Here is a 144,179-nt window from a genome sequence, read left to right on the forward strand (position 1 = left end):
CAAAAAATTTCAGTTGCATCTTGCTGATATTTATGTTTTTTGACAAAATCAAGGGTTTAAAAAATGTTAGTGTAAAGTTGATTCACCAATACTTAAATACTTAAAAAGTGCTTTTTTCCTCTTGTTCATCTGGACTGGAACTCAAAGCTTTCACAATTCAGTTCTCACATTGATTCCTTTGGACATCTTTCAGTACATGGTGTCCTATCTCTGTGTCTAGACAACTTTTTCATAAGACAAAAGATGTTGGAGTAGTGTGTGTGTGTGTAAATTTTTTAAGAAATTATCTAATAGATAATATCACTGCCTTAGAGAAAATGCTCCACTGAAGATCAATTGAAATTAGAAGAATACCTAAGACTTTTTCATGGCCAAATTGAGCCCATATTATTCCTTCACATCCACCCCATAAAACTTGTCATGGTTTTCTTCAATCCCACTAACTTTTTCTCATCTTTTTCTCTCTTTCTCTCTCTCTCTCCCTCTTCCTTCCTTCCCTTTCTTCTTCAATTCTTTGGAAACCTTAAGCCACTATCCTCTTTGGAAATTAAGCCTGACATTCTCTTCTCCCAATATCCTGTTGTGGCTGAGTGTCCATTTGTCACACCCCAGATTGAAATGTAACTCCCTAAGAGAAGACATTCAGAACACTAGCTCTAAAATAGCCATGAAAACATCCTCACTCTATACCTCTGCCCCCTTATTTCTTCTTTACATTTTTATTCTTTGCATTCTGAAATTACTTTACTTATTTTTTTTTCATTTACAGTGTCTCTCTCCCAGTTAGAATGTAAGTTCTTGGAATGCAAAAATTCCACAGCCCTTTAGTATAGAGAAAATGTGTGATGAATACATAGTATATATATTTGAATGACTAACCTTTTGAATCAATAGATGTATGAATATATTAATAAGGGCTGGAGAGAGGACAGGGAGACACATTTTGACTTACTCCATTCATAATTATTTCCTAAAGAATGGGTGAGTGGTTTATCTCCTGGAACACATGTAAGTCAGTGTTACACTCGTATGTGTGCGTGGGGAGGAAGTTTATTATGACATCACTGAGTGGCTCACTTGAATCTCCTTTTATCCTGAAAATGTTTAGATATATCTGCTGTGCTACACACAGAAAAAGTGATAGAGAAAGCTGCCCACCACTTGGTTTATTCCCTTCCAAGTCCATTATATTTTTCAATTTAAATATGAGAGATAATCAATACACTGGGTGCATTCCAGATGTGTTTTTAAGACAGTAAACTGTAAATGTGATATGACCTGAGGTTGAAAAAAGAAAACTGTGTGCAGAGGCATCAGTGAATTTCAGTGCCATCACTGAGCAGAAGTAGCAAGAAGGATTTTGAAAGCAGGGAATTCAGCTTGTTCCTAGGAGCATTCTAAGTTTTAGGCAGTTTCAGCTTTTTTTCTCTTCCAAAAATATTAAATGATCTTACCAATGTTATTCATCTTTCTTACAGTAATTTTATTTTACATATTTACCATGGCTGATTCTACTAGAACCTGAGTTAACCTATCACAAGAAAATCATTCTGAACAGAGACACAGTAAATTATCACAAGGTATGGGTTAAAGCAGTTTATGAAAAAAACTATCTTACTCAGGAAACAACTTAAAGGAAAATTGGATTAATTCTCTTCAGGAAGCAAAAAGTGTTTGTTTATTTAGTTATCTGCTTAGACATCAGGCATATAATGAAATTATAGATAGATATGCACGTATATGTATATAAAGTCCTGCTCTTCTTTTCTTCAAAATTCCTAGATTTTCTATGAAGTCTTTTCTATTAGCTTCATTACATTCACCCTTTTATTCATTTATCTATAAGTAAAGTTGTATTATAAAATTACCAAATGCCAGGCACTAATCTATAGTAGTGAATTCACAGGTCCCTAGCCTCACAGAGTTTACACTGTATTGGAAATTATTAGCTGGCGTTTAAGAGCACTCCTGATACTCCAGCAGTCTTAGTTCTTTGGTGGGCATTATGTTAATATCATTTCTCATTCAAAGGACAAGGAGATGAAGTCTCAGAGCATGCAAATCACTTCTTCAAGATCATCAAGCTAGTAAGCATTAAATATGAGATTTAACCCCATCCAGTTTGCCCATGCCCACGAGTCCAGCTGCCATGCTATTTCACCTTTTTAACACATATTCTTCTAATACGTATTATCTATGCTACTCACATGTTTCCTTGCGTTTTTAAGTAAATTTAATATTTTAATGGTGAAAATAGAAAACAACACAGAAATTTGGAAAATGGAGAAAATATTCATATTGACACCATGTTATAACTATTATTCTCTAAATATTCTCATGTTTCAATCTGTTAACACTTGGAATCATAGTTCATGAGCAATTTCACCTCCTGTCTTTTCCATTTTATTATAATGTTTCTATTATGTTACATGCAATTCACATACATTTTATTATAATGTTTCCACAATGCTACACAGAGTTCATAATCATTATTTTTAGAGGCCACTTAAATGTATATTGAGTTGATATAGCATAATATAATTAATACTCTCATTGGTAGCTATTTTACTTCACTGGAGGGAAGAACCCCATGATTTTATCACATAAAAAAGGTCTTTAGAATTTCAATTCAAGTTAAATTGAACATGTGCAATTGTTTGACAGCTTTATGATAGCTAGCCTTCCAGGTACTGATATGTCTCCAAAAATGCACTTCAACAAATATTTCTTGTAGCCTAACATTCACCACTCACTGTGATAGGTCTTAAGGATGTTTAATTGGTGGGAAACAGTCTCTAAACTGAAGAAGCTTCTAAATCAGTCACAGGTGACAGAAATCCAAAACAGTATTAGCTAGAACATATAAAAATGCAGCAAGTCTAGTAATGTGGTGTTGATGAAAATGGATGTGATAGCAAGGGCTTTGGAAAAGGTGATATTTACACAGAAATCTGAAAGGGTGGTAGAAATTGGTTGCTTAGGTTGAGACTGCTCAGGCTGCTATAACAAGATACCACAGACTGGGTGGATTAAACAACAGGCACACTTATTTCCATACCATTCTGGAGGCTGGCAGTCTGATATATAGTTGCCAACAGGTTGGTCTCTGGGAGACCTCTCTTTTTGCCTTGTAGATGATGATCTGCTCTCTGTGTCTTCATATGTCCCCTTTTTGGTATGTACATGGAGAGAGAACCGGTATCTTTTCCTCTTTTGATAAAGACAGAAGTCCTGTGGGATTAGGGTCCTACCTTAATGACTTAATTTAACTAATTACCTCATAAGTGTCCTATGTATGGCCACAATCACATTGGGGGTTAGGACATCATATGACATCATATGAATTTTAGAAAGACACAATTCAGTCCACAACAGATAAGCAGAAGGGTGGAGATGAGAAATGAGTTAAATCCTGAAGAAGGGAAGGGATAGATGGATAGATAGATAGGTAAAGTTCATCAATAATACATTTAGAAAATTGTTTTAAAAACTTATGATGGGGAGAGAAGAAACTAGTAAAATAACTTCATGCTATCTTAGAGGAGATTAAATTGAAACTTCCAGCAAAATTAACAATCACAGTTTGAACAGGTCGCTTAAAACAAGACAGGAAATCAATTATTTAATAGCATTTTTAGTTTATAGATTTGCTTCTAGTTAGGGTCAAGTATGAATAATTAACTTACTTGATTACAAAATCATTCTGAATAATCTGCTTATAATTTTAAAGATAATATGAAAACTATAATCATAAAATGTGAGAGAAGAAAATATATAGAGAGATGAAAGAAGGTTGTTAACAAGAAATATGTACCTCCAACAGAGGTCTCTAAAGAAACTAAACTAAACCTTTGTCAGGGCAGGAGACAGGAATAAGATTATAGACTCAGATTCTTCTTTTGACCAATATTTGGACAAACTTGATCAGATTGATAAAGATGAAAAGATGACACCTGCCTTAAACTTATTATCTAATAATGATGTACAAATGTTTTCAAAGGCTGTCTGTATTTCAATATATGAAATCTCTTTCTGTATTATGGGAGTTAGAGTTCAAAAAATCTTCCTTTGTGGACTCACAATATATGTTAATATGACAGCTAAATTTTTTACATATTTTTAGAAAATGAAAATGATTTATTAAATACAATTTTAATAATTTGATTTATAAAAGAGCTGGAGGTGGCAACCCACAATAAATTAATCTATTGTGAATTATGAAAATATTAATCAGCTTGATGTAAACATCTGTGGTTCACAGAAATGGCCTGGAATTATTTATCAGTGTCATTTCACCTTTCTGCCTCACCTAACTCCACTTAATGACTGGGACTCGCATGTCTTTGTCATTACATAGGGAATAGAATATGTGCCAAAACATACAGCTCAGGGTTTAAAAGTTAAATTGCATGAATATTTATGAATACACTGTCTAGTATACAAAAATTCTAAAATACCTCAATGATTGAGATTTAGCATTCAACTTGACAGAGTGAGAAAATGTTCGCTTTAAATTTAAAACAAAATAACTACCATTTCTTAATCTGTTAGACTGTACTAACAGCTTTACCTCCCCTATTTAATTTAACTGTTCAAAACAATTTTATTTAAAAAATACTGAAGAATGCATGGGAATGCAAATTGATGGTAAGTTATAAAGCCAGAATTTGAAATCAAGTATATCTGATTCAAGATGCCATGCTCATTTTTCTCATCTGCAAAATTGAAAAAATATATACCATGTCCTCCTTAACTCACATTATATTGAGGTTCAAATGTAAGAGTGAGAATATTGTAAATTGTGACATCAAAATAGTTGTACAATTATTTATTCAGCTATGGGTGATGGTTGCTAGTACAAGATAATAACAACATAAAACTCATATATATGTGGATAGTTGAGTTAGAATGAAGTTTTTCAGTGGATTAACAGGAATTACTGAAAACTTGTTTTGTGGTTGTTAAGTTCATCAAATCATTGAAGAAGAAATGTTTGAAAAGTCCTTTAAATCACATAAAGAAGGTAGATGTTTGATCCAATTCCAAATCAATATCCCTTCCTCCTTTAAAAATATATGTCTAATTTCCAGCTCACTTTACAAATTTTTTCCAAATCTTTCAAACCTCTATGGCATTCTTCTCTGGTGTTTCTATATGAAAAGCTTCCTGGATGTCTGTTTTATATTTTTCTAGTACTTATCCAAATATTCATTTTTAATTAACATTCCCTATCTCTATTTCCTAAGGCTGTTATGTAACTGTGTCTATGATACCAGAGAGATCACGGACTTTCCTTCTGTAAGTCACAAAACCCTTCAACTAATTATCCTGCAATTAGCAATGCACAATGAAGAAGTAAGTTCTTAATATTTGCTTGTGGTTGACAAGTATTATGACAATGCAATTTTCTGAAAAGGTTACCAGCTCACTGGGAGTGTTTAACAACCTGGTTAATATCGCATTTAAGATTTAATATCATTGGCAATATGCCTCCAGCAGCCACTGAATAATATGGAGTAAAAATGTCTTAATCTCCAAAAGATTGCTGCCTTGTGAGTAAATTACTCTAGTTACATTAACAAGTTAACTAGGTACAAGGTGAGAATATAAAATCTTAGAACTAAACTCTGGTTCATATATATTCAAAAGGTAGCAGGATAAAAGCAATGTATAGACTAAGAAGAAGCAGGGAGAAATTTGTGATATTTGGACACCAAAGATGTCTGAAATTTATGAGAAAGAAATATCAACCTAGTGTAAAAAGCCGGGTCTCCTTTGGCTCTAATACTAAGTTTGTCATTTATAAGTAGTGTGATCTTGGACAAGTAACTTAAATTCTTAATATCTGTTTTCTTGATTGTAAAATTGGATTAATAATGAAACTTAGCTCATGGAATTATCAGGGAGGCTTTAAAGGATAAAATACATTAAATTATTAGAACATCTAGACTTTTACACTATAGTTTTATGTTATTATCATTATCAAAGTCATTAAAATTAGGAATTAAAAGTGATCATTTTCTTCACTTTTCTATATGTAACTTCTATTGTTACCACAATTTCTTTATTTCTTAATGCCTACATTCAGTTCAAGCTCTAAAGAGAAAAGACTGAAATTTTTCTATTATTTTAAAGGGTTAATAACACATTCTTTAGAATGGAACAAAGTCTCTTATTCTTTATCCTAAAATGACCCACTAAAATAGTAACCTGTAAGTTACAGAGAATTTGGTAAATCTAAAAACTCACCTTGCTATTTATTTTAACATTAAATTAAGATGAATGCAAAGATTCTTTAATCTGGAAATAAAGATTAGAGATGCATCAGTACGTATTTGGTGATTGAAGCCAAAAAATTAGTAATTTTGGACATTAGGAAATTTAAATCCTAAGACATTATTTAAGAATGTACAACTGCTAGACTGGCACTAAAACACAACCACTGGTGTGGAGGCTGCCAATTGTAAAGCTAGTATTCATAAACACTAAGGACTTCTCTCAAAATACTTTGATATTTTTTCCCCAAAGTGTGACCAAGGATAGAGCATTTATCGAGACTTAATTGTGATAAGTATCAGGATTATGTGTTTGTCTGAAATCCATCAATGAAACATAATGAAATAGTCTATAACCACGGATTTAATATTTCCCCTGTCATTTGATTGTGAATATGGGGGGTGGAGAATAAAGTTTAATAAAATTTCAATCACATAGATGCAACAGCATTCAATCTCAATATCCCAAACAAGTGGTTCAAAACAGAATGTCATATATCAAATCACTGATATGCTCATCCAGGACAATGACATTAGCATTTGTCATCTTGTCACTCGTAAAAACCCTGAAGACCTCAAGAGGCAGAAATATCCATTTTCCTGCCCCCAAAGGCCAGTCTCAGATAGGTTGATGTAAATTCTCATGTATTTAGAATCAATTGGAGACTTTTCAATAAAACTAAAATTATATAGCAGTTTTAAAAAGAATTTTACTCTCAGAGGAAACACAGCAGTAATGAGAGAGAGAAAAAAATTAAAAAAATAAAAAAAAAAAACCCTTGCATTTACTTGGCATTAGTTTTGGCTATTTAGATTCTGCTTTCAAAGGATGTCCGTGATAATTATTTTTCTTTATTTTCCTTCGGATTGGCCCTTCATTTGACAATGACTGTGTAAGCTCTATGTTTTGAATATGTGGCTGATTGACAACAGCAAAAGAGGAAGAAATGGTCACTTAACTTGAAACTCCACAGGAAAACAGGACACTCATATAAAGATGATTTTAAGAGCTGAATATATGTTATTCTGTTTGAAAATCATTGTACTGAGAGAATTTTAATAATAATATTTTAATTAATGTGTGATGAGAAGGAACTCTGCATTTATGGTACTTGTACAATACTCACTTTGATTTCATGTCTTTTAAAAATATATTTTCTACAGTAACATATCTGGTTCATTGAGTCATTTATACTACTCATTAGATGATAATACATGAATGAAATTGTAGTTAAATGCATAAACTATCACTACAGGAGGCAAAGATTCTAAAACAAATACATTAAAGCTGTCTGTCATTCTGCCTGATGCTCCAGTTGATCGCTGATATTTAGGTTGCCATGACAACATGAAATGTGTGTACTACTTAGCATTTAAGAATTTATTTTAATTTTTATCCTTATTTGATTTTTTTAATATATTAAATGATAATTTCTCACATATTTCTGTTATATATCAAAATAATAAAACATTTGAGCACCTTAAACTTTTCTAATGTTATTATAAATATTATTGTAATAAATTATATAGTTAATGTTTATGAAGTTACAATAAATTATATAATTAATAAAAATATATAGGTATATAGTTTTCTGACAAATTATTAAAATACTATAATAAAGGACACAAAAAATTATGGCAAATGCTTTGCCCTTATGGAATACTTCTTTATTCCTAGTAATACAAATAATTCTAAGAATTAACAGCAGCCGTGATATTTAATAATTTAGTCCATACACACACATGCAGACACACATACACTGACACTAACACACAAAAATCATATACTGGCCAATGTTAAGGGCTCCTTCTTAAGAAGAAAGTGTCATATCTAACACTTGTTTTGTTGTTTTGGTGGTTGAAACTCTCCCAGTAGGGACTTTGCTTTATTGGTAACCCTCTTTTCCCAAAATGCCATCACAAGGAAATGACTGATTCAACTGTGGCTAAAGAGTTTATGAGTGATTTGTTCACAACTTATTTCTATTTTTCATTTTGTGAAGATCAATGGAAGTCAGCAGTTATGATACTTAAAAATCTAAAAAGCATTAAGTGCACCACCACATAGTAGGTCCAGGAATGTTCCCATGTGTGTTTATCAGCTTTACTTATACAAAAGCCTACAGCAAAACTCCAAAGAAGGACTCCATCTTTTCACCTCCTGCTCCTGGGAAGGCGGTGGGGATATTCAGCCTGAGGGGCCAATCATATTAAAATAAAAGGTAAAGAAATGGAGCACAACCTTATACAAGGCCAAAAATAATATAGACCTTGTTTAGAACTATTACCTATTAAAGGACATGTGAAAAGCAAGAACAACTACAAATAAACAAACACCCTTTGATCCCAAAAGCCTGTCTTTCCTTCCCACTTCTCTGTTAAAAACCACAAATAAACTTAATAAGGTTATCAGTGTTTTCATATGACACCTTAAACTCAGGAAATGACCAATATTCAGCCCAATTGGCTTAGTTTGTCAGGGATTGTCTTCAAAGAGAACATAAGAGAAAATACTTGGTGTTTCAGGGAACATTATTTCTTCCTGATGAAAAGGGAGAGTAGTAAGAAAGATCTCCTCTACACACTTCTTCCTTGCTGCTTTCAGATGTTGTTAACTGAGGATTTGATACTGAAACCCCAGCACCATCTGATGAATGGGGGAGTAGCCCGAATACTCAGCAGAATGCTTGAAAAGGATTCCATCATTCCATCACTGGAACACCGTTTTTGATATTCTCTTTTTCTAGAATTTCTAAAAGGAAAGCACACAAGTGCCTACAGTAGAAGCCAAAATTATTCAGATTTTCTGCAACTTGAAGACAACACATCCTCACTGAATCAGATGCCCACTTGGAAATCAGATTCAGGATTACACATATTTGTTGATTTTCTCCATTCTCTTATTCCACTAGGAAGCAGTTTTGGTTAATTTGTGAAACCAGAAAGAATTTGAAGCCATAGGAAATATATAAATTATGATGGCTATAGAATCTGCTTGCCCTCATTTTGTCCACTTGTAATTTTATCTGGTACCCTTCCTTTCTCTATTTCACTTACTTTTACTGCTTCATTTTCATGTGCTTTATCCTATCAATTTACATCAATTCATATTACCATATTTGGTTGGGCAAGATAAGAAATTATTACCCATGCTAATCCAAATAGCATAACATTCAACTATCAGTGAGTACACATGTATATCATATAATTTTGTGCCTTATGTTTATCTTTGCAATTATGCTCTGTTTACCATGATATCCAATTGAGGACAGAGAGAGGGCAAAGATAGAAAACATTCAGGAAAATGTCAGAGCATACCACAAAAATGCAACAAATTAGAAAGCTAGAAGGTTAATAGTAACTACTTAATCCAGTTCCATTCATGATAAAACTAAGATGAGAGACATAAAGCAGTATCAATCCCTGTGGTGGTATAGTCAAGAAATGAATCCAGGTTCCTATTTACTGACATGGTCCTCTCTTAACTGCATTACATGGCATGCTTTCAAATGGAGCATCTTGGATGTCACATGATTTGCCCTGTTGATAAGCCAAGGCAAGTTAGCCTTACCTATGTAAAATATTAAATGAAGGATGGATGCAGAAATGAGCTAACAAGAGTGAAGCTAAAAGAACAATTTAATTTAATTCAAAACAGTACAGATAGATTTTCTTTTTAATCCTCTCTTCTTCCAATTCCCCTGTTTGAATATTTCTTCTGGGCATTATCTTATTTAATTATAATTATTTGTTGATATCTTCTTGCATCTGTATGTATATTTTTTAACTCTGGTCTTTCTATTCATGTATAGGCCAGGCATTTTTTCTAGGATCTAGGAAGATTGTGTAAATAAACTGACAAATTGCCCCTTCTCATGTATCTTTCACCCTAATGTGAGAAATAAATAATAACAAATAAATATATAACCTAACATTGGGTATTTTCCATGTGCCAGGCACTGTTTATAGCCCCTTAGATAAAGTAACATTATCACTATCAAGGCACTATTATTAGCCTCATTTTTAGGGTTATGGAAACCAGAGCACAGAGTGGTAGGTAAAATTGCTTAAGGTCACATAACTACTAAAAAGTAAAACCGAGGAAATATGGCTCCAAAATCTGTACTCTTAATCACTATGCTATGACAGTTCTCCATGTAAGAAGAGTTCTGAAAACAAATTAGAGTGTAACTTGTTAAGAGAAAATAGCATGAATGTGTGAAAGGTGAGAGAGTTTTTAGTTAAGGAAATAGATACATGCACCCCAATGTACATAGCAGCAATATATACAACAGCCAAGACATGGAAGCAACCTAAATGTCCATTGATAGATGACTAGATAAAGAAGTTGTGGTATATTTACACAATGGAATGCTACTCAGTGATTAAAAAAAAAAGAATAAAATAATACCATTTGCAGCAACATGGATGGATCTGGAGGTTGTCATTCTAAGTGAAGTAAGCCAGAAAGAGAAAGAAAAATACCATATGATATTTCTCATATGAGGAATCTAAAAAAAAAAAAAGAAAAGAAAAGAAAAGAAAAGGAAAAGAGGGCACTAATGGACTCATCTACAAAACAGAAACAGATTCTCAGACATAGTAAACAATCTTATGATTACTGGGGGAAATGGGTTAGGAAGGGATACATTTGGAAGTTTGAGATTTGCAAATGTTAACAATTATATATAAAGATAGATTAAAAACAAATTTCTTCTATATAGCACAAGGAACTATAGTCAATATTTTGCAATAACCTTTAATGGAAAAGAATATGAAAATGAATATAGGTATGTATATATACATGACTGGGACATGATGCTGTACAATAGAAACTGATACATTCTAACTGACTATACTTCAATTAAAAAAATGAAATAAAATAAAAAAAATAATAGGAGAGCCTCAATGAGAAGATAAGGGAGTTAGCCAAGTAACTAGATGAGAAGGAACTTCAAAGGGGTCTGCAAAGGTAAAGCCTTACTGTGGGATGTGCTTCCTGTGGTCAGGGCATAATCAAGAAAACACCTTGGATGGTCTGCAGATGGCGGATGAGTCAACAGAGCGAGAAATGACCAGATCATGTCAGACTTTTGATTGCAGTATGTTTTTTATGAGTAATGAAAACATTTTGAGGCACTCTGAGCAACTAAGTAACACATTCAGATGAAAAGGATTAGTTAGCCTCGGAAATACCATATAGGCACTAAAAGTGGAAGAAGAAGAATCAATAAATATTTGAGCTTTAACAGCAGAGGTGGTGAATGGTGGTCAGTTTTTTTTTTTTTTTTTTTTTTTACATTTGTATCACAATTTCCTGGACACTGGATATGAGGGGTGGAAATAGCCTAGAGTTAAGTCTGACTTCAAGTTTTTTGACCTTAGCCCACAGGCAAATGACAGTGCCGGGTACTGTAGTCGGGAAGCCTAGGAGAGAAGCAGATTTGAGGGTAGGGTAAACATGCAATTTGTGAATCTGTAACTTTGAGACACCTGTTTTTCCTACATTGTTTTATGTGGTAGCCTCTGGTACTTAGCAGAGACCAAATTTTACATTTTATTTAATCTACTGAAGTTAAACAAATTTAAAGCTGCTACTCAACTCACTGAAAAATTTTCCTTGTATTTGGATCAACTTAGCTTGTGACTCTACTTTCTGAATTGCAAATTTTATAAAATCCAAATACAGATCAAGTAATTGATGAAAATCTAGTATCTGAATTGGGATATCTTTTAAGTGTAAAATACATGCTAGTTTTCAAAGATTTGAGTTGAGTACCCCATTAAATATATTGTCTTCCATTCATTAGAGATATTGAGATTGGAGATACGCATTTTGAAAGCATCAGTAAAAACATGGAGTTGAAGCTTTGGAAATTAATGATTTGATTAAAGAGTGTGTTTGGTTAGCAAGGAGTAACATCTTCCTATGGGTAGACAATGTGACCATGGTGAGCACCTGGCTTCTTCAGAGGAGGTTTGGTTTGCTTATTTGTGTTCAGGAGTTGGAGGATGGGTGGGGAAGGAAGGGAGAGGAAGGAGAGCTTTTATCCTCTTTGTTTTCATACAATCTTAGAAAAATAGCTAGATGCTTAGATTTCAGTCCTTTTCACCCACCATTCTTCAGTACATCTAGACCAATTTTGGCAAGATAAAACTAACCATCAAATCATTTAGCTAATTTTCAAAAATTTTCCCAGAAAAGTAGTGATTAATTAAGATTAGGATTTAAATACATTTCAATGTATAATTCAGCAATGATTCCATTATCCTCAGGGTGACCAGATGCCCAGGTTTTCACAGCCTGCTTTAGTTAGAAGTTCCTTGTTTGATTTAATTATCAATAGTGCTCCTTTTCACCCTAAACTCTTTCCTGATTCAGATGATAAATTATATATTCACCCAAATTATTCTACTGTTTTTCTTTAGTCTGATGAATCAAGGGTTTTTTTTTTTATTAGTTTATTTCATCTGGTTTTCTGTTTTTGCTTTTATTTTGTTTTTTGGTTTTGTGCTTTACTTTGTTTAATTTCATATTTTTATTTTATATTTCCTAATACCTGTCTTATTGTTTTCCGTTCATCTCCACCACATTATTTTATATCAGGTCAGCATCAATTCTTACTTGGATTATGCAATCAGATTTTTAACTAGTGTTCCTGCCTCCTCATCTCATTACTCTAATCCTATCAACACTGCAGGACTGATCTTTCTAAACTACTATAAAGGAAGTAAATGTGAAGGATTCAGAATGGCAGAAAAGGAAGAGATTGATAAAAGGAAGAGATTTATAAAAGAAAGACAGAACTGGAGGTGAGACCAGCCTCACAATGTGCTGACATTTAAATTTGACCTTGATAAAGAGACAGACATTTCCCCATGGGGGTAAAAAAATGAAAAGAAAAGGCAGAGACTTTGATAAAGAAGAAAAGAAGGTAAAACCAGGAGAAGGTTGTAGACCTCCCTGACATAGGACTGTTCAGTTTATGCTTTCCTGCTACAAAGCTCTTAAACTTTTTTTATCTCTTCTCAGAAAACATTTTTTGCAGAATAATGTTTATTTTTTACACAAATGCATACTGAATGCACTATAAAATGTGATAACTCAACAATATGATTCCAAACAAAGACACACCCAAAAATGAAAAGAGGTTTCTGGTGACAAATTGTCTAGCTTGTACAATGTCACATGGGGCATTTTGAGTCACCTGCCATGTTTTGATGGACCCCAAGCAATTTACATTCCCTTACCTATGCCAATCAAGACAAGTAAAAATGTAGCATTTTCTGCAACTCCTCTATCTGTTTTGCACATGCAATATTTCCAAGTATTTTTAAATCCTCTCTAATATAGCCTTTATCTTTTCCTAAGCATGTTTTCTGTGTTGTAACAATATTTAAGGGCTGTTTGTTTGCCAGAATAACTGACACACTAAAAGCCTGGAAACATAAACAAAGAATAAAGTAACTTTCTAAGAATGATCCCTTTGCTGCTTTTATCTACCAACCACAAGTCATTTATTCTTTTTTTAGTGAGGCCAGCACACATTCAGTAGAATACATGTTATGGAAATAACTTTCTAATTAATAATTTGGTGTTTTAAATAATTACTTTTAGGACCAGAGATTCTTAGCATGTTAAAATGCTAAATGTAGCCACTTCTTCCAAAAATACACACCAGGCTCATGGCATCAGTGAGGTCACTTTCATTAGGGCATGGGTGAAATGAGGTAGGCAGAGTAATTAGGAATTGGGAAATCAGAACAAGAATCCTAATTCTGCTAAGAAAATCCCCAGACTTTCTTTTATTTACTGCGGTGTTCTAGCATCTAGACCAAAGCCTGACTTTCATTAGCACTAAATAAACACTGATGAATGAACTCAAGGATACCAAGCACAGCAGTTCTTCAGTTTTCTCATCTGATGTTAAAGGGTCATATCAAAGAATTCTGATGTTTCTGTTGCATCCTATATTCTATAGTTTAGCTAACAAAACAATGTTAAATGTTATTTTTGTTGCCTATCATTTTCCATATATCATTCTTCCTTCCTTCCTTTCCTTTCCTTTCCTTCCTTTTCTTCTCTTTGCTTATTTCTCTTTTTTCCTCTCCATCTTTGTCTTTTTTCTTTTTTTTTTCTTTCTTATTAACATCTTAAAGATAGTAGAACTGAATCTTTTCAAGTTTAAATAGCATGAGTTATCTTTGCTTAGAAGCAGATGATAAGTAGTGGTCCAGAAAAAAGGAAGCAAGAAGCCCTTCTCTGCCTTTCAGAGAATGCACAGAACATAGGAAACACTTCTTTTCACATAGAAAAGGAAAAGCTGTCAGCCCTGAGACACAGGGATGTGCTGAGGTACAGGTAGAAATCACTGATTATTAACTCAATTTTTGGCCTATCTCTCCTCCCTGGAGAACAGGGGATGAGGCTGAAAGTTCCAAACTTCTGATAATGGCTTGGCCTGGTGACCAGCTCTGATGCTGAAGCTATCCAAAAGCCCACCAAGTATTTACTCATTAGAACAAAAGATATTCTCATCATCCAGGAAGTTACAAGAGATTTAGAAGCTCTGTGTCAGAAATTGGTGACAGAGACCAAATATATATCCTATGTTTCACATATATTCATATATTCAAGATAAGAAAATATATTTAATAATTAAAATAATACGCCTTCAATGAGCATTTTACTTATATTGTAGTATCAATTGCCACAATCACTCATTTGGAAAGTACTATTTTAATCCTTAGTTTTACAGATAAGGAAACTAAAGCATAAAGGCTTTAAGTTACTTGATTATATCTAGAACATGCCTGAGCCAGAATTCCAATCCACGCAGTTTACTCTAGAGTTTACTATTTTAAACATTTGTACATTTATGTAGTGATAGCTGCAATTGTTTGGGTAAAATAATTTAGAAATATTTTAAATAAGATTCTTTAGATAAGTGGCTGTTCATGGTTCTACTGCACATAATCATATAGTGATGTCTGAGTTTACCATATTGAATGGAAAATGATATTGTTTTTTAAAATCATAAGTAGAAGGTTTGCCAGAAGTGTTAATAATTTCCTGGAAGTGCTATAACACTTGAGTAAAGAAATTGTTTTGATCTATGTGCTATGATTATTACTTTACAAGAAAGAACAATTCTGAGAATATCAGAGAGTGACAATTTAATTTGGATATATCACAAAACCATAAGTGAGTTTGTAGATTGAAACAAATTTATGTCTGGGAGACTCATTACACTAATTTGTTATCTTTTCCTGTTAATGAATTATATGAATAGCAATAATTACTTATCCTATAGTACTGCCATCAATGACAGTTCATTTTTTTCTATAAAGTAATTTAAGATAAAACAGCTGATCAAAATGTTCATAATGATGCAAAATATTTTTAATGTATTAATGTCCATATGCATAAAATAGAAACGCTCACATGGTATCATGTTAAGATTAAAACATATTGAAATCGGATGTGTTTTCCCCCCACAAGATCAGTCTCCAACATTTCTAATGAAATCATCAAGACATATAAAATAAGTAAAATTTTCTATCAGCAAAATAGATTAAAATTTACTCACAGATTTGACATTTGAAAAATTACTCCCAGACAAAAACAAGTAAAGCCAGCTTCAAAAATTTGCCAACCAAAAAATCTGTAAAGCAGAATTGAACACATAGTAATCAAAGAATGACCACATTCATGGCCTCCAGTATCACACTAGATGAGAAAGCTTATTATTCTTATTCAGATTTGTTAAGAAAATTCTCAATTCTGTAGGAATCCCTGCTGGGGGAAAAAAAAATTCATCCATTCAGGACACAAATCTCATTGAAATTCTTAGTCTAGCCCAGTCTTTCATATGTTTATTTGGCTGTGAAATGCACTATGGGATCATTTTCATGAGTTTTTGATAATGCAGGCCACTGGGCTATTAATCCCAGCTTGTGGACTTTGTTCTAGATAAATTCATTGACTTTGTCTTCAGAAAAAGAAATTCTTACTGCAGGATGAATTTACCCACCTTGGCTACATCAGTATGCAGCAACTTCCTTCCTGTTCATCAGCCATTAGCCTCATCTGAGGGCTGGACAAATCAAACACTCTGAGAATGGCAGAGAAGAAAGATGAGAAGAACTGGGTCTTTGTTGATGTCACTGCATGTCAACAAATACAGTTTCATGATGTCCTGTCTCTAAATGTGTTGTATACAAATAATATACATACAGTTAAATGCAAATTGTTTTGGAGTCTTCTGTTATTTGAAATCTAACAATATGTACCGGCCTGTTGTGCTTGATTCTCTAGAAAATTTCCTGATCGACTTTATTTCCTTACAATGTTGTTTCTGGGATGTAGAAGGTTTGTATCTAACACTTGAATTTTATAAACTATGGCCTAAGGCTTAAAATCTGTACCTTAATATATTCTAACTTTTATTTTCAAATAGCAAAATTTGCAGTACTGAGATATGCTCCTCTAATTTTTGTACCTTCTTTATTTATTAAATACTTAGTGAAAGGAGCAAAACAAGCTGAGTTAGTGATTTTCATGTTACACGTTGCAACATCAAGTAAAATATTCACTTGCAGCTTAGACTAATCACGAAAAAAAATCCAAGTTTCCTTGGATAAAATATAATCCTTGCCATTCAGTGGTCAGAGATAAATTTATTATGGTTATTTGTGTTGTTATGTTTTATTTTATCTAAACAATCTTTCAATCCCCCAAATATGAGGTTTTTTGCTTGTGTTTTTTCTGCAATCTGACACCTATAGGTGAGAGAGAAAAGCCCTACACTCATTTCTTTCTTTATACACATTCTCTGAAAGCATTCTCAAATATATATCATGCCTCTAAAGAAAAGCATAGTACATCCTCTGAAATTTTCCTGGCTCCCTCACTAGGCACATTTCCAGCATCATGTTGATGGGCCTTTTCAGACTGTCAGCATCTGTGATTTTATGCTTGCACTGTAGGGAAAACTGAATGTGTAGTTAGATGATGCAACCAACCTATATCCTTTAGCTTGACCATGATAATTTCAGTTAGACTTCATCAAACTATACGCACTTGGTTTTGTTCATCTAAAGCTAAAGAATAACAAAGAAATACAACATTGAATATCTTTGTAGGACAATTTTTTTTTCAGGAAAATATATGTGCTGCTTCTTCTTTTTTTGCCTTTTACAGCAGAGCCTCTAAATACTCCACAAACAATATGAACAAATGAAACCAATGGATTTGTCAATATCTGAAATGTTGTCATAAGGAGAAGCCAAGAACTTAGATATATTGGGAAAGTCTTTAAAAACATGAGGAAAACAGATTAAATGGAGACATACATCTTGAATAATCCTTTATAATAAGAAAAAAAAAGAAAAAAAAGACTCTAGAGGGAATGCATGGAACTACTGTGTATTCATTTTAAAGGTTCTATTTGTTGGTTCTTTACTTAAGACTCACTCCCTAGAATTCTAACTAGAGCACTCAGTTTTTCTTTTGTGAAATGGCATTCCCATTCCACTCTCTCCTTGAGTTCGATGGGAATGATTAATCTTAAGCTCCGTGAAGGACTCCTATTCTCCTAGCCACAGAATTCAGTTCTGAGATGACCACAAGACCTAATCCATGTCATGTGACATTGAGAACACTTAGCTAAGGCAGTAAGGAAAGAAGCTTTGTCTAACTCCTTGAGAACAACAGAATATTGGACTGGTTGGAGTAGCATAGGGATTTTAGGAACTCCTATATATATTTTACTCATCAGATGAGCTGTCCTAATGGTGAAAGTGACTCACAGAGGAAAAAAAATGCCCAAAACATCACAGAATACACAGAAATAAAGCAAAATTTCTGAGGATGTGTGAATGTGGAAATTAACATTCAAAAGAATCCAGGGCTCTTTTTAAGTTTTCTGCTCTGTGATCTAAACAGTTACCTTTTTATTTAAATGAGTATATATACATTTATTTACAAATATTTCATATATTAAATATATTATGTATATAGTTATATTTAACTTTAAAACTCTTAAATTTTTCAAAGAACAAGTTCAAAATTGAGACTACCAATAAGCCTTAGAAGTAAGTGAAACAATGCTGAATTCAGATTTCTAATCACTTAATAATGAAGAAATAACATTGCAATATCATTTATTCTATAAATTGTACATATTATAGCATACATATATTTTTATTCATTTTAAAATTTTTTTATATATATATAAACAATCAAATATTTCAAGAAGGCAATTTTGCTGAGCATCTAATATGTCTCAAACATTGTTCTAAATATTTTCACATATTAAATCATGTAATCTTTAAAAAAACACCATGAATTAGGTTTCTGTATTATCTTGATATTATAGGAAAACACATCCAAGATATTGGGCATCAGCATCCAGGAACTTAACATTTATTTATTATATAAATAATAGGTTGATTGTGAAAAGAGATTGTAGGAAGTAAAGTATAAAACCAGTGTATCACAGGTTAAGATTTAAGTTTCACCCATTAGGTTAGAATAGCTCTATTTTTGTTTTTCCTCTCACTATTGCAGACTTGTAGTACAAGAATTAAGTACATATTTCCCCATTCTACTTTCTACATGATTTCAATATCCCCAGTTCCCCCAACAGAGATATTCTAATGCTTTGGGCATGAATAAATGAATATATGTGTCTACACACATATGTTGAATATATATGTATCCTTTTAAGTATAATGTATTTTTCTTGCATATCTTCATTGTTTACATGCATAAATGTGATTGAGAAATGATAATACAATGACATTTTATTTTTCTTCTTGTTTGTGCTCAACTTCATGTTTTAAGATCCATCAAAATGCTCTGAGGGCCTCTAGTTTATACATATTTGTTTTGCTACCTATTATGGCATCGTATGTATTACACATATCCTACATTTACATTGTTATTTTTAGTAATCAGTAACAAGGATGGTTCCAATTGTTTGCTTCCACATAGAATGCTGTAATAAACGTCTTGAAAATATACACTAAAGGACATATCATGTATAGAGGCCCCTCTTTCCTTTGCTTATTAGTGAGCTTTGTCCTCTTCGCATTTGGTCTCTACTCTTTTTTATTATGTTGATATAAACTTGTATAGTGTAGATGTGAAATATTTTTCAGATACTAATTTTGCAAATACCTTCATTTCTCTGTTATCTCAGCTTATTTTTCAGTTGTGCCTTTGATTGAACAACAATATTAAATTTGCCAATACTGAACCAGAATTTTTAATTTTTGGCCTTGTATATGTGCTTTCAAATGCTTTATTAAAATCCCTTACTGAACACAATGGTGAATATAGTTTCCTTGGTTTTATTCTATTACCTTTACAATTTTACTATTCCCATATAGTTCTTTGTGTATATTGATATGTAGAGATCCAAAGTTATAATCTTCTCCATGATTCAGTTTTTCCAATACCTTCCCTTAAACAAGCTGCACTTTGTCCAATTTTTGTGATACTTTTACCACAGAATAGATTCATTCATATGTGTTTTATTTCTATTTTAAAAATTTCCAATTTATTCCAAGAAGCTGATTTGTTTACTGTGATGTTTATACTACATTGTTTTGTTTCTTTAAAATATGACATCTTCTCAGGTAGGAAAAGTCTTCCAGGTTCTTTTTTTTTTTTTTTTGAAATGATTGAACTATTATTAAATAGATGCTCTTGTGTATGTATGTTGAGTATTTACTAAAAATAATTTGTCAGGAATTATAATTTAAACTTCACTGAAGTTATGATGGTTTGGGTAGTGATAGTGGGTGACCTGGTCTTATTGTCAATCTGAAGAAAATATGGAATGAGCAAATGCAAATTACAATATATAAAATAGATGAGCAATAAGGATTTACTGTATAACATGAGGAATTATACCTAATATCTTGTAATAACACATACTGGAATAAAATCTGCAAAAATACTGAATCACTATGCTGCATACCTGAAACTAATACCAAAAAAACCCATATAAATTTTTCTAGTACATTTAACTTTTACAGAAAGTTATATATCATTTACAATCTTAAAATAGCTACCCTCTGTTCATTGCATTAATAGGATAATATTCTTTAAGTACTTTTATGTATCTATTTAAATATAAACAAATATAAAGCACTTCCTGAAGTTGATGTCAAAATAGGGTAGAATAGATTTGGACTACCCCATAGAGCCTTATTCCTACAGATATCTTTTATTATTATTTGGCATGGCAGCCCCCTGTAAACCCAAATTCAACAGCTGCTTTTTATTTGATACGAGTCAGCATGTAGAGTGGAAATTTTTACCCCAGGACACGTGTTAAAAACCATCAGCCATAATTGTTTAGTACCACAACTGCTTGAGCCAATAACAACACCTGGAGCAAATGGGAAGATGACCAAAAGACTTAAAAGGAAAAATTGGAAAATAGGACATCCATAGGGGGTTTTAAATAGCTCTGATATATTCCTGAGAATGTGGAAGGTCATGTATAGGGCAGTTTTTAAGCCCAGGAGGAACTAAGAAGGTCTTAATATCTCACTTCTGGCTGATATTGAAACTTCAAAGTGAGAGATGAAGCATAGTGTAAACTGAAGGAGCATTAAAGATGTGTCTAACATGCACATAAAACCCCTCAACAATATCCAGGAGACTTATTGGAACATCTCATTTAAGTAAAATATGTGCACTTATTAGGTGACCGCTAAGCTAATAAAAAAGGTAGTTCTGGTGACAAGTGATATAGAACACAGACTTTACAGATTTGTTCAGGAAATGTACCAAAAAAAAAATCAGTAAGAACAAAAATCTTATTTCCACAATTGCCACATTATATTACTTTAAATGTTCAGTTTTCAAAAAAAAAAAAAAAAACAAATTTATGAGACATGCAAAGAATCACGAAACTATGCTACACAATAGGGAAAAAAGAGTAAAGAAACTGTCCCTGAGAAAACTTAGATGTGGGATACACTTTACAAAAACTTTATATCAACTTCTACATATATCTCCCAAGAATCAAATTAAATCATGTTTAATGAACTAAAGGAAAACATGACAGTTATGCCTTCCTAAATATAAAAATGTTTCCATATACTTACAGATGACATGTGAGTGGATACAGAAATTACAAAGTATTTCACACACACTCAAACACAATTAGAAGTAACAAATGAGTTTAGCAAGATTGTTGGATATCAAATCAGTATAAAATATTAGTTGTTATTCTATACAATAGCAGTGGACAAATTTCATACATTTATGATCTTGCATATAAAAGAATAAAATGTTTAAAATCTATTTATCAAAAGAACTATAAGACTTGTACACTGAAAACTGTAAAACCTTTTTTAAAGAAATTAAGGTAAACTTACATAAGTGGAAAGGAATCTTGTATTCATACATTGGCAAACAATATTTTGGGGGGATCAGTAGTTCCCAGACTGAATTAGATTCAATGAATTCCCTATTGAAATTCTACCTAACTTTTTCACAGAAATTGATAAGCTGACTGTAAAATTTATATGGAAATTCAAGGGTCCAAGATACCACAAAAATGGAAAAGAAAAACAAAGGTAGAAGACTCACATTTCCCAATTTCAAAACTTTCTATAAATTACATTATTCAAGATGGTGTGGCACTGTCAGAAGGATAGAGATCAAGTTAACATAACCCACCTCTTGATAAACAATGTTGGAGGGATTACAATTCAAATGAAATTAAAAGAAAAACATAGTTACTAACAACTTGTGAGCCATGAAAGTATAGTGCAGAATCAAATATATTGAACAAAATACAAAACACTTAAAGGAGGGTATTAATTCTGAAAATGATCTGTTCCATAATTTGGAAAATGTTTGGGAAATTGTTTTGAATTCTCAGAAGAATGTTATTGATTAAGTGACATGGGGAACAATTTGAAAAGGTTTCCCTGAATTCACAGGACAAGATGAAAATTAACAGAAAAAATATGCAAGTATCTATAGAAGCTGTAAACTGGTGATTCTAAAATGCAGATTACTGGTGATTACTGATAGAACAGAACAAAAAGGGAAGAAGTGGTAGCCAAAATTGTAGTGTGGATATGTTTTCTAGACAAGTAAAAATGTTTAAAAATCATTGCATGTGCAATGAAATGCTCCCTATGTTACATGTAATATAATTCTTAAGACACCTACATGTAAACACAGAGGAGAGAGGAAGGAAATTCATCCCATAAAATATATAACAGAAAAGTCAAAGATAAAGGTTAGCTTCATACTAAAAATAGCAAATAAACAAACTCATATTCCTCACATTTTCTTTTGAAACACAAAATGATAGAAGAAAAAATAAACTCACAGCATCATCCATAGTTTAATATTGAAAATAAAAGCTCATGATCAGATATTCCTTTTCAAGATAAAATCCACTTAAATTAAACAGGACTCAAGAAGAATTTAAACCTGTTTACTTTGCCTAAAAAATAAAATAAATAAATAAATAAAGATCTATTTTAACCAATTGATAGAAAAAGGAAAATTAATACTCTTAAATAGAAAGATTGATTAAAATGTCTAACAATGAACAAGGCTTAATGATAATTCAGAGATGATATAAATAATTGTTAACTTTATTACAACTGTAATAGCAAATTATAATTAATAAGATAATATCTATAGCATATTGGACCATTAAAACTAAAACTGATTGTGATTATTATGTATTTATTTCTTACATGGTTGTAACAAACACATACACCCCCTTTTTTTGGTTATCTATTCTTCTACTTTGTGGAAATTTCTACCAAAATGTGTCATTTACCATTCCCAAAATTAGGCACATTGAGGTTGTTTCAAACATGTTCTCAAATTCTCACAAGATATATGAGTCTTTGGAATATGGACTGGTTTATTGACTCATTTCTAATGAATATAATGTGTCAGAAGTTACATTGTATAACTTGTGACTCTAAGAAAAAGGAAACACAACTTCCTTCCACCTGTATCTCTTGTTCTGGAACTTTTGAGCTGACACATTAAAAGCCTGATTACCCTAAGCTTCATACTGAGGTCAGGTGATGAGACCACATGGAGTAAGGAAGAGATGCCATAGGATTCCTGTCTATTCTGTCCCTAAGCTGTCCAACTCCCTCTAACTTCAACCTGCAGACATATGAGTGAGAGAGACTTCAGATTACTTCAGACCCCTGCCTCTGAGATGCCCTGGCAGATGTCAAGTGAAGCAGACAAGGCTTCCCCTCCATTCCCTGTCTGAAACACTGACCCACAGAACCAACCAGCAAAATGAATTTTCACAACAAAAGTTTTGATAATTTGTCAAGAAGCAGTCACTGCAAAACACAGAGACCAACATTTCAGTTCGAATGTATCTTCCACAGATTGCAATTGGTTTAAGGATGATTATGTGGTTTAAGCTAAGCAAGACAGAATTGGGATTGCTTGCTTGCCTGATTGCTTGATTAATTTGATTTATCTTGATTGATTCTTTTTTCTGGGTGGTAGAAGTAGACATATGTGGAGTTTTCAACGTGGAATTTGGAAAGGAGGATATCTCTGCATGTGAGGTCCTGAAAAATAAGTTCCTTGTTAAACTGGAACTCTGAGCAGCATTCATAATGATGAAGAGAGGGTGTCTCAGAAAGAAGTCAGAAATGAGATGCAGAAAATGATACAGGTTGCTAGTTACATATTTGAAGCCTGGAATCCATTCTCACCTGAAATAAGCATTTTTCCCCTTGGTTGGCCTGCTCCCGATTCTCAGGAGTGTACTCTCTTTTAGTACCTTTTTACTTTACTAATAAAAACCTTGCTTATATCACACTTTCTATCTCTCATTAATTTTTTTTCAGTTCACTAAGAACCATGATAATTCTTATTTCCCTTATCACAGTATCTATCCTTCTCAATGTATGGACTGATAAGTAATTTTTTATGGCTTAAACTAGTTTGAATCAATGTCACTTTTAACCAAACGGTTACTGAATAATGCAGTAGTAAAACATGTTTTATTGTCCTCTTACAAATCTGATTCTCACAGATTTCTTCCAAACAGTATTCACTTTCTATCAGTGTTGTTCCTCAGTAATTCTCCAAAGGGGCATAATACCCTCTGAGAGCTGCCCTACATCAAAGAAAATAAAAAAGTCAGTTTATTTGGTTATAATACAAATTTGGGAACACTTTTTTCTAAGGAAGTTGCTTTTTAAAAAATTTGGATCTGTTAAAATTGTGATTTATTACAAGTCATAAAAACCCCAGACAATGTCAAAACTTTGAGCAATTGACAATGGATATTTGAAAATAGATAATTGAAAAGAGATATTTGACAGTATCTCATTTCCATACTCATAAAGGAAGACAAGGAGGGTTGCAGATGATCTTTCTCATCTATTGATATTATGCTGTCTATCAGATCCTAATAACATATCTGATGTATATAGTTTCAGATGCATTTAAAGCTATTTTTAGGACATTCAAAAATTAATTGTTCTAAGATTATTAAAGGAATAAACTCAAAATATTTTCTTCTTTAAAATATTAAAATACTGTTTGAGAATTAATATTTTAAGAGACTAGTTATATTCTCCATTTCAAACTTGGGGATTGTAAATAAATAGAAACAAGTATGAAACTCAGTTTTAGAAAAAAATATGGATAACCATACATTTTGTTCTACTATTTTCTTTTCTTTCTTGTTTTAAACCTGAAGCTGACAATCATGTTTTTCCATAGGACATATATTCTTCTGATTTTATTCCTTTCAAAATCTAGTTTTTCCCTTAGGGAAAAATTTTTATATTTTAAAAAAGGATCTGGAATTTCTCAACAGAGTCAAGGAACCATGTTGTATGAGTCAAGGGTACAAATGGTGTCTTTTTGCCTGCACCGCTCCCACCCAATCAATCTGCATGAAACACTGATGCATGGCAAATTCCAGAATAAAAAAATATAGTGTCAAGAGGAATAAAGCATGACAACAAGAGTGATACAAGATTCAATTTTCTGATTGTGTGCACATTCTCCATTTCCCCATTGTATTGTCATTAAGTTCTCACACTATGTAACAGTGCAGAGTGGCCAGAAGTTGGTGAACTATCCTTTCCATCAGAAAGCATACATGCATAAACAAACAAACAAACAAACAAAAAAGTACAATTGTAAAACACAAACCCCAAAAAATAAGGAAAGAGAAGAGGAGTAGAGGGGAGGGGAAGATCATAAGAGAGAATGCTGTCAAAAACCCACTAGCATAAATATTTAACACACAGGAAACAAGCAATGTAGCAGGTGTGACCCAGAAAGAGAGCAATTGACTTAAGATACAGGAGAAATTAAGCCTTGGAAGGATAACACAGAAAGAAGATTTTCCTGTCACAGATTTGACAGGATTGTTTAATACATGTTAATTCCTGTTTTATTCTTACAACTGTATCCCACACAACAAAGAGTGAGAGACCAAGGTAACCCTCCTCCTCAAAGTCAGAGAAGCATTGTGTCCTGGGAATTGTGGCTATTCTAGACTTAAACGGACAATGGTGAGAAACTAATTTGAATATTCAAATTTTAGAATTCGAGTATTCCAAAATGTGTAAACGAAAAAAGAGTATAACTGAAAGACAGCTACATGGCCCCAAATGATGATTTTCATAGAGTATTTTCCTAAGCTCTAGCTCTATTACTACATGCTGCATTTTTTGCTGTGCACCATCTCTGGGTCTTGCCAGGTCTCTTGCTGAGCTAAAGAGAGATAAGCTGTCAGATGTTGAAGTAGTTGATCAAGACAAAAGGCCAGATGAATGTAACAGTCAAGCCTTCTATCACTTGTTGAGATGACACAGTTAGAGGTTAAACAGGAGAAAGTGCCAGCACCCATGGTGGTTCACTTTCCCCCAGGATATTGCCCAAGACAATGGTCAGGTGGATCAATGAAAATATTTGTCTTACTTTCCAGGAAGCCCCCAAACCAAATGCTCCTGTCATGTTGGATCTGAGGTCTGTGGGGAGCCAAATGGTAAGGGCTAGGATACCACAGAGAAAAATATTTTCAAGGGTCCCTGATAAGGTTATCAGGGCAGAGGTGCCTGAGAGCCTCCTCTGCAGTGAGACACTGATGATGAAGCCTCCAAGAGGATGGCCTGGGCCAGGAAATGAGTTAAGCATAAAGACATGCATGACTAGGGTCCCTGGGTTCTGAGACTGCAATTCATTGGCTGGGCACTGAGTCTGGGTGGGCTGAGCAGCTTTCCCCTGTGAATTTCCTCAAGTAAATCCTTTGCAATTGCCTATAGTTGGACTTAAATTAGACATAGGCTTTTGGCCTGGAGCCTGACAAACTCAATTCTGTCTATGTGAATGATAGTAGTGATAGGACATTAGCCAACTAGTTTGGATGCTTTAAAAAAGAGCAGAGACCTAAGATTGATGTGCTGAATAGATCATGTCAGGGAGGGAGTCTGTGTGTAGGGGAGAGCATTGTCTAACTTACCAGCCAGTGAAAGTCCCCAAGGGTCAAATGTAAAACTGCCAGTGAGGAGGAAACAGCTCCCTATTGTAACTTGGCTGAATAGAATAAATATTTCTCACCACATAAGGAAGAGGTGTTAATATACAAGTGGTTTGATTTAAGGAAATTAAAGCAACATAATATTTCTTAACCTGAAAGATATTCAGCAAGAATATACCCATTATACAACTATAAAAATATACCAGTGAGGATTGTATTCAGCAGAATATTACAACCTCATGTTCACCACAAACACAGGACTTTTTTTTTTTTAAATTATTTAACATCATGCCAAGTGATAGATTTTACAAAGGGGACCTAATTTATGTTATCCCAGAAGAGACTTAATGTCTCAAGGATATGTAGGAGATATTCTGAAAAGTGTATCCCAGGTGACAAATATGTGGACCACAAGATACCAAGGATCCTGGGCTGCTGGAGGGTCTGGATGAGGCCTCCCTGGGCCAAGTCTGATGGCAGGAGATAAAATTGGAGAGGCAATAAGATATTCTTTTCTGATATAAATTTAAAACTCTCAAAAAAAAAAAAACACTCATGACATTTTCTTTTATTGTACCATATGTCTCCCCCCTTATAACTGTTAACCTAAGATATGAAATATTTTTTAGTGATATGTACTAATGATTTCCTAGAAAGGCATTATAATATATTCAGTCTAGAAACCCATTAGAATTGCTCTTTTAAGATTTATAGTCATGACTTTTTACTGTATGATTTTTCATGATTTTAGAAATGTGTCTAAATTTTCCAAATTGTGAAAATAGCTTGATTTCCAGTTATTCTTTTCCTTCCTATTTTTCTCTGAATGTGAAGCTATCATCTGAACAATGAAGCTGTCTGATCCCTCACAGCCAAAATGAAAGAGACCCTTAGAAAAGTAGTCCTTCCCTGAGAAAGCAAGAATATGCAGCTTCACTTATAAGGGAAAGTAGAACATCTTAAATTTACCAACCTCACAAAGAATACAGGGATGTGATATTGGAATGAATGGCTAGAAGTAATTATAAAACTTTCATCCTTACAACCCTAACAGGTTTACTCCCATTTAGAAATCTCCAGTGCATGAGAAATCAAATATGTCAATTTATGAACTTTTAATTCCTTATCATTAAGAGAATATGCTTCACGTTTCATTGTAATTTACTAAGTTCTTTCTGAAACTGCATTTCATGTTCTCCTTACACCTATCTGTGAGATAAAGTGAGCAAATGCTTTAATTTCAATTTTGTAGATATGGAAATCAAAACAGAGAGAAAGGAAATAATTTTCTCCAATTTCTTGAAACCAGTCAGTGACCAAATTGGGTTTCAAATCTAAGTCTTCATTTTTCAAACACTTAATGGCCTAAATAAATAATTGGATCTGAAGGGCTGTAAAGTTAACCCAAGCAACAATAGATTTTCTCTAAGAAGCTTAATTTTCATGGGAAAATTATTGCACACATGTGGGTAGATAATATCATCCAATGTAGCTCAAAGAAGCAGAAAGGATAGGTCAAAAGAAAAAACATTTAGAGATGATAAATAATCATCATCCAAGAATACTGTAAGTATCTTCTTAGCTACATAAGCAAACATAAAATTGGAGAGTTGAAATTATTTAAGATTAGAAGTAGAATAAGAATCAGATGGCTTTTTTCAGGTCCTCAACATCAATTATATCTTTTTCTTTGTGATTAGTTAAAAGGAAACTATTTCTTCCCATTCAACTTCTGAAAGGAGAGTTATGCAGTCTTTGCCTTTGACTCATAGTAGCTGGTAAAGATGAGGTGCTCAATAAACATTTCTCAAAAATATAGTCTTACAGAATGTTTTTAGTGCTCTTCATTTTTAAAATTCTTGTTTATTCTTGTCTCCAAAACAGACAGAGAGTTTAAAAGTAATAAAAAAAAAAAAAGAGTCATTGTTTTGGAATATAATGTATGTTTTAGCTGTGGTGTGTGCAATTAGCAGAGCAACGCTCCCCATTCTCTCTTGACTCATGAATCACAGCTGAGCCCAACACATGGCATCACCAAGTGACACACATACAAATTTTCATAAAATATAGTAATACATTTCTCACATAAATTATATTTATTGGCTATTCGTCAAGTCACAGGTTCTTTCCCTGAGTTTTCACAATGATTCAGGACTTAGGACAGTTTGGTTTTGGCAGCTGTTCTCATAATTGCCTGATTGTCAGTCATTAAATTTGCCCTGTTTTTTTAATAACCTATGGGTTCACACACACTTGGTGTAACAATCATTAAGCCTACACTTATTCAATTATCACTTTTTTATTGTAAAATATTTCTAAATAATTATGAAAAGAAATTCACTTAACTCTTGCAACATCTGTTAATGAGGGAATCAGATCACCAGTATTGTCTTTTTTGTTTTATTTTTGTTTGCTTGTTTTTGTTTTGCCAATGACCAGCACCAAGAGGTTGTTGGCTTTATTTTATTTTTTTAAATTAAAGTATAGTTGATTTACAATGTTGTGTTAATTTCAGCTGTACAGCATAGTGATTTAGTATATATATATTATTTTTCAGACTCCTTCCCATTATTGGTTATTACAAGAGATTGAATATAGTTCCCTGTGCTATACCTTGTGCATCTGTTGATCCCAGACTCCTAATTTATCCCTCCACTGCCTTTTCCCCTTTTGTAACCATAGTTTGTTTTCTATGTCTGTAAGTCTGGTTTAGTTTTGTAAATATGTCCATTTGTATCATTTTTAGATTCAGCATGTAAGTAATATGATATTTGATTTTCTCTGACTTCAGATAATATGATAATCTCTAGATCCAAAAATAATTAATAAAAACCATTCTTAGTTTCTAATCAATTCTCTCATTTGGTGGACTCAACACTTGTAGATTTTAACTTTAAACTTTTAACTCTTCCCAAGGAACCCTACAAGTTCATAGCATGTAATATTTTGTATCTTAGTTATAGTGAAATTTAGATTCACAATTTCTCTTGCTGGGATGAAGAAAAATGTTTTGAACTATAATAAATTCACATGACCATCTCATATAAGAATATCAGTGCTTTTTCTGGTTCTTAATTCCTTGTCAATGCATAAAACTCGAGAGGAGTGCTATGAATAATATTTCCTAAGGAACAAAAACATTGTTTTTAAATTTTAAAACATTGAGTGAGAGAGAAAACTTCTGCCAGAAGTGAAAAGTTTTGCTATGTAGATATTTTCCCATGACATATCAAAATATAGTGACTTAAAATCACATCTACCTGTTATTTTTTGCAAGGTTTTGACTCAGTTTGGAGGTCTTGCTAATCTGAATTGAGTTGGACTGACATTGCTGAAGGTTCTTTCTCCTGTATAATAAACTTATGAGTCAGTAGTGAACTGACCAGACTTGGCTGGCTTCAGCTGGGGTGACTTAACCCAGCTTGATGGGGTCTCTTAGCTGCCAGGAAGCTAGTCTCAGCTCATTCTCAGGTTGATGGTGAGGATTCAAGAGAGAGTAGGTCATGTCATGAACAGGACAATCAAAAGTGCACTCTTCTATCTTCAATTAATTTTCAGCTTATATCACAATTGTTAACATTGCTTTGACCAGAGCTTGCAACGTAGAAAAGTCCATTGTCAAAGGGAAGAGCAGAAAATTACAAAGTAAATGACAGGATTTAGAAAAGAATTAATGAGACCATGAATGAAATTAGCCTAACACAAAAGGTGATTCACTTGTTAATAACACTGTTGAAGACCTGTCTTCTAAGACAGGGACTGATTCTCCATTGAAGGGTGAAGACAGTAGTAGTAGTAGTAGTAGTAGTAGTAGTACTACTACTACTACTACTACTACTAATAATAATAATAATAAATAATAATTAGAACAGATACAGCAAAGCAGAAACAGACTCACAGATACAGAGAATGGACTGTTGGTTGTCAGGAGAGAGGGGTGTGGGGTGGGACAAAGCTATTATAGAGGATTATGGAATAGAAGCTACTATGCATAAAACAAGATACAAAAAGACCTAATGGATAGCACAAGGAAAATAGTCACTATTTTATAATAGCTTTGTATGCAGTATAATCTATAAAAATATAAAATTTCCATGCTGTACACCAGAACTAATATATTGTAAGTCAAAAATACTTCAGTTTAAAATAAAAGAACTTAGTGAATGAAATGAGGGTCATTTGGTTTTTTACTATAAAATAATTACCATACAATAATTACTAGCTTCCTGATGGCATTTATAATGACTATAACTTTCAGTTAGAGGCAAACTAGGAACCTCTAAGAAGTCAAAGAAAACACATATTTTGCATGATTGACAAGTCTTTCCTTCCAAAATACACTCATACTTCAATTTAAAAAAAATCTTTATTGAGAGCCTGGAAATACAGTTATGTTCAATTCAGAGTCCTTGCAGTTGAATTGGCAATTGAAATATAAAGAAATCCATGTGCCAATAGAGCTAAATACATGAATTCTATGGAGTGCTACATAATCAAAAACTAAACTTTGCCACATATATGCTTTACTCTAAAAGTCTTTATTGAAATATATAAATGATAAGACAAGTGCATAAAACTTAACTTTAAAGCTTGATGAGATTTCACAAATTGAAAACACTGACATAACCAGCTCTGGGATGCTTTTGAATGTTTTCTCTGTGTTGTCTCTTTCTTTCCCCTTATTATTGGCAAATACTTAGAATAGCAAGTGCGTGTAGTGCAAAATTTGTGGCTCAAACTAGACCAGATAGCTGACCATTTTTTTTTCCAGATGCATTTTTCTTGAGAGACATTAAACTGTAATATACTTGTTATCAGTGCATTGCCTCTCTGCTGCAAACCACCCTTAAATGACTGCTCTGAAATAATATATTTGGACCCTGTAGATGTTTCTCCTGTGGCAGATGGCATGCTTTGTTAGTAGAGAGTACCAGAGAGACACTAGAGTAAGAAAGGGGTTTCTCTTCCAAGTCTGCTGTGTTTTCCTAGGCAGGCTCCTGCACCATGTCAACTTCCAAGCTCAGCAGAGGGCATAGCTCCTCCAGTCCCTTGACTCCAGAAGTACCTGACTTATAAGCAGCTCAGGATATTCCTGGGGGGTAGATTTCTCCACCAACTCCACAGTGGCTTCTTAGTGGGGATTTTCCAGCAGGGTACCTCCTATTAAAAATTTCTTCCTGTACTCCCTGGGAGCTTGTGGCCTCGGTGAAATTCTCCACTCTCTCATGAGCCATAGATATACCCACCCTCTAAAAAGAGGTCTGGGTGTTCTCCACACTTCAGGAAATGAGTCTCTCCCTGTGGTTCATGATCTTATCTCTAGGAGATCTGGTTGTTATTTTATCTGTTATTTCTAGATTTTCTATAGGACCCTTTACATTCTAGTAGATGTTTCCCTGTTATAGTTAATACTTTTAATTAAAATGTCCACATTCAAGGTACCACATGGTTCCTGCCTCTGGATTAGTGCTTGACTGATGTGCTTGCTTTCTTCAGGGTCCCAGAGCTCTTCTGATTCAAGACATGATTCACAGTAGTAAAGTTGGGTGCATTTTGCATAGTATTATTTGTCAGTTGAATCTATGAAATTTAAAATATCTGTCAATGAATATTAAGCTCAACTTAGTAGAATATTAAAATCAACCTGAGATATTGGAAAGGTAATTATTGAAATTACATTGAAAGAAAGAAGCAAATGTTATTGAAAGGCAAATCAAAAGGGAGTGGGAAGGAATAAATTGGGAGTTTGAGATTTGCTGACACTACTATGTATAAGATAGATAAACAACAAGCTTATACTGTTTAGCACAGGGAACTATGTTCAATATTTTTCAGTGACCTGTAATAAAGAATATGAAAAGGGATATATGTATGTATATGTCTGATTGAAATATTATGCTGTACACCAGAAATTGATACATTGTAAACTGACTATACTTACATTAAAAAAAAATCAGAAATGTATATTATTTGAGTACAAATACCGAGACATATTTTGTTTTATCATTTGAATATATAATAGCATCAGAATATAATTTTAAATTGTCTTTATTAGTTATTTATATATGTTCATACAGTTAATTAATTGATTCATTGATTTGTACACTATATATGACTGGGTGATCCAACTTCTAGCCAGCAAAAGCATACTTTACACGGGATAACTGACCTTGTTACCTCCCTTCTCTGATTTCTCTTAACCCCTTTGGCGGATCATTCACTCCTCTAAATTATACATCATTTTTTTAGGCACGTTGATAACTTTATTCTGGTTCCACCTGGTCTCAAACACCTGGGAGACACCCCATTTCCTAAAGATGATCATGTAATTTTCTCTGACAGAGTTTAATGCTTCCCTTCATCTTTGGCCTTTAGCAGTATGAATTTATTTCTAGGTTATTTTTTAATTCATTATTTGTTGAAAATTCTTGACCATTCATTTTGCAATTTTTTTCCCTCATTCTTTTACTTTCTTTTTCCTTCTGGGACTTCAATTAAATATATTTCAGACTGATTGGCCTACATCTCTTGGATACTCTGTTCTTTTAAATTTAAATTATTAAAATTTTCCAAGAATTTCCTCTTTTGTTTTCATTTGAGTAATGTCTGTTGACCTATATTCAAGTCCACCAAGGATTTCCTTGAATGTGTCAGGCCTACTGATGAGCCTGTCAAAGATATTCTTCATTCCCTTTGCTGGGCATGTGTTTAAATTTATTCCTAGCCTGCTCTTTGACATTTTCTTATTGTTTCCATTTCTCTGCTGAAATGACCCATCTATTCATGAATGTCTTCAAGTCTTTTCACTGGAGCGTGTGATGTATTAATCATAGTGATTTTATATTCCCTGTCTGATTTTCACTTCTATTATTTGTTTTATCTTTCAACAGTGGATTCTTTTTTCTTTCCATTTCATAGGTCTCATAACTTTTAGTTGAAATCTACATATTCCATGTAGGGGGTCAGAAGCCTAAGTAAATAATGTTTAAGGCTGGAAATAGGCACGCCTCTTTTCCTGCTAGGCTTTCATTGAGGAGCTGAGCTGTGTTTCTGTTTTGCTGGTAGTTTCAATTACCTGCCATGCACGGCCAACCTCAGGTTCCTTCAGTGTCACCTTGTGGTTAGGGCGGGAGCTAGACTGATAGAATATCTGAGTTTTATTCTGGAATGTGCTTGGTCCACCTTCAGTTGTAGATGTTCCCTGTGACCCTGCATCTTGGTCCCTGTGTGCTCTTATCCCTCTGCTGGGGGTTGGTCTGCTGTTGCTTGTTTCTTGGTCCTGGTTACTCCAGGTGGTGAGGAACAAAGAGGCTTTCCACATTTTCCTCATTTAGCATCAGTCTTAGGTAGCTCACGTGTCTCTGAGTCATTGGAGCCAAGTTTCCTTGGTGATCCTGCCCTGCCCTCCATGGTAAAAAGAAATCTTTAATTTTCTGAAACTAGGAGGATGTCTGCCTGTCTCCATTAACCAAACTCTGAGTTTTCAACCCCCTGAAAGTGACAGGATTTACTGCCCTTTATTTTCAGCATCTTAAGACATTATTCCACTGGGGAAAGCATCCAGGTAAGAATTGTTTTCTCCCTCAGCAGTGCCATCCCAGGGCAACAGGAACACACCAAATGTAGGAGGCTTTCTCCACTCTTTCCTGCCCCCAGGCTTTTTCACAAGCAAACAGTGAGGTCCATGGAGAAGGGGCTGCGACCATCTGTGCTCCCAGGACTCCATACTCTCCCAACTGGGAGTGCTCAGCTTTGAGCAGTTCATTAAGGAGTTAGTTGATACTTTTGTATCTGTTTTCATCGCCATCTTGTCTCCTTCTGTTACCCTAAAAGGGGGAAGGAAAAGGCCCCAGTTCTTGACTTACTCAAAAGATAAGATTTCACAAGGGAGATGAAAGCATTGTGCAGTGAAAGATTTTATTAGGAAAGGTGAAGTACCCCTCCAAGAACAGGAGGCAGGCTGATCCAAGTGCAGACAGCAATGGTCTTTGCTCCTTCCTCTTGTACCCTCACTTAGAGGTGGTCTTTTGATTGATTGATGGCTCTTGCCCCTGGAGTGCTCAGTCATGTTTGTCCCCTTTTGTGAATGCCCTTATCCATGATAAACACAGAAAAACCCATGGAGGGGCCAGAACCTCAATGCTAATTATATTACAATGAGAACTGGGTCATGTCCCGTTAGGTCCTTGTCACTACCATGAAGTTCCAGCCTTTTAGTTCTAACTGGTTTCTTGCTGGCACTCACTTAAAAGAAGTAAAGCCCCTTTATGCTGGAGGCAGGCATGCCACCATCATCCAGACCATCCTCTCTCTCCTCCACCTGTCTGCCTGGTACCCCCACTTATCTAACTACCTAACACTTCCAGTGCTCTGGGACAGGTGAGGGATTGCCAGTGTCTTGTCTGTCTGGAGGCTCATGCCAGCGTTCCTCAAATTTTACCCTGATGGTAGCCGTTCAAAGTCAGCACTCTGATGGGTTCAGCAGCAGTGTGATTTTGCAGATTTCCCAGCTTCTTCTTATGGTTTGATAAGTATGACACTCTTTCCATGTGTCTATCCTTATATGGAACCAGGTCTCTGTAATACATGTGATTAAATCACTAATTATTCATGGTTACCAAGATTCCAGGTATTTTTGGTTATTATGTTATTAATATTTCATGATGAAACCAAAATAAAGTTGTGTTCTCCTTTGAAATATGCCAAAATATAGCTTAAAATCTAAATGTTTTATTTTTATTCCATTAAATTAAAAAATACAGTTCCTGTCTATTTAAAGCAATAAGAAAGACATGTGGGATTTTCTATGTATACTTAGGGGAACCTATGTACTTTGAAATATGTGACAATTTTTATTGAATTTTTTATACGTATTGCACACATGAGGGTATCTATAAGCTACATACGACTTAAAGTAAAATAATACTCTGATAACTGTAGAATAAATAATCATTTAAAAATATACAATAGCAAAGACACTTGAAGCCCTTGGAGGCTCCTCCCCACTAAATTCTCCTTTTTCTCTAGAGGTAACTCCTACCATGAGTCCTATGTTAACCAGTTCTTTGCTAGTCTTTGTATTTTTACTGTAAATGTATGTATCTGTAAAACATGCCATTTATTTTTGCCTGTTTGGAATTTTACATAAATTAAGCCATACCTCATACATGTATGACAGAGTCTGGAGTTCCATCTGTGTTAATATCTATGTCTATAAGTGTGGACTTTCAGAACAGGGACTCAAGAGCCAGAAGGCCTTGTTTTGAATATTATATCATTAACTTAACAGCCTTCATATAGAAGTTCCTTAATTTTCCTGTCCTGTTTCTTTGTGTGTAAAGCATATTGTCATATTAATTAAACAAATTAATGCAGTCGATTCATATAGCTAACTAATACAGCTCAAGGCTATATGACCCTTTAACTTTTAAAGCCCCTCCATTTTGAAGCGGCTCTATTTAAGAAATAGAAGACAAATTATAAATAACTATCAGTCACAAAATAAAATATTAATTACAATAAGAAAAAAATCACAATTATAAATATATTTCTAAATGTAACAAAAATAACTGACCATATAAACACATTCTAGGACTGTTTTCAGGTCCCTGGAACGGTTTGTACAAATGAGGTGCTCGGAAACAAATTCCATCAGCTTCATGGCAAGTCTGACTCCGCATATGTAAAACACTTTGAATAATAGTTCTGTAAAAGTGACTGATATTTTTATGTATTTTCATTATGCATGTTAATAGAAATTTTTTACAGTATTGTTTCCTTAAGTGAAATAAAATTAATCTAACTAATTACATGTACCATCAAATAATATTGTCACATAGAATTTTCATACTTTTGGTTTTAGTTTTCTTTTGTTGTTGTTCTCAAAGTTTATTGTTGCAGGGATTAAAAAGAAATTGAAACTAATGCTGTTATTCACTCGTGCAGTTAAATACCTTCAGGCACATATGAGACACGGAGTGAAAATTTGAAGCTTATCTTTCTGCAGTCAGGGGTTGGGGACGAGGGAGGGAAGCACGCTCCAGTTCCGGGGGAGAGGGCTGTTTGCGAGTGTATGCGGTGCGCGGTCCAGATCCGGGGATGCCCGCGGGCAGCGGGGTTCCCGAGGGGCGATCACGTCTCCCAGGTGCCCCCCTGGGGCTCTAGATCCCGCGCGCTTGGCACGACCAGCAGCGCTCCAGCCCCTCCCGCTCCAATTCGGACTCGCGGTTGGGCGGCAGAGGACGCACATCTGTCCCGCTGGAGACCTTTTCTCTCTCTGACTTGGACACCAAGCTGGGCCCAGTCAGCCCAAAGTCCCAGCTCCGGGAGCCAGGCTCTGACCCCGGATACCCGCCGGCCCTGCACTGAGGCCTGCGTGCCAGGACCTGACCCCCAACCTACCTGGAGAGTTTCTACCCGGGGCCAGGGCCGGCCACGCTGGCAGTCCCCTCTTCCACGCCAGGCCTTGATGCTGGATGTCCCCGCACCGCGTGTCCCGCCGCCCCTGCCCAGGTCCGAATCCCGGCTGGGCGACTTTCTGGGCGTCGCAGCCACGTTAGGGACAGGGGTGCGCATCGATGAACGGTGGCGCCCGCGCCGGGCTTACGTTGGATCGGGAGCGGCGGCACAGGCTCGGGCGCAGCCACGCCGCCTGTGCCCGCGGCGCGGGGCGCTCCGGTCTCGTCCTGGAGTTACTTTCTCTCTCGGTCCCAACCCTGCCAGCACCCCTCCCGGCCTGGCCCCAGCTCCGCGCGGCCCCTCCCCTCCCCTTACCGCCTCCTCGCCCTGCTCTCCGGCTGCCCTCCCGCCGCTCCCACCCCCTGTCCTCCCTCCCCTCCCTCCAGCGGCCTTCCCCGATGGCCTGCGAGAAAACCAGCCCCCACCCCAGCCGGTAGCTGGCGCCCCACGGCGGCCAGCCCAGGCGCGAAGGGCAGCGGTCCGGCTCCCAGTCACCCAGCGTGGCGCGCGCGAGCGGGAGCGCGCCGCCACTCCTGGCTGGGGGCTCAGCTGCGCCGCCTGGTGGTAGCTTTTCTACCAGATAACGCATTTGCTTCACTTTTTGTTTGCTACCAATTTGAAATAAGAATTTTAATTCCTGTACATTTCGTTTTCTGCTGTGTTTCTTTGAATTGATACATGAAATTTTTTTACTTTAGGAAAGAAAGTTGTTAAGAGTAATGTATCTATCAAATTCAATTTATATATTTAATTTATATTTCACTGTGCTATTTATTGATGAAAGATTATATATCTAAGTAAATAGGCCAGTAAGAAATTGCCATAATTTTTAGAAAATCACATAAATTTTTAGATAATAGTATTTCTGTGACCTTCAATAATTAGAAGCTTGCCTAAGTTACTTTTATTGCTATTTCATAAACATATATTGTGCCCACATTAAAAGCTAGGAAAATAGTTTTCACAATATTACAAAGTAAAAAGCATACTGACATAATCAAACTTAGAAAGGAAACGACTTTAATGTCACTGTATATGAAAGCAATGCATGTTACATAGAAAACTGCATTTAAAGTGTACTAATATGTGGAGACCATGTAATTTAGAACCGTGAGTACAAACCTAATATGAAATGGGAAAATAAACTTAAATTTACAATTGACCACATTGTAACAGACAGAATTTATCTTTTACATCGTAACAAACGCCTATGGTTAAATACAGGTCTGAAATTCAGCTGCTGGAGTCCGGTGTAATCACACCTGATGTTCACTGCCTTGTACATTCTGACTGAAAAGTGCTCATCACCTACAGGTTGTCAAACCTTGTGATTATTATTCTCACACAATATATTACAGTCAATTAGCACTAGCCATACAATTTTCAAAATTTTAGAAATGTACTACAAATTTTCTTCCCCCCCCACCAGTTCCCTTCTGTGCTGTCTTGAAAATAAAATTAGCAATCAACTCAGTATAATACATTATTTTAGGTATTTCCTATTGACTTTCCAGATATTAGCACCCTGAGGCAACTGTTTAATAGTGTTGAGGCCTATAAAGATTTAATCACTGAGAAAATATTTATGGAGTGTCTATTAGCAGCAAGACTATAGAGACGTAATAAGGGTTCTGAATAAGTCAAGATTTTGTCCCTGAATATAAGAAGTGTCGGTTCTAAGGCCGTAGCTCTCCCTGGTGACTAAACATCACAATCACACATTTGACTTCATCTGTTTAAGATTGGGAGAATGCTGAGAAAATCAAAGAGTAAAAGATCAGAAATGCTGAATCAGGATGGAGGTAAAGAGTAGAACTGATGTATCTGTGTTAAAGAAAAACTCAACAGATGATTTTGATGTTTCGCTAAAGTAGTGGAGAATTGGGAAAGAGGAAGATGGGTTAGTAATTGTAATATCACAAGAGCAGGTCAGTTCTAGAGTCTGACAGGTTGGATGCCAATCTTAGACCATTGCTTTGACGTATGTCTTATTCTGCTGGGCTGCTGTGACAAAATCCTACCACATTAGTGACATAAACAACAAAAATGTCTTTCTCACAGATCTGAGGCTAAGTCCAAGATCAAGGTATGAGCACGTTAATGTCCTGGGTGAGGGCCTCACCTTATGGCTCATAGCCAGTCTTCTCCTGTGTTCTCAAATGATGGAATGGGTGAGAGATCTCTGTGGGGTCTCTTTTCTAAGGGCACAGACCCATTCCTGGGGGCTTCACCCTCACAACCTAATCACCTCCCACAGGCACCAGGATTTCAACAGATGAACTGTGGGGTGGGGCACACATTCAGCCCATAGCGGTCGATGACCCCCAAACTTAATTTAACATCAGTATATTTCAGTTTTCTTGTATATAACATGGGGCTAATAGTAGTGCATTTTAAAAAGATAGTTTAAAGGATGAAGTTTAATTATTTATTTAAATTCTTAATCACAGTGCCTGACATATTTAAGTGATCAATAAATATTTATCGAGTTTTACTTTAAGTGTAGTGAAAAGATCCATGCTTTATTCAAAGTGGGGAGGCAATATTAAAATATGACTTATTCAGAAATGCTGTCTGGAATGGTGATTGTAAAGTTGAGTCTGGAAGATTCTGCTTCCACTTAGAAGAAAGAGGAAAAAAACATGGAAAGATATATAAGTTAGAAGTGATCACACAATATTCTGATTGAGACAATATCTAAATTAAAGGGATTTCCTGTTGCAGAATGACACAGATAGCAAATTAAGATACTTTAATAAACATTCTCAAGGTTATATTCTTGGATAGTTTTCACTTCACTGGGTGAAGGGATCTTGATTATAGCAGATAGCGAAGGGCTGTGCTTTCTAGATAGCCATATAGGAAAACGGTGGAAAACTTGTTTATTTCAGGTTTTAAGGGTTATTTTTAAAAGATTATTTGAAAATAGACTTTAAAAACATGTATGCAGTTTGGGATAAAAGAATATATAAATGTAATTACAAATATCAGATATACTTTGTGTTTGGATGATCGTTTCCAGTTATTCTCATCCAGCAAAGGGGCTCATCTTTGTTCTGATGTGGTCCCCTGAGCTGTTCTGCTTGTGAAAAAGCTTTCTCATACTTGCATCCCTGTGTGCTTGTCTATCTTACACACACTGGTTATCTTACTGTTACACTTCAGGTCATCGAGAATTCTTTTTGGCTTGTGAGATTTTTCAAAATATTTTTAACTTGAATCATCCTGAATTGGTATCTGCAGAAGTTTGACCTCTTCCTTATGATACCCGGCCATGTGTCCACTACCTGTCTTGGTGTTAACTGGAGGGATGGCTCTGGCCTTTCTGTTTGGAATCTCTGTTCTACTGCCTAAGTGCTCGCCCAGGAACCCTGTCTTTCATGATAGCCTACGGTGGTGTTGGGGGTGTTATCACACAGTAGTGTTACACGGCGATGTCTTTGTTAGGGTCTAAGCCCCAGATCTTCTCCCATTGTCCAGGTCATGAGGCTTTTCCTGTAAGTCCACAAAAGCTCCCCCTGGGAGCTGCAGAAACATGATATGCATAATCTTCTATAATATGACATTGAGAAATTTTATTTTGTTTGATAGTTATTAAGAATGTATTCTTCTTGAGCTAAATAATACGGAAGCCAGAACACACAGGATGTTTCCTTTTCTCTTCAGCCCCTCCTCCTCTTCACCCTCTCTTTGACTTTCTTGATGGAGAGAATATTTTCATCATTCGAGACCTAGATTCAACAGCCCCATAATAATTTTTTTCCTTGATTGCCATCAATCTGTGTCTATCAGTTGGAGGGAAGCCATTTTTAACAGAAATGCACATGTTGTGAATACAGATAAATTCAGAAACACAATAGAGAAGATTTTTGGAGCCATGCTTTGTGGATATTGCTAAGTCCCTGAATACTACAATATTTTAAAGATACAGGGATAAAAATAACAGATGAGGGAAAGTTTTCTTAAACAAATGATGCTGACACAATTAGTTACAGTTTAGAAAAAGAAGTAAAGATGGATACTTACTTCCTTAAAATAAATTTGAAAGGAAATGTTAAAAGGTTTGATGGAATTGTTACAACAATAAGGGAATGAGTGAAATGTATTGGGAAATGTATTAAATTAGAATGAAAAAGGGTTTTCTAATCATAAAGTTGACATAAAGAATGAAAAAAATCCCAATCAAAAATGTTCTACACAAAAATTAAAAGATGAGGAATACATTAAAAGTAAAATTGAAGAACAAACATGAAAAATAGTAAATTCAATACTTAAAAACTGGAAAAGATAATAAACAATTCTTAGAGGGTACATCCTAATCATTACCAAATATATGAACAAAAACCTTTAAATAACACCTATAGTAAGAGATACTGAAAATGTGCAAATCACAGCTTAAGAAGACAGGTGCACCATCCCCTCCTGGTCATCCTCATTCTCTGCTGCTGAGACAGTGAAGACACCACTTTTGACTCTAGTTTACAGGTTGTTGTTTCCTGACCTCAGAAGATCTGTCAACTTTTCTTCCCTTTTCCCATGCATTTCCACTGTATTTCTAGCCTCTCGTCTTCAGCCTTATCAGGATATTTGACCTCCTTTGATTTGGGCATTTTTCTCTCTGCTTGCTTCTTTGTTCTCCTTTCCTGTCTTTATTCCTATTTCAGTTCATGATTGACAAGGTCAGCAGTGTGTGTAGGGGCTTAAAAGCCCGGCCTCTGGAGGAAACCTACTGGTGTCTGAGCCTAGCTCTGCTAACTAGGGGCCAAGTGAAACTAAGAAGATGACTTGACTTCTCAGTATCCCCCGCTCTAAAATGGGAGGATTGTAGTAGTCTCTTGTCATTGGTTTGTTATAAGATCAAATATGTCAATATGTATGGATTACTTAGATTAAGTATCTGGCATATAATAGCTGCTATGTAAGTAGGATTCAAATGCACTGATGATCTGTTTTTTCATTTTGCATACATAGTTTGGGTTATTATATTTCAAGCTTAAAGTGTTTTGTAATTCAGTGTTTCTTCTTTAGAGAAACATATTGATCATTCTTTCTAGATTTCTAATTTTTTAAAATTCATAAAGATTCCATTAGCCAAAGTGATATATGGCTTTATTTTAATAAACTTAATTTTTCATTTTTATGGACTCCATACATAATTTATTTTTAATAACAACTTTATTGAAATATAATTCTCATATGATAAAATTAACCCCCATAAATGTGCAATTTAGTGGTTCCTAGTATATTCCCAACATTATTCAGTTATGAAAGCTATTAAACTTTAGAATAATAGGATTCCATAGCTATTAGTGGTTATTTCTAGCACCCCACCCCCTCAGCTCCTGGTAAGACTAACATATTTTCTGTCTCAATAGATTAGGCCATTCTGGTCGTTTTCATATAAACTGACCCCTACAATTGGAGGCTGTTTTCATTATCATAATGTTTTCAAGATTCATTTATATTGTAGTATATATCAGTACTCTATTCCTTTTAATTGGTAAAAAAAAATTCTATTGTATATAGGTATTCAATTTTGCTTTTGCCCATTCATCAACTGATAGCTTTTTGAGTTGTTTTCACTTTTGGTTACTATAAACATTCGTGTATAGTGTGTGTGTAGACATATGTCTTTATTCTTTTGGATATATGCCTAGGAATGCAATTGTTACACACAGAATAACTCTTTGTTTACATTTTGAGGAACTGTCAAGCTGTTATTTAGAGTGGGTACACCATTTAATATTCACACCAGCAAAGCTGAAGGTTCCAACTTTTCCACATCCTTCCAAAAGTTGTTATTGTCCTTTTTTTTTCATTTTAGCCATCCTAGCAGGTGTGAAGTTGTATCTCATAGTGATTTTTATTTTCATTTCCCTAATGACTAATGAGGCTGGACATTTTTTACTGTACTTATTTTTTATGTGCTCTCTGTAAATTTTTTTTGAACAATATCTATTAAAATCATCCAAGATGTACTGCAGATAATGGTTATCGTGTCTCTTTTCATGCCAATACTTTTTTTTTTTTTTTTTTTTTTTTTTTGCCTGGCGGTACTTGCTAGAACTTGGGAGTAGCAGGCACTTTTGTATTTCTGACTTAAAAAATAATGATTTTAGTGTTTCACTGGTGATTACTATAGGTTTTTGTAGAAATGCTTTTTCAGGTTAATACAGTGCCTTTGCATTCCTAGTTTACCAAGAGGTTTTTTTAAAAAAAAAATTTATTATGAATAGATGTTGACATTTAAGGCTTTTTGTATATCGGCAAAGATGATTATATAGCTTTTATAATTAAGCTCCTAACACGGTGAGTTACATTGATACATTTTCAAATATTGAACAGTCTTTTATTTCATTCTTGAGGTAAACCCTAATTGGAAATATCAAGTACATGCTAAATTGTATTTGCATATATTTGGCATTTTTGTATCAATATTCAAAAGTGAGATAATTTTCCTTTCTTGTACTAGTTTAATCCAGTTTGTATATCAGAATTTTACTGGCTTTGTAAAATTAATTTTTTAGCTTTCTTTTTCTATTCTTTGAAATAGTTTATATAAGATAGGAATTATTTATTCTGTAAAGGTTTAGTAAAATATATGACATTCTTTTGGGAAACATATTGGATATTTTTATTTTAAAAATTACTATTGTCAACTGCTGTAGCAGGTGTTCTTAAGATCCAGAATTTATATCTAAATCTTTAGATGAAATCTTCCTTAGATACATGGTCCCTAATAATTTTCCTTAGATTGCCCTCAGATGACTTTTCATCACTTGGAGAATAGCATGTCTTTTCTGGTTACACACATTCTATTTAAAAAAAAAAAATCTTCAAAATGTTTACATTGTTCTTTATTGAGTTTAATCTCATTAGTTTTGATTCATCATTACAGCTAACTGAGGTGTTTTAATTTTTAATTTGTTTAAATCATTTAAAACTATTTTTTGTCTTTAAAATATTTTATTTTGAAACAACTTTAGAGCCACAGGGAGTTGTAAAGAGAGTTTAGAAAATTCTATTTACTCTTCTTTCTGTTTTCTCCAAAGGTTACATCTTACACAACTATAGTACAACATCATAACCAGAGGTTTGACATTGGTACAATGTAAGTGCAGTTCTCCGTTATTTCATCCCATGTGTGGATTTCTGTAATCACCACTACAGTCAAGATACAGAACTGTCTCATAATCGCAAAGATCTTTCCTACGCTATTTCTTTATAATTACACACTCCCCCTCCCCTCCACCATTCCTGACCTCTGACAACCACTCATCTGTTTCCATCTCTATAATTTTGTTATTTTGAGGATTCTTGGTATATACTAGATATGAGTCCTTTGTCAGATGTGTGTAATTTCTCCTATCACATAGCTTGCCTTTTCACCTTCTTCCCAGGGTCATTTGCTGAGCAAAAGTTTTAACTTTTGATGAATTGTCTTCTTGATTCATTGATTTTTCTCTATTTTTTGTTTTGCATTTCATTAATTTCCTCTTTTTATTTCCTTTCATTTGCTTGCTTTGGGTTTACTTTTATCTTCTTCTAGGTTATTAAGGTGAGAACATAGATTATTGATTTGAGACTTTTTCTCTTTTCTAAAATTTTTCATTTTGGCACTGCTTTAGTTATGTTCCACGCATTTTAATATTTTGTATTTTCTATTTTCATCCTGTTCATATAGTTTTTAGTTTCCCTGAGCCTTCCTCTTTGATCCATAGATTATTTAGAACCATGTTGTTTAGTTTCCAAGTGTTTGGGGGTATTTTCTCGTTACCCATCTCTTGCTGATTTCTGGGTTAATTCCATTGTAGTCAGAAAGCATTGTCTGTATGGTTTCAGTTCTTTTAAAGTTTTGAGGTTTGTATTATGATCAGTATTAAGTTTACTTTGGTCCCCTGTGCACTTGAAAACAATGTGTGTTCTGCTCCTGCTGGGCGGAGTACTCTCTTCGTGTTGGTTAGACCCTGCAGGTTGATAGTATTGTTGAGTCCTGTATCCTTGCTGAGTTCCCCTCTACTTGTGCCATCAGTTGCTGAGAGAAGGGATTGAAGTCTGCAGCTGTAACTGTGCACTCTTCTACTTCTCCTTTCGGTTTTTGCTTCATGTATCGTGCAGCACACTTCTTTGGTACATGCACATTTAGAATTGCTATGTCTTCTTGATGGATTGACTTTTGATCATTATTTAGTATCCTTCTCTGTTAGTGGTAATTTTCTTTGCTATAAATTTTACTTTTTCTGATAGCAATGTGTCCACTCATACTTTCTTTGATTAATGTTTATGTGGAATATCTTTTTTCATCTGTCTAGTTTTAACCTACATATAGGCATACCTTGGAGATGTGGTGGTTTTGGTTCCAGACCACTGTAATAAAGCAAATATCACAAAAAAAGCCAGTCATATGAAATTTTGGTTTCCCAGTCCATTTGAAAGTTATGTGTATACTGTGCTGTAGTCTGTTAAGTGTGCAATAGCATTATGTCTAAAACAACAATGTATGTACCTTAATTTAAAAATATTTTATTGCTAAAAAATGCTAACCATCACCTGAGCATTCAGTGAGTCATGGTAGTTACATCAAAGATCTCTGATCACAGATCTCCATAAACAAATTAATAATAATAAAGCAGTTTGAAGTGGTGTGAGAATTACCAAATGGTGACCCAGAGACACAAATTGAGCAAATGCTGTTGGAAAAGTGATGCTGATAGACTTGCTTGATTCTGAATTGCCACTAACCTTCAATTTGTAAAACTCAATAAACTGAAGTGTAGTAAAACAAGTATGTTTGTATACTGTTAAATTGAAGTGTTTCTTATAGACAACATAGAGCTCAGTCATTTTTTTTTAAATTGACTATTATTTAACTGGTGTGTTTAGACCACTTAGATTTATTGTGGTTATTGATTGGTCCTTTTTCTGTTTGTTCTGCTTTTCACTTCTCTGTTTTGCTTTACGTGACTTCTTGTGGATTACCTGAAAATGTTTTAGAACTTAATTTTGACTTATCTGTGGTGTTTTTGAGTGCTTCTCTTTGTGTATCATTTTTTTTTTTTAAATTGAAGTTGAGTCAGTTTACAATGTTGTGTCAGTTTCTGGTGTACAGCATAGTAGTTCAGTCATACAGATTTATTCATTTTCATATTCTTTTTCATTATAGGCTACTACAAGATATTGAATATAGTTCCCTGTGCTACAGCTTTTTGTGTATCTTTTTAAGTGGTTACTGTAATCATTACATCATATACACATAACTTTTCTTAGTCTGCTGGTGTCAACACTTACCAGTTTGTTATGATAGTCTTGTATGTTTCCTCTTCACACACTGAGAAGTGCATCAGCACTATAATTTTTGCTTCAACTACCAAACAAAATTTAGCAAACACAAAGGAGTAAGAAAGTGTAATTGTCCATATTTGTACTATTTTTATTGTTCTTTCTTCCTTCCTGATGTTCCAGGATTCCTTCTTTTATCATTTTCTCTTTGTTTTGTCCATTCTTTTAGAGTAGATATGTTGGTTGACAAATTCTGTTAGTTTTGTTCATCTGAGAATGCCTTATTTTGCTATTTAAAAAGTTTTTTTTATTGACACAACATTGTAAGCTGACTATACTTCAGTTAAAAATACATACTTAAAGTAAAAACATTTTCTTTTATTGAAGTACAGTCCATCTACAATGTTGTTACTTTCTGGTGTACCACAGAGTGATTCAACTTTATATATATAGGCCATTATGAGGTACTGAATTCCCATGCTGTACAGGAGGACCTTGTTGTTTATCTATTTTATAGATAATATTTAGTTGATTTGCTCTTCATTTTTGAAGGATATTTTTGCTGAATATAGAATTCTGAGTGGGCAGTTCTCTCAACACTTGACAAATGTAACTTCCTTTTGGGCTCCCTGATTTCTGATGAGAAATTTGCTGGAGGCATTCAGAATTTTTTCTTTGGTCTTTAGTTTTTAGGTGTTTAACTATAATATGTCAGAGTGGATTTCTTTGGGTTAAGATCCTGTTTGGAATTTGTTCAGTCTTAAATATTTAGGTTTGATTATTTATTTATATTTATTTATTTATTCATTCATTCATTCATGACAAATTTGGCAAAATTTTAGCCATTATTTCTTTGAATACTTTTCTAGCCCTACTGCTTTATCCTCTCTGGGACTCAGAATGCATAAATGTCATATTCATTGATATTGCGCCCATCTGTCCCTGAGGCCCTGTTCATTTTTCAGTCTATTTTCTCTTTGTTTTTCAGTTTGGGTAATTTCTATTGTCGTGTCTTCAAGTTCAGTGATTCATCTGTTCTTTTCTGCTGTTGAGTCCATGTATTGAGATTTTTATTTCAGGTATTAGGTTATTTGGTTCTAAAATTTCCATGTGGCCTTTTACCTTTGCTGTGATTTTGTGTTTCTTTGCTGACTTTTTTGTTTGTTTGTTTGTCTTTCATTTGTTTCAGGTGTGTTTGTAGTTGCTCACTGAAGCATTCTGTGATGGCTTTTAAAGCCTTGTTTGGTAATTGTTACCTGTGTCATGCCAGTGTTCTTATCTATTGATTATCTTTTCTCCTTTCACTTGAGATGTTCCTGGTTCTTTCTATGTTGAGAGAATTTTTGTTATTCAGTGCTGGACATTTTGGTTATTATATTATGAGGTTCCAGATCTTATTTAAATATTATGTTTTAGTAAGTCATTTCTGTTAATGCTCCAGCAGGGAGAAGGGGATAATGCCAGTTAGGATTTGAAGCTCAGATTTTAATCTTGGCCTTTGCTGACACTCATCTGGGGAGGGGCTCCATGTTACTGCTGATTGTGGACCAGAGTTCGGACTTCCCCCCAAGGCCTCTGCAGGTACCTTCTGGCTGGGATGGCAAGGGGTGCCCTACTGTCATTGGTGGAATTCCTGATGTTCCACTGGGTCTCCTGTCATAACCCCAACATGGAGGCAGTTAGGGGGATGGAGGTCCTCGTTCCGCATGTGGTGTCTACATTGCAGGTGGGGGCTTGTTTTCCTGTAATGTTTGGCTGGAGTCAGGCAGTAACTGTGTAAGTTTTCTGTGTTTCCACTGTCCCTTCATCTCCTTTGGCTGGAGAGAGCAGGCTTTCTGGGGACATTTTTTATTTGCTCCCATTGGCGTTTCTGGGTTGTTGGCTTCCCTGGCACCTAGTGTGGGATGCATGAGACAAAAAGAAAACTCAGGAAGTCACCACTGTGTAGTTCCTCAGGTCCTGATCCCTGGCCAGTCTGCCACATTCTCTTCACCTCTCAGCATGTTTTTGTTTCTTTCAAATATAAAGCCTAGGGAGTCTAGCCATGCTTAGTGGGAAGAACAGGGAAAAGTATGTTTATCCATCTTTCCAGAAGCAGAAGTCCAAATTTAATTAACTTTGAATGGGTAATACATTCATGTGACATACAAGTTGAGTGATATAAAAAGAAGTTACAGTGAAATTAACTTTCTCCCACCCACTTCCCCTCTTAGATGGCAACAGTGCTTCTGGTTACTGTGCTTCCTTCTGAGGTAACTTTACAGATACCAGCAAGACATACACAGATGCGTTGTTACCCAGGTGGTGGCATACTGCATACACCGTATCCTGTTTTTTTCTCATAACACTGCATTTTAGTGAACCTTCTGGATTCATACAAGAAGAACTTCTTTACCATTTTTCATGGCCTCATGCTGTTGCAGTGCATGGAGATGCCATGTGTATGTAACCACTTGCACTTTTTAGGTGTTGGTCCTGTTACCTGATATATTTATTTTCCCTTCCATCTTAGTGTCTTCTGCACATTTCTTGTGTTTTCTGTGTACACCTGAGTCAGGGTCCTGTGTAAGCTGAAGTGTGTTGGAGACAGCTGCTGGTGACTGAGGTCTTCATTTTATGATAAGTCATATGTATACTCCATAAGTATTTGGAGATACTCATTACAGCTGCTTTCCTAGACTTGGTTCTCCATCATGTTCACAAGGGCTCTTTGGTCCACAGCTTGCTTTTCATAGGTGTCAACAAAAGATTTTGGGTATAAGCTCTATATACCCTTATTCACTTTCATGGGTTTAGGTGCTTCCACATAACAGTTAACAGAATGTATGCGCTTTGTTGTTGTTATTTCTAAGGGGCATGAAAACACAGGTCTACTATGATTTGGGGTCAGAGTACTTGTATCTACCTTTTGGGAAAGATGAGATTTACTTTGTTATCATTTAAATTTTTGAGCATGGTAGTTTCATTCTCACTAAATTAGCACTTTTTCTTTAGGGTGGTGATTTTTTTCTTTTGAGTAGAAATATTGCCCTCAAATTCTTGGTGAACTTGAGTAAAGTCATGAATTGAAGAACCTTTTTGCCTTTGTCTCTTGATAGTCTTTCATGTTCTCTTGGCAGTTTAATGCTAAATCCATGCATAATTAAGTTTGATCTTGCGCAGAGGATGGAGTCTGGAACTTGCACTGATAGACTGGAACTTGCACTGACAGACTGTGTGAGGATTTTTTTTTAATTTCAATTTTTTAATTTGATATTTCCAAATATATAAAACATCAAGATTCTTACACCAGTTATCTCAAATGAGACCATACAAAGCAATTTTAAAGTGTATACAACAATCATTCCCCCCTTCAGTTTTGCTACTTTATACAACTATGGGATCGACAGAAAATTGAATGGCATGTGCCTAGTTGGAAAATTTCACCTGTTTACAAAAAAAAAAAAAAAGGAAGAAATTAAGAAAACTCAAAATCAAACATGTAGGATACTTGCTACTTTGTGTCTGCAAGTCAATTTACAAACTTTTTTTTAATTTAGTAGGCACATGGGACTGAAAATTTTAGCTGCCCAGTTTTATCCAACTACCCAACAGAAAGCAGCACAAATGAAAGCCCCAACACTCTGTAAACTTTGAGGGACTGAGAGAGTAGACACTATTTTTTATCTGTAGTAGATTCAATTGTTGAGCCTGCAAATGTAGGCTTTTTTCTTTTAACAGAAATAAATATCCTCAGGGCCTTTCCTCTAGCTTCAGTGGGCTGAGTTCAAGAATAGTGAAGAACCCCTCATGTGAAATTTAAAGTGTGACAACTCTGAAGTATTCTGATGCATTATACAAAATTTTCCTAGTTGCATAGACCAAAGACAGATGTTTTGCTAAATGGCACTGAAGAAAATCCTGACCCAAGTGGCACTACTTGGTCCAAATGTTACTGACCAAAGAAAATGATACAACAATATTTATAGGCTCACCTTTAAGAAATGGTTGACATTAATACTGTACATATTTTACACATCAAATACATAGTCCAAGAGTTTATAAAAGAAATTCATGCATTATTACCTTTAAGAATATCAATGTACAACATACCCAGGCCCCCCAGTACTTGTGACATTTCAGGTGGACACAGTGTTATGTACAAAAACAATCAATTTATCTTCTGTGTTAAGTATATAATTTAAAGAAACTTCAGAGTTTACTGAGGAAAAACTTAGTCCACTGAAGATTGATAACAAGTGTCAATCTGTGGGATTTTTAAGTATTTCCTTTAAAAAAAAAAAAACACCCAGAAAACATAACCTCTGTACAAAGAAAAATATAAAAATTCTGGAAGATCATGTCTGATCACACTACATAACTTAGAATGAAATGTCAGTGGTTTAAAGTTTTTCTGTCTTATTCCTTTGGCAGCCTTAATTTGTGAACTAATACTCGTATTTAGCTCAGCTGCTTTTATGGCACAAGAGCCCAGTTTTAAAATGGTGGCACTGATTTTCCTTATAACAGCACTATTTTCAGCAGCAATTATATTTTTAAAGGTTAACAATTTGTACAACAAATGTCTAACTATGCTTATTCCTACTTTATACTCAACAGTTATGATCTTTACAAAAAGTTAATATCTACATAGAGAACCATCTTTTACTTGCCCCATCTCATCTCTGACTTGGTTGAGGAAGTACAGGCATTTCAGATTAGGTATTTATGTGTTTTAGATGGGATTCTTGGATTTATGTGAATATAAAAATAAGACAAAATAATTCTTTGGTACATTCCAGTGTCCCAGTAATTAGTTACATGATAAATAGTACCTACCTGCTGACCACCTATAAAAGATGAGACATTCTGAGGCACCCTAAAAACCTAGGTCTGTAACAGGTGAACAAGAAGGCCATTTTACTCAATTCTGATGCAGTCACCACTGACTGCTATTTAAGGTGTTTACTGGTAACCAGCAAGTTTAACTGAAGAGATGTCACTAAATTTAAACTGAAAATATATATTTAAAAGCAGCAATTTACATTGAGGGAAATATGGTTCTTGTGTGTTCTGTGTAAAGAGAGATTATGAATAAAGGGAATTGGCAACTGAGCACCCTAATTCAATTCCATGAATACAGGTTCCATGATAAGATATCTACTACATGCATTTTGCTTAGAGTAACTGCCTAAAACTCACCAGCTACATAGAGTTAAACTCTGTATTAAAGGACTATTGAGTTACAGGGGAATTGGCCATATCAGGTAGCTAGTGACGTAGTACCAGTTGTGAAAATTGAGATAAACGAGTTGACAAATGGATTCATTGAATATGTTAATATTGTGAATGAGAAGACAATTCACCGGGATAATATACCCACAAGTATGTTGATCTGACAAAAACCACAGACTGACATCAAATGGATAAAAAAATACTGGGGAAAAAGTGAAAATGCCAACCAAAATAACAAGGTGGGTGGGCTGGGTGGGAGAGCACATTTAAGGCATCTAAAAAAAAAATCCACATGGCTTTGGCTTATTAAAATATTTTACACTATCTTTTTTCTTTTTAAAGAAGATTTGAAAGCACCTAAAAATCAAGCAGATTGTTAAAAAAAATCCCGCATGGCAAATTCAGTTTGTAAGCGTCCTTCAGATATTTGTCAAGGAAAATAAAGAAGCCTCTGCCCATGAGATTGCACATGGTGGAAGAGGTCCTTCCAACCCTGTCTATCTTATGCTGGATGGCAGCCCAGAGGTTCGCTGTGCAGCAGCTACAAACAAGGTGTTACTCTCTGGAAGGGAAGGGACTGTGGAATTTCCACTGGTTGGCGAGCAACCCAGCTTTAATTTTTCCAGATACTCTGCATGTACAGGCTTATGACACTGGAGAACTTGATGGCATCCTTCACTTTGAACCACTCTATCTCCCTTCCTGTATTAACAGAATCTTCCCAGTCTTCTAATATTTCAGTGACAGTAAGGACATAGACATATGTCCTGTGCTTTCTGTCTTGGTTCTCATATATGCCCAGGAGTCTGCCTGATTTTCCTTTGACTCCAGCCTCTTGGTAAGCCTCCCTCACGGCAGCACCGGCAGGCTCCTCCTGGGGCTCCAGTCCTCCTCCTGGGCTAGTCCACTGGTCCGGGACCGACACCTGCCCACCTGCAGCACCTCGTCCTCCTGCTCGCTCCGGAAGCACAGGGACGCCGCCCGCTTCTTGAAGCCCTCGCGGTCCTAGGTCCGAGGCCTAGGGGGGCTTGGACCTCATCCCAGAGGCGGGCTCTCGCTGCCGCGGCCCCTGCGGAGGCCGCCACCCAGCCGGGGCGCGGGGGCGAGGGCGAGTCGGGGCCCAGGGAGACGTGGCCGGTCAGTCCCAGAGCCCGCCGCCCGCTCGCCCCGGCTCCCGCCGCTGCCGCCGCCGCCCAGGGCGGAGCGGGGCGCGAGGCGCGGGCAGACGGCTGCAGGGGCTCCCGCCGGCCCGGCAGCAGCGCCGCCGCCGCGCGAGGCGTTTGGTGTCGGCTGCGGGCCGTCCCGCCAGGGCCCTCTGACGTGCTGCGTGTGCACAGGTGGCTGCGCGGTGCCCGTCAGTGCGCCGCCCGTGGCGGGGTCTGTGTTCGGGGACGGGTGTGTTTGTGGCTGCAGTTGCCGCAGTTCGTCCCGGCCCTCCAGACCTCCCCAGCCCCACTCTCGGCCTCGTGGTCCTGACACGCCCGGTGCTTCTGCCTCGGATGCTTCCTCTGGGCTCCGCCCCCAGCACGTCCACGTCACGCCTGCTGCCTTAGTCCTACAGAAATCCTGCGCTTTGGATTTGTGCCACCTTCTGTAAGTTGAAAGCTTCTGGACCAAGTGCGGCAGTGAGATGGAGTCAGAAGAGGAGGTGAGCAAAGTGATTTCTGTCCTGTACCTCTTTTTTTTTTCCTACCTTTTCAAGCTATTATTTCAAGATGCCTTTCTGAGGGCAAGGGTTAAAATTCACTCCCTTAGCTTTGCTGTTATTCTTCATTTCTAATAAATTGGGAACTACAAATACTCTACTTTTAAAAATGGTTGTATATGTTTACTCATTTGTTTTGGAATAAATTTGATGAAGATGAGTTTATGGGAAAGCAAAGTGTGACCAGGGGTTAGGAATTTAAATGGAAAATTGAATCTTCATGAAGCTTTCCACATTTCATTAGATGTTAAATTCTACAGTGAAGTTTCATATGATTATTAACTATAAGTATATTCCTAAATATCGTGGTTAAACTGTTATTAAAATAATATATCATAAAGCCATTAATATTTTTACATAATACAGTTGTTTGATTATTGAATTTTTCTTGTCAGATATTAGTCAGCAACCTCAGTTTTTTCTTTTAGTGATTTTGTAACAAGAATAAAAATATATTTTAAATCTGTGTGACACAGTTTTATTAAAATGACTTGAGAGTCTATGAGCATTTTTCAGTTTATTTTCTTCTTTCACATTATATTTTTAATTTTGTGTCCTTCTACATTGTATTCTAAAATTTGGAACCGATTGATATGTGCTTTTCACTTCACTATCATGAGGGATGTTTTTTCAGATGAAACTGAAAAATTTAGTAATTCATCTTTTGTCAGTATTAAAAGCAGACCAGCTAGGCTCCTTTGTGCCGCACTAAAAATAATACCAGAACATAAGAAAGGTTTCTGTATTACTTTATGTGCTCTGTGATAGCGTCTTTTCTGTGAACACACTCAACTCCTAATAAGACCCTGGCATTGAAAATTTACTTGTATATACACAGAGGTTATATTATGCTTCCTTGATCCTTGAAATGAGTATGGATGCTGACAGAAATCTTTGTGCTGTTCTCCCGAAGGTATTGCCATCAGAGAGTCAGCAAAGGTGGTTGACCAAGCCCAAAGGAGGGTGCTGAGGGGAGTTGATGACCTGGACTTTTTCATAGGGGATGAAGCCATAGATAAACCCACGTATGCCACAAAGGTAAACTCCCCACCGGGATTTGCTTCTGTAAGTGTATCACCAAGAACAGAGCAGTAGGATGAATCATGGAAAATGGTAGATTTCATAGCAATTGTACTTGTGAGCTGTGTATTTTATTCTTGTGTTGGAAAAGAGGTTTTGTTGTTGTTGGTTTTGTATGGGGTATTTTTCAAAATTGAAGTATAGTTGATTTACAGTGTTGTGTTAGTTGAACAAGGTATTTTTCATGTGGGGAATCAAGTGAATTTACAAAACCCTGGAATGCAGGATTGACTCTGGGAATGCTGGGCTTCATGTGAGAGCAAGACCTGCTTCTGTGGAAAATTGCAGGTTGACTCACTAACCTGTCAGATGTAGAAGAGCTGTAGATTGATTAATTAAAAAGAAGCACTAAAATTGTTTAACTAGGTATTTGTTCTAAAAACCTCCAAACTCCAAATGGAATGGTATGGCAGATTAGCTGTACTTTTCCATCTGTTACTCCACTGTTAAGATGATACTTTGTACTTAGAGATGTGAAGTAGAATATAAATGATAATATAACTTAATATTTCTGGTAAAGTGTCTGTTATTTCTTTACATAAATTAACATTCACCCAGTGCAAAGGACCTGTTTTCTCTAATAACTCAGTCTCTTCTGGGCCAGTGCTTTTAAAACTGTTGCTTTTACTGACATGGACTGAAGCTTGACATAGTTTGTTTTCTCTTCCTTTAGTGGCCAATAAGACATGGAATAATTGAAGACTGAGATCTAATGGAGAGGTTCATGGAACAAGTTATTTTTAATTTTCCCTGAGCTGAACCTGAGGGCCATCACTTTTTGATGGTGAGTAACTGGGACTGAGAGAAGAGCCCTGTGGATTCTGGGTTGCTTAGATTTTAAACCCAGGATATTCTTCTCTGGGGAGTTTTTAATTCCCGCTAAAGCTCTTTGTATGAGTTGGAGTGCTTTTTGGGCAAATAACAGAAGGTTCAACCAAAATGTCCAAAACCAAAGAGGGCTTATTATCCCACAAAACAGGATGCCAGGGTCAGGCCACTCAGGGCTGGTTACTTGAGCAGCTGAGAGATGGAGGTGAGAACCCAGCCTAATTCACCTGTTTGGCCTCTTGTGCTGGTTCCCCTCAGGCCCCAGGGTGGCTGCCCGAGTTCCTGTACTGACTCTTGGTGTATTTACTTTCAGAGTTTTAGAATTAAGACTCTCTTCCTCAGAAACCTTCCTAGCAGATTTGCCCTGTCTGTCCGCGCCCAGTGTGGGCCCTATAGGGGAACAAAATTACTTTGGTACATTTTGATGAGTCAAGATTCTCTCCTGTTGCTGGTGAGGGGACCACATCTCATCACCTGGCCCCAAGAGGTAAGTACCTAAACCGGCCTCCAGCAGCAAGGAATGAGGAGGGAGGAATGGGTTTGGGTAGGAAACCACCTGTGTAGTTAGGTGTCCTCCTGAAATAACTGGATGGCTCTGACCTTTGCTTCTTACAGCAGAGGGAGCTGAGTCAAGGTGCTGTTTTGCCAAGGTTAAATCTCACTCTAACACTGAGCTGAGTTATGGGCCCTGATATTGTGGATGTAATTGATCTTGTTCAGATGAAATAAAACAATACAGAGAAATGAAGAGAAGTGTCTCTTGGTTGTGGAGCCTGTTTTCATTGTTTTATGTTCTTTTTAAGTTAAAATTAATTACATGTATAAAACACTTACTTTAAGGAGAGCAATTGCATGTAACATAAGCTGCACATTAAAACCTACATAATTTAGCTTTGCATTTTTTCCATGCTAGTGCATTGTCAAATGGTCCCTGATCCAATTATATAATTCTTCCTAATGTTAAATATGGAATATTCTTTAGAATTATCTGGCTTAAAATATGTTAAGTACAAGGCTGTTATGGTAGTTAGTGGAATCTATATATTTTGTGTCTATTAAATCAAGTCCTTGAAAGTGCTCTAAGCTTTTTCCTGGCTGTATCTTCACAACTAGGAATTGCCACATCCAAGTACTGTGTTTTACAGGCCACTGTGTATTTTCTCTCCTGTGTATCTATGATGGTTTATGTAAAATACATGGAGCCAGGAAACTGACAGTATGTCTGAGTGGCTTTGTCTTTACAGCCAAAACAAATCACAGACTCCCACCTGCCATGCTTGGCATGTTCCCTTCTCTCGTACGTCACATAACTACCTGTTGGTAGGACTCCAGGCATGGGCCTGGGGCCCAGCTTCCTCTCCCTGCCTGCCCCATCCCGCTCTGCTCAGAGGGAGTCTGAGTCTTAGGCCTGTGGAGCAAATGCAATCACCAGGACACAGCCCACAGGAAATTTTTCCTACCAGGAATTTTTCTGCTCTAGCTGGCATATACACCGCAGTACAATAAAACCAATTGCTGGGAACAAACTGGAGGTGTTTGGTATGAATATGGAAAAGCTTAAATCCTTTGCCAAAAATGAGTATCTGAAGTGAATGTTCAAAAATAATTGTTTATTACATTAAACATAAGAAAATATTGTGTTACATTTATTGTACTTTGAAGTTAGCAGGTGTGTTTGCTGCATGATGTGACAGAGGAAGTTATGAGAAGGGTGGTTTTATCTCAGGCTTATGTCCTTCTTCATCAGTTAATGGGATAATTGAAGGGGAGTGAAGCAGGTACAGGGATTTGTGGCCATGTCCAGAAATTCATTGAAGACATTTACTGAACCACTACATCAGCTAATGGCTTCTTGGTGTAAAAGAGTCTAAAAGTTTTAAATTAAAGTTCCCTCAGTAGCCTATGAAATTGTCCCTTCTGACTGCCATGACAGACATCTGCACATCCATGGTGGGAATGAGCTCAGTACGGCTCATGTTTTTCAAGAAGTTTCAGAGACTCAACTCATGTTGGTCACGTGGACCAAACAGATAGCAAATGGGAACCACACTCTTTTCTCTAATACTGAATTTCCCAGAGTTCAAGACAGAATCATATATTCTAAAGAACTGCAGTGCTCTTGAAGGGAAATTGAATTGTAACTGTAGAGGAGATTTGCAAACCTTTTTGAATATGAATCAGGGGAGGAAGAGCAAGCAGCAGTGCTGCCCAAGGATGCTGGGAACCAGGAGCTCTGCCATCCACTTGAGAGCAGGAAAGATGTGTGTCCCAGCTCAGGGATGGAGGATCACCCTTCCTTCATCCTTTTGTTCCAATCAAGTCCTCAGTAGCCTGTGTGCTGCCCACCCACATTGGCAAGGGCAGGTCTCCAAACTCAGTCTGCTGCATGCTAAGCTCTTCCAGAGACACCCTCTCAGACACAACCCAGAAAGAATGGTTTACCAGCTCTCGGGGTACCCCTTAGCCCAGTCAAGCTGACACATAATATTCACCATGACATGTGGCTTGTCCTGGCTTACCGCAGTAACTCCCTTCCTGGTTCATGAGGGTGGCTCAGACCTGCTCTGTCCTGTACACTAGCACTGGCCGGTGTGGAGCTGGACATCCTTGGCACTGCTGAGTCTGTTACTGCTGGCCCGTGTTCTTCCCATTTTCAATATATTGTCATCTCCACTCCTACTTGCCCTTCCTTGAGGATTTATGTTTTTAAAAATATTTCTTTACTGCAGTTATGGAGAGGTTTGGGACTGGAGCAATATTAGTTGCATGTGTTCAGCTTGCTTTCTTTATCCAGAAATATGGATTGATTTTTATAGTACTGACTAATTATTCATTTTTGAATTAATATTTGATGATATTTTACCATTATTATGAATAAAATGCTTATGTAACTTGCATTCATGTGAAGTTTTAATCATATACTTCAGCATTTAAAAAATAAGAAAAACTTGATATCTCCAATTTAGATCTCGTCATGTATAAATAATGGTTTTTGGAAGGTTTTATTTAAATTAGTCCTCTAAAGGAACAATTACTGGTGGTAAACATAGGAGAAAAGGAGGATTGAGGAAAACATAGATTTATGATTATGGTTCTGAGAACCCAGAAGAATGTGTCTTTAATAATGCTGAATTTGATTCAGGAACCAGGAGAACCTAATTTTATTGTAAACTTTCTCTTAATGGAAGTGTATAGATTTTAATGTTCTTCACAGATGGTGAATTGTTTGGCAGCAAGTACTAAAGTGTAAAAATCAGTGATTTAAGCAAGTTAAAGGTTTTATTTTTCTTAAAGTCATTTGTAGCAGGGAGGGCAGTGCTGGTAGGTCAGGTTTCTGGTGTCATTAGGGATCTGTGTGCTCTAGTATATTTAGCATATGGCTTCCATTCTAAGATTGCCTTAGATCACAAGTTAGCTGCTGCAGCTCCAGTCATCACCTCCATATTCCAGGAAAGAAGGGGTTAAGAGCAGAAGTGGGCCTACTACATGAGTCTACCTTCAACCTTGTAAGGAGCTTTCCCAGAAGACACATCCAATAACTTTTGCTTCTTATTGGCCAGAACTTACTTAGCCATCCCTGTACACCAGGAAGTCTGGGAAATGCTGTTTTCTGGGCCTGTGATTGATCAGTGGTCTGTCATTAAGGCAGAAGGCAGAATAGATACTGGGTAGGGAAATTGCAGTGCCTGCCATAATGATGTGACTACAGGTATGAAGACAGTGGCAGATCAAGAATTCAGCTGTCTTCACAACTGTGGTTGGATATGGAAAGTGTTTTCCACGTTACAGAGCCAACAGGCTAGGGAAAAGCCACACCAGGATGTGCTGTGGCTTCTGCCCTGGGGTGAAGTCTTTCTTCTGTTAGCTTCTCCGCCTGTGGAGAAATAAACCAGGAAGTTGTATTGGGAGTTTCTGTGGCCTTCGCACACAGGCTGTAACTCAGGGTTTCACAACTCTTGTAATGAAATTTTTTCTTATTATAGAACTATAAGTGCGATTTAGAAAATTTGGAAGATGCTTGTGGGGCTTTTCACACTCCTATCCCATTATCATAAATATTAACATTTAGTATAGATATACTTAATCTTTTCACTCATGTTTTTATATGATTTGCATTCAATATTGTGTCCTCCATCCCTCTCCCCCATTTTCTTGCACGGTTTTCATAATCCTCGCTTTAATGGTCATGCAATCATGTATCCAGTGGTTGTTTCCTGTCTGTTTAGCAGCCCCACTATTTTTAGATGTTTACTTTTGTTTCCAGTTTCTTGGTTTTGTAAGACATAACATAAAGTAATCTTTGCACATTTTTTCTATATTTAGAGAATTTTTATATTAAGAATATAAAAGTTATATATATATATAATTTGGAGGTCCAGATGTGTTAATAATTTTGAATCTCTGGTATACCATTTCACACTGAAATCTTCAATGTACAAGAAGCCACATTATTTGAACTCTTAGGATTGATTAATATCATTTTTGATTATTTGACTTTTTAATTTGCAGTTTGAATACCTTTGATCTTAAACAGTTTTTCATGTATTTATTAGTTGTATTTTCTCCTTTGTGAATTGCCTATTCATGTCCTGGGTTTTGTACATATCAGTGTTTTATTGCTTTTATTGTTGCTATGATTTCTTTGAACTTTATTCTACTTAAATTTTTCTTTTGTGATAAAATGCACATACCATAAAATTTATCATTTTAACCATTTCTGAATGTACAGTTTGGTGAGTTGTGTACATTGACATTGTTGTGCAACCATCACCACCATCCATCTCAGGAACTTCTTCATCTTCCAAACTGAAACTCTGTCCACATTAAAGAATAACTCTCTTTCCCCCTCTCCCAGCCCTAGCCCCCACCATCCCCCCTCTGTCTCTATGACTGTAACTATTCTGGGTCCTCATATAAGTGGAAACATCCAGTATTAGTCCTTTCATGACTGGCTTATTTCACTTTGTATAAGGTCTTCAGGGTTCAGCCACATTGTAGCATGTGTCAGAATTTCCTTCCTTTTTTAGGGCTGAATAATATTCTGTTGTATGTATGGCCACAATCTGTTTATGGTGTGAACTCTTTCATATAACAGATAAGAATTTTTTGTCATAAGCAGATACTTTTTCTCACTTGATTTTTTGTAGGTTATGTTTTTGAACATCTATAATTGTAAATTTTTATGTAAGTAAACCTACTTTCCTTTGATGTTTATATATATTTTTCATTCATCTGGGATTTATTTGGAACATCACTTGACACTGAAATTAAACCCAGGAAGAATCCAGAGCCAGGGTTAATCTACTTCTTGTTGGAATGCCTTCTATAGGCTCACATTTTTTTTTAAACCAGGCAGGAAGGAAACATTGCATGACTATGCTCCCACTTTGCATACCTTTCTAGCCTTCCTCTCTTCATCCTATTCCCCCCTCTAATCAGTTTAAATGTTATGTTTATAAAATTAACTTATTAAGGTGCTTGGATTCCTCTTCAAGGTAAGAGAAGACTCTAGGTCTCTGGAATTAACACATTCAATTTCTTCTGGCCTGAGATATATTCTTGATATTACAGTTGATTGTTGATATATTCAGCACTTGCTAAAGGCCCAGCCCTCTCCCCACCAAGCATTTGCATGAATTAACTCACTTATTTAATCCCACAGACAATTGTGGGGTAGGTAGTTATTACGCCTGTTTTTCAGGTTGATAGGAGGTGCCATAAGGAGATATATTGTAACCTAAATATTGGAATCCACAGCTATTCTTCATGTGCTTTAAATGAAAGAAAACTAAAAAAAAAAAAATCTGATATAGTAATCACTAACACAGTGCTAAATGTGTACTGGGAACATTAAGGTATTAACTAATTTGATCTCAGCCCCTTGAGGTAGGCACATTAAAATAAGTAATGTGTTGTTGAATAACGTTTAGATCACTTACTTACAATCTGCTTTTGATGACTTTATTATTTCTTGTCTATGTCTTAAGATTGCTTTCTCTCTCCCATTCAGGGAGTGTATTGATTCTAATCAGAGTAATTAAAACTTACTTGGGGCATGATGTTTGAGCTTTGTATCAGACAGGAGTATAAACTAAAGCCCCCAGCTAGTTGATAGCCAGATTTGATTATTTGCTTGAAGAGTTAGCATACACACAGCACAGAATTCAAAAGGTGCAGTAGGATTTCCAGTGCAAGAGTGTCTCCTTCCCACTTCTGTGTTGCCTTCCAGATCCCCTTCCTGGAGGAAACCAACTTTACTGGTGCTTAAGCAGCAATAATTTTGTGCAGGCACATGGATTATACATAAACTTGCTTCATAAAATGGTAACAAAATTGACATACTATGGTACATTTTGATTTTTACTTTAAAAATTTTAGAAATTATAATTTGAAATATATGAAATTTACCCACTAAACACAGTTTTAAATATATCATTTGGTAACGTTACCTACATTGATATTGTGGTGTAACAGAACTCTAGAACTTTTCCATCTTGCAAGATCAAAACTTTGTGCCCATAAACAGCTCCTCATTTCTCTCCCTCATACACCTTGCTTTTTAAAAAAAATGTTGTAGATACAGAAGTATATTTAAGAATGTGTATGTATGGAGAGGCCTATTTTCATGTAGCAAATTTATAGTAGATATTGTTTCATATCTGCAGACACACTGCCCATCCTTTTTAATTGCTGCAAAGTGTTACATTTTATGGATGTGACCTAATCTGTGTAATCAGTTCCTTGTTATGTGCAGTTATGTTGTTTCTGATCTTGGAAGCTGTGACAACTGTGCACCTCTCTGAGGCACCTTGTTTTAGATGTCCCTTGGCTTGACAATGGAATTTGATTTTGTCTCATAGTCTTTGTTCAGAGACTTTCTCTTCAGTAGGTGAGTTTCTCACTGGTACATGCTGATGATTTTAGTGATAATAATGCACTTTCACTGAGTACGTTCCCCATGCCAGGTGCTGCCATGAGCACTTTGTTTAGACTCCTGTGAAGTCAGTGCTAATTATGCATGGAGAGAGGAAATCACTTTCCAAACTTGGTAAAATCGAAGGTGGGGTGTAGCTGGGCTGATTGGAGTTGGAGCTCTCCCGTTGCCCGTGCTGAAATGGCCTGGGCTGTGTGGCAGGTGTGTGTGGTCACAGCTGCTTTTCTGGTGCTGTGCTTTCTGGTTTTAGTGTGTTTTATTTATGTATGGATATTTTAAAACTCAGGCTTGGCTTTCTCTTTGGTTTCTATTGGGTGCATATTCGTTCTGATAATTGGTAAAACATATTTTAACATAACTGTACTTTTGTATAAGATATTTACCTGTATTTGTTTAGGGATGATTACTTCCAACTGTGCTTAGTGACCACGTTGGTACATGGCCACATTTCTTACCTCCTCCTCCTTTCTTCTATCACATGCTTTTGATTGTTTATGTTAGTGTACTTATTCTGATATTTATGTTTGTGACTTTATGTTTACTGGTGTCTCTGTTGCTCTACCAAGAAAACAATATCTTTTGATTCCATGACACAAGGGCATCAGTGTCTTTATATTTTCCTCCTTTCCATCTGTGCCTGTCAACTTGATACTACTCCTGTTGTTTTAATTTATAATATTTACATTCTGTTCTATAGCTATAGATTCTCCCAGAAAAGAAAAGCATTTATCCCTACATCTTAAATGGACTACTTGCTCACTGTAAGTCTTTGGCTGTACTTTATGCATTCTTATTATTTGGCTAAAGCTTATTGTCTGATGGTTAATTCATGAAGGGTTCATAGAAACCAAATTCTCTCAAGTTGTTGTATGTTTAAAGATATTTTGTTTTTGCAACAGACTTGATTGGCAGTGTGGCCAGATATAGAATTCTGGGGTCATATTTTCCTGCCAGAAAAGTCTGTAAATGTGGCCCTGTGTGTCCCAGTGTCCTGCATGCAGCTGTGCCAATGGCCAAGACAGGCTGCCCTTTTCCTGCTTTAAGAGTATGTTGCTCTACTCAATAAGCCTAACAAAACACCAAAGGCTGAGTGGCTTCAACAACAGACAGTTGTTTTCTCACAGCTCTGGGGGCTTTATGTCTGAGATCAAGGTGCCATCATGGTTGGTTTATGGTGAGATCTCTCTTCCTGGCTTGTAGATGGCCTCCTTCTCACCAGGTCCTTGTGTGGCTCTTCCTCTGTGTGTGAGTGAGAGAGAGCTCCCTGATCCCTCTGCCTTATCCTGCAGAGATGTTAGTGCTGTCCTGTGACCTCACTGATCCTGGATTACCCCTCTAGGGGCTTCATCTCCAAACACAGTCACCTGAGGGTTGCAGCTTCAGCATAAGAGTTTTGGGACACACAGCTCAGTATATAACAAAGGGTAATGTGGATATTTATTTATTTATTTTTTTGCCAAAAGGCCTAGATTTTTTTTTCCTTTCTTTGTTTTTTTTTTTCTCCTTTTCTCTCTCTTTTTTCCCCTAGCTTAAATATGTGATGTAAATCCATATTTATTAACATGGAAAAATGTTCAACATATTGCTGAATGACAAAAAGCAGGTTTATTTATTTTTATCTTTATGTAATCCTGTTAATTTCCTCCTATTAGATAATAGTTATTATTTTAAATAGACATTTCAAAAAACTCGGATATCTATGTCATGATTTTCATCTGCTTTATTTTTATATTTTTCTGGTTACATGTTTTTTATCTGCCATTTGTTTTTTTCTATTTTCTCTCTCCCCTCTCTTCTTCTATGAGTGTTTTTATTTGATGTTTGGCTAGTCTTTTTGTGTTCTTTCCTCATCTTTGAGTGAGGGGAGATCTTTCTGAACTGGCTGTGTGTTGGGTTTAGGCTGGGTGGTGGGCAGTGTCTGGCTGAAGCATCTTCTGTCCCAGGCTTGTCTTTCTCACAGCAGATGGTGGAGGTGTAACTTCTCACCTTGCCCCCTGTGCTCTGAGGGGAGGGGCCTGGGGAGCGAGGCTCCTGCAGCTGTGCTGCTCAGACTACTCTGAATCCAAGCAAGTGCTCTCTGCTTTTGCTCTTCTCTGGAGAACTGGATATTGCCTGGTATCTGAAGTCACTGGTGTTCTCTTTCCATGTCCTCACTCATCTGGTCTCAGTGGGGCTGTTATTGCCCTTGGCAGCTCAGTGCACGTCTCTTCAGATTCATGGTGTTTGGGTGTTCTGTTATCCGAGGTGGAGTTTCCTTTTCTGTAGCTTGTTCTTGTTTTGGGGTGGATTAGTAAGAGCAGAAGTGTTTAGAGAGGCTTTGCTCTCTCAAAGATTTTAAACCTTACAGCCAAAATGTGTTTAATCAATCACTCTGGGTGTACTCTGTCTGTCAAATTAAGGAGTTGTACAGCATCTTAATGAACATGCTTTTAGATTAACTTATTGCCGTTCTGATGTAATTACATGAAATTTGGGTGAACACTAAATATAGTGAATATTTCCTTACAGACAGAACCTCCTCTGAATACACCAGAAAATAGAGAATATCTTGCAGAAATTATGTTCAAATTATTTAATGTACCAGGACTCTACATTGCAGTTCAGGTAAGGACAAGTGACTTTCATGATTCCCAAGTGACCTTAGTTGTCTAATGTGGAAGAAATGGTGATTCTAGAGGCCTCTGTAAGATTGTGTGGTGTGGTTTCCTTTCCCATGCACTCAAGTGCACATGAACTCATCCCATTCAGGTCCGAGCTCAAACACTGTACAGAGCAATTTCTGTGATTTATGTTTTTACTGCTGGTGTAGAGTTTGTCCAGCTTTTGTCTGTTTACATTCATTAAAATCTAAAGTATCTTCAGGAAGACAAGATCAAGATGTAGGTGTGGTTCTTTGGCTTTTTTTTACTTCTGATCATAAAAAAGAAAATATACTATAGAATCTGTTAAAACAAAACAAAATGAAACAAAATAAATGTCTTTCAAGGGTTTCCCTTTGTGGATCTGAGCTCCTGTGGTTCCATGAGTTTGCAGAACTTCCCCTGAAGCTGCTTGTTCTTCGTGGGGGGGTTTGTTGTTTTTAGGTGTAATGTATCTGCCTCTATATAAGGGAATTGACTGAAATTTGGGGGAATAAATGATAAAATTGTTTTCCAAAATGCTTCCTGCATATTCTATTCCCTTGTAGGAAAAAAGAGGAGGAGTTGCATAGATGATTAACTTGGGAGATTCCACATGCTGTGTCCTCTGTGTGGTGATTCTCAGTAGACAGTGATGTCTTAAAGGCTCTGAAAATGCCTACATTAGAAAACTCTGTTTATTCCACCACTTCCAAATTTAACCAGAAATATTCCCCAACCCCTTAGCTGTTTCTGTTCCATGGACTAGGAGACACTTCAGGAAACACTGGCCCAGTGGTTCTCAAAGTGATCTATGCAGCAAGGTCTCCTCAAAAGTGTTTTTTCCAAAATACACATTCTCAGAATTTATATCAGACCACGGGTTTCCAGCCTCAAAATTTTGGATCGGGCAGTCCTCAGGGGAGGGGAGGGTACTGAGCTGTGTGTTGTGGGATGTCTAGCAGCATCTCTGGTCTTGACCCACCAGGGGAAGCACCACCACCAGCCTCCCCTCCCTCAAGTGTGACAGTGAGAAATGGCACCAGATATTGCCAGGTGCTCCTTGGGGGCAAAATTGCACCTGGTTGAGAACCACTATCCTGGTTCTGCCAGATGAGAATTTCTGGGTGCCAGGCCCAGTATTTTGTCTTTCTAAAGTCCCCACAAGTAGTCTTATTGCAATCCATCTGTGGACCCACACTGGGAACCAGTGGATTAGAAATTAAAACCTCCTGATTCCACAATAAAATTCCTTTCTCTCTGGCTTTTCTTTGCAAAGCTTTGATTTATCTTACTGAGAAGTTGACTCCTCCAGATTAAGTGCACAGAATTTACATGTTAGTTGTCCACTTTGGAATTTGGATTTGGGAGGAAGATGGAAGGTAGGGAAGGGAAAGGTCATTCAGACTCAGTAAGAAAGAAAGGGCCTATTGCTCCAACCTGAAGATAGGCTTGTGGAACACTTGAGAAAGTCCCCATGCTGATGGTCTCTGTGGTATTTGTGAAGGCAGTGCTGGCCTTAGCTGTGTACTGGACATCATGACAAGTTGGTGAACACACATTAACAGGAATCATCATTCACAGCAAGGATGGGGTCACTCACGCTATCCCAATGGTCAGCAGGGCAGCGAGTTCTGCTCTGTCTGTAGGCCTAACCTGATTTGAGGTGAAGGAAGCAGTGAAAGAAAAAAAAAACCCCTTCTGTTAATTAAAGCACCACTTTTGAAGACATACCTGTACTTAGCAAAGGTAACAAGAGCCTTTAAACACAGTTGTGTGAGAAAGTGGAAGATGCCTAGTGTCTGTGGCACTGGCAGTTGGAAATTTGCAGTAGCAGATTTGTGCAGTCTGGTGTCAGCAGTCGTCTGATGTCCCTGGGCTCTGCTTGGCCCCGGTGTCACTTTGCCAGGAGGGTTTTCCTGACTTTCATTCTGAACTGTAATCTGGATATCAGTGGGTGCAGCACATGAACATTTGGAGGATGATTTTGTGTTCTGTGACAATCCTCTGGAGAGGATTTGTTTCTTGCTTTTTAAAAATTTTTTAAGAGCCAAGAAGGAGAGATTGTTCCCCTTGACTTGCAGGATGCTCTGCAATGTCACTTTTTGGTTTTAATTTTCAAAATATTACAGAAGTGATTTCTAATTCAGGCTTCAAGAGACTATATATATATATATACATATATATTTGGTACAATGGACTAGTTAAATGAATTATTTAAAGATTTTTTTTAATTAATTGAAGCTATCTGGAGGGGGTTACATTGGGAATTCAGACCTGCCCTTCCTCCTCCACGTCCTTTCTTGGAGGCAACCCCTGACACTAATGTTTGTTATTTTCTGTATTACAAGTATCTTTTGTGCAAATATAGGTTTGTGTGTGTATGTGCTAAGCTCCTTTTAAAAATGCAATAAATGAATCACTATGCTATACACTGGAAACTAACAGAATTTTGTAAATCAACTAAGACAAATTTAAAAAATGCAAACTAGTTTTTTTTAAAAAAACAATTCATTTATTTCATTTAAAAATAGTCACTGTTTTATTTCAGGACGTTGCAGAGATGATGTACTAATGCTGGTGCTTTAATACCTCAAAGTTCAGAAATCACTGCAGGGGGAGGCTGATGTGTATACAACCAGGAGGAAAAAGCCAAATCTTTCCCCTCTGTCATTACACCCTGCCAGTGTCCCCTTTGCCCGGGGGTGAGGAGAGGCAGGAGGCCTGCAGAGCATGCTCTGTGCTCGCAGCCCCTTCATCCAGTCTCAGAACACTGCCCCCTCCTGGGTGTGAGGTGTTTAGGTGCCACTTGCTGTGTGGTCCTGCCTGGCTCCTCTCTGAGGTCACGTCCTCAGAGGTCAGTGCAGGCCAAGGTCAGGGCCTGTGCCTGTGGGTCTGCTTCCTGGCCTCCCCTGTGCATCTGAAACAAGTTTCACACTACGTGCAGGCCCACAGAGAAAGTTGTTGTTCAAATTTTTCTCTGTTTCTTAATGCAGTTTTTTTCCCCCTATTTATAAAAATTTCATTTACTGTACAAAATTTAGGTAAAATGGAGAAATGTAAAGAAGAAAATAGAATGACCCACAAACCTGCCCAGAGGACTGTGCCACACTTTTTTGGTATAGTCTACTAAGCTCTTTTTCTTAGACACACGATACACATTTTAAGCACAGTTGGGATACCCTCCATCTGATTTCATGTTCTAATTGTACAATGTGCGCCTGAGGTTGTATTTTGCATATTGACTTATCCCTGATGTATCTTTATGGTTAAATACTCTGTGGAAAGATATTTAGTAACTACCTGACAGCCCATCATGTGGGTGTAGCACAATTCACTTACTTGTTTTCCTACCATTGGCTGTGGGTTGTTTTAATATATTTAATCTGTGATGAAGCTGATACACAACATGGGTTGAATTAATTTTAGAAAATGTTATATGTAATGTATTGAGTATAGAAATTGTGAATAGTTTCTGTTTGCGAGAGCTACTGTTCTTATGACTTTTTTATTTTAATAATGTGTACATATCTTTTATCTTGATCTTAAATATTTTACAATTGGCTTGGGCTCCTGAGAAAGGCTACACACTCTCTCACTTCTAGAAGTTGGGCACCTCAGAAGACATAAGAGGAATTCAGTCACCTGTTCTTGTAACTTCAGTGGTAACTGTGCTTGTACATAGTGGAACTGATCCATCTGTCAGATGGATGAGGATTTGCTCCAGCCTTCTGTCTCCATGAGTGTGTGACAAGCAACCAGTGCCATCAGGGAGCTCAGAGTGCCTCCTCTACCTGGTGCAGGTGGGGACATTGTCCACTCTGCACAGCTACTCCCACCAGCATGAGCTGGACCTTCCCAGCCTGTGGCCTGCATGTTGAGTGGCACCCCAGGGGGCTGATGAGGACCTGGGACCACACAACAGCTCCTGGCCTTCTCCTGCTGGTGACGGCTGACAGCCTGGTCACTGGTCCGGGAGGGCAGCTGGGTGAGCGGATCCAAACTCCCCCCAGCATGGATCTCACATAGCATAGGGTTGAGGGGAACCTGCCAGACTGTTCCTTCCTACCAAGTGCAGCTCTTACTAGAGTGAGCAGATCGGTTATTGAGTCTTTAATGCATGCCTAAACCATGCTGTGTACTTGACCTGCTGCCTGTCACTGGGTCTCTTCTGTGCACCCACTCACCGCATATGATGGGTGAAGGTGCCAAGGCTGAAACATATGTGTTAACAGATGTGGCCATGGTTACTCTGCCCACAGATGTGGAACCAGGATCTGAGTCCAGGTTGTCACACCCTAAGTCCTGCATGCTAACCAGGTGGTTGACTTTTAAATGCAAGCCAATTTGTAGTTGGTTTAAAAATTAATAGTTAAACAGCAAAAAAAAAAGTGACAATGAATATATATATGTTCATGTATAACTGAAAAATTGTGCTCTACACTGGAATTTGACAAAACATTGTAAAATGCCTATAACTCAATAAAAATGTTTATAAAATTAATAGTTAAAACTTTTTCCTTTTTGTTAGAGGAACAATAAAATGACCCATTATTCGGACAGACAGCAGCATTTTGGAAATTAACTGCCTTCTGTGGTTTTCTCTTCACATTCCTAATGGAAAGGCCACTTTGTTTGCTTACAGAGCATCTCAGGTTCTCCTAATTGAATTGCATGCATGGTCATTTTATTCCCCCTCCCCCAGTCCTGAGCTTTGCACAGAGTGGAGATTCAGTAAATGCTTGCATTGCCAGGGCAGGTGGGGGCAGGAGTCTAACTTAGAGTCCAGGGAGGGCTTTCCTCCTGGAGTTACTCACATGGTGTTTTGCCTCTCTGTCTCCCCAGGTGGAAGGTTAGGTAATTGGAAGCTGCATCAAACACATCCCTATTGCAGGTAGAGATATGTATTTCATTCAACAGCTGCCAAGGGAGAGGGAGGTGGGAATCCCTCCTGAGCAACCACTGGAGACCGCAAAGGCCATTAAGGTAAAAACAGATGGGAAATGAGCCAGTTTGGTGGTGAGAGAGAAATAGTGTTTGCACACTTCCCCTTGTGGCCACCACCCCTGCTCCCACTGTGCCTTCCCTCCCCTCCCCATGAATGTGGGTCTCCATCTGTTTACCACTTGAATTAAGGGGCTGAAAGCTTAGCCTCTTCTCTGAACATGGATGCTTGTGGAGTTCTCCAGCTGTAAATGAGAGCAGCTTGATAACTGTTATTGAGCATCCTGCCTAGTACGATGTCATTTAATTGGAGCCTGATTAGACAGAACCTTCAATTAGCCAATGTGTCTTGCACCTCTCCCTCCAGGCTTCATTTCCCGAGTAAGGAGCAGGCAGCAGCAGCAGTGACTGTGAGGAATCCTGTGCAGTCAGCCAGAATTCAAACTCATTTCCAGCTCTTGCTGTGTGTGGTTCTCTACCCTGAGAATTACCATTCAGAGTGATGTGTTCTAGGGTGAATCATTGAACAGAGTCCACCTGTGTTTTCTAGACTCTGTTACAATGCTGGAGGAGTTACAGGAAGCTCTAAAATTAAATCAGTAAGATTTGGAGGAAAATGGCTCATTGGTCCTTATTTAAAATGCCCACTTGACTGATCCATCAGTTTGGTCTTTGTGTCACTATGTAGGTAGCAGTTGACAGACCCCTTTCAAAGCAATTTTCTCTTCAGGTTGCAAAATCAGGACAAATTACTGTTTTGTTTTTGTTTTGTTTTAGTCAAAATGAAGAGATTCTTAGTAATACAAGGATAATTATTATATAAAGAGCAAAGATTTTGTTTTTGGAGAAAAATTTAAGCATGGAAGTGACATGTGACCTTGAACACATAGTTTCTGAGCTGCAGGGGAGTTTAAGGGAGGTTAGCCTCCCCCCTTCCCTCCCACTTTTGCACCCAGTAACAAGCTGGTTGAAGGAAAGCTAGTGCCTGGGGGGAGTCCCACATTTTGCATGACACTCTTGGTGGATGGAGAGGTATTTTTAGGACAGGGTGCACAGGTGCGAGTCAGGGCCCCTGTGAGTAGGGTGGCTGGGTGCCCGGGTGTGCCCAGGACTAGAGTTTCCAGGGATGGGTCACTTCAAAGCTTGGGTGTGTGGTCCTGGGCAGCCCATGGGAGTCAATCCTTTCCCCCTGGGGGAAGGTTTACAGAAGTAGCATAAGACTTTCTTTTTATGTTAAAATATTTCCTAGAACTTCCCCTAGTCCTTTCCTTGTGTTTCTTCAAGGAAATAAATTTGGATAGTGGACCCAAGTTCCCTCACCTCCCCATTCCTGTTACCAATATGTCTCACAGCCTCTGGCTCCTGACTGTCGGGGTGGCCATGCAGGTGAGCAGGGCCCTGAGTATGCTGACTGTGACAGAGGCTGCTCTCCTAGTCCTCGTGGTGGGCTTTACCTTCCTCACTGGCTCTCTGGGGTCCATCCCTGACCCTGAACCAGGTTTGGCCCATTTGGGCAGTGACAATGTATCACTCAGCCATGAAGGTAGGCAGTGGAAGAGCTCCTTGTGTTCCCTGCAGGTCAGCCACCCCAACCCTGCTGTCAGTTAGTTCTTGCCCCACTTCTCTCTGTGGGAGTGGGTCAGAGTTACCCTGTGTCTTGTTGCCCCTGTGGGCAGGAGTGGGCCTGTGGATGCGTGGATTCTGTTGGTGGGGGCAGTGGTGGTCCAGGACTTGGGGCTGACACACTGCACACCATCAACTCTGTGGAGGCACTTCCTGCCTTCAGTTAAGCCTCTGAGTTGCTGCGAGACATTGACCTGGTGTCTTAGGACAACTTACTGTTTCTGCCCTCAGCCTGGTAGATTTGAAGTTGTATGGACTGACCCACTCACTCAGTTATCAGTGAGCACAGGGGTGTGTAGCAAGTCTGGCCCATCAGTCTTACAGTTGTGCAGAGTATACCAAGGATGGTATTAGGTTTCATTTCAGGGATTCTAAGAAATTTTGAACTTAGTATCATGAAAATGCCTTCAGAGGTCCTCCTGAGCACCAGCTTTGGGCCTGACACAGTGCAGGCATTGAACAAAGCCCACCTGGCCCACAGGAAGCTGACTTTCAGAATCCGGTACCCAGGGGCCAACTGCTGTTCTTGTGAGGTTAGCTCTAAGGACAGATGATCAACCCAGAGACCCCCAGTCAGGCATCACCAGCTGAGAAAACACTTTGCACAGCACAGGCTGGGGCTGGCACTGAGTGGGTTCTCATGCCCCAATGTGTGGCAGATCCATCCTGTCAAAGTCGGGCTTTCCTTTGGTTCATGGTCCCAGCACCTTATAAAGTGCTGTGCCATTTACTTATTTATCACTGTCACTTGTTACTCTGACTCTCAGCTAGTGTATGGGCCAGTGGGCAGGGGTCTGTGTGTGTTTTATTCACTTGTGCATCCCACGAGCCTAGGCACTCACTAACTCTCTGTCATGGAGCCACTGAGTGTGCTGTGTCAGACCGCAGAGCAGGTTAACCACCTGCCAATCGGATGTGGTGACCACAGGGCCAGATCTGCTGCCTTCAGATCTGGGTTGGGCTGCGATGCAGGTCTGCTTGTCCCAGTGGGTGGCAGCGAGTGCCTGGCAGGTGCCACGTGGGGGCATACAAGGAGTAAGAAGAGAGGAGATGGAGACTAGGGACTTGATAGGCACCGTCAGACATCATCTCAGATAGTAGGCAGCAACATGTGACACAGTGAGGCTGGGCCTAATAGCAGAGCTGGAAAGAAAGCAGAGTACATGGCCAGAGCATAGCTGTTAGACATCACTGAGCCCAGTAAGTGTCCCTTGTAGCTGTGGCCTTGGACAGGACTGATGTCGGGGGTTTGTGGTGCTGGAGTTACTGGGTGTTTGCTGGAGGGCAGACTGGGTGGCCGCTAATGCCTGGTGACATCTCTGTGTGTGCATCTGCAGGAGAAGTACTGTCACATTTGCCCCAATATAGTCAAGAAGTTTGCCAAGTATGACGTGGATCAGCGGAAGTGGATCAAACAGCAAACAGGGAACAATGCCATAAGCCAGAAGAAATTCATTATCGATGTTGGCTAGGAAAGTTTCCCAGGCCCTGAAATTTTCTTTCACCCAGAGGTAAGACATTTGCTTTCTGAGTGTGCAGAGAATGACGTGTGTGGAGCAATGCTGTCACCTCGTGTGTGCAAGAGTGGCTACCCGTGGGGCTCCCGAGTGAGGTGGCCACCTTTCAGGGAGGACCTTGGGAGTGTAGGCTGCAGCTTCAGTGGCTGCTCTGGCTCCTGCATGGTCCACGCACTTGACTGGGTGTTTCATCGTGCTTCTCTTTGGGTCTGGCTATCTGTTAAACAGTTAGTGGTTGGTTAAACCAAGAGCAGTTAGGAAGAAGCTTTAAGAGCAATAGAAGAGAATGGATTTGAAATTCATCTCCTACTGATATGAAAACTAGTTTATCTCGAGGACTGATTGGAATTTGCCTCTGTATAAGAGTACGATAGCGTACATATAACCTTCCCATCACACATGACAATCCGTCCTCAGTCCAACATTTAACCCAGTACAGCTGGTCCTGCTGTGTTCCCTGCTGCAAGTTAGATAAAACTTCTGTCTGAGGACAGCCTTGGAAAGAAGAATTAAAGATATCATCAGTTTAGCAAGTAGTCACAAAGAATTATTACTGCGTTTGTAAAAGCAGTAACTAAGAGGCAATATTTTAAGGTTTAAGTAAAATGGACTTTATTTGTATTTTGGTATATTTTTCTGCCTCATTCAGTTTACATTTAATAGGTAAATACAAACCACTGCCTGTTCTTCGATGTGTATGACTGTTCAGGGAAATGGCACACAATGTATGTCTGACAGTACCTGATATCACGGCACTCATTCGCTCGTGATAGTCTTCAGTTAAAATACACTTAAACCAGCAAAGTCCAGTGAACAGCTGCATGGCGCCTTCTTCTTCCCTAGAGCACATTGACACTTTTCATGATTTTTAAAGCATTTTTAAGAATTTTGTAATTGAATTACTTATACTTTAGCTTATTTCACTTATGGAATTGAATGTAAGATTTTTTAGTTAATAACATGGTTATTACCATATTGATTGTTTCACCTAGAAGCCACCACCATTCCCCATTCCCAGTCTTCTAGTTCAGATTTACAGTGTGAGTCACTGACTAGGTTTTTTCTTATAACCTGGCTAACTTTTTCATGACATTAGTGTCTATACATCACATGCTCATTATCTACAATATTTTTCATTACATGTCACATACACTGAGCACTTGCTTTTTACAATCTCATATAAAGTTTGAGTCACTGTGTATCTTAAGGCAGGGCTGGTCTGTCTTTGTTACTGTTTGATTTATTTTCCCTCTCTAAACCCACACATTTCATCTTTTGAAGGGACATGTCACCATCACTCCATGCACAGAGTCACTTGGATTAATTTGACACATTCATTCCAATGTGATGGTTTAAAAGGCATAGTGAATTCTGTATTTGTTAAAGTTACATTTTAAAAAAGTTGTTGAGAGAAATGTGTATTGTTTCTTTTATATCTGTACAAAATTCTGTTCACCAACCCGGATTTTATGCAATCCATCTCAGATGTTGTTGACAAAGTAACACAGAACTGTCCCATTGATGTCCACCATCTGCTATATAAGGTATAAGCTGCTTGGGTAACATGCTTGGATTTCATTCTGAAATTAAAGGCCCAGCATTCTGAGAATAATAGACCCTTACCACCAGTCAGCAGATAGTCCTATTTGACTTCTGTTTTATAGGATTTGTTAAGGGCCAGATTCCTGGTAAAATATTTTTCTTGGAGTGAGGGTGACTTAAATGCTTGGCAATATAACTCAGTTAGCCAGAAGTATTTGATTTAAATATTCTAGTATCTCTTATTCTTATCTGCCCAGCTGTATTTTTAAATTGGACAATTTTAACCCTCCATGTTGACTGAAAGATCAAGGGGTTCCTTCCCCTCTTGCTTTCTGTGAGTTCACTGGTCTTGCTTCATGAGTATTTAGACTAGTGCCAGATGTGTTGTTGTCAGAGAGAAGGAGGAATCTGAAATGAACAATCAGAAAATGCTCATGTAATGTTTCTCCAAAATTCTTTGAGTGCAGGGAATTTTGAAACTTGAAAGGAGAAAAAGGCAGTTCATGTAACTGTAGGATGAAGGAAGTGTTGCTGAAACCCAGAGGGGAGGGGCAGAAAGTGGCAGTCAGCTGGCCCTGCTTCCCTGCCTGCTCACCTCTGTCTGCACATCCTGCTCTTCCCCCAAGACCACATCTCCCCTTCACAGATGCAGGGGCCTGCACCGTAGGGAGGAGAGGACCAGGCTCAGTAGGGAGGGCTTAATACAGTTTATTTCATCTGGACAGTAGAATACTATTCAGCCTTTAAAAAGAATGAGGTAAAGCAATGTAAATTCAAATGAAAAGATGTCTACAGTATAAATTGTCAAATGAAAAAGCAAGTTGTAAAGTTTACACATTGTATTATTTCATTTTATTTAAAATATACTTTATGTATATATATATAAGAAAAGGTATTGTATGATATGTGTTAAACTCCTTAAAGGAAATAAAATATATCTGGGCAAGAGATGGATAACTCTTACTTTCTACTCTTTGTGTTTTAAAATTATTTGAAATTTTATGGTTAATAAATGCTATTTTTATTATTGGAAAACATTTTCTATATAGACAAATTTGATGGGTAAAAGCAAGTAATAATTTGGTTTTTATTGGTATATAACCTTAATTAAACACATCTCACTTCCAATAAATGTGCAAAGAAGGGAAAGCAAAGGCAGATGAGAGTATTAAGTTTAGTGCAGTATGTGGCTTGTTCTCCCTACTTCTTAAATCTCACATAACATCAGCTGTGTCTTCCTGTCCATGAATGCAAGGAACAAGTGTGCACTATCTAGTCCTCATTTCATCATGGTGGAGATGGAACTTCTGCCAGCAGTAAGGATTGCTCATGCTGGGGTTGAGTTTTCTCATTTGATCATTTAGTTTGCTTTCAATAGATTTACAGGATTCTTGAAGTAGAGCTGGCCTTCTAGCCTGAGTACCTTATTTAACAGATGATGACACTGAGCCCTACAGATAGCAAAAGGAGGCAAAACTGGAGGGACCTGGGTCACATGGGGCAAACTGGTCTTCGACGTTTTTCTAATTGAGGTAGGGTTGATGTACAATATTATATAAGTTCCAGGTTGCAGTTTTTAAAGGTTATACTCCATTTATAGTTATTATAAGATATCAGCTATATCCCCTGTGCTGTATAACATATCCTTGTAGCTTATTTATTGTATAACTAGTAGTTTGTACCTCTTAATTCCCTATCCCAGTCTTGCCCTCCCCTCTTCCCTGTCTCCATGGATACCCATTAGTTTGTTCTCCATACCTGTGAGTCTGTTTGTTGTTGTTGTTGTTGTTGTTGTTGTTATGTTCACTAGTTTTCTTTTTCAGAGTTCATATATAAGTGATATTCTACAGTATTTGTTTTTTCTGTCTGACTTATTTCACTCAGCATAATACTCCCCAAGTCCTCTATATTGTTGCAGATGGCAACATTTCATTCTTTTTTATGGCTCAGTAATATTCCATTTTATATATACCACAACTTCTTTATCCAGTCATCTGTTGATGGACACTTAGTTTGCTTCCATATCTTGGCAATTGTAAATAAGGTTACCATGAACATTGGGGTTCATATATATTTTTAGGTTAATGTTTTCATTTTCTTTGGATGAATACCCAGAAGTGGAATTGCTAGATCATATATTAGTTCTATTTTTAGTTTTTTGAGAAGCCACCGTCCTGTTTTCCATAGTGGTTGTAATAGTTTGCATTTCTATTGTTCCTTCTTTTCCTAGTTTGGGTGTATAAACTATACTGACTAAACCCAGAGTGAACTAGTTGCTCACAGTGTCTCTCAATGTGACTACACATTGAATCAAGTGGGAAGCTTTTCAAATCTGGATGCCTGGGCCAATTGTATCAGAATCTCTGGGTGGGGGTGTGTGATTTTGGGGGACTCAGCTCCTGAGGAGACTGATGCGCATGGACAGCCAGGGCTGAAAACTGGCTTCAAGCAGCACATGCTGCCTGCAATGACTTGACCTCCTGGATAAATCACAGGCCTCCAGGACTCAGCTCTCACACACTAGTCTCTGTATAAACTATACACCAACAGTATATATGGGTTCAATTTTCTCCACATTGTTGCTGAATGTTTGTGGTTTTGTGGTCTTTTTGATGATAGCCATCCTGGTAGACACGAGGTAATATCTCCCTGTGGTTTTAATTTGCATTTCTCTGATGATTAACAACACTGAATGTCTTTTCACTGCCTGTTTCCTTGGCTCAGTGGCAGGAACTATAGGTCGATTTTCTTTTGATGAAGCAAGTAGGAGGAGGCTTGCTTTAGGTCCTGCTGACAACACCTGAGATCTTCTTGGTCACTGAGTGAACACCTTACTCAGGATCATTGACAAGAAAAAGGTGGTGGAGAATATAAAATGTGGCTTTGAAAATTCAGACATTTTAGAAAACTAAAACTTTTTTTTAAGAAGTAGTCATAATCTAATTTTTATTTCAGTCTGTTCTGTAGATAAGGGTGTTCACATGTTTCCTTTTTTTAATTTATTTTTTGTTCAGTTTCCAAGTGTGTTGGAGGTTGGGTCTGGGAATGGTTCTTCTTTTTCATTTTATTATAGCTCTCTATCTTTATGGGTTAAAGATTGTCAGTTATCTGTTGTAGACTTGAAGGGCTTTTTTTAAGTGGAAGATTTCCTTTGTTGGCTGCGCACATTTCCATGATATTGCTGTGAGATCTGTTTTTGGTATGGTGTGGTGCCATGTCATTCTTGTGAGTGCATTGCCTGTTATTTCTATGATTGCCAATGTGGTTTTTGTTGTGGTGAACACAATCTACTTTTGTTGTTTAACAGAGCCTCATTTTGATTAGGTGTTTATCACAGATTGGAGAGTGGCTAGGGCTTCTCCTTTTATTGGAATTGAGACTTCCAAACCATTTCTGGGGTGCAGGCTGTGGTATGTGGTGTTGGAATATTTCCAATACACACTCATAACTGTTCCTTTCTATTGTCCTTTCTATTGCCATGGGAATGTCCAAATTCTACACAGAAACACCAGTGGAAACAAATCTAAAGATGTCATGCACTAGGGCCTGCTGTAATGATCCTTCAGTCCCCCAGCTGGGTCCTCAGTGAAGTACCAGGTCAGTGCCATCCCTATTACATTTGCATGTGGTAGACAAGGCTGATGGAAAGGCTTCAACTTCCCCTTCTGTGCACCCAGATCTCTGCTCTTGGCTCTCTCTTCCTTGTGGCATGGGACCGCCAAGACAACCACAGAGCATATCCACACCCTCTGCCTTGGACCCAATAAAAATCACAGTTGTGCCTATGAAATATGCAGGTTCTTTGGCCATGGATTCTGATTTCAACCCGAACTTCCCCTGGGTCCCTCAGACCAAAATTATGATGGTTCTGATAGAGCTGTGCTTCTCTTCTATTGCAAAAATGCCAAATTTGGCCCTGGACCTGCAGAGATAGTGAATATGTCCATGAGATACCTAGATAATCCACACCATGTGCGTCAGCAATGTTGCTTTTTGAATTCAGGTCCCAGGCAGTTCTGTTCTGTAGACACTACCAATCACAGAAAACAACACACTCCAACCCCATGAGACTCAGTCTGTGCCATCAGCCTCAGCCCTCTCCCTCAGCTTCAGCAGACATTCCTAGCTCAGCATCAGCAGCTCAAGTCAAGGTCTGGGGATTGATTACAGGGATATTTTGTGCTGGTTTCTTTCAGTTCTGTCAGCCAGGCATCTGCTGTGCACTCCTCTCACCCTCATTGGATCTCCTTCAATCCCAACTGATCTCTCTGTGTGTGTCCCAGTAAAACAGTGTTTTCCCCTTTTTAGCTCCCTCACCAAAAGTCAGGTCCTGCACTGATTTCCTTTTCTACTTTTCTTTTTCCTCCTTCCCAATTTTGTGAGGACCTTTTCTGTCTCTTGAAGTAAGAGACAGAAAAGGTGAAATTGATGTTCAACCAATGTCCAGCAGGTGTCCTGAGCCAAGGGGTGGGTGTACATGTATGAGAGTGAGCTAAGAATGCACTTGTAATCAACAAAAGATATCAAACACAAGAATGTTATATGGGGATTAAGTTTTATAGGAGAAGAGGAATGAAATGAGTTCTGCAAGGGAAACAACTATGTAAAATTCCTGGCTTTTCTAGAAGAGTTTGTTTATAATGTGTTTTTTTTTTTTATATATGGATGACACGGTAGATACAAAATCACTTTAGTATTTAATTTAGCTTCCATTGTGTACATTAAAAAGAGTGGTTTTTGTAAATCAATATTTATAATGTAAGAAGCACCATCTTTTATAATGATTTAAAGTCAAGATAAAATTTTTACATATTATCTTTTTAAATGGATGAGGAAAGGACACAGTGTTTCAAAATCCTTTAAGAGGGTAGTGGATGAAAAAACATTCAGGCACTATGTTCTAAACTGCCTGGAAGCTGAGAACCTGTGCTGACCATTTAACATTTTGACCCAGTGAAATGATAAAGCCAGAGTCATTTCAGAAATGTCCAAAAGCTATTTCAAGCATCCCCTGCAATTGGCCACATCCAGAACTCTGAACACAGTAAATGTTCAGTTAACACTAGCTCATTGACAAAATATTTTGGCCATTCAACTGATATCTATTAACAGCATAAATACAATATCCCTTCTTCCTAACTCTAACCTTCAAGGAGATCTTTCAATTTTTCAAATATCAGTCAAAAGTATGTTATTGAATGAAGCCCTCTACTAGATAATAAGTACACTGAATTTGGTTGTTTTGTTCTTTTCCAGATACTGATTAACATGCCAAGTATAATGCCTGGCCCAGGAAGCTCAGGAGATGAATCAAATAACTTGACCATGAAGGAGCACTGAGGAGGAGGCAGAGATGATCTATGGCATGGGTATTATAATAGGCGTACTACAAGGCTCAGAGGCAGTGCAGAGGAAGAAATGAGGAGCTCTTGGAAGTGGTGGGCAGAGGGCAAGTGTTTGGAATGTTCTTTAAGAATAGGTACACTTGAACTGACTCTTAAAAGATGGGCAGGTGTTTGACAAGGCAATGTGAACACCACAGATAGAGGGGAGTGAAGCCACCTGGAATCCTTCCTCTCTGCACTGCAAACAGTTTGGGATGGTTGGTGCATATGGCACGTGACTGTGCACATTCTGTCCATGTTGTGTGCACTGATGATTTAGAAATGACAGAAGGGCAAGTGGTGAAGCTGGAGAGTTGCAGAAGCACACAGAGGAAGACTGCCTTACATGGTTCTTCAAGGTATTTGGACATGATCCTGTGGCAAAGCAAGTCATTACATGATTATTAAACTAAGCAGTATTGGTGTGGAATTTGCCTTCCACAACAATTATTTTCCTGCAGTGTGGATGACAAATTTGGGAGGTGGAAGAGGGGAAAGAATACAAACTGAACTGATGGTTGGAAGACAATTATCAGTGGTCCTGGAAAGACTCAAGGCAATCAAGAGGCTGTGAAGGAAGGGTGCTAAAGGGAGGGACCTTAAGGATATGGCCTCTGGACAAACTGATTACTATTGTTTAAGGAGTAGTTTAGTGGGGAGCAAAGCAAAGACAAGCACAAAATGTGTTCTAAGTCTTTTGGGGTTATGTAATTGGGTAAATGGTATTGATATTTGCAATATATCCATATATATATATGGAATCAAAAAATTAGTCACAAGTTTCTGGGAGAAAAAGTATCTTCGGCACCCTAACTCCAGGTCCTCAGTTTTTCTATGAGGCAGGAAGCACAGGTGATGTTATCCCTATTTTATGTCCAAAGGGGTAAACTTTTTGCCTACTATCACATGCAGCAGGTTGGGAAGTTTACTCTCTACCAGGCTTAAGAACAGGTAAACAAGGGAGACAAGAACCATGCTTTCACAGAACTTATATTCTTGTGTTTGTGTTGGGGGAACAGAATATGAACAAGTCAGCAAGCAATGAACCCGGGTCTGAAGGACTATGATGGTAGCAGGCAGTGGTACTTTAGATATTAGGGAAAGTATCCCTGAGGTCACACTGGAGCTGACCTTCCATTGAGAAGGAAGCAGTCATTCAGATTCTTAGGGGAAGAATGTTCTAGGCAGAGAACAGCAATTGAGAAGTCCCTGAGGTCGAAAAATGTTTGCTGCACCCTGAGGGAGGAATTCCAATTACAGAGCAATTGAAGAGCTGGGGAATTCCTAGTTCCAATGGCATTCCTGGGAAGGTGAAAGTGAAAGGCTTGTGATGCCTTAGGGTAAATACCTAGTACAAATACTCTTGGGGAGGGCTGGGAACCTGCCCACCGTGCACAACACTATGCCTCTAGAAACTGCATCATGACTCACAAATGCTTTTGGAAGACAAGCCCTTGCTCAGTTGCCTATTTTGGTACCTCATTTAACTAAAACTCATTTAGGTTTGCCTACAGAGATGAACTTAAAAATCTTTAGATGAATGGAATTCATCTTAAATTTATCAGCTCAGAACAAGAAACCACCTACAGTCCAATGGCAGGCAGCTCTTCCCCCGAGGCTCAGTCATGCCCTAACATGTTACATGGGAACAGAGCCTCCCAGCCAACTTCCAAACCCCTAAAAGAGACCAGAGAGGCAACATTTTCCCCAAAGGATACCCTGTTAGCTCAGCTGGACAGGACAAGGAGAAATGGTACCCCACTGCCAAGGTGCCAAGCTGGGTTCTTGTCTATGTGAACCTGGAATGCCTTGGAGAGATGGGACATTGGGGCTGCCTGCTGTCTCTGAGATGGGCCATCCCAAGCACAGTCCTGCCTGCTCTCTGGAACACACTGCTCACACCTCTCATCCTGTGGTCATCCTCCACTGCTACTTTGTGGGCTACCTATTCTTCTGCCAACAGTGTTTCTTATGCCACCCCATTCAGCCAAATGGCTTCAAATTCAAATTCTCACTACAGGTAATGCAGATCAACACTCTGACCCTCTCTGAAAAGATCCTACTTTACAGCCAATTTTCTCAGATATCTCTGCTTGGTGTATCAAAAAAAAGTATGTGAATTTAATATTTATCAATATAGCATGAATAAATTATGAAATAATTAGATTATTCCTAAGTTATGTAGCCCCTTTCAGAGTATCACATTGAGAAGTTATATATCACGGGCACTTATTTTAAAGACAGCCCCAAACCATGAAATGCATTCTTTGGAGTGGTGCTGGAGACTGTGGCATGTTTTGGTCCATGCCAAGGGCAGGCTCACCTTGTGTCTGAGCTCATTTCAAACCATATGCTCTTAACATCTCTTTACTTCAACTGACTGGTCAATTTTTTGTTCCTAAAATCACCATTCAACCTTGGATCATAAGATGTTCGCACATACTTTCACAGCACCGGTATGTCTCCTTCCTAACAACTTTAATAATGGCAATTTTTCATTTATTTTCAGTGATTGATTCACCTGTCTCCCTCAGTAACTGCGACTTCCACAGCAGCAGGGACCATGTGCATTTCTGCTTACCAATATGTCCCCAGAAACTAGCACAGCTTCTGGGACACAGTAGGGGCTTAACAACTAGCCACTGGGGGAAAGATGCTATGAAATATACTCATTGGTGGAAATGTTTCTGCTTCTAAGAGTGGATCTGCCAAAAATCATTCAAATCAAGGCTAAATAAGGTTAAGGCTCAGCTATGCTGTTTTTTTCTTTAAAAAAATACAAGAAAGACTTTGCTGCTATTTGGGTTTAAACTGATTTTGGAGACAATTATCAAAAGATTTGACTAACAATTTAACAACACTCATTTGTATATGTATGGAGATGACCAATTTTAAAACTTTTTTTTTTTAATGGAATAAGAGTTCATTTTCAAAAAGGTTCACCCAGATTAGGCCAAATTTAAAAAGATAAGAAAAACTACCACTTACTTTGTCAGGCGCTCTCTCTCTATTATTTTCATTTAATCCTCATATCTGAATCTTACCCCAGGTCACAGATGAAGAAATGGAGGGAGCAAGAGGCTGGGTTTAGACACTGACTAAGTGGCAGAACCAGGATTCACATCTAGGTCTATTTGATTCCAAGAGCTATGTCTTAAATCTAAGCCAAACTTTAAGCTAAAAAATAAATGCTGACATTGAATAATAATGTATTTGCTGCTCCCTCTTATGAAAAGGTACAAGAGTACAGCTTAGTACCATCAACTGGGGCAAGTATTTAAAATAGAATTTGGATGCCAATGATGGGGTAGCAGGGAAATGAGAAAATTCACAAAAAAGGAATAAGGAGGGATATTAACTAACATTAACCGAAAGCTTGTTTTATGCTAGACACTGTATTAGATGCTTTCATAGTAACATTTATTTTAATCCTAAGACTCCTGTGAGATGGGTAATAACAGTCAAGAAAAAAGTGGTATAGAATAACTGGTATTTGGCTACTCCGATGCTCCTTTCCCCCTTTCTTTCTAAGGATGTGAACCGCCCACATTTCAGCTGAGTATTGTCTGGAATAAGGACAACATTCCCCAGTCTCTATTCCAGCTTAGTGAGGTCACAATACTAAATTCTGGTCAATGAAATGTAACAGGAAGTGTATGACAGCTTCTGGGAAATTTCCTTAAGAGATCATAGATGCTTGTCTTCCTTTGTCTCCTTCCCTTCCTTCCTTCCTCCTTTCTACATTGCATGTGATGGATAAAGCTCCATCTAGGGCTATGAGATTGAGGACCTCATCTGATGTTTAGCAAACCTAAAAGGTGGAACCAGCCTAAGCCTCAGGAGATTTGTGAAATCATAATACCAGTTCTGGATTTTCTCTCTAGAAATTTTTTTAATGTGAAAGAGAAACAAACATCACTTTGTTTATGCCACTGTTCTTTGCAGTCTCTGTAACTGGCAGCTAATTTTAACTAATCCAGAAACTTATCCAAAGTGATCATGTAAGGTTCAAACCCAGGCCCACCAGTCTGCAAAATCCACACTCTTAGGCAGAAGCCTGAAGAACTCCTGATTATAATCTGCAAAAGATTGGTGGTGGGGGAAGAGTGTGTGTGTGTGTAAAACTGCTGACAAGAATTTGACAGAAGGAAAGAAGGAAAGTTCGAATATGCTCGCAATTCTGCATACCTAAGAGACAATCAAAGGGAATATGCTACTGGACAGTAAAGAATATAGTCTCCATCAGAGGTGGACAGAGAAAGATCTGTCACCTGCATGGATCTGGAAAGAGAAAGGAAAGAGAAGCTGTGTCTCTGAAAGATGCTGCTGTATTTTATTTCCCATCTATGTTTTATAAATTTCCTATATACATTTATTATTCTGTTCATAGAAAATTCTAAAAGACTCAGTCACTATTTCCACAGCCAAATTTGTCAAAGTGTAAAATTGTGTTTAGAAGTCTCATCATAATTATTAAGCACTCATTCTGTGCCCATCAGTATGCTAGATATCAAGAACAATATCAAAAAGCATCAATATTGGTTTCTGACCTCAAGCAGCTCAGAACTTAGGTGAACACATAGAAAACAACCAAGTACTACTTACATGAAGAGATGGATCAGTGCAGGTGTTAATAATCAGAAAGAGACTCATGAAAGAGAAGTAAAATTTAGAAAGACCTAAATTCTATATGTTTGCCTTATCTGCCCCAAATATTGTCTTAAAATGACCAATCCACCCTCAGGGCTCAGTCAATCTCTTTCTGGTAACCTTAGAAAATCCAGAAGAAAAAGACATAGAAATACTCTGTTTTCTACAGCATCCCATTGGTTTGGGGACATATCTAGTGGTAGGCTCCTCACATTCATATGATAAAGGAGATGACTGTGAGCAGCAATGTGGCCGGTTCCTCTGCCCAATGGCACAAGCAGAGTCACAAATAACAGAAATGAAAGGATTACTACAAATTGTGTTATTGAACTGCATGACCTACATGGAGCAATCAACTCACTCCTAGGTTTGGCAGGGCCTTTCTGAGTTGATTCCCTGAAAAACAAAACAAAACAATAAAACCCAAACCAAACCAAAAAATAAAAAAAAAATTAAAAAAAGAGACTCTGAGTGTCATCATCTCTGCTCCATGTGGCTGCCTTGATAAGAGTTCAGATTTCTCTGTGTCATGAGAAAATTTTTATGGTTAATGGAAGACAGAATATTATCCAGTATTAACAGTTATTTTCCAATTCTGTATTATAAAATTATTTCTGATAATGGAAAATTCTCTATTCCTTTCAATTAATTAAAACATTGAAATTCTGCAGTGTATAAAAGAAAGCACTGGAGTTCTGGAGAGGTGAGGCAGAATACGAAGGTAAACAGGAATCATTATTCCTTTTCTCAGAGGTATGTAATCTACAGGGGAAGCATGCAGCACCTGAAAGGGGAGGAGAGGTTGGTGGGCCACGCAGGGTTGAAGGAGGAGCATAGGAACATGGGTCTGGGAAAGTTTGGCTAGCTTTACAGTGCTCAATTGAAATACTACTTTGCAATATTTTCTCAACACCAGGGTTCAAGTTTGTTAGTCCTACTGAGACATCAGGTCAGAAGAAAAGAACAAAAGTGAGAAGGCATTCATGGCTTTGCATTCTCAGAAAGTCATCCTGCTGGTTCAACTCTGTATGATTCAGCATATTGTCATTGATGAAGAATTTTTATTTATTTTTGATCAAAGACTTCACCATGTTTTCCTGACCTTTTCAATCTCCTGGTTGCAGAGTTTTAACATGAGCTCTCCTCGGGCCTGGGAGAAATTCTGAGAATGACCCCTGAGAATGAGCTCAGTGGTGAGAAGTCCAAAGACAGGATGAGGTCGACATTGCATGTGTTTTTGGAATAAGGTAGGTTGACTAGAAACTGTAATTGTGCAAGGCCAGCTGTGCACTTCTGTGTGAGCTGATCCCTTATCATGGTCCCAGTCTTAAATATTCACGACCAATTACTCTGTGTTCTCAGCCCACTATGCTGATTGACCCTCTGCCTTAACTATATGACATCCCTTCCTTTTATGACAAGTGTTAGGAAGGTGATCTTCCAGGCTCTCCTTCAAGGGAAAAACACGATTTCCTGCAGCTGGATGCCCGCCATCTCCAGCTAATCTGTCTTCTTGGAAGATGTCCAAATATTTCTTTGAAAGTTTCCCATGCATCCCATTTAAAGAATATGTACTGTCATCTGGGTCCCATATTGGAATCTGCCACACAGGAGCCAGCCAGTTATTGACTATTGTCTCTTTCCCATCCATAAAATGAAGACTTCTAAGAAAATATTTGCAAGTGAAGCCAGGCTGAAAGCTTAGAATTAAAGCATAGTTAGTGCTCCTTAGCTCCTGTGAAGTGATATAAAAAACGCCCTGATGGGTTCTGCTAGTGACTGAGACAGTGCTTGCTGGGATCCCTGTAAGAATTCAATCTGTGTTCCCTGGACCATGTTGAAATCTGGGCAAAAGTTTTCCTGATACTGTGAAAGCAGCTGGTTTCTGAGGTTCCTCATAGTCAACTTTTTCATTTATTTGATTTGAAGTAACCCAGGTCTAATACCAGCTAGACCTTGATTCCATGCCCCTCCCATCTTTTTTTCCTCAATGACTGTGTGTGTATGTATTTGTGCATATGTGTTTCTTGGCCTAATATTAGGCTATCTGTTAATTGTAATACACATTTAATACTGAACTTCAATTCTAACCTTAACTGATTCTCTAAGACTAGGACATAATATGTATGCACATGTATGTGTGTGTGTGTGTGTATGTATGTATATATACACACATATATATAGTTTGTTAAGAATTTTTAAGAATCAATATAAATTGTAAAAGAACAAGATTCAGAACATTTTAGAAATAGAGGAAAAGAGATATGAGTCAGAAAGTGTATGAGAATTGGTATCTTGGCTTCTGCTGGTGGCTCTTCTGTCAGTGAGATCTGGGGCAAGCCACTAACAGTCTAGGCAGGAGTTTCTGTTTTCTATGTGTTTAATGTAACTATCCTGGACTATATCAGAAAAGAAGATAGGAGTATTTCATGTTCCAGATATCTCAGACTTCGTTTCATCTTACCACTCATTTATCATCCAACAAATGTTTATTCTATGCCTACTGTGTGCTAAACACTGGACTGGTTTCTGAGGATACATTGGTCCATTTGATGGATGTGGCCTCTGCCCTCCTGGGGTCCACAAGTCTCCAAGCATTCCTCCAGGGACCTTTAGGCTGGACATGATAAATCAGTGGGGACTAACTAACCAAACCCCAGTGTGTCCCCACACCACAGTTCTCTTTGTCTTTGTCTCCTGAATCCTATGTATCCAAATGCAGGCACACCTTCCAATTATCCACTTATTCTACTAATTTATCTCGGCTAACTTCTTTATCTCCAATTCAGTCTCTCCACCAAATTGTTTTTGAAGGATTTGAAAACAAATAAACATGTGCCCTCAAGAAACTTATAGTTTTTTAAAAAAATAGAGGCAAATATGTAGCTGGATATATGAGCAAATTCAGGGCTGAGTAAAATCTCCTAGTACAGGATATTGACATGGTTCAGAGCCTATGACTCAAATATGCTTTATAATAGCTGAATGTAACCAGGTCACCTTATGAAAAAGAGCAGTATGATAATAAATCAGGCGTCCTTTATCTCATTACAAAATTGAAGGGCAAAAGTAGTTGGGTCTTACATTGGTAGATGAAAGAGTGGGCTAAAGTGGAGAGGACTTCCCAGATTTCTCAGAGAAATTGAGACCTAAAGGGCAAATTAAAAAAAAAAAAAAAACTTAAGGCTTAAGGAAGCCTGTAGTTTTTGTGAGCAGAACAGCTTTTTGTGTCTGGTAAAGGCCTCTGTGTAAGTGGGGGATTTACAGACAGATTGATTACAAGTAAAAATGAGGGGGGAAGCATACTAAAGGATGAAACAAATATGTAAGTGGGTGTAAATTTTATAATTTTACCTTCATCTTTGAGTGAACTTGATTATCAAATAAAATGCCTGGATTTGCTTAATTTACTTAACCAATTCAATAATCAGATACAAAATTTTGTTCTTCAGGGTCCTCAAGGACACAAACACACAAAAAAAAATGTGTGTATTCTGACAAAACATAATCATAATGCAAATAATTTCTATTTATAAACTATTTTATAGTTCATGCATATCACTCAAACAGTGTATTACTGTCATTTCAAAATAACATGCTCTCTCCTCTGTAGTCTGCACACCTGAGAGTGACAGCATCTCTTAGCAGTCCCCAGTCTTGCTGAGTCATTCTGTTCATCCTCCTGTAGCTCAGGCATCATTCAGAGGCCCAACAGGTTGAGAATTGACAAGTGCTTAACTATGGATCCCTAACTTACTCTGGAGGAATGCTGTAAGACTGTGGACCTCAGGAGGGTAAAGGTCATATCCATCACATAGACTAGCACATCCCCAGAACCCAGTGCATTGTTGTGCATATGGCAGGCACCCAATAAATATTTGTTAGATAATAAATGAATGGGTGAAATGAAGTCTGAGGCTTCTGAAATGCACATCTTCTCTATCTTGTATAGTGCAGGGTCCTCTCAAGATTTAATCCCTAGCTCTGTCTACATTAACATGTTCTTATTTGATTGAAGAATCAACACACTTAAAGACTGGGATTTGGAAGTAAGAAGGAGTACATGGAAGTGATTCAGGAAGACAAGGAAATGAGACACAAGTGGCAACATTTGTCAAAGTAAGATAAAAGAATACTTATTACAAGATTACTTATTATATTTCTCATGTCTGTGCATGTCTTCATCTTCACCTTCTGGTAACATATACATCCACGTTGAATTGAGCCATTTTCCCCAAATCGAGGATCTTGTGACTTTGAAGTACCATAATATCTTGAGATTTCTTTGATAATTTTTGACCAATGGGTTCTAGAGATGCTGGAAACCCTGACAGTATAAAATAACAAGACAGTGTAAAAACATGAGTCAGAAAATCATGACTGCCTTTAGACATAGCTACTTAAATATAGCATGGTGACTAAAAGTATGGATTCTGGAGCAAGACTACTTAGATTCAAATCCTGACTTTGCCCTTGTGAGCTGTTTGATTTTTGTTGTTAATTAATTTCTCTGTGCCTTAGTTTTGTATTTCAAAAATGAGTTGTGGTGAGGATTAAATAAACAATACTGTTAGAGCAGTTCTAGGCGTATAGGAAGTGCCATATTAATCTTAGCTCTTGTCGTGATCGTGGGTAAGTCACTTATCCACTCTGGGTTTAAAGTTTCCAGGTATAAAATGAGAGATTTTGACTAGATTTTCCCCAAAGGCCCTCCTGAACCTACTGTTTCCAAATGCTTACAGTCCATGTGCTTTTCTACATATATGTATGTAGTTTGTGATAGGAAAGTGCATGATTAGTAAATGCTTTCCTTGATTGATGCAAGGAGATGTTATTAGGGGATTGAGACAGTCTTCTTCACTAGGCCAAATTCCTTGAGGGTAAGAGTGTATCTTTTCCTCCTCAGGATCCCAAGGCCTAATGTGGTGCCTGGGGACAGTGGGTGCTCTGTAAACTGTTAATGGATATGGAATAAATGCCTATGTCTTGTGTACCCAGATATATGGGAATGGGAAATGGTTGTAACTCCTTCCTAGGCCTTATCTCAATTAAAGCTACTTACACCGAATATTCAAAAAACATTAGTGCTCTCTACTGGAGACATTCCTAGTACAGGAATTCAAGTTTGAGTTTTTGATGGCAAATTCTGATTTGAGTTCATAAGTCCTGGATTTGAGAAGTAGGGTATAGCAGATACACATAGTTTACTGTGTTGCAAGCACAGATTTGGTGTTATGGCACTGAGGATGGCATGATCAGCATTAAAATGCCAAGTCTCATTTCTTTGCCATGTATTTATGCATTTTTTCCAGAGCAGCTTTATCTATAGATTTGTACACATGTTGTGTTTGCTCTGATTCATTTTAAGTGAAAAAAAAGAGAGAGAGAGAGACATAGCATTAATTGAAAATGTAATGTTAAGAAAATGAAAAGACAACCCACAAAATGGTAGAAAATATTCACAAATAATATATCTGATAAGGGATTTGTATCCAGAGTTCATAAAAACAAAACTAAGCAAAACAATAGGATTTACACTTCTCATTTAAGTTATTATTTTCTCTACACCTCAAGTCTTTTTTTTGGCATTACTGTTTTCTTTTTCATTAATTGAATATTTTCTAATATTACTTTTTAACTTCTTTAATGATTTTCTTGCTATATATTTTTAGTTATTTACTTAGTGATTGCTTTAGGCCTTACCATATATGTCTTATCAAAAACAGTTTCACAATTACACCAGCAATTTCAGAGAATGTAGAAACAGCATTCCCATATAGCTCTACTCTCTTTTCTTTCTTACTGTGGTATTCTTGTCATAGGTATTATCTCTATGCATGTTATAAGCCCAACAGTACATCATTATAATTATTATTCCTTTATGTAATTTTATGTCTTTTAAAGAAGCTGAGAGGAGAAAAGAGAGCAAGTTTACACGTACAACTTTTTTCTTTTTTTTAAATTGAGTTATAGTCAGTTTCCAGTGTTGTGTCAGTTTCCAGTGTAGAACACAATTTTTATGTTATATGTATAATTTTTCTCATATTAGCCTTCTTTCCATTTCAGGTTCTATGCATTTGTTCCTTTGGATTCAAGTGAAACATCTGGAGTCAATTCTTAACCCAATGTTGGTTTGTTCTCACCAAACTCTTTGCCCTGCTATTGGAAAATATATTACATTTCTGTATGTTATATGCCCACAAATACAATTAAATATATACTGCTTTATGATTTTTAAACAAGATAAGAAAGGATAAGAAATAGGCAATTATACTCCTTTATAATTGCATAATTACCTTTATCAGTGTTCTTTGTTTTGTGTGTGTGTGTATTCAAATTACTGTCTTGGGTCACTTGCTTTCAGCCTGAAGAACTAACTTTAGTATGTCTTGTAAGGTAGGTCTACTGGCAGCAGATTCTTTCAGATTTTGTTTTCCAAATGTCTTTTTATTTCATCTTCATTTTTAAATGATAATTTTGCTGGATATATGATTCTTGATTAAGAGCTTTTAAAATTTGAGGGCTGAGAATAGGTTATCCTATTGCCTTCAGCCCTCTATTGTTTCTGATGATAAGTCAACTGTTAATCTTATAGGAGTTTTCTTAAGTAAGATGTCATTTTCCTCTTGCTGCCTTCAAGATTTTCTTTGGCATTTTTACTATGTGTCTATTCATGGGTCTTTTTGAGTTTATCCTACTTGCAGTTTGTTGAACCTCCTGGATATGTAGATTTAAATTTTTTAGGAAATGGGAATTTTTTAGCCACTAATTTTTCAAATATTTTTCTGCTCCTTTCCTTCTCTGTTCTTCTGGTGCTGCCTTTACATATCTGTTGGTATACATTAGTGTCCCACATTTCTCTGAGACTTTGCTCATTTTTTCTTCATTCTTTTTTCACTCTGTTCTTGGATTGCATAATTTCTATTGATCTATTCTTAAGTACTTTTACTTTCTGCCCGTTTAAGTGTATTATTGATTCCATCTAGTGAATTTTTAAATTTCAGTTATTGCTCCTTTCAGTTCCAAAATTTCCATTTGGTTATTTTTAATAATTTCTGTCTCTTTATTAATGTTCTCTATGTGATGTGACACTGTCATCATGCTTTACTTCTAAAATCATGGTTTTCTTTGTTTCTTTGAACATATTTATAATGGCTTCTTTTCTCACATCTGGTCTCTCCTGCAGGTGGCTTTATTGCCTGCTATTGTTCTGGTATCTAGGCCATAATTTCCTGCTTATTTTGCATGTCTCATATTTTTTGGAAAATGAACATTTTAGATATTGCAGCAACTTTGGGTACTGACTTCATCTCTCCCCTCTTTCAGTGCTTGTCATTGTTGTTAGCTTGTTTACTTGTTTAAAGACTAACTGGATTATTTTAGTGTTGTCCATTCCCTTCTCTTCCTCCTCTATCCCCTAAACAGACACAGGGTAAAGCCTCTGATGTTTTTCCTCAGGGATTCATCCTTGGACATGCCCAGCCACTTTGGGATAACAAGGTTTTAGCAGGACTTAGGCAGTGTTTGTCTAGTTACCTGACCACACTAACCTATGAAACTCCACTAACTGCTGGTTAAAAGCTCTATTGTTCATAACAATGCCCTGGAGAATAAATTATTTACACCCTAATCCAGTCAAATTCAGGCTGCTATGAAGGAACAGTTCCTGATGGTCAAAGTTTGAAATTTATTCAGACTCTAGTTCTTGCAGCTGGTTTCTTATTTTTCTCCAGCAACTAGTTGGCTTATCATTTAGCCTGTATCTTCAAGGATTTTATTAGTCTCCTCCCCATTGCCTCTCACCAACACTTCTACTGTTTTTGAAAGCACACTTAGATTTGAACTTCATATGCTGTTGCAAATAAAGTTGGCTCCTTTGGGGAGATAATTTGAGCTCTCTGTTCTATGGTCTGCCTTTCCTTCCAGGGAAAATCTCTGAGCCACAACTCTGGTGCTGGAGTAAGGAACAATAGGTCAATTCTAAGTGACAGCCCAGTTTGAAGAAGTAAGTGCTCAGTGGATATATGGGCAAGAGCCCCAGGTGTCCTTGGCTTGTCTCCCTTGGCACAAGCCCCTGTCCTATGAGCTGAGTCAATAGCAATTGGGACCTCAATGTCCTACCATGCCCAAGGTAGAACCTTTGTCTCATGAGAGGAAACGTGGTGGAAGAATGGGGCCCCCACCTGTTGGCTGCAGTAGTACAGAACTTTGCCTCAGCAACAAGTATCTAGGGGCAGTATGAGAAATGCTAATGTCATGTCCTTCCCAGGAAGACAACCCTCCAACCAGGACCTGGGGGGAGTCAAAAACTTGTGTTCTTGGTTGTACAAGTCTGGGTGGAGTTCCCAGCTCAATGAGTGGAGAGGGGAAAAGTGCGGATCTTCAAATACTAAAGACTCATCATTTTATGGAGCTTTAGTAAATATTCTTGAGTAAATGTGTCCTCATTTGCTGTATATCTGTAGCGGCATTTCCATTTGTGTATGCTCATAAGGCCAACTATTTTTAAATGTGTTTTAAAAATAGTTTTCATCAGTTTTTTTGAGGAGAGATTCTGAGTTGCACACCATCGTGCCAGAAGTGGAGCCAGGAAGGGGAAACTGATACAGTATAGATTAGCATTCTCTTTAACTGAGGGCTTGCTGTATCTTTGGTTGCTAGTGGAAGGCCTAAGATATATTTGTAGTATTAAAAATAAAAATTAAAAAATAATTTTCTAATGTTAGTATGTTAGAAGCAAAGCATAAGATGGCAATTCCTGTAGATGATTTGTTGCTTGAATCCTCTGAGAAGAAATCTTTAGAGAAGTGGAGACATAGGAGGATGCAAGTTCCCAGGCATTTCTCAAGGGAGATCATGTAAGCATTTCTAGAAGCCAGCACTCAAAGCATCTTGGGATGGATACTCTGCTGTAAAGAGACTAAGAGAGTTCAATATCAGCTATCAAAATCAACCTCATAAAAATAATCATATTAAAGAGTATGTAGAGTAAAGAAACTCAGTGTAGAGTTTACTAACAGCTGCTCCAAGAACCCAAATCAACCACATAAACAAAATTGTAGCAACAGTAATAAAAACAATATAACAACCACTCTTATTGGACACTTTCTACCTTTAAGGAAGTACACTTACTATCTCTAATCCTCATGATCACACAGTAAATTAGATATTATTCCTACATTTATGCAAGTGAAGAGATTAGACTTAACATCTTCTAGGTCACTTAGCTTGGTTCTAGAGCTTAGTCTCAGATGCAAGCTCTCTGACTCCAAGGCCTGTCCTCTGTCCATTACTTACACAAAACTGCCCAAAAAGGGGTGAAGAAATGAGAAAAGAAAGAAAAACAAAGGGTAAAAATAGATAAGAGAATAAAGTGGTAAGGAAAAATGAAAGTATAGTCATGCATGGGAGTGCCAGGGCAGGATCAACAGGTTCCCCTGTAGCTCTTCATTAGCACAAATACCCTCCAATTTGGTCTAAGCCTTCTGAGGCGAGCTTCATCAAGGCTCAACAATGCTGAACCCACAAATCCTTTCAATGTAGCCCTATTTCTACGTTGGGTTTTTGCTGAGAAGTCTGAGGAAAAACTCCCTTAAACTTTCCAGAAGCCCAATTGTTTGAGAGCATCTATGATACATACTGTATCTCCTCGGAGAGTCTTTTTCTGATTATGTCATACTCCAAGGATGCAACCATAATGATTCTGAGGTTTAAGGAAAAGAATCTTCAGTCATGTCCTTCATTTCATATTTGACCCCTCCATCTTTTTTCTTTTCTTTTCTGGCAACACCCTGGATTTGTTCTTTGCTTGGAAACCATTTATGAATTTAATTTTAGGATCATTTCCCTTCCTGGGAACTGCTGCTTTGTGTCTTCCTATTCCCCTTCCCAAAATTGAGTTTATGGTCTCCATAAGATTATATATCATGACAAAAGTATCTTACAAGTCTCCTTCAACTTTCACTGCATTTTGCAAATTTTGATGAGTTGTATTTTTATTTTTATTTCATTGAATACATTTTAAAATCCCTCTTGAGACTTATTTGACCTATGTATAACGTAGAAGTGTGTTGTTTACTATCCAGGTATTTTAGGACTTTCCAGCTATCTTTCCATTGTTGATTTCTAGTTTAATTTCACTCTAGTCTGAGACATACATTATAACATTTCTGTTCCTTTCAATTTTTAAGGTGTGTTTAATGATACATAATGAGGTCTATCTTGGTGAATGTTTCATGTTAGCTTGAGGAAAATATGTATTCTGATGTTTTTGGTATTCTATAAATGTTGATTACATCCTGTAGATTCCAAATAGAAAAATCAATCAATATAATATACCACATTAAGAGAGCAAAGAAAAAAAAATGGTCATCCAATTGATTCACAAAAATCCTTTGATCAAATTTAATAATTTTTCTGTTAAAAAAATACTAAAAAATTAGGAATAGAAGAAAACTTCCTCAACATGATAAAAACCATGCATGAAAAATCCACAGCTACATCCTACTCAATGATGAAAGACTGAAATCTTCTCCCCTAAGATAACAAAAAAGACAGTAATGCCCATTTTTCCCTCCTCTATTTAACATAGTATTAGAGGTACTAGCCAGTGTAATAAAACAAGGGAAAGAAATAAAGAGATTTAAAATTGGAAATGAAGAAATAAATTCTCTCAACACACGACAAGATATTAAATATAGAAATATCAAAGATTTCACCAAAAAATAGAAAAAATAAACGAATTCAGCAAATTTGGAGGATACAAAATCAACAATTAAAAATCAGTTGCATTTCTCTACACTAACATGACAATTCAAAAAATTAAGAAAGCAATCCCATTTAAAATAGGATCAAAGTGATTAATAAAAAATAAATTTAGCCTAGAAGAAGAAAGATTTGCATACTGAAAACATTGCCAAAAGACATTAAATAAGACATAAAGAAATAGACATCCATGTTCATAGGTGGGAAGTTTTAATATTGTTAAGCTGTCAGTACTACTCAACAGATTCTACAGATCTCATGCAATTCTTATCAACATTCCAATATTTTTTCCAGAAAATAAAAAGTTCTAAAATTCATAGGGAATTTCAAGAGATCCCAAATAAACAAATAAAAAATCTTGAAACAGAAGAACAAAGTGGGAGATATCATACTTCCTGATTTCAAAACTTAGTACAAACTATTGTAATCCAAATAGACATATAGACGAATACAGTAAATAAATCTTCTCATATGCGGTCAAATGATTTGGTAAAGGTGTCAAGACCATTCAGTGGGAAAAGCACAATATTTTCAACAGGTGATACTGAGGAAATTCGATATTCACATGCAAAAGGATGAAGTTATACCCTTACCTTCCTCCATATTCAAAAATTTACTCAAAATAGAACAAAGATCTAAATGTAAAAGCTAAACAATATCTCTTAGAAGAAAACATAGGGGAAACTCTTCATTCTATTGGGTTTGGCAGTGATTTCTTGGATATACACCAAAGGTGTTTGTAGACAACAAATGAAAAAATAGATAAATTGGTTTTTACAAAAATTTAAAACTTTTGTGCATATCAAAGGACAATATCAAAAGAATAAAGGGTAACTCACAGGATGGGAGAAAATGTTTACAAATCATACATTTGATAAGAAATTAATATACAGAATATATAAAGAACCCTTTAACTCAGCAACAACAAAAACAAAAACAAAGAGCTCATTTCAAAAATAGTCAAGGACTTGAAGACACCTTCCCCAAATAACAAAGATAAATGGCCAATAAGTACCTGAAAAGGTGCTCATCATCATTATTCATTAAGGAAATGAGATACATTTCACACACATTAATATGGTTGCCATTTCTTTAGAAACAGAAAACAAATTTTGGTAAGGATGTAGAGAAATTGAGAATCCTGTACATCATTGGTAGGAACAAATTGAACAGCTAATGTAGAAAACAGTATAACTATTCCTCAGAAAATTAAACGTAAAATTACCATTTGATTCAACAGTTCAACTTCTAGTTATATATCTCAAAAGAACTGAAAGTAAGAACTCAAATATATAGTTGTACACCAATGTTTATAATAGCATTATTCAAAACAATACAAAAAATGGAAACAATCTAGTTATCCACTAACATATGAATGGGTAAATAAATTGTAGTGTATTTGCTGGTCAGAATGGCTGTCATCAAAAGAACACAAGCAACAAATATTGGCAATGATGTGGAGAGAAGAAACCCTTGGTGGGCTCTTGGTGGGAAAGTAAATTCATGCAGCCACTGTGGAAAATAGTATGGAGATTTCTCCAAAAATCTCAAAATATAATTACTATATGACCCAGATTCCACCCCTGGGTATATAAATGCAAAACCAAAACCAAAACCAAAAACACTAATTTGAAAATATACATGCATGTCAATGTTCATAGCATCATTATGTACAATTGCCAAGGTATGGAAGCAACCTAAGTGTCCATGAACAGGTGAATGGATAAAGAAGATATGATATACACACACACAGAGATAGATAGATATAGATAGATATAGTATGTATACATATTTATTGTATACTACACACACACACACACACACACACACACACACACACACACAATGGAATACTACTCAGCCATAAAAAATGAAATTTTGCCATTAACAGCAACATGGATGGACTTGGATGGCATTATGCTAAGTGAAATAAGTCAGACAGAGAAAGACACATACTATATGATATCACTTATATGTAGAATGTATAAAATACAACAAACTATTGAATATAACAAAAACAACAACAAAAAAAGAAGCAGGCTCACAGATATAGAAAACAAACCATTGGTTACCAGTGGGAAGTGGGGCTGGCAATAAAGGTATGGAGGAGTGGGAGGAGTGGGAGTAACACACTATTGAGTATAAGACAGGCTACAAAGATGTACTGCACAACAAAGGGAACATAGCCAGTATTTTGTAATAACTGCAAATTAAGTGGAAATGTAAAAGTTCTATAATAATTAAAAATTAAAAAAATAAAATAGAGTGTAGTACATTCTTACCATGGAATGTTATTCAGCCTTAAAAAGAAGGATATTCTAACACATGTTACAGTCTAAATAAACCTGAGGACATTATGCTAACTGAAATAAGACAGTCACAAAAAGAAAAATACTATATGATGTCATTTTTATGAGGTATCCAGGGTAGTTAAATTCATAGAAACAGAAAGTTTACTCACACTTACCAGGAGCTTGGGGAGAGGGAAATGGAGACTTGTTTATTGAATACAGAGTTTCAGCTGAGCATGATGCAATGGGTTGGAGGTAGATAGTGATGATGATTGTAACATCTATGTGAATATACTTAATTCCACTATATTGTACACTTTAAATAGTTAAAATAGTAAATAGTTGTGCATATTTCATCAAAATAAAATAATTAGGTACTTTAAGTGGGAGGGAAATAGAACTTGATTGTCTGCATTTTCTATATTAATGGACAGTCAGCAGGGGCAGAGAGAGATTGGGGCCTTAGACCAAATATATCAGGGGAGGAATTCATTACTCATGTTTTATCAGGGACTGTTTCCTGGGCTAAGAGTGAGCACCATATTCAATGCAGCCTGGGACCACTGTCCACAAAATAGTGGTCAGGAAATAAGATCACATTATCTGAAGTAAAAGGAATTCCATCCAAATAACACTGTTGAGTGGCACAACCACACTTCCATGGAAAAAGAGACACAAGGAAGAATATTCCAGAGTTGTCATATCAGTCCTAGTACAGTCATAGAAACAGAATCCACTTTAGTTTGTTTAAACATAATAATTTGTACAGGTGATAAAGGAATAGAGATCAAAAAACACAAAATTCTTCACCAAAGCCTTTACTTTTTTGCCTATAGGTAATAAGAGGGATATTTATTACCCTTTGAAATAATAAACAAATGTCACACTTATTAATACATCCAACCATTAAACTTTTTAATCATTGTTTCAATCACCATGCACTCTAGGTTTTACCTTACTTTAAAGTTACCATATTTGGTCCTTAGGGCTCTATAATACACAATTATATCTCCAGGCAAGATGCACTAGGTTGAAACCAAACTTAAAAAATGACTATTTTGTTGCTACTTAGATTCTTGATCACTACACATAAAATATTTATATATATACACACACACATACACATACATACACATACACATATCTATATACACACACACATCTATATACACACACATATATATATACACATGTATATAATTACAATATTTATTTCTGCCTAAATAACATTATGTAAGGCCCATACACAGTGTAAGCTGCATGAGGACAAGATCTTTGCTTTTCTCTCTTTACATAATCCAGAACAATGGCAGGGAGGACATAAGAATTTAACAAACAATGTAAATAATTAGAACCAAGCATTCCTTAATGAGGATTAGAATAGATGTGTGAATAAATTGTTAACTACTTTTTAAAGCCTTTTTATTTTTCTAAGTGACCATTGTCAGTTTTATTATTTTTTATTGAAAGAAAATAGAAACAGTATTTCAAAGAGATATCTGCACTCATGTTTATTGCAGCATTAACCACAGTAGCCAAGAAATGAAAGCAACCTAAATGCCAACACATGAATGGATACAAAAGATGTGGCACATATACATATACACAAGGGAATATTATTCAGTCACAAGGAAGGAGGATATCCTGCCATTTGCAACATCAATGGACCTTGAGCACATTATGCTAAGTGAGATAGGTCAGAGAAAGACAAGTACAGTGTGATATCACTTGTATGTAGAATCTAAAAAAGACAAGGCTTCTCTTTGCTCTTCAATGCAGGGTGTGTCTAGTCCAAGGGATTAGAACATCTGCTTAAGTCAAGCTCTCAGTGGGAACAGATATACAGATATTTCTGTAGAATAGTTTACTTTTCCATTAAACCCCATGATACATTGGTCACATATTCATTACTATATGGTTTCTTCTTTAAAAGGCAAAGCCATTCATTCTTCCTTCTGAACACTTGAAGCCACGACTAGACGGAGTCATTTAAATTCTCCAGTGGAGATGAGTTAACATCCTCGCAGAGATACTGAGACTGTGGTGAATAAGGTCACAGAGGGGGAAACTGTACCGAAAGAGTTTCTTCTGCTCCTCTGGTCCTTAAGTCAAATTAGAGACCTTAATCTAATATCTAAAATCCAAACAATCTATTATCTCAGAGGTTTGGTGTGATCATGGAATTCTGGCAATTGAAAACAATCACACATATGTCAGCTTTTTGTTTTTACAGAAGTTTCTTACTAAGTACCCTCTGTGCCTAAACATACACTATGAAGATGTAAAGAAAATACATATATATATATATAAAATGGTGTCTGTCTTCAGACGAACTATACTTTTATTTGAAAACAAATACTAGACCAAGTTAGTTGCACCTGGGCCAAGACTGTGTTCATCCCAGGATGTCATGTACCTCTAACAGGGAGACTGTGATGTCTTTTCAGGATCTGAGCATCACTCCTAGCTTGTATCCTGATTCTGAGAGTCCTTGAAGTGTTTGGGTATTCTCATTTCCCAGCATATGGATCCAAGTACATTTCCAGAGGTCCCCTAGGAGAGGCACTGTGAAAATCATTATCATTTATCCTCATCCCAGAGTTGCAAGGTCCTCTCTCCTGGGATCCTGCCCTCCCCTCCAGGTGATAGTTCCATCATCTGAAATTGGTTTAGACCAAGGCTACGGATTATAACCTTTTATCAATGTAACCTCTCAGCTTCCTATAAATATCCTTGATTCCAATGGTTTCCTCCCCATTCTTTTTTTCTCTACAGACACCTTGTTTTATTTGCCATCTTCAGAATTTTCTCTGGTCAGGTCTGCTGGCTGCCACTCCAACCAAATTATAGACTGAATGTTTGAATGTGTTCTCCAAAATCCATTTGAGGAAACCCCAACTACCAATGTCCCAATGTGCTTGGAAATGGGGTTTGGGAGGGATTAGATAATGAGTGTGGGGCCTTCATGAATCTAATTAGTGCCTGTATAACAAAGAATCATGAGATTCATTCTCTCTGTCTCTCTCTCTCTCTGTCTCTCTCTCTTCACCATGCTAGGACACAGTAAGAACCTTGTCATCTGTAAAGCTGTAAGAGGACCCTTACCAAGAAAATAACAATGCTGGCACAGTGCTTTTGGACTTACAGCCTCCAGGACTGGGAGAAATAAATGTTTGTTTTGTAAGCCACACAGTCTATGGTAATTTGTTATAGCAGCCTGAGCTAAGACAAACCACGATGCTCATTACTCTTATTGTATGTACTTGAATTCTGATGTTTAAATGCCAACACCTGGCCTCTGAGTGTCTGGGTTTTTCATTCCCCATTACTATCAAGGCATCCATTTCTGCAGTGGTGCATCACCCCTTCTGTACTTGCCTACAGCAGAGATGTCACCACTGAACTTAAGGATGATGGGAATTCCTCTCACCAGTGAATATTCTTAGTGTTTAGTAATTTGTTTCTAAACACTGTAAAAGTGTAATTGAAACCTATGAAGTAAAGGTTACTGTTGTTGAGATTTCAAGGGGTAACAGGAAAGTTCATACCTTATTTTTGAAGCAAATATAAGGGATTAAAAACCAAGGCCAAAGCAAAAACAAGATTAGGATGCAAACGTTATTTTCTAGTATTCTGATCTTAGTCTTATACCCCTCATTAAGCAGGCTAATGTCATTTCTGGAAGCAATGAGCAATTCCATTTATTCACATTCCATTTACTATTTTAATTATTAGTATTGTAGTTTGTTTTCTTTGTTCTTCGAGAAATAACACAAGCTAACTTTGCAAAATTGAAAATATAGAGTATATAATGAAAAGCATGTTCCCTTTCCATCCCTGATGCCAAGCTGTCTTCTCCAGGAAGAACCAATGATACCAATTTCTAATGAATCTTCCAGAGATGTACTATACATACATGTGTATGAGTGCCCAAAATAATTGCCTTCTTTTTTTTACGGTGAACACATTATACAAACTGTTTTGTGCCTCATTTTTTCACTCTACATTCTATCTTCCAGATTGTTCTATATTTATACAAATAGAGCTCCACTATCTATTTACTAGCAACCTAGTATTCTAGGTTGCAAAGAATTCTATGCATGCAAAATATATATTACCAAATTACATAAATGAGCATTAAGTGGTTTCCAATCTTTTGCCATTAGAAGTGAAGCCTCAGTGAAACTCTTGTATATATGTACATACACATATATATGATTTTGCACACATATATATTTCCTAAAGCTGAACACACTATATCAAAGTGTCCACGCATTTATTCTATCTAATGTGGGCCAGGCATCAGTATTCTCTAGAAATCACTTTTTATATTTAAAGCATTGCTGGATGAAAGTGAAAAGCATGCACATCAGAAATAGGCCAGAGAACATACATGTATATTATATTATATATCTGATTTCTTTACAAGGAGAGCTACTTCTTTTTAAATAGTGAGCTCACTACTTTCATAACATTACCAAGAATGTTAGCTGGGGCAGGCAATAACGAAGCGATTCTTTTGCCAAGGTTGTCCAAGGCTTGTGCAAGCAAGGAACTATCATCATTTTTAGTATCAACAATTCTCTCTCCCAAATGATTTATCTCTGTACTCATCTCCTCACATTTCTTTCTAAATCCTTCAGTACACAGATCTTCTTGGACCTAAAAAAATAAAAATAAAAATGAGGAAGGAAGTAAAACTTTTTAAATCCCCCATTTTTTCAAGGATTACATTTTGTCAAACATTAAAACTTTGTCAGACTATCTTTGTTTTATTCCTAAAATTGTTCTCTCTTAATCATGAAAGGAGACTCTTGTAACAAGGAATATTTCCTGGTTTGGACCTAAATATTAAGAGGAAGTGTAGTTTACAGCCTTAATAATATTCATATACCTTAGGGTTTTGCCAGGAGGCTAAGCCTGGCATGAGGACAAATGTAATATTTTCCAGTCAAAAAATGCAAATGAGAGGTAGCCTTGGTCTGACTGCACTAATTCTCAGTCCCACTCAGGATGACACTGTCACCCATATTATAGAAATCTGTTATAAACACATGGCCCCTAATTTATAGAAATCTCTTATAAATCATGTTCAGATGAACAATGAGAGAAATCCCTCCAAGCCACATGATAGCTTGGGGATCTGTCCACACCTGGAGGCAATGCAGCAAGTGTAAAATCTATCATTTCTATGTGTTTTTAAGTCTGGACATTTCTGGTAGTTTTATGTCAGAACAGATCTACCTCAGGGCCTTGGGCTGAGCAGGTCTCCTGGTAAAAGGTAGTGATCTTGGTAGAGCGTACTAGTTGTTGTTCATATTAAACACACATAGTTGGAATATCTGATCAATCAAGCCCTGTGAGATCATTTTAAAATTCCCTAAATGGCTATTCAACCCTATTTATATTCTCTGAGGGCTTGGAGTAGAGGGGGGAATACTCATCCTGAACTCTCCAAAGTCTACTTACAGAGCCGAATTTAAAGGTTTTGGAAGGATTCAAAGGCTTCAGGGTTTTAATAAATCACAAGCAGTAGATGCACTTGTGATCTCTGCATGACCATCCTGTAACCTTCACCCATCCCTTCCTGGGGTACCAGGGCAAAGCTATCAAGCTCTACTACTGCCACAGCCTGATTCACCTTCAGCTGATGCTCCAATATTTTGTTTGGCTCTCTCAGCAGGTTTTCTCTTTCTCTCACCAGCTTCTCCATCATCTGGACTATGTGTTTCTGGAGACTTCTCTTCTGAGCCTCCACCTGCTGCTGCTGCTCCTGCAGTTTCTGATTCAGCAGCTCCTGTTCCTTCTCAGCTGTCTCCTTCAAGGTCCACTCTTCTGCCCCAGGAAGGTATTAGAGAGGGAAAATATAGGCAAGAATTGACCTCCACCCTCCTGAGCTCAGAGGCCAAACAAAATTGAAGAGAGAGATAGGAAATCTCTGAAGTCCTCCCCCCACACCCCACTTCCACACCATCGAGAGCACACTTCAGAATGTGAGACAAAAGGCTCTGCCTGTCTGGCGTCCAATCACAGTTCCCTTTGCTGTTTCCAAATGCAGCAGGGTTGTTCCACAGAAAGGAAGGAAGCTCCGGTATTGGGAAGGTTTTGCTCTCACACCTGTCAGAGGGCACTGCAAGAACATACGCATCCCAATGTGAGCCCAGCCCTACCCCGTACCTGCTATGGCCTCTCCCCATCAGTGAGGGCTTTATCTGCCTGCAGGATTTCTCTAGTGCCACCTGGGACTGCAGAAACCTCTGGAGGAACTCATTTGCCTGAGGAACCAAGGAGGAGCACAGAAATTAGATTTCCAATAGGGAAATTAGTGCTGCAAAGACAACTAAGTCCATGTAACTTTTGCTTCATGTTTAAAGTTCCACAGTGGTTCCTTACAATGAGTCCAAGCTCCTTAGAGTGACCTGTCTCTCTCCAGTCTCTTGCCCAGTGCTACTTCCTTCTCCCCACTCTAGAATCCAGCCAGTCAGAATCATGTTCAGTTCTACAAACCCCAAATCTCTGGTGCTTTTACATATCTGCTTTACCAGTGTGAAATAGTGCCTCTAAATTGTGCTGCTGTTCTCCTCTGCCACTAGCTGGTTATAACTTTAGACAACTTATTTTAACCTGCCTATGCTTCTCAGTTCAGATCTTTAAAATGTTGATAATGTAGATGCTTCTTAATGCTATTTGAAAGATTAAGTTAAAGAGTCTAGGGAAAGAGCTTAACATTTTGGCTATAGGAAACAACAGTTCAATATATATTAGTTGCATTTTTATTGTTGTTTTTTACTATTTTATTATTACTATTATTATTATTATTAATTATTATTATTATATTTGTTTCTAACACCTAAGTAGCTCTTTCCTGAGTGTTATAACTTGTCTATGTAGTTGACTTCCTGTCTCACTTGTGATCATCCTTGTGTACAAAGACTGACTTGTAAATTATCAGTGCTCAACACGTCAAATATGTTGTTGAGTAAAAAAAAATGAATAATTTCTGTTCTGTCTCTTGTGGATTTAAGAAATCTGTACTCATGGTTGGGAGTTGACATTTGTACTCTCTTCAGGAATAAATAGCATTCAGTGAACCTTAAAAGCCACAGCTGTTTGAATGGCCCCATACTCTCTCTTTATGCATGCATGGAGCTGCACTCTCAGATTTTCAGGAGACCCCTTTGACTATTCTGTAGGTTCCCCATGTTTCCCTTATTCCTCACCTTCACTCCTTTCATGGTCACTTGGTGATATTCCTTTTCAATAATTTCCTTTGCTTTCCTGTAGAGTTCATGACCTCCAGGAACAGAGAAAGTTCCTGCTGAGATACTTTTTATTAGTGTCTTTGAAAGCTGATCAAGTTTAGTCTGGTAGTATTTGATTGATGTCTCTTCATTCTGCATCAAGAAATCCTCTTTCTTATTCTTTATGATTTCCTAGAGGGAAGAAAGTTAGAGGGCTGTCACCAGAAGCAAGGAACAGAGGAAGTAAATTTCCAAAGGATCTGGTAGAAGAATTGGTCTAACTGTGTTCCTCATGAGAAAAGTATCCTGTTCGAGAACATGTAATAAAACAGCAGTCACAAGATTTGATTTATTCACAGCTCTGAAAACTCTGGAAGACCATGGGGAAGTTCCCTAACCTCCTTTGGGTATTTCATCTGAGCTGTTGGAGTTGCATTACCTAATCTCTGTGGTTCCTTGAAGCTGCCACATTCAGTGATTCTCTCTGTCTTCAATGATAGATACAACAAGGAGCAACCTAAGCTGAAAGTGGCCTGAGATGTGGATCTGAAAAGAGAAATTTTGGTTCCCAGCCATAGGAGTGTGTTCACAGAAAAAGAAGCCAGCTAAAGAATGTCTTGGGTGTTCTGGACAGGCTTGGAATCCACAGAAGTATTTATTTCAAGAGGATATCCATTCTGATTTTTCATTGAAGGTCAAAGAGAGTTCCAGATAAACTGCCTGAGTTGTGGCAGTCAAAAAAGAAGGAAATGTAGTCCTTTGAAACTCTGTCCCTCATGAGAACATGGACTACTTTATCCTTGAGTGAGAGATGAGCCATGGGACCGGTAACAACATTTCTAGGTTTCATTCTTCAAGGGGAGGCGACATACGGTAAATACTAAAACAGATTACAACAAGATTCCTCTGTAACTCCTGCTTGTCTTCCTTGAAGGAGTGCTCCATGAAGACTGCAGGGGCTTCCCTCTCACAGGCAGCATGAGCCTCCAGCAGCTCCTGCAGCATGTCTGTGGGGAAGCTCACTCGCTGGGCTATCTGCTCGCTGTAGTGGTTGTCTGCCTTCTGAATGGCAGCTGAGTTCTCCAGCTGGGCCAGAGTTGTCACTGCATTCTCCAAGCTAGGTACTGCTCCGCTATTGATATTATCCATGTAGGTCACAACCAGAGTCCTCAGCCCTGAAGAAGCCAGGAAATTTAGGGGCTAAATATCAAGTTATCAGTCAATGGCTCCAGGATTCTGAGACTATGCTTCTAGGGTCATATACACATGCACACACACAAACACACACACGCACCCCTACCTCCTTCTACTATTATCACCTTCATTTTTTTTACTGACTCTTCATTTTTATGGTTTTCCAGGCCACAGGACTAAAAAAGTTAATATCTACTTCTATCTAACATACTAGGGGCTATCTGGAAAACACTGTTTCTCATTTTAAAAATTGAAAGCAATATAGATTACATAGATAGACAGATGAGGCAAAGTGTACCATGTTTAATTTATTCCTAATTCTGAGGCTTTGAATGGATTTTCAGTGATTTATGGGCTAATATTTATTTTTGGACCACTCTAAATTCTCAAAATATCTTTTGAATTCTCCTTGTGAAGAACACTTGTTGTATAGGACTTCCTTTGAAAACATGCAGTATTCTGTCTTTACACCAAGAGAGTGATTATATTCTAAGTGAAGGATGTTTTCAGATAAGTGGGAGCCACCGATATCATTGACAAAAGTTGCAATTTGGGGAAGGAATTTGTAAAGCCCCCAAAGTGAGATAATTATAAAGTATACAGATTTCTTCATGGAGTATAAATGTCTGTAAAATCAGAATTCTTTATAGAATCAAACAAAAATACTAGAAAGCACATTATATAAAATATTCAACACATAGCAGTCCCCATGGAAATGGGAAAAAGAGACTCACCTTTCCCAGTGACCATGATTCCTTCTGTGAGGGTCTTGGTCCTTGCATCAGCGAAGATGTAAGAACAGAAACTTTTTGTTTGCTCCTGGAATTTAGGATCCAGTTGGTCTTGAGATACCATCCCAATATTGGCTAGAATTTTTTTTTTCCTATGTTGGCCAGTCAAAGACAAAACACTTCCATCTTAGAAATAAATGCCTGATGCAGTCTCTGGGTAGATTGGATGTTTGGGCTTTGGGATTCTTCCCTGAGGGACAGAAAAACAGGGATTAGAGTGTGTAGAGTCTTGAGGCGAGGGGGTTACAGGTGTTCATGGCAGGGATTTGTGTGTCTTTGCCATTTCTACACACAGAACTCTTTTAACATAGACATTCAATACTTCTTTGAACATCAGACTTATACCAATGATATAACTGCAGAGAAATTTAGGGAGACATCTGATCCAGTAAAGGAAACCTATGGCTGGTCTCTCCAGACATGCACATAGTAGAGTGGTTGTCTATGATGTGTTTGCTTAACTAGCAGCTAAAAGGATGAAAGGTCACATGAAACTTTCTGCTTAACTCAACCTCATGTAGGAATTGAGCTTTGGAACCAAAAAGGAGAGCTACAAACAAGGGATTATGGACAGCAATTGGAATATTAGGAATGACATCCTCATTATTTAAGGAAAACTGTTTTGATGCTAAAAATAATTGATGCAGTGTTATCTATTTTTTAGTAAAAACCTCTGAAGTATAAATGTACCTGAAATGTAATTTTAAGGTAACACCACTAATCTATAAACTCTTTGAGGTAAATGATTATATCTGGTCCTCTCCTGCCAGCCAACTTCTTAATAGCTGTTTTGAGAAATCATAACTAGAAACATGAATGTAAGAATGAATAAATTGGGATTGATATTTCTCTCAAGGATTCAATAGACACACATCCTTGGAAATGTAACCCATGAAAATAATTTATTACCTTGTAATTAACTCATGGTTAAACATGTGGGAATTAGGAGAAAGCTATGGTGTGGAAGGTAAAATGAATGTTCTAATAATTGTCAGTATTATTGAAAAGGCATAGATTGTAAAGACAGTCACTTCTTCAGGTTCATTTAGAACATATAATCATTTTGTAGATGATATAATTATACAGGATTAGAAAGTTTTATATCCCTCTTTGAAAAGAATAATATGTGAAATCTATATTTTGTTCATTAGATAAGCTTTTCACTGCAGTTTTATGTCTAACAATTAGCTGATTAGTTGTTTTCTTCAACAGAGACAAATTGAAGGAATAGGAAACACAGTGTCCGGTCTTTAGAATGTTTCAGCACCCATTTAAATCTGGATGCTAAATTTAAAGATGTATAAAAAACAAATTAGTTTTGAGTAATTTCACTTTACACTTTACTCTTCTTGAGTAAACTTCAACTGTAGCCCCTAGATCTTTGCAACCCACTTTCCAGCCACCATTTCCACAGACTTTGATTTAGTCTCAAATACAAATGCAATCACAGAGATGAGGGATATTGTTTAGTAGATCCCACACTCTATTGGACTGTACACTGCCCAGGCCATACTCTGATACCTGGAATCAGCTTCAGGGCATTCTCCAAGTACTCATCTTCTGTGATAGGCTGACCACATAACTGCAGCTCCAGGGTGAAATCCCATACAGTCCAGATAAAGTCTGGAAAGAAATTCACAAATTCTGTGGAATATTCTACTCTATCAGGTGTTTGAGAGGACTTTGCCCTGATGTTTTGCAAGCTCTGTCGCATAACTAAGATTTGGTTAGGGAAAAGAAACTCACTACCAACAATTCCCACATTTCTCTAGTATAAAAATATTATAAACAAACTCTTTTGCCATGGGTCCCCTCTGCTCCACCCAAGAAAACTAAATGACAGGAAAGGAGAGACTGACTCTATCCTCATTCCCATGAATTCAGTGAAACATGGTGGTTCAGGACCTGGAAGGATACTGCAGATGCTCCAGGGCCTGGTGGTTGATGGTGCTCATGCTGTTCTAGACAAAGCTACTGCACAGAACCACGGCCAGGGCAAAGATCCATGAATCCTTCTTAGACTCATCCTAGAAAGCACATTAGAACAAGAGAGTTAGAAGTTTACCCCTACATTAGAAATTCTTCTGTACACTTCTTCAATCATGGTTTCATTTATTATTTCAGCTAACATACTCACCATGCAAAGAAATTGCTTGAAGACAGATGTAAATGCAGATATCAACTTTGACAATTACAGAGACATTTCTTGTGTTTGCAAATTATTCATATATAAAAGGATTCTAATTTTCACAGTGATTTCTTTTTCCTCGATTGGATAAAGTAAAATAACATATACAAAAAAACTAATACAGTACCTGTTGTGTAATTAGAAATTCAGTGATGAGTGTGGGCACTTATTCATTCTGCATATATTTATTAATCAGAGTCCATATAAAATACACCATAGTTGGCATAAATGGGTATTTAAATTATATCCAATCAATAAATACTTGCTGGAAGCTACTAAATATCCCCCACTGTTCTTAGATTTTAAAAAAGCAATGCTAAAAATGAAAATTTTCTTTCAACATGATTATTTCAAAGCAGTGGACAAACATCCATAACAGTAAGTGCAACAAAGATAGAAGTATCTGTAAAAGGCTTACTCTCAGTAATGTATATAAGCAGTGAAACCTATAGCTATAACACTAAACTAAAATTTAGAAGTCTATCAAGGAAGAACAGAGCTATGAAATTTGGAGAAAGAATATGTGATCTGAAAGCTTCCTCAAAGTCTTGAGCTGAATATTAAAGAACTGGTAAATGTGGAACTGAAGAAATGAAGGTGAACCCTTTAGACAGGAAAACCCAGAGAAACAAAATTAGAGATGGGAGAAGACAGGGGTCTTGTAGTTAGAACAGAGTCATTTGAGGGCAGAGGGCAAGTGGAGAAGTTAAGGTGAGATTTCATGCAGCCTAATCAAGGGCCTTAAAGCCCAGGCTAAGTTGTATAAATCATAGCATTGTCTAAATGATGGCATAAACTGGAAATAGTTTTTTTTTTTTTATTATAAATGGCATGTAAAGTTGCTCCCAGTGTAAATGCAAAAACTGTGGTTTATGTTGAGAAGATTCTAAATGGGAGTTTGGGGGGATAAGAGTCTATTCATTACTTTCTTTCCCCAAAACCCAGTTTTTAAAAATAATCAATTAGGATAAGAAGAAGTAGCAGTTATGACAAACAATTATTTCAACAGCAAGATTATATCATTGTTTGATATATGGCTTTAAAAATAAGCACAGACTTTCTAACTCCTGTTGAGAAAAAAGAGAGAGCTATAAAAATGTAGGTACTGTTTCCAAATAAGTCTCAAAAGGGGGAAAGGAGGGATAGTTCATTTCACCCATTAGCAGAAAGCTAAAACACCAGAAATCCATTTTAAAATGTTTCTTGTAGGACAAAAACTTACTTTTATAGAACTTGCACATTCAGAGGTGTCTCACAGATTTCCAGAACACTCTGTGAGTAGTTGATGAACTTCATCATAGAAAATGTAAACCCGTCTCTTAAATCCAACCCTCAAATACACTCTTCACCTTGTAGCTAAGAAGGTGAATCAGAAATTTTTCCTCACTCACAGATTGATACTTCTCCTCTTTCTTAGTTATGCTTAACTGTAAGTTCTCAAAACCAGTCAGGTGCTGCCTGGATTGACTTTCAAAACTGAAGGACTTATTCCCCCAGCTGTTGGGAGTGCTGGTGGAAGACAGTATTCAGGTGTCAGCCCTCTTAATTAGAAAGGCTTCTGGAGCAGCTCTTCAAAAATGTATCAGCACCCCTGTCCCAAAATCAGGATAACTCAAAAAAGCCATTCCAGCCATGGAGCTCCCATGAAATTCCCAGAAATTGGGGATTGCAATGCAATGTAATTTATTCTTCTCTCCAGCCTGCTTCTTTCCCAATTACATGGTATTAAATCTGACTGCAGATAATGTCTTGTCAATTGAACTAAAGACTCTTTTAGGGCAGGACATTTACTTTGGTCACTGATATCTACAATGCTAAGTCCAAAGGCCTGGAACTCAGCCGTTCAATAATGACTTACTAAATGTAATCAAGTCTTCCACACAGTGCCAAGAAATAAAAGAATTTATCTAAGACACCATGATAACTTACTGAGAAGTGAGATTCAAACAAATCATAGTTTGCCTTATTTACTATAATTGATTTCTAGATTTTACAGATTAAAGAATTAAAATTTCTAGGACCATGGAGAGATAAGGGGAAAATCCAGAATAAAAAGGATTTAACTGTGAATTTCTGCTTTACCATTCACACATCCTCCAGGCTCTAATTGTGCAGAAGGACCACCAGAGTATGATTGGGCTTGCGTGGGTGAGGCACACACCACATCCAGATGCCCTTGGTTTCAGACTGCACTGTAGAGCCTAGAGGAAAGCCTGTGAGGAGAGGGGAGAAAGCAGCATTCAGTTAGAGCAGATAATCTAAACAACAAAGGGGCTACAGAGTCAGATCTATTGGAATGTCAGTATCCCAGCATACGAGTTGGTGCTTTCTCCATTTCCTCAAGAATGTCCTACTTTGTGTGTCATCTGTTTCAAGGAGGAAGGAATATTAATTGTGATAAAGATACCAAGCAAGGGCTCAACATAGAGGCAAAGGGGAATCCATGAATCAGACAAAATGGAAGTCACTGATAATCATAACAAGAGTATCTTGAAAGAATGGTGAGGTTCAAAGCCAGAGAGAAATGGACTGAAGACAGACATGGGAAGAGAAAAAGGTGGGAAAAAAATCAAGATTATATTTTTTGTCAGACAAATTTTTCAAAAGTGGGGAGAGGTGTTAGCCACAGTAGTATATGACATACAGGAAATATTTTTAAGATTATAGACATTTGAACACATTTATATGTTGATGAGAATAGTCCATAAAAAAGCAAAATGTGTTTCAAGAGTGAGTAGACACAATTGTAAGAGTCCAGTGCTTAAGCATGTAAAATAAGGTAGGATTGTGAGAATTGGTAGGAGAAATTTTGCTTTACAGGAATAAAACATACAATATGATAATGAATTACAGTAAGACAGTGGTTTAGCAGTGAGAAATAGGAGTGGAAAGTTGATTTGTTAAGAGAAGTTTGGTTCCCCCTACACATGGTCAGGACAAAAATTAAGAAGCTGAGGTATTAGCTAGAATCAAGCAATTGGTCCTTGACCCAGTACAACACTCACCATGATTCTGACCTGCAAGATGGTTCATCAAGTAGGATTTGCCTGTATGATACGGTCCTACAATGGCCACCACCAGCACTGGCAAAGAAATCTCACCAAGAATCTGCAGAGCTTTTTGGTTCACTGAAAGCTCCTTGACACTTTCCAGCAGACAAATGGGGTCCATCATTTTGGGTCTGGATGCCATGGCAACCTGCCAACCTAGAAGAGCTTCTTAGTGGAAATCAGATTATACAGTCATTCTCTAACTCAGACTTATACAAAGCAAGTATCAACTTAGGATAAGGTAAGTAAGAGTTCTGTGCTTTCCATGAGACAAAATGTAACCTAGAATTAGCATACTGCAGAGGTTTTCCCCCATCATTCCCTCAAGTCTCTCATGATATTGGTAGTGAAATAATATAATATCACTCTCCAAAGTGTTATTTCAAAATAATAATATAATTAAAGTTATTGTTATGATGCACTGAAGGCCTACAATATACCAAGCCCTTTGATAATAACTTACATATCCAGCTAAACTGATATTCACAAGAGACTGAAAGTCAGAAATTAATATAACTACTTTAGAAATGAGGTAAATGGTTCTCACAAAGGCTGAGTGAATGTCATTGAGAAAGGATTGAAAATCTACATACTTGAGCAAAATGACAGACTAGCAAACTCTAAGCTCTTGTTTCCCCAAGGAGATATAAACAACAACCAAAATACTGGCTAGAATAACCTTACAGTAGTTCCATAAAACAGTCAAAGGTCCAAAGCAACCAACCAAATACCAAATCAAGAAACAGCCTCATTCAAAATGGTAGGAAATTCTGTGGTTTTTCTGTTGCCCTCGGTCCCCATTGTGGTAAGGTCTTTAAGGAAGTGGCAAATCATTTCCCAATTCCCTCCCCTGATTCAGAGAGAGGGAATTTTATAATGTTCTAACCTGTCAGGGCTGCCTCTTCAGGTCTCTGTTTCACCTCACATGAAACTCAGGGAAGGGTGGCAGAGGGGTAGGTGGTGGTAAAACTTGGATATCAGGTGGAAAGAAGCAGCAGGTATTTCTCAAGGAAAAATGTGGAGAGACAGCTCCACAGATGCCTAGAGCAAGAGGTTACCAGTGAATATATAAAATAGACTATCTAAGGCATCAATTGAGTTTCCAATTCCCTTTTTCAAAATAAACAGAGCAGAGCAGACTGCATTTACAATGTTCTGACATCTCATGGGCTGCCTGAAGGGCTGTTATGTTTTCCCTTATTTGGGTCTTAGGCAGGGAGAAGCAGTGGGCATTGCTTGGGAAAGCTGCAGGGAGAATGACCTGCAGACACCTATGACAAGATATTATGGGTGTGTGATATTGAGATGTATAATAAGAAATACAAATTTGATCATTGTCCTTATTCCTGGTATATAGCTCTTAAAACCCTGTGTGATGAGAGAGATGAAATTATTTTTCTTGTAACTTTTGCTCTTTTGTCCTCAATTCCTAAAATAGCTCCAGACTGATAAAGATGAAAGGAGAGTCTTTTGTTATTTATAACAAGCACCTTTCAACCACAACTGAGTTTATGTTAATGAGGTGATTTTGTAAAGCCCCTAGATCACTACAATGGAGTTGTTTGCTAGAGGAATCAATGTTATTAGAAAGTTGCAACATTTAGCCTGATGCTCCAACCACTGGGGAGCAGAGAAGAGTTGAAAGTTGAGTTAATCACCAATGACCAATAGTTTACTCAACCATATCTATCTAAGAAGTCCTCCATTAAAAAAATAAATAAAACCTAACTGAAGGGGTTCAGAGAGTTTCTGGCTTGATGAATATGTGGAGGTTGTTAGAAGGTGGCACATCCAAAGGGGTCATGGAAGCTCCACACGCTTTTCTTGATATCTTTCCCTTTGCATCTCCTACTTTGCTGTTTATAGGCTGTATCCTTTTTTAAAATAAACCAGTAATCTAGTAAGCAAACTTTCCTTCCTGAGTTCTTAAGCCATCCAAGCAAATCATTGAGCCTGGGGAAGAGATGGGAAACTCCAATGTACAGCCAGTTAGTCAGAAGCACAGGTGACAACCTGGATTTGTAATTGCATCTGAACTGAGAAGTCCTGTGGGACTGAGCCCTTAATATGTAGGGTATAAACTAACTCTTGGAAGTTAGTGTCAGAATTGCTTATTGTGAAAAAATGCTCATGTACGTGGTGACCAGAAATAAGTATAGAGAATAGAAAGTTGAGAAGAGAAACTCAATTTTTCTTTTTCTTTTCAGGGTGGAGACACACAATAGACAATCAAAAGTTCAGAGGAGACATCCTTTGGGAAATTAATATACTTAAAAGGAGCACATATATGGGAAAACTGAAAAAGCAACACACAGGCCAAGGGAAGATGCATGCTCAAAAAAGCCTAAAAAGACTTTACAACTTCTCCTAAGCTTAATCCCAAGTTTCAAAATCAAGAGCCAGCTTAGGAAAAGACTTCCTTGTCAAAAGGCCAGTATGCAAAGAATGGGAAAAGTGACTGCTTTCATAAATGCTCATTTTTCAGGGGGTGGGAGGGTAATAACTCAGTAGTAGAGCATGTACTTAACATGTCCAAGATCCTGGGTTAAATACTGAGTACCTCCATTTAAAATAAATAAATAGATAAATAAATATCCAATTTTTCAACAACAACAACAAAAATCACAAGGCATACAAAATAAATGAAAATATGGCCCTTCCAAAGGAAGAATATAAAGTGGTAAAAAAAAAAAAAAAAAAAACCCTGAGGAAACATGTGCATTAGATGTTTTAGGCAAAGACTTTAAAATAACTTTTTAAAAATATGCTTAAAAAGCTAAAGGAAAACTCAGAAAAATAACTAAAGAAAATCAGAAAAACAATATGTGAACAAAATTAGAAAATGAACAAGGAGATAAAAATAATAAAAAAGGAACCAAACTGAAATTCTGAGGCTGGAAAATACAATGAATGAATTTACACATTTTCTACAGGGAATTAGACTTGGGGGTAAAGCTCAGGGGAAGAGCATTTGAATACATATAAAGGGGATTAGACTTGCACAGGGAAAGAGACTCAGCAAACTTGAAGACAGGACATTTGAAATTATCAAGTCTCAGGAGCAGAAGGAAGAAATAATTTTTTTAAAGTGAATACAGCCTAAGAAACTTATGGAATACTGTTACATAGACAGGTATATACATTATGAAAGTCCCTAAAGCAGAAGGGAGAGGCAGGGCAGAGAGATTATTTGAGGAAATAATGGCTAAAAAATTCCCAATGCAATGAAATATATAAATCTACAAATGCAAGATATTCAACAAACTCCAGTAGGATAAATAATCAGAGACCAATGCTGAGGCATATTATAATCAAACTGTCAAAAGACAAAGAGAGAATCTTGAAAGCAACAAAAAGCAGTAACTCATCACATCAAATAAGATTGTCAGTCAATTTATCAACAAAATATTTGGAGGCCAGAAGGCAGTGGAATGATATGTTTAAATTGCTAAAAACTGAGTGATGGGGTAGGGGGGAACCTACCAATCAAGAATACTGTTTCCAGAGGAGGGGGGTCAAGATGAGGGATAATAACTTCTCACAGAAAAATGACTGAAAACTGGCAGAACTCCTATACAAACAAGATTTCAAGAGATATTTCCACATAATTAGGGAGGAGTAAAAACTTCAGGTTGGGACCTGTGCAACTAGGGAAGGACTAAGAGGAAAAGGAAGACTGTGCAAACAGACCCTAACCCTGAGGAGTGAGTAGGTCAAGCCACAGACTTGGCATCCCAGTCCTGGGGTCCTACACAGAGGAGACAATTCCCATTGGCTACTTGGAGAAAGACTGAAACAGATAGAAAGACCAGAGAAGCCTAGACTAGAAGGAGTGAATGGGTGCTGGTTTGCCACCAGACAGGTTGGAGACAGGTCAGCCTGAGCAACTACCACCTTACTGTACACCCCAGGAAGATTTTCTATTCAAATAACAACAAAAAGAGTACTGTTGTGGTTATATCTATATGAGATAAAAAAGTTATTTCAAGCACTGTTAAAAGAGACAAAGAAGGACATTATGTTAAAAGAGTCAAGTTTATCTAGAAGATAAACAATTCTAAATATGTATACCTGAACATCAGAGTTCCAAAATATATGAAATAAACACTGACAGAATTGAGTAACAGATCACTTAACAATAATACAATAGTTTAATACCTTACTTGCAATAATAAGTAGAAAAAACAGAGTACTTGAATAACACTATAGATTAATTGAACCTAATAGACATGTACAGAACACGCTCATCCAACAAGAGAAAACACGTTTTCCCAGATGGGCATGGAATATTTCCAAGGATAGACCATATTTTAGGCCACAAAACAAGTCAACAAATTTTAAAAGGTTAAACTCATAAAAAGTATCTTTTCTGAACCCAATGAAATGAAACTGGAAATTAATAGATGGAATAAAACTGCAAAGTCTGCAAATATGTGAAAACTAAACAAAATACAATTAAGAATAAAAATAAACTACCTGAACATAATGAAGTCTATATATGGAAAAACGCACAGGTAACATCATCCTCATAGGTAAACTACTGAAGACTTTTCCCACCCTCCTGCCTCCCCTTTTTGAGGAGACTGCACACTTTAGGTCAATGTTCCCACACAGTTGCTCCTTCTTCCACTTGCCACTCTTCTTCTGTTTCAGGAGGATGTCCTGAATCTTGAGAGATTTAGGCCAAGGTACTTAGCTGAGAAGGGTCAGGATTTTTGCAACTTAATCCCATAAATGAAAATAAGAATGAAAATGCAAATATTGTTTTATATTATATTGAGAGACATATACATATATTTAGAGAGAGGAAGCAAATCTAGGAAAATGCCACCAGTGGGTAAATCTAGGTGAAAAGGATATGAGATTCCCTTGTAATTGTTTTCAAAGGCAAATTTGATTTTAAAAATTAAGTATTAAAAACAGTTGTACCATGGTTCTTCTGGCATATTTCTGATTGGCATTATATTAAAATTTCCCTATAATATCTATGCATATTTCATAATCAGACTATATAAACATGATATTATATTCAAATGTCTCAACTATTCAGTTCCATATTTATAGGTCAAGTATTCACGATGCCTCAAATACTATCAAAAATATTTTTAAAAAATACCAGCTTTATCAATTACTACTTGTGTGGCCTTAAACAAGAAGCCTCACCTAGCTAAACCTAAGTTTTTAAGAATAATTATAGGGGTAATATGAAAAAAGTGGTAAGTCCAGTCTGGAGGATGTTTTGATAATAAAATCAGATAAGTCAAAGCTTATATATGAGCATAGAATGCAGCACAAAATGGGATTTCAATGCATGCTTACTGAATTAGATGGAGATTTATCCACAACAACTGCACTAAACAAATTGGGTTACATATTTGAACACAACCTGCAAACTTCAGGTTACTAAGAAACAAGGTCTATAATTTTTTCAGAGCAAAGCAGCAAGAAAATTCAAACACTGCTCCTGTACCATCTCCTTTTGTCTGATTCTTCATTGTGGGAGAAAAGAATACAAAGGTAAAACAGGATCCTCTAACAGCTACATTATAATGACCAGAGTTGTCCAGTCCCCTCTTTAAATGGAAAAGTTAAAGGAAGCTGCAGGAAAATGTGAGAGAAACAACTTTATAAAAACCAGGTCTGTGGAATAGAATAGAAAGCCCAGAAATGAACCCACATGCTCTTGGTCAACTAATCTTCGACAAAGGAGGCAAGAATATACAATGGAATAAAGATAGTCTATTCAGCAAATGATTTTGGGAAAACTGGACAGCAGCATGTAAATCAATGAAGCTAGAACATTCCCTTACACCATACACAAAAATAAACTCAAAATGGATCAAATGTTTAAACATAACACAAGATACAATAAACCTCCTAGAAGAAAACATAGGTAAAACATTATCTGACATACAGCTCAAAAACGTTCTCCTAGGGCAGTCTACCCAAGCAGTATAATTAAAAGCAAGAATAAACAAATGGGGCCTAACTAAGCTTACAAGCTTCTGCACAGCAAAGGAAACCATAAGTAAAACAAAACAAAAATATAAGGAATGGGAAAAAATTTTTGCAAATGCTGAAACCAACAAAGGCTTGATCTCCAGAATATGTAAGTAGATCATACGACATAATAAGAAAAAACCAACAGCCCAATTCAAAAATGGGCAGAAGATCTAAACAAGCAATTCTCCAAGGAAGACATACAAATGATCAATAGGAACAAGAAAAAAATGCTCAATATCACTAATTATCAGAGAAATGCAAATCGAAACTACAGTGAGGTATCATCTCACAACAGCCAGAATGGCCATCATTCAAATGTCCACAAATGACAAATGCTGGAGAGGCTGTGGAGAAAAGGGGACCCTCTTACACTGCTGGTGGGAATGCAGTTTGGTGCAGCCACTGTGGAAAACAGTATGGAGATTCCTCAAAAGACTAGGAATAGACATAACATATGACCCAGTGATCCCACTCCTGGGCCTCTATCAAGAAGGAACCCTACTTCAAAAAGACACCTGCACCCCAATGTTCATAGCAGCACTATTTACAATAGCCAAGAGATGTCAACAGACTAAATGTCCATCAACAGATGACTTGATGAAGAAGAAGTGGTATATTTGTACAATGGAATACTATTCAGCCATAAAAACCGACAACATAACGCCATTTGCAGCAATATGGATTCTCCTGGAGAATGTCATTCTAAGTGAAGTAAGCCAGAAAGAGAAAGAAAAATACCATATGAGATCTCTCATATGTGGAATCTCAAAAAATTTTAAAATGAATATAAATACAAAACAGAAACTGACTCATAGACATAGAATACAAACTTGTGGTTGCCAAGAGGGCAGGGAGGGGGGAGGGACAGACTGGGAGTTCAAAACTTGTAGATACTGACAGGCATATGCAGAATAGATAAACAAGATTATACTGTATAACACAGGGAAATATATACAAGATCTTGTGGTACCTCACAGTGAAATGTGTGACAATGAATGTATGTATGTCCATATATAATTGAAAAATTGTGCTTTACAGTGGAATTTGACACAACATTGTAAAATGACTATAACTCAATAAAAAATGTTTTAAAGAAACAGACCTGTGATTTCTCAGCTGTGAATAAGTCACATAATTTTTAACATCAAATTAACAAACTGCAGCTATTCAATCCTGTTCCAGGTTGGTTTTCAAAATGTGATCTACAGAAAAAATAATCACCCAAAGGGATTGTTAAACCTAGGTTGTGTATGTATAAAACATGCTATAAATGATTCCAATGTTCTTATGAAAAACAAACCCACAAATGCGGGGGCGGGGGTTGGGGGACAGGGGAAGAGAGAGAATGAGAGGGAGGAAGAGGAAGCCAGAGAGACAGAAAGAGAAAGATAGTTTTGATGTGATCGTAAAGTTTAACTAATAAAGATCAGGGGTGAGGGGACTAAATTTATCTCTACATAGAGATTTACAGAGCTCTCACTGCGAGCTTTCTTAAATTGACTAATAGAAACATTAAAAAGAAACAATCTCTATAGATGACAGTTCCCTATAACCTCCTTGCCAGGGATTGTCTTATTCCCTGAATTCTAACGCCAGCCCAGAGACCTTGACAGAGCAAGACAGGCAGGCTCCCAGGAGGACTTTCTCAAGGAGCAGCACATCGAGGGGGACACAGTGTGTCTGGCTGTCACTTTGCAGCTGCTACTGGTCCATACAGAGAAGCTGAGCTTCCTTTGAACTAAAGCCAGCCACAGACCCCTGCATGCCAGACAGCAGGCTACTTGCCCTTCCTCAGGTGTCACTTTGAATCTGAAATCAATCTTGCTAACTACTACATACAGAATAGATAAGCAACAAAGTCCTATTGAACTATATTCAGCATCTTGTAATAACCTATAATGAGAAAGGACATATATATATATCAATCACTGTGTTGTACACAAGAAACTAACACAGCATTGTAAATCGACTCTATTTCAATAAAATCAGAAAAGAAATCAATTTTTTACTGCATGTAAAAGACAAGGACATACCTGCTCCACACACTGGGGATACAAGAACAGTTCTCAGTGCCTCTCACACCTTGCTCACTAACTCCTCCTACCAGTCTGACTCTCCTTCATGAAAGCTAAAAAAGTGTGAGGAGGTTCATCTTTTCTTGGTCCATCTAGTATGATGGTAATAAAACTAAAGCTGAAAGCAAAAGTAATTCATGCTGTTTTTCATTTAGCAGAGTCATGCTAGATCCACTGATTACAGTACGAATATGGGTGTGTAGTTCATGGTGAGAGGAGATTAGAAAAAGCTATTTAATAGTCACATCTTAACACATGCCACCGCTTTCTGTGGGCTGCCCTGCACTGGAAGGCCTTCATAGCCCCCCTTCTTGATACATCTCTCCCCCCCCCCGTAAAGTTGCCAAAGGCGGCTTAAGTTTCCTTGGCAAACAAGAAAAATAGAAAATCCATGGCACAAATGTAAGCAAGGCTGTATACAACAAGTATAATTCAAGCATTTTCCTCTTGTCGGGGATTCCTGGGTATTTTTGTTAGTAAAGTGCTTTTAACATTTTACATCTGTTCCATAATTATGTATGTTTAGTTAAATGAATATCTTTTATCATAATTAGAAAATAAAGATTAAAGATGGAAATGAACAACCCTTCATTGTATTATCTGGAGATGCTCACTATTGGCATTTTGCTCAGCATGCCTGTACTTCCCTAACACATGGACCCTCTCCTAACATAGATACCCTCTTTCCACAGGAATTTAGCCAATTGGACCAGTTCCAAAGGGATGTATTTGGTCAGATAAGAAAGTGACTGTGTGCACACATTTGTGAGAAAGAAAATGGAGCAGTGTATAAGGGAAAGATGAGAAGTGCAGCAGGGAGATGTCCAAGGAAGCCAGACTGTGAGGGTATAGGGAGTACTTCTCCTTCCTCCTCTTCTCCACCTTCCTCAGCATTCTCCGTGTCTATGGAAACTTCTTCATAAAAGGCCAGATAGTAAATATTTTAGGCTTTCTGAGATATAGGGTCTCTGTCACAACTATTCAGTGAAAGCACCCATGCAATAGGTAAACAAATGGGCATAACTATGTTCCAGTAAGACATTGTTTACAAAGGTGGACAATGGGAAATCATCCTGGTTTAAGTAAATGCGGTGCTACGATATACCAGAGGTTGTCATCAGCTCATATATGTATCATTGTCTTACAAGCCAAGTAAAATGGTCCAAGTCCAAAATCTCAGGCTGAGTGTCTGCTTCTAGTGCCATTTGGGTTAAAGTGTCTAACTATCCTCATTGTCTTGGAGCAGAGATGCAGAAAAGGAATCTGTGTACTGTCCATATGTCTATGCATCATCCACATGGGTTCCTGCCTGGTCCCCAAGCCATGCATCCACACGTCTATGCCAGTAACTGTCTCACTCCCAACAACATAGCACTGCCAGTAGCTCCTAGATCAGCCAAAGAGAAACAAAACGTGATGGAATACACTCAGTGGTAGTGAGGAAGAGGCTGGTCTGGTGTGTGACATCTGCCCAGGTCTGCAGGCCTCTGTGAGTGTGGGAGGAAGTCTGACATCTGGATACGTGTCAAGGTGACTGTAAACTCAGTTTTGGAATGGGGAATAGGAAGACACCAAGCAGCTATCTGGGTATTTTTCAAATTCATTTGAGTTGGTAAAATATCCACTGTTTCCAATTAGACTTTTCCACATGTGGTATTTGCTTTTAGGGTCCCTACATTTCCAAAAATCCCCAGAAGGGCAAAAGAAGCCTAAAGCTGAGTGATTATAGAGAGTTTAAGGGCTAGAGTGGGAAGGGGAAATTCTGACAAGGGTGGATTGGGGGTTGAAGTATATAGTTATGGGAACATTTAAATAGACCTCAGGATAGAGTTCTATTAGATTTGAAGGGGAACATGTTAGAATCTCCAGTCTTGGAATAGCCAGTATCCTTTCCATTTGGCTTTTAAACAGCCAGAATGAAAGTGTTGCATGGGATACAAGTAGGAACCAGGAGTACCTTAACTAATAATTCTTGAACTATTAGCACCCATCAAGTTTCTCTTGTGTTATGTTATATTGGGGGATCTTGGGGGGGTGGGCATGGACAGAACTACTTCTACTTACCATAGCATTCTATTATGGGGTTCTCCACCTCATACATGCCCAATTTCAGTTAAATTCCTTGTCTATAAAGAAGAGAAGTCCTGTCCACTAATTGACTTAAGTCCACAGTAAGATTGGTACTAGGTTGAAGAGGACAGAGAAGCTTAAGGAAGTCAGGTAAAGCCATTAGAGTTAACAAAAGTGAAAGAAATGAATAGGAGACCTGTGAAAGAAGTCCTGCAGTATCACAATGAAGTATAATACCCCAATCCATGAAGTTATTGGAGTAGTTGGTCTAAGAGGAAAATTGTGTTGACACAGAAGGGATCTTATAGATATACTGAGGGACTGGGAGGCAAACTATGAGGCAAATTATCAAAACCCACCACTGGCAGTTTGGTGACTTTGAAGAAGGTGCCAGAAAAGGAAGCAGTGTTAAAAGTGAAATATGTCACTCCAAAATTAAAGAGAAATGTGGTAGGGTGCCCTTCAACTCACAAGGGTAACCTCAACCTGTGAATTTAGTGGGAACTGTGGTCAAAGAATGCTTGCTTCCCCAGAGCTAAGTTAGTATTCCTCCTGTGTGTTTTTGGGGCTTTTCTTTCTATTTGGAGTCTAGACAGTCCAAAATTCAGTGAAATTTTCTTTGTAATGCCAGCAAGTATTCTGTTCAATGGAAGCCCATATTTTGGGGTCCTGTCTTTGTTCAGATTTTTGTAATTGTTTTAATTGTAAAACCATGTGATTTGATAGTGAATTTTCTATTTTTTAGAAACGTTACCCTCACAATGCTGAGCTGATGTCTGAAATTCAGGCATCTCAGCATTTTAACAGTAGACTTTTTTCTGTCATAAAGCTCAAGTCTTATATCATTCAGAAAGCTGCGGCTAGAGCAAAGGCTACTTTTGTAATTCAGTTCAAGCCTTGACTGCTCTTTCCAAATAGTTTCTAATTGCTGTTGTTAATTTGCCACATTTCATCCTTCAGTTGTTTACAATTTTGAACACAGGACCAAACGATTTTAACAAGATAAAACTTAGAATGGCTTCTAACCCTTTTTCTCTAACTCTTACTTTCTGACTGAACTCAGCAGTAATTTGAGACCCCTCCAGGTCTTCCAAGATAGTGGTCCATTTAGCTTTCTGAAACCAAAGAAAAGTATCATCACAAATAAGTGGATAAGTTGATATAAGTTTGGGGAATCTCAGAGAGTAAGCAGCCAAGGCTTCTTGACTTTTTGCATAGTTTCCCTCTTTCCTTTTGGGACTTGGGGAAATCATTCGCCATGCAATTTAATTGAAGACAAAGGTTTAAATGCTACTTTCTCAGTTTGTTTATGGTTGGGATTATGTGGCATGAGTGGTTTGAGCATTGTCTACAGAAGGTGGAGATCCAACAGATTTATCCTCCACAGTAAGCTGAAAAGCAGGAGATCATTTTGAGGGGGGAACTAAAAGAGAGGGTGAAGAGGGAAGAATGGAGGCCCTGGAGGATAGGGCATACGGGATTGTGTTTGAGCAAGCAAACTCCTCTGCTGCCCTCTTGTGGATATCTGTGGCTGAGCAGCCAATCATCAGGCTCCCACTAACGAGCAACTGGTAGGTTGCTTTCCTCCTTGGCAGTAACCAGGATGCTGAATCAGTCATAGCCACACTTTAAAAAGATTAACCAGGGAGGCCGAGGGTGGGAAGGGATAGACTGGGATTTCAAAATTGTACAATAGATAAACAAGATTATACTGTATAGCACAGGGTAATATACACAAAATGTTATGGTAGTTCACAGAGAAAAAAATGTGACAATGAGTGTGTGTATGTCCATGTATGACTGAAAAATTGTGCTGAACACTGGAATTTGACACAATATTGTAAAATGATTATAAATCAATAAAAAATGTTAAAAAAATTAATTAATTGCTTTGTTTGTTTGTTTGTTTGTTTGTTTAGGCTCAGCTAGTCTTCTGTTGTTGGTAGCTTATGAGAAGTTTCCCCTATTTTCTGTCCTAGTCCCAAGGTTTAGAGTCAAGGAAGAAAGCAAAGCATTTCATAAATGTATGAAGCTGTTCCCTGCAAAGAGTGGGCGCCTTTGGACAGGCAGTGTGCAGCTCTTGGATTGTGACTAGGTGGGATCAGAATGGCCCTTCTCAAGTGTCCAGATTGAACTTCATTCAGGGTGCCAGGGAGTTACTGAGCTATTTCTGCCGCTTTTTTTTTTCCCTCCAGGAGGGTGCATAAGCCTTTAAAATATCTATATCTATATCTATATTTATATCTATATCTATATCAATCTATATCTCTATAAAAGTCACATGTTCATTTGTACCTTGGGAAAAACAGATAGTGAGAGAAAGAGAAAGGTCTCCTGTGATGTCAACACAGTGACAAGCTGTTGGTGGTTTGCATTGTATCATTCTGTGTGTACATGTATCTTTGAAGAGTTGTATCCTATTAGAGAAGATGTTCTAGACCCCTCTTCTCACACAGCACCATAATTGCAAACATGTTCCTCAGCCGTGCTCATCTTTTTCACCTGTGTAGCCGTCCTCATGCTCACATCAGTGTCTTTACACTCTGCTATCCCTTGTGAGGATGGGAAGATTTAAGAGGTGTCCCCCGTGGCAGCTCCTTGTTGTCACTCAAGCCTCAGCTCAAATACTGCCACCCCAATGTAACCTTCCCTCTCCCTCAATCTAGGGAAACTCCTCTGTCATTTATTATTTCCTTCATGCCATACACCAGTCCTATTGGTAATGAATTTGTTCATTTATTTGTTGGCTTGTTTTTGGCTCTCCCCTGAGAGCAGAGGCCTTCTCTATTTTCTTTATCACTCTGTCCTCAGGGCTTAGGGTAGTATTGATGCCTGATAACTGTTCACTGATTGACTGAATTCATTCTGTGGCTGGACCAACTGTACTAAATGTGTTTAAGTGATTTATTTTTGCAGTGCATTTAGGTCGTACCCTGAGTTATAATATTTTTAACAGCACTGCAAGAATGCCTTTCTACACTTTGACGGTTCTTTTCTCTCTCCAAACATTAAATTGATACATTTTAAACTTACAGAAAAGTGGAAAAGATAGTGCAATGAACACCCATATACCTTCCATTAAGATTTAAAATTTGTTAATATTTTGCCACGTTTACTTTCTCTCTCTACATACTTTTTTCGATGAACCATTTAAAACTTGTTTCATGACACTTCACAATATCCCTAAGTATTTCAGCATGCATCTCACAAGAATAAGTAACTTCTCCTAAATAAACATGTGCTATTAGTGTAACTGGGAAAAAATGGTAATTAATAATTCTCTAATATAACCTGATAGCCAATATTTGAATTTCCCAATTGCGTCTAACATACTTTTATAGCTGTATCATTTATTTATATCTTTGAATCAGGGTCAAACCAAGTATCATGTCCTATATTTATTTGTTATATCTGTTTATATAAAACTAGAAGTATCATTTTGTGTTTTTAATTTGTTATTCATTTTAAAAACAGCGTTGACTTTTAAAAGAAACTACCTTTCATATAGAATATCCCACATGTTTATTTTCTCATGGTGTCTTTTATCTTGTTTTCTTTCCCTATGTTTCCTATTGCTGAAGTTATATCTGGATACCGGCTTAGGTTATGTGATTATAATCACTTATAGTCATGAGTCTTTTTGATATTAAAATTATCCCAAACTTGCCCATGATATGTCCATTTGGCATATTTGATATGACCTATTTGATATGACTTCCTTAATCTTTGAGTGTACTTTTGTTTTCTGGCACCAAACTATATCATAGCCACATTTTGTGTTTTTCCCCTCCACCTGCAATCAATCTGAGATTTCTTTAAGGAACATTGTTTGCTACATTTTTTTAAGTGAACAAAAATTTGAAAACAGAAATCTGGGTGTTGCATTTGTTCATTATTTCTGCAGTGCTGTTGCTTCAAAAACATTTTAGTGGGCCAAACTGCTATATATATATATATATTATATATATATATTTATATATATTTATATATATAATATGTATACACATACACACACACATTTTTTAATTTAATTTTTATTAAAGTTTAGTCAGTTTACAATGTTGCATCCATTTCTGATACACAGAATAATGTTTCAGTCATATATATACATACATATATTCATTTTCATATCTTTTTCTTTATATGTTACTACAAGATACTGAATATAGTTTCCTGTGTTAAACAGTATAAACTTGTTTATCTATTTTATATATCTTAACAAGTTTTTAAGTTTGTAGTGCAGTATTGTTAACTGTAGGCATAGTACTATACTGCAGCTCTCTAGAACATACACATCTTGTGCAACTGACAACCTAATGAACAACCAATCTCCCTTTCATCCTCTTCATAGCTCCTGGCAACCAGCATTTTATTCACTACATCTATGACTTTGACAATTTTTAGGCACCTCATGTAAGTAGAATCATGCAGTATTTGTCCTCTGTGACCAACTTAATTTGCTTATGTAACGTCTTCCAGTTTCATTAATGTTGTGTTAAATGGTGGGAATTCCTTACCTTTTTAAAGCCGAGTAATATTCCATTGTATGATTAGACCACATTTTCTTAATCTACTCATTTGTTGCTGGACATTAACTGTTGATAGCTTTGTCTGTCTTATAGTTCTTTTTTACTCTTTTCCTTTCTTGCTGTCTTCCTCTGTGTTTTGTTGATTTTTGTTACTCTTTGATTGTTTTCTCTTTTTCTTTTTTCTTCTCTGTTGGTATTTTCATGTCATGTGGTTACCATGAGGCTTGCATAAAATATCTTAGAGTAATGTCTCTTTTTAAACTGACAATAACTTGACTTCAATCACATACAAAAACTCTACTCTTTTACTTCTCCAACTTTATATTTGTTGTCACATTTTATACATTTTTATATTGTGCATCCATTCATAACTTTTTATAATTATGTTTATTTTTAACATTTTTCTCTTTTAACTCTTAAACCAAAATAAGCTGTGACTTACACACTACTATCACAGTGTACAATATTCCATATTTGTTTATATATTTATATTTATCAGTGAGTTTTATACTTTGGTATACTTTCCTGTTGCTATTTAGTGTCTTTTCTTTTCAACTTGAATAACTCCCTTTAGTATTTCGTGGTGATGAACTCCTTCAGCTTTTGTTTGTCTGAGAATGTCTTTATCTCTCCTTCACTTTTGAATACCAATTTTGTGGGATATAGTAGTCTTATTTTACAGTTTTTCTTCTATCAGCATTTTGAGTATATCGTACTACTCCTTTCTAGCCTATAAGATTTATGCTGAGAAATTCTCTCATTTCTGGACTCACTATTCTGTTCCATTGGTCCATATGTATGTTTTTGTACCAATACAATGTTGTCTTGATGACTGTAGCTCTGTAGTATTGTCTGAAGTCTGGGAGGGTTATTTCTCCAGTCTCTTTCTTTCTCTTCAGTAATGCTTTTGTAATTCTAGGTCTTTGATGGTTCCATATAATTTTATTATGATTTGTTCTATTTCTGTGAAATATGCCCTGGGTAATTTGATAGGGATTGCATTAAATCTGTACACTGCCTTGGGTAGTGTGACCATTTTAACAATATTGATTCTTCCAATCCAAGAACATGAGATATCTTTCCATTTTTTAAAGTCTTCTTTAATTTCCTTCATCAGTGGTTTATTGTTTTCTGTATAATTTTTCACCTCCTTGGTTAGATTTATTCCCAGGTATTTTATTATTTTGGGTGCTATTTTAAAGGGGATTGTTTCTTTACTTTCTTTTTCTGTTGATTCCTCGTTAGTGTAAAGGAATGAAACTGATTTTTGAACGTTAACCTTGCGACCTGCTACCTTGCTGAATTCTTTAAACAGATCTAATAGTTTTTGTGTGGACCTTTTAGGGTCTTCTATATATAGTAACATGTCGTCAGCATATAGTGACACTTTTACCTCTTCTCTTCCAATTTGGAACACTTTTCTCTCTCTTGCTTGATTGCTGTGTCTAGGACTTCCAAGATGATGTTGAATATGAGTGGTGATAGTGGGCATCCTTGTCTTCTCCCAGATTTTAGTGGGAAGCTGCTGAGTTTTTCACCATTGAGTACTATGCTGGCTGTAGGTTTGTCATATATAGCTTTTATTATGTTGAGATATATTCCATCTATATCCACTTTGGTAAGAATTTTTATCATAAATGTGTGTTGGATTTTATCAAATGCTTTTTCTGCATCTGTTGAGATAAGCATGTGGTTTTTGTCCTTTCTCTTGTTGATGTGATGTATTACATTGATTGATTTGCATATGTTGAACCATCCTTGTGTCCCTGGGATGAACGCCACTTGGTCATGATGTATAATCTTTTTTATGTGTTGTTGGATTCTATTTGCTAATATTTTGGTGAGGATTTTGGCATGTATGTTCATCAGTGATACTGGCCTATAATTTTCTTTTTTGTAGTGTCTTTGCCTGGTTTTGGTATCAGGATGATGATGGCTTCATAGAATGAGTTTGGGAGTATTCCCTCCTTTTCAATCTTCTGGAAGAGTTTGAGAATGACTGGTATGAGTGAACCCACAAACTTTTGGTCAACTCATCTTCAACAAAGGAGGCAATGGAATAAAGACAGTCTCTTCAGCAAATGGTATGGAGGAAACTGGACAGAGCATGTAAAGCAATGAAGCTAGAACCCTCCCTTACACCATACACAAAAATAAACTCAAAATGGATCAAAGACTTAAACATAAGACAAGATACAATAAACCTTCTGGAAGAAAATATAGGCAAAATATTATCTGACATACATCTCAAGAATGTTCTCCTAGAATAGTCTACTCAAGCAATAGAAGTAAAAGCAAGAATAAATAAATGGGACCTAATGAAACTTACAAGCTTCTGCACAGCAGAGGAAACCATAAGTAAAACAAAAAGACAACCTATGGAATGGGAGAAAATGTTTGCAAATGAAACCGACAAAGGCTTGATCTCCAGAATATATAAGCAGCTCATATGACTTAATAAAAAAAAAAAAAAACCCAATCCAAAAATGGGCAGAAGAGCTAAACAAGCAATTCTCCAAGGAAGACATACAAATGATCAATAGGCACATGAAAAAATGCTCAATATCACTAATTATTAGAGAAATGCAAATTAAAACTACAATCAAGTATCACTTCACACCTACAGAATGGCCATAATTTAAAAATCCACAAATAACAAGTACTGGAGAGGCTGTCAAGAAAAGGGAACCCTCCTTCCCTGCTGGTGGGAATGCAGTTTGGTGCAGCCACTGTGGAAAACAGTATGGAGATTCCTCAAAAGACTAGGAATAGACTTACCATATGACCCAGGAATCCCACTCCTGGGCATATATCCAGAAGGACCCCTACTTCAGGATGACACATGCACCCCAATGTTCATAGCAGCAATATTTACAATAGCCAAGACATGGAAACAGCCTAAATGTCCATCAACAGATGACTGGATAAAGAAGAAGTGGTATAGTTATACAATGGAATACTATTCAGCCATAAAAACCAACAACATAACTCCATTTGCAGCAACATGGATGTTCCTGGAGAATGTCATTCTAAGTGAAGTAAGCCAGAAAGAGAAAGAAAAATACCATATGAGATCACTCATATGTGGAATCTAAAAATAAAAACAAACAAACAAAAAAAACAAAGCATAAATACAAAACAGAAATAGACTCATAGACATAGAATACAAGCTTGTGGTTGCCAAGGGGGTGGAGGGTGGGAAGGGATAGACTGGGATTTCAAAATTGTAGAACTGATAAACAAGATTATACTGTATAGCACAGAGAAATATATACAAGGTCTTATGGTAGCTCACAGAAAAAGGTATGTGACAATGAATATATATATATATATATATGTTCATGTATAACTGAAAAATTATGCTCTACACTAGAATTTGACACAACATTGTAAAGTGATTATAAATTAATAAAAATGTTAAAAAGAAAAGGAAATTCTCTCATAGTTATGGGTTCTCTTGTATGTGACAAGTTATTTTTTTAATGTTGCTTTGTAAAGTCTCTCTTCATCTTTGATTTGACAATTGCTTATAATGTGTCTCCGTGTGGACTTTAAATCCATTCCCTTTGGATTCTTTATGCTGTATGAATATGGATGTTTATTTCCCTCCCTAAATTTGGGAAGTTTTCAACCATTATTTCTTCCTAATAAACTTTCTGTCCCTTCTCTCTCTCTCTCCTCCTCCCCTCATATTGTTCTAGTATTTCCTTCCTTTTACTCACTTTGGGCTTTCTTTGTTTATTTGTTTGTTTGCTTTAGTTTCTTTTGGTGTAAGTTTAGATTGCTTATTTGCTTTCTTGTTTCCCAAGATAGGCCTTTATAACTACACATTTTTGTCTTAGAATGATTTTTGCTCTGTCCTATAGATTTTGGATTGCTGTATTTCTATTTTAATTTGTTTCAAGGTATTTTTTAATTTCCTCTTTGATTTCTTTGTTCACCCATTTACTTTTTTAGAACCTTGATCTTTAGCCTCCATGTGTTTGTGGCTTTTTTTTTTCCAGCTTTCTTATTATAATTGATTTCTAATTTTATACCATTTTGATCAGAAAAGATGCTTAATATAATTTCACTCTTCTTAAATTTATTGAGTTTTATTTTGTGGCCTCACATCTGATCTATCTTGTAGAATGCTTTATGTGCATTTGAAAGGAATATGTATCTGCTGCCTCTGGGTGGAATGTTCTGTGTTTATCTATTATGCTCATCTGGTCTAAAGTATTGTTTAAAGTCATTGTTTCCTTTCTGCTTTTCTGTGATCTAGCCATTGATGTAAGTGAGGTGTTAAAGTCCTCAGATATTATTGTATTATTGTCATTACTATTATTATCTTACTGTCTCCCTTTGTGTCTGTTAATATTTGCTTTGTGTATTTATGTACTCCTATTTTGGATGGATAGATATTTACAAGTCTTGTGTCATCTTTTAAAAATATTTTATTTATTATTGTATGATTTAATTATTTAATTTTGGGGGCAGGGTAATTAGGTTTGTCTATTTTTAGAGGAGCTACTGGGGATTGAACCCAGGACCTCATGCATGCTAAGCAAGAACTCTACCACTTGAACTATACCTTCCCCCCATACAATTGTTACATCCTCTTGTTAAATTGATCCCTTTATCATTATGTAATGCTCTTCTTTGTCTCTTTTTACAGTCTTTGTTTTAAATCTATTTTGTCTGATGTAAGTATTGCCACCCCAGCTTTCTTTTTGTTTCCCTTTTCATAGGATATATTTTGCCATTCCTTCACTTTAAGTCTGTGTGTATCTTGATCCAAAGTGAGTCTTTTGTAGACAACATATACATGGATCTTGTCTTTCATATGTTGAGTCACACTATGTCTTCTGTTTGGAGACTTTAGTCCATCTACATTTAGAGTAATTATTGATAGGTATGCAATTATTGCCATTTTGTTAATTTCTTTCTGGCTGTTGATATTTCTTTAAAACTGCTTCTGCATTAATCTCAATTTGGTTCTGGAACACCCATTTCATATAGTTTAGATTTTCTTGCCTTATCCTCTAAGATGCCTCACTTCTCTTACATATCTTCTTCTCCTTCTCCTCCTACTTCCTCTTCTGTGCTGCACTCAGGATATTGTATTCTGACTTGTCTCCCAGAACAGCAGTTCTCTTGTCAGATGTCTCTAATCTACTTTTAATAATATATTTTGGGTTTTTAATTTCAGCTATTCCATTTTTCATTTAAAGACTTTTCCATTCCTTTTGAAATTTGCTGTCACTATATAATTTTCTATTGCTTGCAAATATTTTAAAGTTTGTCTTTTATTTGTTTAAACAGAGAAAGCTTATGAGTTTGTAATCTGTATTCAATAATTTTCAACATTTAAATTTTGTTAGTCACTTTATTCTTTTTTTTTTTTGGAGGGGTGTTTGCTCATTGTTTCCTTTTGAGCTTGGCAATTTTTAAATTGTTATTGCTATTTAATTTCTTTTAAAATTTCTTGTCGGAATTGTAAGATGAATAGGGTAAAATTATCTTCCATTGTGAAGGATTCATATTTAATTCTTTAAGGTGCCTGTGGATATTACCAGTCCAGAGTCATCCTAAACCAAAATTTTGGCTTGAGTTCCTAGACCATCCAAGAGGTGCAACCCTGTAGTAACTATATTTACTAGCTTCTGTATTTAATGGTTTGGTATCTTGGGACTTTGCAGTCCCTGAAGAGACTGATCAATCTAGGGTTAGCCAATTCTTAGAAATAGTAAAGGACTCCCTTGCAAGTTTGCCTTTTGTATAAAAACCAACCAATCAATAGGCTGTATTCCAGCCACCTCCTCTATCAGCCTTCACACTCTGGGCCACTATCCAACTGCTCTAATCACCTGAGGATCAGATATCAGTCAACTATGGACACCCCCATACCATACAGCCTGCTAAAATTATTCAAACTAATCAATCTTAACCCTGTCTACTTTGCTTCACCCCTTCCCTTTCCCCTTCCAGCAGCAGCCACAATAAAGCTCTTGCCCAGGTTTCACCTTGCTCACTCTGCTCCTTACTGACCCTGGCACTTTCTTGTGTGGCCCCACATTGGCATGGCATGCCCTCTCCTCTTGGGAGCTGTGAATAACAAACCATCTTTTCAATGACAATCATCTCCTTATCTGTTGGCCTCACCATATTTGAATAATAACAAAACATACACTTTAAAACAAACCCTGGGCTGCAAATAAATATGATAGCCATGAATCTTTTTTTGCTTCTCTTCTCTCTCCTTTCCATACTGTATCAAATCAACATTGAATATAATGCATTGGGAGTGAGGGAAGGCAGATTCCCTTCAAGTTCACACTTTCTTTGTAGGTGTACTCCAGTTGTTTTCATCTTTGGCTTGCAATTAAAATCACTTGGGGAGGAGGCCTTAAAAAAACACTCATGCTTAGCTCCAAGTCCAGCTCTGTTAAATCAGACACTCTGGTGATGGTCCAAAGATCAAGTGTGAGCATTTTTAAGAGCATCCCTGTTGATGTTTATGTACAGAAAATGTTAAGAATAACTAGTTTAGTCTTTCAATATCTAACGGAGTTCTCCTACTAGACCCTGTCTGTCCTCCTAACACTTTCTACTGACAAAGCTGAACTTTGCCACTTTGCCAAGGAAAAATACTTGAGGAGTTCAGCTCTATTTTTTCAGAATAGAGAATAAAGAGTAGACTTGGAATTGGGAAGTCAATGAATTGACAAATGCCACAATCACATTGAGAATCACACAAGGTGTATAGTGATCACATTTAATATATTAACATTGAGCAAGTTTAACACAGTTCCAAGAATACAATAAGTGATTAATATATATTATACTGTTATTATATTTTCTATTATAACATATAGTTTTATGTATAATAAAACCCATTCTAGTTTTATTATCAAATAATGCTGGAATTCTAATTAACGACTCTAGGAGGTGTGAAATAATGGATAATTTTCAGGAGAGATGAGATAGCATCTATTCCCTTTAAGCTGAAAAAAACAAACAATGCACAGTTATTCATTTGCCTCATATAGATTAGGGAGTATTCTGATCAGAAGTTATTTTTTGAAGTGAAAGTTTAAGCCCCTCAAACTGCAGCAAGAATGCTTTACTAGGGCTCTACTATGGGAATTTCAAGCTTGGAATTTTTAATGTTCAAGCAAAACATATTTCTTCATTAATAAAGACACTTTGCCATTGAAGCTTTATCACCTTTTGTGTTGAATGGAACTGTGTTGTCATTGCATTAATCTTCAGTGTTCTTGAGAGGCAAGAATATAGAATTATACATCCCTTTATATTGCTTTTATTTCTCATAATTGGTTAATATCATGTTATTAAAACCTAAGTCCTTTACCTTTATTTTTCTTCTTTTCTCCTTTGATATTTTAGTTCATGCATTTCTACATTATTTTTAAATTGAGATATAACTGGCATATAATATTATATTACTTTCAGGTGCACAAAATCATGGATTTGAGATAGATATATTATATATATATATATCATATTTATGTATTTGATACATATGATCACAATAAGTCTAGTTAACATCCATTGCCACAAATAGCTATATATATTTTTTTCCTATGATGAGAACGTTTAATATCTACTCTCTTAGCAACTTTCAAATATATAATACAGTATTATTCACTATGGTCATCAAGTACATTGCATCCCCATAGACTCTTTGGGTGAGCTCTGGCTTTTGAACTCTGTCCCCTTATCTCACACCTTCAAAATTGATGGCACATTCCTTTGTTTGACAACAGCTTCCATGCTCCACTTACCTCATTGAGTTCCCACTTTCCCTTGAAATTTGGCCTAATGATGTCATTCAGTACTAGTTTAACATTTTTATTGCTTTTGAAAAGATACATTTCCTTAATCCAGAAGTTAAATTATTTTCAGTACAAGGCTTTGTCTGAAAGTATTATTCAGATTCAGTCACTCTATTTCCCAATTCTTAGGCTTCAGTTATTTCCAATTCTCATTGCTCATCCTCTTGCCTCTGTTCTCAAACGTACTGTAGCAGAGCATTCCTGGTACCAGTAAGCTTACGTCTATGTCCTGCCTCGAGTGCCTTTCATCTATTCTGTCTCAGGCTTTTCTTTAAACTGTGAAAGGCAGCTCATTTTGCACAAGCACAGCCTGTAAGTTTAGGGGTGTTAAAGACATCTACAAAAACTCTCAATGGGAAATGTGAGTTGTTGGATAAAACTCCACATTGCCCTTCAAAGGGATACTTCTGAAGTCCATTCTATGTAGTTCTTCAGAATATCCATTTTGGGATTGACCTCATTTCCTAGAAGGGGAACCAGTCTTATAACTCGCCTTTCCTGACTTTTCCATTTTCCCTGTCTTACTGTCCCTTTTTGCCATCTACACCTCTCTGGATTCCTGTCATCACTTCCCAAATAAGCCACATACATCCAAATATCTTTTGCTGTGAAATTGTCTCTCTATAGGATCTTAAGATCTTACTACTTCTCTCTTCATTTCAATTAACCTTTAAAGAAACTACATTATTGGTGTTTATGTTAGGAAACATATGAAGGCAAAATTATTATTGCATGCATGGGATATATTTGTATATGTGGATTTCTACTTCACTATAATTGAATTTCTATAAAATCTACATTGAATTTATATTGAATTCAGTAAAACACTTTTCTCAGGGAAAATTCACACATTACTGGATGGATGATGGTTTTGAGTTACCACATGATGGCAGGATCAGCAAGCCATTACACCTTAGGTTTGGCCTTGTGCAGCACCAGTGGGAACTGTGTTGTTCTCTAATCTGTGCTGGGGATGAACAGACCATGTTGCACAAGTGTAGGCAGAAGTACCCCTAAAAAGTCTTTTATAAACTTCACCAATGCCCCACCCTCTCAGCCCAGCTGAGGTCACCTTGACATGTACTCAGATATCAGGCTTCCTTGCTCACTCACAGAGGCCTGCAAACCTAGGAAGATGCCACACAGCCAAACCAGCCTCTTCCAAACCACTACCACTGACTATATCCCATCACGTTCTGTTTCCCTTTGGCTGGTCTAGGAGCTACTGGCAGTGCTATGTTGTTGGGAGTGAGACAGTTACTTGCATAGACATGTGGATGAATGGCTTGGGGACCCAGGCAGAAACTCACATGGATGATGCTTAGACAGAAGGACAGTACATCAGCACCTCTGATGCAAGACAATAAGGATGTTTAGATACTGTTTAACCTTGATGGTTACTTGTATACTCCTCCCACCCTGCCTCTTAATAGCAAGTGGATTTCTACAAGGGCAATTATCACAACTTTAGATGACCTTGGTCTGGGTAAGTATTGGCCTCTGTATCAACGTTTGATATCTGTCTTATCCACTTTTCTGCCATGGTATTGATATGGTTGCTTTGAAAATATTGGACTTTCCAATAATTTTTGTAATGATAGAAAGTCCTCATAGTTGGCACTTTGCACCAAATACTGTAGTCTGCTTTCCCCAAAGTAGGGACACTCTCCTGAAGAACCACCATATAATGTGCAAATGAGGAAGTGATATGCTTTCCACATTATTATTTAATCCATAGGCTCATTTCAACTTTCACCAGTATGTCTAACTGCATGTTTTCTTTTTCTAGAATTGTTACTGAGATTCTCTCATTTTGACAACCTTGATGGGTTTAAAGCATACACGATAATCACTTCATCTGGGAGAACTTTTCTTTATGGCTTTTTTCACTAGGGATCTTTTTAGTGTGTATTACTATCATGCACTGTATCAGTACTACATTCCTGATTATTTTGATTGTGATTAAAAATACATAATATGACACTTAAATCATTTTAAATCATAACATTTAAATCATTTTAAGTACATACTTTTGTGGTATTAGCTGTCTATACATAATTATATAAACAAGCTTAGTAACATGCGTACCTCCTTTAAGCATGGGAGATACCAAGAAAATTGAGTAATTCCCTGAAATGGCCCAAGACATCACTTGAAATAACATCTTCATCTAAAACCAAAAGAAAGGAAGGGTATGTTCATTGTACAGATTTAAATCTTAGCCTTCTCCATTAATAAGAGTGGTTTGTTGTTGTTGTTGTTGTTGTTATTATTGTTGTTTTTGTTTGAGATTTAGTCATTTTTCTATTCCTGGTACAGAGGGGGACACAATGTTTCAAATGGAGATCTCCATTATAAATATAAAATTGCCTCAAAAAGGAAAAATTGACTTGGGTTTCATAGAATCTCATGATTCCTTTTTAAGAAATCTGTCCATTGTAGTCTTCAAGCTAAAGAGATCTATTTTAGAGTGTAATTTGCCATCCTTCACATGGGTATACCCCAATTTTCTTATGTATTCATGCATGGAAGGATATCCTCATATTTTAAAGATTCTAGGCATTATGAGTAGAGTTGTTGTGCATAATTGCAGGCTAGGTTTTGTTTGGACACTTTCAAAGCAGTTGTCTAAATACTAGAGACACACTGTTGGGTCCTCAGGTGAACTTTGACTAGCTTTGGAAAAAACTGCCAAACTGTCTTTCAAAGTAGCCACACATAGATTCCTCCAGCAGTGAGGGAGAGTTCCTGTTTTTCTTCATTCTCTATCAATCACAGGTAATGTCATTTATTTGGAGTTTAGTGGTTCTAATACGTGTGCATTTCTATATCACCATTTTAGTTTGTAATTCCTTAATGGTATATGATTTTCTTTGGAAAGGTGTTTGTTAAGATCTTTACCAGTTTTTATTTGGGTTGTTTGTTATAAAATTCTTGATGTAATTTGAGTCCAAATCCTTAATCAGGTATGTGTTGTGTAGATTTATTTTTCTCAGTGTGTGGTTTTTCTTTAGGTTTTCTGAATAAGATTGTAAACAATGTTTAAATTTTTATTTTTTTTTTAAATTCCATGATACAAATTTTACTTTTGTGGATAGATTTGGGGATTTTTTTTAAAAAGTTCATCGCTTAGACAAGGTTATGTAGATTTTCTTACATGTTTTCCTTTAGAATATTTATAGATGTGCATTTTTATAATTGTATGGACAAATTAGAGTACACTTGGTAAACACTGAGTGGTTGCACCTTTCAGTTCCCAGCTGGTCAGAAGGTGGCTCCATGCCCACTCTCTGACCCTTGAGGTGCACTCTTCTCACTGAGGGACTTGGCTCCTCGTGGAGCTAGTGGAGGCTGGGCCTCTTCAGGACCCGTCGTGGTTTCAACTTCAGGACAATGCTCAGGTAAGTACACACAGGCAGGAGCCAGACTTCTTCAGGAACCAACAGGAGGCAACATCATGAGAGTAAAAGATGTGGAAAAAGTGGGCAGAAGCTTTCTCCATATGGTTACAGCTAAGGGTTTCCATTTTCAGAGGATCCAGCAGAGAAGGGGCTTTATATGGGAACTTGTGGAGTTTACTCTTAATTTTGTGTGTGATGTTGACAGTGTCTAGTGTCATTTTGGGTGGATATGGTTTCCGGTGTTCTTGGCACCATTTATTGAGGATACTGTCTTTCCCCATTGTGTGTCCTTAGCTCTTTTGTCGTGAATTAACTGACAACATAAACTGGGTTTATTCCTGTGCTCTCTATTCTATCACTCTGGTTCATGTGCCTGCTTTTGTGCCACTACCACACTGCTTAGGTGACTGTAGCTTCATCATGTACTGTGAAGTCAGTGAGAAAGATGCCTCTAGCTGTTTTCTACTTTCTTAGGATCATTTAGGTTATTCTGGGTTCTTTGTTCTACACAAATGCTAGGATTTCTTGGTTTTTGTGTCCATGAAAAAAAAATCTATTTGAATTTGATAGAGTTTGCAATTAATGTGTACACTGCTTTGGCTTGATGAATGTTATACCAATGTTCTTCAAATGTATGAGCACAAATTTTGTGGATTTGTGTCCTGTATCAATTTCTTTACCAGTGTTTTACAAGTTTCCATGTGCAGGCCTTTCACATCCTTTATAATTTATTTCTAGATATTTTGGTTATTTTTTGGTACAATTGTGAAATAAGGTTGTTTTAGTAATTTATCTTTCTGGAACTTCTTTATTAGCATATAGGAATTCAACTCATTTTTCTTTTTTAAACATTTTTATTGCTTTATAATCATTTTACAATGTTGTGTCAAATTCCAGTGAAGAGCACAATTTTTCAGTTATACATGTACATATATATATATATATATTCATTGTCAAATTTTTCTCTCTGTGAGCTACCATAAGATCTTGTATTTATTTTCCTGTGCTATACAGTATAATCTTGTTTATCTATTCTACAATTTTGAAATCCCAGTCTATTCCTTCCCACCCTCTGCCCCCTTGGCAACCACAAGTTTGTATTCTATGTCTATGTGTCTATTTCTGATTTGTATTTATGCTTTTTGTTTGTTTGTTTGTTTGTTTGTTTTAGGTTCCACATATAAGTGATCTCATATGGTATTTTTCTTTCTCTTTCTGGCTTACTCCACTTAGAATGACATTCTCCAGGAGCATCCATGTTGCTGCAAATGACATTATTTTGTCAATTTATATGGCTGAATAGTATTCAATTGTATAAATATACCACTTCTTATTTATCCAGTCATCTGTTGATGGACATTTAGGCTGTTTCTATGTCTTGGCTACTGTAAATATTGCTGCTATAAACATTGGGACACAAGTGTCTTTTTGAAGTAGGGTTCCTTCTGGATAGAGGCCCAGGAGTGGGATTCCTGGGTCATATGGTAAGTCTATTCCTAGTCTTTTGAGGAATCTCCATACTGTTTTCCACAGTGGCTGCACCAAACTGCATTCCCACCAACAGTGTAGGAGAGTTCCCTTTTCTCCACAGCCTCTCCAGCATTTGTCATTTGTGGATTTTTGAATGATGGCCATTCTGACTGGTGTGAAGTGATACCTCATTGTAGTTTTGATTTGCATTTCTCTGATAATTAGTGATATTGTGTATATTTTAACAACTGATTTTTCTGTATTGATATTTTATCATACAACTTTTCTAAACTCATTTATTTTATCAGTTTTTTTTTTTTTGGTGGTTTGTCTCTGTACCAGCATCTTCAGTGTACCCCCAAAAGGAGCAGTCATAATCATAATGATCAGATATAAAAATGTCAGGTCTAAGTGTAAACTATTGGATGGTAAGTCAAGGGCCAACTTGAGTATAAAATAATATATACAAAGCTGTTAAGAAATACCAAAGGAGAACATAGTTGTAAATTAAGAAGGGTGACAAATACAATCAGGACCCGAAGCAGGCACACTCATCCCATCACCCTACTCAAATAGTGATAACTTTTTATAGCCCATTAGCAAGTACAAGTCATTAAAGAGGAGGTGATTCATGACAAGGTCAGCACACCAGAGAGTGTGCTTTGATGCATTAAAGTGTAGTTGAAAGAAAAGCACCTGGTTTACACCCAGTAGATCCCATACTTCATGAAAAATTTGAACTAAAGCCAGCCCAGGCTTCCTACCATATTCAACTATCATAAGTAAACTAGAGATTTGTTTAACACTTAATATATTGAAGATAGAAAATTAAATCTAGTAGTATAAAGTACCATTAGGGAAAGATGAAATAAGTTAAATACCTTGAAACCAGATGATGTATTTATGAACAGTTTACTGGAACAAATTCATCTATATGGTATAATAGAAGATTTATGAGTAGAGGTAATAAGCCCAACAAGTCTGATGATAGCAGGTTGTTCATAAAAGAATTTTAGTTCAATTTTAATTATTAATTAAAAACAAAACTGTTAATATAATTTAATATAATTTTAAAAGTTACAGGTTTGTAGATGCAGGATATAAGCTTCTCTAGAGAATAAGCATAAACAATGCTGTAGTTTACTTAAAAGAAGCCATCAATTAAGAAAGTATTCAAGGTTAAGAACACATTCATCTCAATATCAATAGCAAAAGAATAAACCTCATAATTTAATACTGGACTAATCTATTAATTAGTAAAAGCAATACTATTCATATTGGTAGCAAGAAACATTTATCCTTGCATAAGCTTATATCAGGATGAATCACTTACTGATGGTTAACAGTAAAATAAACCCTAAGCAATACTTAATTATAAAAAACTGTTAGTCCAACACAGGTTTGCATTTAAGGAATGACTTTCTAAAAGGAAAAGGAACTTGGTAATCACATGTCCTGCATGTTTACCAGGAAGGTTACATCTAGCACTTCTAATCTTAGAGGCACTGCCTAACAAAGGACATATTTAATGGCCATGGTTTCCTGACACTGAAAATGTAGCATAATCACTTGTTTTCTAAATAAGCAGCTGGGAGAATGGCACAAGGTTTTACTATCTCTTTTCATCAGTGAAATTGACCTTCCCAATAAGAGGTGGGAGCCATATAAAATGAGAAGATCCTTTGGTGCTTTATGTGTTTAATCTATAAAATAAATAACTGAATCTTAAGGGATAGCATAGCTTTTAATGGGTTAATAATTATGGTTGTGGTGGCCCCAATGAATATAACAAGCTCCAAGTGATTAAAATTTAGACCAGCTTTTCAAAATGCTGTAGCATGTATTGATCCAATATATTGATTAACAGAAAAAAGTACTCTAAGAATAATAGCTCAATTCAAATTTAGAATTCATTTCAGCAATAGGTTTTATACCCTCAGAATTGGATCAGAAGATCCCAGTGTTGTAACTGCTGAAAACGTTTCATTTAATGATTAAAGTTCTGTGAGATATGAGTTCAGACTGGAATGATCCCAGTAAGTTTGTATCTATTATACACTTGTCCCAGTATGAGAGGACAAAAGAATTAAGGGTCACTTTATAAAAGCACCATCAAATTAATTGGTGATACAATAAAATGTTAATAATTTATACATACCCTAGTGTAGAACATGGTTTGCTACAGTAGCAGAACACAGCAATTGCATCAAACATAAATCTTTATTTCCTTAAGGTTAAGTCCTCTTCCTAAGAACAGATTTACAATCTACATTCTTTTACTAAGTATTACAGGTTTGCTCACTGTGTCATTATTCACATTAATTAAAGGGAATTCCTAGGTTCTGAAAATTTAGAGAGGCCCAAATATCATCAATTTATGTATATTATTGCACCAATGCTGGCCTTAACCATGGCTTTCACATTAGCAGTTCCTCTTAACATATTCACTATCCACTGATGTAAACTTAGGCACACTTCTTTTACTGGCTGTATGAAGCCTAGCTTCTTATTCCATGCTCTGATCTGGATGAGTTCAATATTAAAAATACACACTAATCAGAGCTTTATGGGCAAGAGCACAGTCTCAAATAAAGTAAACTAGCAATTATTGGTTTATTATTCCCACTGTTAAATGGATCATTTATACTCTCATTTATTAAACAAGAATACCTATGATTAATTTTCCCCTCCCAAACCCTAGCTAGATTTTTTTATATTTACCTCTACTGTAGCAGAAATCAACAGAGCCCCATTTTGATTTAATAGGAGAATCAAAACTTGTATATACCTTCCATGTAGAATATGTAGCAGGTCTATAGTCTCTGATCTTTATAGCTGAATATGTCAGTATCACTACAATAAATGGTTTCAAAATTATTCTATTTTTAAGGGCATTTCAAAATCCCTAGATAACAGAATTATATACAGCCAAATTACATACAGCCAATGTTATTATTCAAACATGCATCCTAACAATATCCTTTCTATGAATTTGAATATCCTACACACAATTTTGAGATGATCATCTTATACATCTCTTATTTTTTAACATTTTTATTGAGTTATAGTCATTTTACAATGTTGTGTCAAATTCCAGTGTAGAGCATAATTTTTTAGTTATACATGAACATATATATATATATATATATATATATATATATTCATTGTTACATTATTTTCCCTGTGAGCTACCACAAGCTCTTGTATATATTTCCCTGTGCTATACAGTACAATCTTGTTTATCTATGCTGCATATGCCTGTCAGTATCTACAAATTTTTAACTCCCAGTTTATCCCTTCCCACCCCTCTCCCCCTTGGCAACCACAAGTTTGTATTCTATGTCTATGTATCTATTTCTGTTTTGGATTTATGTTCTCTTTTTAGATTTATTTTTTATACATCCCTTATTTATGAAAAAAATTAACACAAAGACTAGCTCTATGTATATGTTTCAGTACCTGTCAGTGCATCAGGCATCCCACTACAAACATAAGAAGTATGTCTGACCAAAGAGTTTTTATTTGTTTGTTTTGCTTTGCTTTTAGGGGGGAAGTAAGTAGGTTTATTTATGTATGTTTAAATTTATTATTATTATTATTATTATTATTAAAATATTATTATTATTATTTACATTATTATTATTATTATTATTTATTATTATCATCATCATCATCTAAGCATACAATCTATCACTGAGCTATACCCTCCCCCAAAAGAGCTCTTTTAAAATAGTAAATAAAAGAGGTTTAATCAGTTCCTAGAATCATAGGAATTGATCCTACCCCTAAGAATTTTAAAATGTTCATGCTACCACATTATACCACATTCTATGGTGAATATAGTCTGTTAAATAAACTATCAGGCACATACCCTAAGAGTATTGTTTTATATCTTTAGTATACTAGTAAACCCTATTTTTACTGTCATTCTACTGACCATTATCTCAGGAATCATTATTTTAATAAAAAGCTCACATGGTACTATTATTTCCATTCTAAAACAAAATTAAATGCACAAGTTATAGAAGCATCCAACAAGTATTTTCTAACAAAAAACACCACATCAATACTATTTATATTGGATATTATTATTAATCTAGTATACTCCAGTCAATGAACAAGTACAAAATTTTTTAATCTAAGAGCATCCACCATTTTAACAATAGCCCTAGACATAAAATTGAACTTCCCCCATTTCTTTTCTTAGTGATTGAATTTATACAGGGCATATGTCATACAATACAGCCAATCTTATTAATGTGACAAATGTACACCCCTATGTGTTACACCAAATCTCACTGCCCACTAAACATACTATTCATCAAAGCTGTATTATGAAGTATCATCAGCAGCTGAGACAGACTAACAAAACTCACTACAAAATTTATAGCCTGCTCATCAACTGTCCATATAAGATGAATAAAAGCTATTACAATGTGTAATCCAATCATGACAACCCTAAATGCACTAATTTGTATCAAAAACACTGTCAACTTACTATTTATGCCCTGTGCGTGGACTGCAACAATATCATTATCACATACATAAAATAAAACTCTTCTGATCACAATTTTTATCCCCATCATCATATTGTCTTAGGTGGTCTGCCACCAGTATAAGGGTTTTCCTCAAATGAGTAATAACTCAAGATATAACAAAATTCATTAACATCAACCTACAAACATTAATATT

General features: G+C 36.8%; 3 long non-coding RNA genes and 2 pseudogenes across 12 annotated transcripts; 2 read left to right on the top strand and 3 right to left on the bottom strand.

Moving 5' to 3' along the window:
• Positions 1 to 34,704: 34,704 nt before the first annotated feature.
• On the bottom strand, positions 34,705 to 37,623 carry LOC135319419 (uncharacterized). Its single transcript, XR_010378006.1, has 2 exons — positions 37,208 to 37,623; positions 34,705 to 35,383 (listed from the first exon to the last, which is right to left on the bottom strand). It is a non-coding gene; the product is annotated as an uncharacterized LOC135319419 (long non-coding RNA).
• Positions 37,624 to 51,713: 14,090 nt separating this feature from the next.
• Positions 51,714 to 52,765, bottom strand: LOC135319420 (diphosphoinositol polyphosphate phosphohydrolase 2-like; annotated as a pseudogene).
• A 533-nt stretch (positions 52,766 to 53,298) lies between these two features.
• Positions 53,299 to 80,362, top strand: LOC135319421 (uncharacterized). Of its 10 annotated transcripts, none has more exons than XR_010378010.1 (9): positions 53,299 to 53,405; positions 54,376 to 54,500; positions 55,216 to 55,326; positions 55,713 to 55,857; positions 63,594 to 63,728; positions 64,813 to 64,908; positions 69,768 to 69,908; positions 72,827 to 73,000; positions 79,805 to 80,362. It is a non-coding gene; the product is annotated as an uncharacterized LOC135319421 (long non-coding RNA). The 10 variants fall into 10 exon arrangements; XR_010378011.1 differs by having other exon boundaries at positions 63,644 to 63,728; XR_010378015.1 differs by lacking the exon at positions 63,594 to 63,728 and adding an exon at positions 78,052 to 78,145.
• Positions 80,363 to 83,622: 3,260 nt separating this feature from the next.
• LOC135319422 (uncharacterized) lies at positions 83,623 to 91,141 on the top strand. Its single transcript, XR_010378018.1, has 4 exons — positions 83,623 to 85,608; positions 85,707 to 85,829; positions 88,601 to 88,701; positions 90,649 to 91,141. It is a non-coding gene; the product is annotated as an uncharacterized LOC135319422 (long non-coding RNA).
• Positions 91,142 to 101,937: 10,796 nt separating this feature from the next.
• Positions 101,938 to 120,206, bottom strand: LOC135319423 (guanylate-binding protein 6-like; annotated as a pseudogene).
• Between the last annotated feature and the right edge of the window lie 23,973 nt (positions 120,207 to 144,179).

Source organism: Camelus dromedarius, chromosome 26 (assembly GCF_036321535.1).
Source record: "Camelus dromedarius isolate mCamDro1 chromosome 26, mCamDro1.pat, whole genome shotgun sequence".
Taxonomy (NCBI): domain Eukaryota; kingdom Metazoa; phylum Chordata; class Mammalia; order Artiodactyla; family Camelidae; genus Camelus; species Camelus dromedarius.